The sequence below is a fragment of the Rhipicephalus sanguineus genome, unplaced genomic scaffold, assembly GCF_013339695.2.
Source record: "Rhipicephalus sanguineus isolate Rsan-2018 unplaced genomic scaffold, BIME_Rsan_1.4 Seq411, whole genome shotgun sequence".
Lineage (NCBI taxonomy): Eukaryota > Metazoa > Arthropoda > Arachnida > Ixodida > Ixodidae > Rhipicephalus > Rhipicephalus sanguineus.
Window position 1 is genome coordinate 52,665 of NW_023615195.1, and position 144,179 is coordinate 196,843.

Sequence of the window (144,179 nt, forward strand, 5' to 3'; positions counted from 1 at the left end):
GCAGGAATTATAGAAATGAACAGCTGTGTTAGTGCATTGGAGCAGCATATGGGATATGAATGTCCATAGAACCAAAGCAATACTCTCAGTACTCGACAAAGCAGAAAACTGGGCGAGTTGGTATGTATTCATTATTACCGGAGAGCGCACAATGACGACGGAGACAAAGAGAGAAGAACAGGACACAAGCACTCACTTTCAACTAACGTTTAGTGAAGGAAAACGGAAGAAAATAACATGCAGAGTACCACACATGCATCACTATGCAGAACGTCTCAAAGGGTTCAACCTGGATTCTGTTGCTGAAAAAGTAAAGATGTCCAAGGGTTCACTCCAGGATGTCTTCTACACGGCGAAGACACACACGCCCGATGCCCCCTTCAGGACTATAGTTTCTGAGGGTGGAACGTGGTTGCATCTCCTCTCAGGTTATCTTCAAGTTCACCTGGACACATTAAAGTTCGACGATCCTTTTCTTGTGTCCAATTCCACAGAAATCATGAACTATCTGAAAGTGCATAAGCTAGAAGGGTGTTCTGCCTTCAGCATTGATGTTGAAGATTTATTTTATAGTATCCCCCATGCTCAGCTGATCGAAAGCGTTGAGCAGTGCATTCGTGGGAACATTGATGAACTGCCTTTTCCTAACATATGTGGCATCCATGTGGATAGCTTCCTAAAGCATCTGAGTTTTTATCTTAAAGGAATACTGACACGATCTTGAGATATTGCAAAAGGAACAATTTTTGTTTCCACTGTCTTTGTATGCAATGTTAACGCTCTCCACACACCAGAGGCAGGCAACACTTATAAAATATTTTACTTCGATTTTAAAGTTTTTGTTGTTGAGCATATGCAAGCCAGCCCCACCGCAATGGACATTATCCTGAACGAGTCAACAGGTTCCACTGAGTTGCGAATTCACCGTCCTGCATGCAGCCTAAATAGCATTAGTCACTGTCAGGGTTGCTTCAAGACGTTGCACTCATTGTTGTTTGTGTGCACCACAAGCAGATCACAGATCTGCTGCTAGTACGTCATGAGTTGCTCTCTTTCCGTGACGTCACACTGCGATGACCCGTCACTTAGAAGCCGCCCACTCGATATAGGGACTTAAAGTGTTTTTTTAAGGTAGAGGTATTAAAAATATATTCGATGCATTCCCAGGCACCGCAATACTCTGTTTAAGTTTCTCGACACCAGTGTTCTTACTTCGAAGATGATCCAGTGCTCTTAACTTCAAAGATGATTGACAACTTAAAGGTTTTTAGAGAGCAAGGCATGGGTTTGTCCTTCACTACAGAAACTGCTGTTAATGGTTCGCTCAAGTTCTCAGATGTTGAGCTTACTTTTGGCCCAAGCCATATCTGTTGGAAATATAGCCAGAGGAGCATCAAGTCTCTGTTGGATTACTGGTCGGACCGCTCACAGATTGTTAAGAATGACATTGCCATTTCTGCTTTGTGATCAGCCCTGACAAAATCATGTGAACACATGATGGAAGGAAGCGATAATGTTCAATTGAGCAAACTTAGAAAGGCGGGCTACCCGGACCATGTAACGGTTCTCGCATGTAGCTGGCTTTTGCGGGAGCTAAGGAAATCGATGGCAGGGCAGCAGGCAGGCGTGATCCCACAGGGAACTGAAATTCGCACATCAAACCTATGAAGCACTGACCAAACACACACTATCGATGCCTTGTGGAGAGCAGACGCTGTAGTGGTACCTTGGTTTTGTCACTCCTGTCACTTTGCTATAAATGATGTAACACACCAAATATTGGGAGATTTTCAGCCCAAAGCCTCAAGCTAATAGAGTGCTGTTTTCTTGGCTCCGGCAATCCTGAGGTGTGCACGGCGTTGGGTTTATTGCCAGCGGCTGAATTGTTTTGGTTCTGCGGGCTGCCACCGACATGTGGCATGCCTCTTTACGTTGTGCCGTGACTTGAGGCCCATGTATTCTGAAGCAATCAGCATCATAACAACGCTTCCACTTCTCACTGCTTCAAGCGCCCCAGAGCAGTCCTGTTGTAAAAAGGATCACTCATGCCGACCAAGCGGGGATTCGCAGCCCAAAGCCTCAAGCTAATAACGTGCTGTTTCCTAGGTCAGTGTGTAGCAACTTGCTTCGTTTTGCTGGACTTCCAATTGGCTGCATATCCCCCATTGTAAACTGTCATTGTATGACCAAATTGGGTATTCATTTGTGCACTTACCGCACCCTCATTGGGTGTGTCACTCAGCGGAGAAAAGTTACGGAGTCACGTAGTTTTGCGTGGCTCGTTTGTGTTCATTTAGCGCTGTTAATTCGTGGGTGGAAGCAGGCCTGGCTTTCGCCGTATTTTTACAGTGTAAGCTCTTATGAGATCACAACAACGGCCATTTTTGGCGCCGTAGTTGTCCGCCGCCGCCGCTGCCGGTGTCCGTAACCACTATTGGCTGCGAGGAGTTACGGAGTCGCCCTCTATCGGACGCGCCTCGATTGCGTGCTAGGTAGGATACCACCGGCACGCTCCCCATAGGTTTTGCTGTCAGCGCTTTACAAAAACACCTCGCGGAAGCCCTACAGGGCATTTTTGTAAGTACTACTTTCGAAAGAAACTGTGTCTTTACTGTCAGAGTAATCATTTTCGACGAACTGAAAGCACAAGATAGTCTACAGTCGCTGTCTCTTTGCAGAAAACCGAGCACCCGCTTCACGAGGTCACCGTGATGGAGACCCTTGAACCAGCCTCTTGCGTGAAAGGTAGTCACTCGCTGAGTGCAAACTATGTGAAATATGTCGTTAGAGTAGACTGCCCGTATAACCAAACGGAGCATAACAGAAAGAAGCCTCAAGCCAGCAATCACACGAGTTCGCGACGACTGACGGTGCCTCTGCATGTATGAGCGTCGGCATGTATGTTCGTACTGGTTTCGCTTTTGCTACGAGCGCGTTTTGGCACCGCGCTGTGAACTTTAGGCCGCAAAATATGAGAATTTGTGAGTACACAAACAACTACTGTTGCGCAGACGCTATCAGAGCAGTTCAAAAACAATTTCATTACAGCTACGGCTTCGGTGCGCATGGCAACTTTGTGATGTGCCGTCCCGACGATTCAGTGTTTTTTATTCGGTCTAAATTCGTGTACGTTTCAATGTCATTTGACAAGTTGTCTCGCACTGCGTATTGATCTGCCTTCTTAGCGGGCAAATGCCGCTGCTTCTGTTTCTTTATCCAGTGCGTTCGTTTCGTTTGGTGCTCGCACAAAACGTGAGCAAATGCGACACCTTTTTTTAATACTCCTTAATTATCGATCCCTTTGCATTCCAGTGAACTTGCCCCTCTCAATCATCAACAAATTCATAGACCAAAGCTTCACCACTCCGATTGCTGGTGGAAGGAGAAGCAGTCTACGAGACCGAGCATGTAGTAGCATGCAATGCCAAGGAAAACAAAGAAAATACCAATAACGTTTGCCGGACTTGTTCTGCAAACGTCGGCTGTGAACTAGGACCCACATGAATTTGAAATAGCGGTGCATAAAATAGAAGTTACTGCAGCAACCAGCAGCCGCAAAACAGGATAGTAATTATTTGGCGAGGACCCCAGCAATTTTGGCAGCAGTGTCGTGTCTAACGCCAACATGGTGGCATCTTTCCCACGTAATAAATGAGGCTCCAAGAAAATACATGGGGTTGGAGAGACCCGTGATTTTGAGAGTGGCACAAATAAATTTGGGCTTTTTAGCACATTGTGTTTGCGTCAGGGGAATGCAAGCTCGACTGAAAAAATGTTATTGCCACCATAAATGCAGCACACAGCTGCAGCATTTGACTCTTGCTAGTCCACCAGCAAACGTCGCATAGCTTATGAAGGCAAATCCTTAGATGCCTCTTCAATCGGGAAGATTGACAGTCGGCGGCGTCAAGACGAGTGACGCAAAAAAATAATCGTCACGTGATGACGTCACCATATGACGTCATCATGACGTCACAGATCTCCTAAATTTGTAACTTCATTATAACATCACCATGACGTTACATAACGTGATGTCACATGATGACGTATTCACACGACATGGTCCCTTTGCATTGCCTCCGTGATTGGTGGGCCGATCACGGAGGCAATGCAAACCTTGTGTAGTTTATAAAGGCGAAAGCCCTAGATGCCTCATCAAATGGGAAGTTTCCCGCTCGGCGTCCCGCGTCGGCGGCGTCAACACGAGTGATGCAAAAATAATCGTCACGTGATGGTGTCACCATCTGACGTCACAGATCGCCAAAATATGTAGCGTCATTATGACGTCACATGATGACGTATTCACACGTCATGGTCGCTTTGCACTGCCTCCGTGATCGGTCACGGAGGCCGTGCAACGCTCACGGAGGCCGTGCAAAACCGCGTGAGGTGCAGAACGCTTTTGGAGGCGGGCGCGGAAGAATCAGTACAACTACTGACAAGAAGAAGATGGCTTTCGTGTTCTAGTCATCTTTAGCAAATGCATAAGGAACCCTGTGCATTTTTTAATTCAACGTATCTAAACAATGACTTGCGCATCTGCAGCCGATTTTGTGGACGCTGAGCACGGGGCCGACGATCAAGAGGTCGCACGGGAGGGTTCTGAGATGGCATCGCACGTGGTAAAGGCAGCGCTTTTACCATCCTGTGGCAGATAAGCATCATTTGCCGGCGGAAAGCGCGCGAGCCATCGTCTCAATGTGCACTGTCTGCTTCTCATTGAACATCGCAGGCACGACGCAGTAACGAAAGTAATAATAATATCCGGGGTTTCACGTCCCAAAACCACGATATGATTATGAGAGACACCGTAGTGGAGGGCTCCGGAAATCTCGACCACCTGGGGTTTCTGTAACGTGCACCTAAATCTAAGTACACGGGCCTCAAACATTTCCGCCTCCATCAAAAATGGAGCCGCCGAAGCCGGGATTCGATCCCGCGACCTTCGGGTCAGCAGTCGAGTGCCATAACCACTAGACCACCAATGCGGGGCCCAGTAACGAAAGTCTTCGTCGCGGAAGTGCTTGTTGCACACAAAGACTCGTAGCCGATGGCTACCTGCCTGTTCTTAGCTTTACAACCCATGCTTCGTGCAGTTTCTTGTCCCGTGGTTACCGGTGCAGGCTGACAATGGGCTCCGTTGCATAACGCGGCACCGCGGCACCGAGCGGTAGAGCCCCATGTTCGTCGCCTTCAGAGGCAGCCACTCTATTACAATGGTTTCAATTCAGTAGATAATGAGAGAAACTTCCGTATTTGAACAGACCGCAGCGCATGTGGGACTTGAGAAACTCGTTTTCAAAGCACGTGGCAGTGCTCCACAAGCAGCCGAAGCGGCCGCTGAGACCACGTGATCCTGCCAAGCACGTCACGCCGACGGTGGCGCCGGCGATTCCAGTGGTGGGCCTCAAGGCCAATAGTGCGAAATAAGAAAGAATATCCAGGATGGAACGGCATTCGAACTTGGGCCCGCTGCGTGGGGACCCGAGCATTCTACCCCAGTCATGCCGGTGCTTGAAATTGCTTTGCAAGAAGACCCTATACAAGCTTCATGTCGGGAAGGAACCACATTAACATATGTAATATAGCGTGGTAGAAGAGTAAAAAACAACCAGGCATCACACAACATGAATTCTGCAACCAGGCGTCACAAAATGCAAATTGTGCAACGAGTGGGTTGTTGATTGCTTCCAACCCATTACAAATGGCTCTGCCATAAGGCTTCATCGTCATCAGGCACAGCATCAACAAAGTAACAAAGTGCACATAATGCCTTACAGGTGTTTAGCGGGTACCACGGTTCTCCGCAGAATGATGAAAAATTGCATAGTGTTCCTTCCCTACTTCACAAAAATTATGATGATTTATAGCGTAGTGGGCATCTTGCAAGTGCACTTGTATTGGTTGCTAATGATCCATTTCCTCAAAGTCTCAATAAAGTTCTTTGCCCCTCTCTCTCTCTCTCTCACGTTAACGTACGTTATATAGCGTGGTGGGAGAGTGAAATAAAACCTGGGCATCACAGAGTGCGAATTACGTAATTAGTGGGTCGTTTAAAGCTTCCAACCCATTAAAAAAGGCTCAGTCAGCCATAATTCTTCATTGTCATCAGCCGTCGCATCAACAAAGTGCACAAAATGCCGTACGGATGTGTAGCTCTTACCTCGCTTCTCTACAGAATGACGAGTAATGGCGTAGAGGGTGCTTTCCAACTTCACAAAATTTATGATTTATGGCTTAGTGGGTACCTTGCATGTGTACTTGTATTAGTACCCCCAAGAGATTTTTACAGAGGGGTCTGGAAATGCTGCTCTTCCAGGTTTCGCTGTGATTGTGCTGTGCTTTCCTCGCAGGCCTGGCATTTTTTTTGAGTGAGCTTGCTACTCCTGAAAAATATTAGCCTCGGTTCTGTTACCACCCTCATGGATGACATTATAATCACTGACAAGGAAATCGAAACTGCTATTGATCATCTTTCTAACAGCTCAACTCTTGGTCCAGGTGATACTTGTCTGAAGTTGCTAAAGTTAACTAAACCAATTATATCTCACATTTTCGCATGTCTTTTCCAACAATCTATTCTATCAGGACACGTCCCTAACGGATGGAAAGATTCTAAAATAATTCCCATCTTTAAATCTGGAGACCCGTCATCTGTCACAAACTACAGACCCATCTCGCTGACCAGTATATTAAATCACATCCAATCATCGGCAATTATGAAGTACCTAACAAAGCACAACCACCTTTTTTGCAACCAGAACGGCTACCAACAGGGTCGCTCTTGCGAGACGCAGTTATTTGAGCTGGTCTCCGACCTTTACGAAGCCGTTAATGACTCATCGCAAATAGATGCCACATTTATCGACTTTGCCAAGGCTTTTGACAAGGTAGCTCATAACGATTAATTAATTAAACGTTGCTATTCCAGTATACATAGTCAGGCTGTGAATTAAATAAGTAATTCTTTAACCAACACATCTAATTCGTAAATGCCAATGAATTTTCTTCACGATCACTGGTCAAATCAGTGGTTCCTCAGGGCTCTGTATTGGGGCCCATTTTATTCCTGTTATATGCAAACGATATCAGCAATAATCTAGAGCTAGATTATTTGCAGACTGCATAATTTATAGACAAATAACTAACCCTTCTGATACTGATGCTTTGCAATCTGACCTTGCAAAAATCGCTCAATGATGTAAGCAGTGCAAATGGAAATAAATGCTTTTAAAACTAAGGCTGTAGTTTTCACTAGAGTTTCTAATCCCAAGCTATCCCATTATTCCATAAGTGACACAATCATTGCACATGCGCATACAGTAAAATACTTGGGCATCATTTCTCCTAACGTTTCATGGAATGATCGCATCGAAGCAATCTGCAGCAGTGCGTGGAAAACACTTGGTTTCATCAGGCGTAACCTCTACTTGGCAGACAAGCCTACTGAATTATTGGCCTATGCGACACTGGCTAGCGTAAAAATTGAATATGCATTTTTTATTTGGAACCTGCATCAGTCTTACCTGATCAACAAACTCGAGGCAATCCAAAATAAAGCAGCTCGCTTCATTACGAAAGATTACTCGCGAATTTCTAGTACAACTAACCTAAAAAATCTCTTAATCTAACCTCCCTAGAAAAGAAGACTAACAGCACTAGTACCCCATTTTCGCTAACTTTATTACTCCAGATCGTTGTTTAGCGCATGCCAAATCCGGCCTGCCCATCGTAACTTCCTGCACCTTATCACCTTTTTAAAGTGCAACTTGTTCTTGCACGTACAAACTTTTTAAGTAAGTCACCCCTCTTCCTCACAATATATCACTGGGAGAAGTTACCTGCCAACATCGTTTTCTCTCTAAATCACGAAGATTTCTTAATTAAACTTAAAGGGGTGGTGCCATCAAATTTCGAGGCTATAACAAGCCTGTTGTGGGTTTCCTCTGTATGCAAGGACGCTCCACACGAAGGGTCGGACACACCAAACGCTTAGAATATATTTTTTCACTTCCAAAGTGTACCTAAATGCCCGTTCTCCCAGTCGAAACCAATCGCTAGCGCGCCAACACTGACGTAGATCTGTAGGATGGGCAACGAAATTTGTAGTGACGTCACACCAAATCTGCTGTAGTAACGTGAGTGACCTCCGGACCTCCGCCACTTCCGCAACGTACGTACCGGCTGTAGTGAACTAGAATATATTCTAGTTCACTATAGTACCGGCAAAGCATCGGTTGCTACATCACTCGCCGAGTTTCGATCGCTTCCTGGCTAGGTGCGTCACAGCCTTGTGTGGTCATCTGACCATGCCTCCTACACTTCTACGTCACTGCACAACCTCGGCGCCCAGAAACCGAAACCGAAAGTTGTCCACATCAAAAGGCGATATTAACTTATTTAGCGAGAATACATGAATCTTGGTGCGTGCATCATGCTTCCTGGAGCTATAGGAAACGCTTACAGCATAGAACGCGCAAGCCACAAATTTGGTGGCACCACCCCTTTAAAGGCTATTTCAACGTACATGAATATAATCTTCTTGTGCATCTTTTTCTTGTTCTTTGTACGCTGTAAAGCTTTTTTATAGACTAACAAGTTCGCGTAAGTTTTTCTTCGTCCTTTTTCGTAGTGCTTTGCTTTCATTGATCCGAACAGTATCGATGGAGTGCAGTTGCACTGATATGAAATTGTATGCGCATATATATATATATATATATAGCCCAGTAGTTGGAATGGAGCCAAATGGATTCGAGGGCCTAATTGTAAGATTCACCTGCATTGGAAGCATCATGTGGTATGAACTCCCAGGCTTTTAAAAGCGTAGCTGTTTATGCTATCCGTAAAACCATATATATGCGCATGTTTCTATATGTTTCTATTAGCCTTATTATTTCTTGTTCTGAATGAATGTGCGCTCCATTGCTGAACTACCAGTTTGAATACGTGAACATTTTTTTTGTTATTGTGTTCTGGTTATACCTGCTTCAACATGTGCACTGTAACTGTAACCGATTTATTGTATTTTAACTCCCGTATGTAATGCCTACTCAGGCCTTTAGGGTACTCGAATAAAAAAATGTGGTGAATAACTGTGCAAAGCCAGGTGTGCGATTCGAGGCCACCAATAAAATTAATTTGTAAAGGATCTGCACACCTCTCCAGCCTTCATTTGGCATGAATAATGGAAACGTGCAAAGGAATGCACGCAGTGACTTTTACTGAGATACACTAACTGGGAAAAATCGTCGGAGCTGGCCTTTTCAAATTCAGCAGGCATTCATAATTGGGGGAGCACACTGCAACGTCAATGCAGGGGGCTATAAGAACCCGGCGCAGAGAGCAGGCTTCTGGTCAGGTACAGTGGCAACCTCCCAAACAATCTGGTGAAGTACAGTCACTCTTATGGATCATTCTCTTCGCACTGGAGTGACTGGCGTGACACAGTACACGTTTGAGCCAGTAGGCTAACAACCACCTACGCCAAGAACGAGCACAGCAACAAGCCCAGTAGTTGGAATGGAGCCCGCCGGATTCGAGGGCATAATTGCAAGATTCACCCGCATTGAAAGCGTCACGTGGTATGAATTCCCAGGTTTTTAACAGCGAAGCTGTTTATGCTATCCGTAAAACCATGCTTTTCGATCGAAAACCTCGCATGGCTGTGATGTCACCTAGCGTAGCCATGGCAACCAGGCCAACTGCGCGTCGTACGTGACCTTGGCCAAGCTTCATCCACCTGCCTTGACACTGCGCACAACCACTCCTGCGTGCTGACTCATAGTCGTCGCACTATACCATTGTCTGCAGTGTGTAATATAATTTAATTCAGTTGTAATTTAATTCAATTTATTATAATAATTTAATTCAATTGTAATATAATTTAATTCAGTTTACATATTAGGTCCGAAGTTGCGTTCCACTATGACCACAACGAACAATGCACACAATCCCTCTGTCATTACTCTGACAGCAATTATACGGACACTCGAGGTGCATTTGCGCCGTCGCCGTCAGGTTGCATATAAAGTCTGAATCAATAACACCATCCTGCGTGTCGCATTTTCTATGTCCGAGTGAAAGCAAGCGAGGGCTCAAGATGGCCGCTATTCAAAGATTAAACACTGGCCATCTTCGTCATGCAAAAGCACAAGAAGGAGAGCCAGGCGAAGGGGAAGCAGTTGAGTTACTCGGTAGGCAACTGTAACTTTGATTAAGCAGGTGCAGTTGTATGCTATCTCGAAAGAGATCAGTACTAATACTTTTGTACCGTTTGTACTTGCTGCGCTCTCACCGCTTACTTTGCACTGAAGCGACAGACAGCATGAAAGTTGTTTCGCTCACTGGAGCATCCGTACTCCCTTACGTCAGCGTTTGTAGAGTGATGTCATATCGGATCCTAAGGGAAGAGCTGCTAGCCTTACTTCGTGTAACATTCCAATTTGTTGCTATGGTACCCTTGCAGCGAACCGACTTTTTTTATCTTACGGCAAATGCGGAGACATACCTGAGAAACAGCATGTGATTCTGTTTGTGTAGCAATTGATGACAGAATTTTCTTTTCAATTGCTTGTGATGCTTTGTGGCGGTTGGTAGTCCCCTTGAACGGATTTGGTTGTGCCACGGCCCGCTCACACGCTGAGTCTGGTGATGTGTCTACAGCTTGTCCCGACTCACAAGCCAGATCCAGTGCTGCTTGATATATTGGCTCTGCTGCACAGTCATCCTGAAATAAATTGGCTTGCATTGTTGCGAGCGATAATGCCAAAGATTATTGCAGAGAAAATAAAGGAAAGCCTTCTTACATGATCTCTTTCGCTACAATGACTTGGTCTTGGCGTGTGCCCGATGGTAGCATCTCCAGAGAGCAACTGTCCAAGAATCTGAAACAGTGCATGAAAAACTTATGGGAATTGTTAAAATACATACTTTCCCGACAAATATTAAAAATCTAGTGAAACCATTTATACTTTTGTATAATCGCCTGGTCTTATGCTTTTCCTTTAGTAACTGCCATCAATTTTACTCAAAAACTCAAACCTATTATATACTTCTTTATGCAGTTTGAATTGGGGAGCCTGTTAGAACAGTATCGAATACTGGAAGATGTTTATGGGAATGTATTTGATTAAAATTGAACATAAACTGAGTACGATTAATCGGCCTCTGGAGTTCTGGAAATAACTGTAAGAATATCTTCATCTTTATATATAGCCATTCCACATGCTCCGTTTAAATGCATAAGCACTTCTAAGCTGACACAACAAGAACACTGCCCATCGCTTGTCACGTCAGATGATCGCAAGAATTAACTAAATATGAATTAAGTAATCTTTCTCTCTGTCAAAGCACGGCATGACATACCACCTGTATATCTGGATGAAAATCTGCATGGGAGTCATGTGACGTCACATATCGGTAGTGTGATGAATGAGACAGAAAGACGGCAGCCTTTCCTGGGCCAGCTTTTTGAGTGTCTGGTTCTTCCTCTTCTTCATGCTAGCTGCCCGCGCACCTGAACCCCGCTGTCGTTCTTCGTCATCAACTCGACCGTGACAGCCAGCGCGCAGCGCTGCCAACAATGCCTCTGGTGGGCGGTGCTGGCTGCATCGCGATGCTTACAATTTGGTTTGGTGATATGCCAAAAGTGTCTCTGGTGGCCGACACTGGCTGCATCGCAGTGGGCAGTCTCTGCCCTGCTGCAATGTCATGTGAGCGGTAAAACATGCATCTGGTGGCTGGCTTTGTTACGGAAGTAACGGTGGTCACAGCGTGCCCAGGGGAGAGGGCAGAATAGCATTCAAGGAGGCACCACGGGTGGCAAGGTCTCTCGGTGCTCCTTTTCGCTTACATCCGCATAATCGTCAACACTAGGAAAATGGTCAGGACATTTATCACAACCTACTGTGCCTTTGGGGGAAATTAAAAATCCTTTTCTTCAGCCAAATTTTCCATGTTATCAACCAGGCTCTCACTCTCCTCTTTTTTCATAGATGCCTTACAGCTCTAAAAACGGTCTAGGTGGCTCTTTGGGTGCCGTGGCTGTGGAGTTCAGCGCAGGCTTCTTCGCGATAGATATTCCGTCAACAGCAAGTGGGATTAGCAACGGGGAAACATTCTTGCACTCGTCCCTGTGAACCTTCTTGCCGAACGTCTGCGTATTTCACGCATTGTACTCCATTCCGTGTATGCTTAGCTGGTCTGCAATCAGATGCTGCGGGTTTTTCCTTTCAGTACAACTGCTCTGACCATATAACAGTTCTTGTAAATTCTGTTTCCATTTTGTGACTTCTTTTCCATCCTCACCTAGAAGGCACAAGCATGTCCTGGTTTCCTCTCGATGGGTGTCTGGTGTAAATGCCCAGCCCCTGTTACATTATTAGTCTCACTCGGTGCAAGGTGATCCGGTGCGCACTCGGTAAATTACTTCTCTTGAAGCAGCACAAGAGGCTTCAATGGGTCGGCGAGCACGGCATTGGTGGTATAGGCTATTCCTGTTCCTACACTAGAGCATTTGAGGCACGAGAGAAGCTCGCATCTGCAAGTGTCCCAGCGAAGGCAAACCTGGGTGAGTTCCTCCAACTGCGCTGGAATCCGAGTGGTCACGGCCAGAGTTTCCTACGATACTTACTAGAGGGAACTCTGGCGCTGGTGTCTATGGGAGCTGCAATGCATCGCGCTTCAGCCAGCATGGGAATCATGGGTAGTATACAGATTTGTCTAAACTTCGTTCTTTCGGCTCCGTTTGGCTCCGCGTCGCCTGCATCCGCTTTGTCGCAAAACGAAGTTCAGCAAAAATCAGCAGTTTCACTTCACCACTTTAACTTCTTTAGGCTCACCGATTCAAATCTGGTCACGAAGTTCACAACGATCCATTCTTGTATCCGAAAGAAAACCAAAACATAGCAATAAACAAAGCCACAAGTGCGTTCGAAGCCCACAAGCACGAAGACTAGGCAAATCCGTGTACTACCCATCATTCCCATGGTGGCTGAACGATCGCAGCGCCAGAGTTCCCTCTAGGTCATTTTAGGAAACTCTATGGTCACGGCCTCTGTCACTTATACCATGGCATCGGATAACAGCACAAAGATTGCATCCTGCAGTGAAGTGCAGATCCTGTGGCCAACGTCTGAGGTAGAGCTGCCCGAGAAGCTCTGTGTCAGGGGGCCACAGGCACGGTTGTAAGGTCGAGGTGGTTTCGCTCTCCATTCTGTTTCGCAATTGGGAGAGGGTTGCAGGCATGCAGAAGAGGGCCAAACGCTGCTATGGATGGTGCTCCATTCCGGCCAGGACCATTGGTCTATGCCTTCATACTTATGTTATGCCTCGGCACGACCATGAAGACGGTTGTTGATGGCCACAAGTCATTTTTGATTTTCCGGCCAGGCACAGCGTGTGCCGAGATCGTTGACAGTTTAAATCCACCAGACAGCGTCGTCCTGGAAAACGCGGCATTCTGGAAGTTTCGAAGGAGATGGTGAAGGAGCAGGCTGAAAGCAGGCGCTCAATGACACTAAGCGGTCGAGCTGTCGTGTGATTTGCATTAGGCACGTATGAGCTCGGCGACACTGTCGGCTGAGGTGCCCGAAGAGCCAGGGTTCACATACACGAAGTATGTTGTGGTAGCAGCACTCAAGGCGGCGAGATCCACGGCCAAGGAAGCGTGGACGGCATCCCCTGGAGGTTCAGACATCGGAAGAGTCCTGGGTAAGAGGTTGTCGCAAGGGGAAGTGTGAACAGCATGCCCGAGCAACAGGAGGCCGTGCGCTTCCTCAGAGGGAGATGGTAGCATAGTGCGTGCCAGGTCGTACCCTGGAACCACCGAAGAGACATGAACGTCGTCCGTGGATTGTGTGAGGGGTAGCTGCAGCAGCGATCGCGTTGCTGGCTCCATCGCCAAGGAAGAGTGAATGGTGTTCCTTCGATAAAGAGATGCGCCATGCCAACGACCCACAAGGGCAGCTGGCTTCAGCTTTGCTTTTTCTTGCAGATTGAGCCATTGTGATGAACGAGACACTGTGACAGCCCACATTCCTGGCCCATGACAACTATTCTATTATCTGCTTCTTTTACTGTGAGCAACAATGACGCGACATCGACCTCGCAACCAGCAGAAGCAAGGAAACAACTGAGGAGTAACAAAGATGTCTACTTCTCTCAAAGTGCCACCACTTAGGAAAATAGCGGAGTTCGACCCAAACACTCAAAACGTAAGAGTCGTAATCAAAGCATTTTAAGCATTTCTTAATGGCTAACAATATAGCTGAGGCAAAGGGCTTTCCTGTTTGTTGCTTGTAAAATCGCCGTGGACAGGGAACTACCGGTGGGAAACACTGAGCAAATGCAGTCGAAAGAACAAGAGGTAACAGTGAACGTAGTCAAGAGCCGATCGCATCAAGACCAGAGACCAGCTAATCCAAGAAAAAGAGTCTGCAGGAATGAAAAATGTGAAAGATGCAGCAGGGGACACTTTTCTAAGTGCGTTGGTACAAAATCTCTATTTGTCGGAAATGTTGAGAAGTAGGTCATTTGAAAAGCATGTGCCCAAATGCTAAAGCGAGACCAAAGAGCATGCATGCACTTGAATGCTCTAACAAGGGCTCAGAGCATTTATTCATTCATTCTTTTTAGTTTCCAGAATAAAAAAAACATTACATTCTGGATGGTCTCCTGGGCTAAAAGCTGTAATAAAACAGCTTCACTGGGGCCCAGGAGACCAATTACATGGCAAGAAGAGACAGCTGAAAAGATTTGCAACAAACATACAATTCATATCACACATGGTAGAAAAAAAATTATTTACATAAATAAAGCATACAACAATACCCGTGTAAGCGTAACAGGCAATGATTTTTTTTTTGTTTTTTGCAGAGTAGAATGGCCTCATGAACTTTTTTTTGATACATGCAGCATGAACTGTACCATTCGCTTAATGCAACCCAATCATGCTATGAAGTGAGCGTAGAAGCTGAAGGGCACACACTGAATATGCAAATCGACACGGGAGGATAGCTCAACACGGACACATGCCGCTTCTTTGAGAAATCTCACATATTTTGGTCGCAAGGTCACTAAACAAGGCATTTACCCTAATGGCGCGAAGAAGAGGGCAATCTTACAAGCCCCGCGCCCACTACAGTTAGAGAGCTTAAGGCGTGTTTGGGAATGTCGAATTTTTATTTAAAGCTTCTCAAGAAAGCCTCTACAATAGCAGAGCCGCTCTATCGACTACTAAAAAAAATTACAAAAAGGTCATGGAAAAGAGAATGCAGCGACACGTTTAAAGTTAAAAACTTTTGCCGCCAAGCAGCATGGTGCTGACCTTGTATGATGTAAAGAAACCGCTCACAATGCTTTGCGATGTGTAGTCCTGCGGCTTAGTTTCCATCGTTTTTCACGTTAATCATGTCATGACCTGCGAATCGCATACGTCATACACTCATGTCCTCCTCTCGCTAAGGAATGCTTCGCATTTAAAATCCCGTTGTGCACCTTTCATCGAAGTTCCACGTCACCTTCGTGCCATGTGTTATAAGCTTCGCTGGTCATCCACTTTCGCAGAGCAGAATGGCCTCATGAACTTTTTAAATGCGAAGCATTTCTTGCGAACCTCAGGCACTTTGGACGTTTCTATCTATGTATGTATCTATCTATCTAGCCGCCTACGTCTGGGCGCTCTCCCGGTCGTCTCCATTGTTTAATATACCAAAATTTGCATAGCATAGGATGAGTGTATGACCAACACGATTCACTGGTAATGACATGAATAATGCAAAATACCTGTCACGTACGTCATGAAATGCTTTCCCTCAGCCACGTGTGGCACATACCCGTATTCCAGAATTTGTTATGCGGGTATGGGCCACAGGTGATAACAGCGTCTCAATCAACGCAGTAACCGTGAACATACACATTTACACGGAAGGAAACTGATAACAATCATAATTGTTGGGGGTTTACGTCCTGCAACCACGATAATTATGAGAGATGCCATAGTGAAGGGTTCTGGAAATTTTAACGATATGGTATTTCTTAACCTGCACTGACACCGCACAGTACACGCGCCTCTAGCGTTTCGCCCCCATCGAAATGCGACCGTCGTGGCCGGAATCGAATCCGCGACCTTGTCGTCAGCAGCCGAGCACGTAACCACTACACCACAGCGGCCGACGCAAGGAAAGTTAGCGAGCTGAAGACAGAGTACCCTTCGAAGACCATCCATTCTTCCACGTGGTCCACAACGTCGACCACGCGGATTACGCAAAAACCGGGGTCAGTGCTTCCTACAATAACGCTGCCGAGAGGACCATGTCCCTCATGATTACCGGCGACTTCAACATTGCTTTATCAAAACCCAACAACGCCTAGTTCTTAGACGGCATGAAAGACGGCTTGGATGTGGGCAGGCCATTACAAGACCTCGGTGCCACGTCCAGGACAGAAGGTATGATAAAATATTTCTTCGTGAAAGCCATCCGGGGTTTCTACCAGCTCTACTACACCTCGCACTTCACTACACAGACCGTTCGTAGCCGCTATCACGAACGGACCCGATAACAAGTCCTGTCCAGCTGTTGGTGCTCACTGATCACGGTCATGATGACCTTATTCAAGAACTGCCAAGAACCCCTTCCACATATGCACACCGGTTCTTGAAACGTACGTGCGTTCTACGTGACAACGAATAAGTATAAACATAACGACTGTAAAGCTACTCTAACAACTGCAACTGTGACTGTAACGAACGTGCAGTGCGCCTGCGCGTGCCACTCGGCTGTGTATTTATCTAGGAAACCTTTTGTGAATAAAGCTTAGTTGAGAGTAGCGCCAGTCCTTTGCATCAGTGTTCCTTCACTGTCCTATTCGAATTCGCGCTATCCAGTATTGAAGATTATAAGCACAACATATCAGCTTACTGCGTTTGGTGTTCGTAACACCTATGTTGCTGTTGGCATCGTTAAGCAACTGTAAACAACTGGTTAAATAATACATGTGCGACTCTTCAAAACATTTGTGTGCGTATACCATTAGCACATTTTTCTAGCGTAATTCCGTAACGTTTCGCTCAATTTGAAAAATTGCGACACAGTCACCTTCCTGCGCATGCTTCGCATAACATCGATTCCCACGGTACGTGGGATCTGCCGATTCTTTAAGGTAGCGGTAATTAAAATACATTCGATGCATTCCCAGGCACCGGAATACTCGTCTTAGGTTTCTCCACACCAGTACTTTTTTATACATGCAGCCTAGTAAGCTCCAACACTAGACATCTCACCTCATGTTTTCGCCCCCTCGAGAGTGCTGCTTTCGGTACCTGCGATTGGTTCCATTCGTCGAACGTCGACGGCACTACGCCAGGCCTCAGCGTAGCAGATTTCACCGGAGATCCCATTGCACGCATTAGCGATAAACTGATGGTAGTCACTGTCACGAAAATGTTTTCAGCAGAGAACAGTGGTAATCAAAGGCTTGAAATTACTTCATTTCACAGCAGCGATCCACTGAGCAGATTGTTTTTTCTCATGTGGGAAGTTGTGAAAGAGTACATCGTCTCTGCCGCTGATGCTCGTTCAGCCGTAGGCAGCACAAAAGGCCAGCCAGCATGGTGATGAGACGCGGTTATTCGTCGAGTAGCAGTTCTTCGAAGCGTAAACTTAGCGTGGGCAGGTCGAATATTCAGGACAAGAAGGGCGACTGAGACTGACGCGGAAAACCTGCACACGGTGACGGTGCGAGCGGCCGGGACGCGATTTCTCTGCAGCGGCTTACTTGGTGTAAACAAAAGCCCCCGTTCGCGTTTCGTGGGCGCTGCCATCTTGACTTCAAGAAACAAAATGACGAAATGCGTATGTAGACCACGTGACCCGAGGCCCACCACTGGAAACGCCGGCGCCACCGTCGGCGTGACGTGCTTGGCAGGATCACGTGGCCTCAGCGGCCGTGTCGGCTGCTCGTGGCGCACTGCCGCGTGCTTTGAAAACGAGTTTCAAGTCCCACATGCGCTGCGGTCTGTTCAAATGCGGAAGTTTCTCTCATTTTCTACTCAATTGAAACCATTGTAATAGTGTGGCTGCCTCCGAAGGCGACGAACATGGGGCTCTACCGCTCGGTGCCGCAGTGTCGCGTTTACGCAACGGAGCCCAGTGTCAGCCTGCACCGGTAACCGCGGGACAAGAACTGCGTGAAGCATGGGTTGTAAAGCTAAGAACAGGCAAGTAGCCATCGGCTACGAGTCTTGTGTGCAACAAGCACTTCCGCGACGAAGACTTTCGTTACTGCGTCGGGCCTGCGATGTTCGGCGAGTAGCAGACAGCGCCCACCGAGACGATGGCTCGCGCGCACTTCCCGCCGGCAAATGATGCTTATCTGCCACAGGATCGTAAAAGCGCTGCCTTTACCACGTGCGATGCCATCTCAGAACCCACCCGTGCGACCTCTTGATCGTCAGCCCCGTGCTCAGCGTGCACAAAATCGGCTGCAGATGCGCAAGTCATTGTTTAGATACGTTGAATTAAAAAAACGCACAGGGTCCCTTATGCATTCGTTAAAGATGACTAGAAGGCGAAAGCCATTCTTCTTGTCAGTCGATGTACCGATTCTCCCGCGCACCCCTCCAAAAGCGTTCTGCACTTAACGCAGTTTTGCACGGCCTCCGTGACCAATCACGGAGGCAATGCAAAGCGACCATGACGTGTGAATACGTCATCATGTGACGTCACGTTATGTGACGTCATAATGACGCTACATATTTTGGCGATCTGTGACATCATGATGACGTCATATGGTGACATCATCACGTGACGATTATTTTTTGCATCACTCGTGTTGACGCCGCCGACGCGGGACGCCGACGGGCAACCTTCCCGTTTGATGGGACATCTATAGGGCTTTCGCCTTCATAAGCTACATAAGTTTTGCATTGCTTCATAAGCTACATAAATTTTGCATTGCCTCCGTGATCGGCCCACCGGCCAACCCATGTGTTTCTTGGAGCCTCATTTATTTACGTGGGAAAGATGCCACCTGTTGGCGTTAGACACGACACTGCTGCCAAAATTGCTGGGGTGCTCGCCAAATAATTACTATCCTGTTTTGCGGCTGCTGGCTGCTGCAATAACTTCTTTTTATTCACCGCTATTTCAAGTTCATGTGGGTTCTAGTTCACAGCCGACGTTTGCAGAAGTCCGGCAAACGTTACTGTATTTTCTTTCTTTTCCTTGGCGTCGCATGTTACTACATGCTCGGTCTCGTAGACTGGTTCTCCTTCCACCAGCAATCTCGAAGTGGTGAAGCTTTGGTCTCTGAATTTGTTGATGACAGAGAGCGGAAAGTTCACTGGAATGCAAAGGGAACGATAATTAAGGAGCATTAAAAAAAGACGTCGCATTTCAATAAAACTTTTTGTTGGGCTAGTTGGTTATTCGACATAGTGTAGGATGATCAGCGCAACCTTGACTCCCGCAAACACTCACACAAACACTCACTCATCCACCCGAGGAACACACGCTGAGTGTCGTGTGTGTTCCTCGGGTGGATGAGTGAGTGTTTGCGGGAGTCAAGGTTGCGCTGATCATCCTATGACGTCGCATTTGCTCACGTTTTGTGTCACCAAACGAAACGAATGCACTGAATAAAGAACAGAAGCAGCGGCATTTGCCCGCTGAGAAGACCGACAATACGCAATGCGAGACAACTTGTCAAATGACATTGAAGCGGCCCGAATTTAGACCGAAAAAGAAAAACAAAAACACTGAATCGTCGGGACGGCAAATCACAAAGTTGCCATGCGCACCGAAGCCGCAGTTGTAACAAAATTGTTTTTGAACTGCTCTGATAGCGTCTGCGCAACATTAGTTGTTTGTGTACTCACAAATTCTCATATTTCGTGGCCTAAAGTTCACGGCGTAGTGCCAAAACGCGCTCGTAGCAAAAGCGAAACCATCAGTACGAACATACATGCAGACGCTCATACATGCAGAGGCACCGTCAGTCGTCGCGAACCCGTGCGATCGCTGGCTTGAGGCTTCTTTCTGTTATGCTCCGTTTGGTTACTCAGCCAGTCTACTCTAACGAGATATTTCACATAGTTTGCACTCAGCCAGCGACTACCTTTTACGCAAGAAGTCGGTTCAGGAGTCTCCAACGCGGTGACCGCGTGAAGCGGTTGCTCGGTTTTCTGCAAAGAGCTGTAGACTGTCTTGTACTTTCAGTTCATCGAAGATGATTATTTTGACAGTAAAGAAACAGTTCCTTTCGAAAGTACTTGCAGAAATGCCCTAGAGGGCTTCCGCGAGGTGTTTTTGTAGAGCGCCGACAGCAAAACCTATGCGGAGCGCGCCGGCGGTATCCCACCTAGCACGCAATCGAGGCGCATCCGATAGAGGGCCCCTTTTCCCATCAACGGGAAAAAGGGGCAACAAAAACCACGACGCCATGTATCGGCAAAAGCCTATGCAACGAGCCTCCTGGACCTCCGCATCGGAACTGGGAACCGACACAACATCGGCTGTCGAACCGAGGGAAGCGTGGGCAAGGGAACAGGACAGATCCGGAGCAAGGAAGACTGGCCCAGCTCATCGAGAAGACCCTCGAGAAGGCTCTCCAAGAAATGGCCCACTCTGTGAATGACGTCCAGGGGTCTGACGGAGCTGTGCGACGGAGACCACGTCATCCCAAGGCCCAACAACGGAGGCGCAGAGTTCGACACCAGAACCCAGGAAGAATATCGATCGCTTTCCTCAATTTGCATGGTGGTCGGCGCTTGGTAAAATGGGAGGAGCTCTATATTGGAATGGAGGAAGAAGGCATCACGTTGTATGGAGTGGCAGAGACACATCTTCGGGATCTAGAGAGGCCACCAGTCAATCCACTTTGGAACTGGGCGGGCTGAAATCGAGAAAGTACAGCCCGGGGAGGTGGAGGTGTGGGGTTTCTGTGGCGAGAGGGCAGCACCTGGACACCGATCGACAGCTGCTGTGCGGAACACACCTGGATGGTTGGCCACGTGCACGCAACGCCGGTATTAGCGTGCGTAGTCTACCTAAGTATTGCTCCAAACCAACACTCGGAGAACACCAACATCGTACACTGCATCAGACAAGACATTGAGCGCTGGGGGCAAGGTCATGAAGTGCTGATCCTAAGCGACTTTAATGGCCACATCCAGGAGCTCGACGGTTACACTGACCACAATGGGAGGCTCTTGTTAGAGATGACCCAGGAGCTTTCCCTTGAAATCGCAAACCTCAGAGCAGACTGCGAGGGCACGTATACGTGGTGCGCACGGGGCCTGAGCTCATGCATCGACTATGCCCTTGTGTCACCAGGTCTTGGCAAGAGCCTCCGGAATGTGCATATTGATGAGGAAGGCCGGCACAGTTTGGGTATAGTGACCATAATCGCCTCAGGCTGCAGTTTGAAGCATCTCCTTGGCGTCAAAAGGTGAAGAAACACGAGCCTGCTACGCGGTTTCTCCCCGACGCGGCCTACGAGGAAGTGGCCAACGAATTTGAACTATGCCCCGGCCGCGAACAAGCAGATGCCTATGAGCAGTACATTGCCCAGCTCCGTCAGATCATGCGGAAACACGAGAAGATTGTCAAGGCGCGTCGAGGGTTTAGCAGAAAGAGTTGTGGGATGGGGGTCCAAGCAGCAAAAAAGCCCGCCGAACCGCCACACCGATGTCACCGCCAGTGTGTAAAGAGGCCCCACAGCGAGGATGTCCAGGCGACATGGCAGGAATATCTGCGGCGAAAACGGGAGATGCAGGCTATCACACAACGGAAGATAGCAGAAGCCAATCACAAGACGATCCACGCAATCAAGTCTGCAGGCAGAGGAGCAGCGGCCAAATTCTGGACATATGTCTCTTGGCTCGATGGCAAAGCAACACAACCGGAAATTCGCACAGAATCAACGGGGGACAAGACCACAGATCTCCACCGAGCCTTAACCGACCATCTTCACCAACTGTACGCGCAGCCACACCACATGTACACATACTGAACTCCCCTGCCCAGATGTCTCAGAACCGACTGGCACAGGCCACCAGAAGTGGACAGTGGCAAGGAGCGCCATTGACAGGGCTATCTCCAAGATAGGTGCCCGCACTGCTCGGGGCTTCGACGGCATTCCTGCAGGGCTGGTGAAACGCCTCGTGCTGGCGCACGGGCCCAGCTGGCCGATTTTCAGCGAAATCTAGCTGGTGGCCCTATACCAAGTGACTGGCTGTGGCAAAGTAATCCTGCTCCCGAAAAGGGGGCGGGGGAGACCCCAGCCTCCTACGAGACTACAGGCTACTCACAATCACAAGTGTTGTGTACCGTGTGTTCGCACAAGTTCTCAAGGTCTGGATGACTACGTGGGCCGAAGAGGGTGGTCACCTCACGGAGTTACAGAACGGTTTTCGACGAGACCGACGGCTGGAGGACAACCTTTTTGTCCTGACCCAATGTATAGAGGTTGCACGAGAGGAGGAACGGGGGCTGATTGGCTGCTTCCTAGATGTGTCAAAGGCCTATGACAGTGCACCACACGAGCTATTACTACAGCACCTAGAGGCACTTGGGATGCCGCCCACGTGAACTGGATTGCTCGGACGCCTGTATAGAGATAGCTCTGTTGTGGCCACCCTAAACGGAGCCTACTCAAGTGAGGTGAGGGTGGGCAAGGGATTAAAAAAGGCTGCCCTCTTTCACCCTTACTCTATATGTTGTATACCGCCGGTGTAGAGCGCAAAATACTAGCCTCTGGGGTGGGCTTTGTGGTGGAGCGCATAAGCGATGGGCTCAAAGACAGCAAACCCTGCCGGGACTCGTATTCGCTGACGACATTGTGCTGCTGGCGGGAAACAGTGGCGACCTGCGGACCCTCGTTACCAGCTGTGCCGAAGCCATGGCGCCACTGGGACTGCAGTTCAACACGAAGAAATCGGCGGTGGTCAACTTCTCTGGCCCGGGGCTTCCTGTTTGCTGACACTGCCAGGTGGAGGACTGCTGCCCGAAGCACCTGAGTACCGATACCTCGGGGTGAACTTCTGGGCACAAGTAGATTATACAGCAAACCACGAGAGGCACTTGAGACAAACATCCCAGAGGGCCGGCCAAGTACTCTGTAGGAGGTGCCTGTGGGGTTTCAACCGCCCCATTATGGTGCGCGAACTATGGAAGGCGGTACACGTGCCGGCGCTGACTTTCGCTAATGCAGTGATTTGCCCCGCTGCGCAGACCCGGGAGTGGCTTGAACGCAGTCAGCGCGCCGTGGGACGACTGGCTCTGGGGTTCCACGGCAACGTTGCCAACGAGGCAGTCCAAGGTGACCTGGGTTGGTCCTGTTTCGAAGCGCGGGAAGCTCGGAGCAAGCTGCCTACGAAGGCAGGTTGCGCCTGATGTAGCCACATCGCTGGGCACGGCGAATATTTGATTATGTTCACCGCAACGGCATCAGCACCAGATGGTCGAAAAGACTGCAGCACCTCAGCAGGAAATACGGCTTCTATGCGAGCCCTGTGCAGGAGGACACCGAGCGTAAGTGGTCCAAAGCAGTTAAGACCAGAATGACGGAGGCTGACACTTGGCGGCGAGACATGGAGGAGAAGAGTACACTGAGGATCTACAGGAATCCAAACAGGAGATCCATGTCGAACCTCTATTCGACAATAGTGTAGCCAGCAGCCTCCTCTTCGAAGCACGAGCCGGCGCTCTCAGAACTCTGGCATATCGACGGCGCTTTGATGACAGCGTGGGAGATGCAATGTGCCGTGTATGGTGCCGACGAGGAGAAAATCGAACACTTGGTCATGAACTGCGAGGCCTTCACAACAGCACCTACAGATGGCACCACCTTACAGCAGGCGCATGGCTTCTCGCCCAAGCCCAACGACGCTCCTGATGGTGGAGTGGCTACGACCAAGAAGCGACTCAGTGAGTGGTGGACAAAGGTGCGCGCACACTGACATGTCGAAGCTCTCCTCGTTGAACATGTGCATGTACCGTGGTGGTTAGATGTGTGTGTAGCCACTTATGTGTACGCGCTATCGTTTTTACTTTTTTCTTTCTTTTTTAAGTCCTTAGGCCAGGGCATCGGTTGATGCCGCGCCCGTTACAAAGGGTGAGGCCATAAATCCAAATCCAATCCAAAAGAGGCCATACTGAGGCAGCGCAGTTTATGTGGCAGCAGCGTGCGTGAAGTGAGCGCTCATAGCTCCCTTATAGAGTTTTCATCTGCTTCCATCTCCGCCGTGTTATCAGCGCCTAGCTGAGGTGCGAACAGAGGGCGGAAAGAATAGCGAAGCTCCAGTGCACGTGCGTTCAAGTCACCCGAGAGGTGTCGCTGTTTCGAACTCAATCGGGCTGAGGACGCGAAAACGAGCTCTCACTGCGCCGTCTCTTCATCTCGGGTGCGCGCGCGCCTGATCGGTAGCCCCACGCTCGTGGCCGCTGCAGTGACCAAATATTTTCAAAATTAACGTCTTCAGTGCTGGCGACACCTTTTTAGGTACCTGCTGGCCTTTTAATAAAAAGAAATTCAATCCTGCCTGCATTTTATACACTTGCTGGGCAAGAAGTCGGAATTACCCATCCTTGCCTAAGGGTCTCATTGGAGGGCCCGTAACTATTAGTGCAACGACATTATGCAACATGTTTTTAATGATTGTGAAAGCTGATGTGGAGGAGAATAAGTGGACAAAGTTTAACAAATTTAAAAAATGTTTTTTTTTATTGTCGTCAGAAGTTTCTATTGTTCGGCGTTTTCTTGAACTTAGCCCGATCAAATCTCTTTACTGAAAAGCTATATAAATACAAGATTTGGCAGTTTGGTAGATAAGCATGCGAAGAACGTAATGCAGAATTTTTGTCGCTCTGCTACAAGGCCTTTTTGAGATAAAGACCTTCAAAGTAAACAAAATTTAGCCTATTGGGCCATTTTTAGGTTTTTATAAAAATCTACACTACACATAAATCTCAAAATACCTGGGCAGAAGCAAAAACATGCATATATTTAGGTAAAGAATTTCAGCTACCTAACTTTAATATATTTGTGCATTCATAGCGAAAGTTAGCCAAAACAGCAGCGGATGAGCGCTCCACTCCACCTCTTTGTCGTTGTTGATTTCCTGTGCTTCGAAAAAATTTTTGGCGGCAAAACAAATTGCGGATCTCTTCTTTCCACACATCAGGCAATAATATATAAAATTTGAAATAAATTTAAGAGGTCGACCGGCCATCGATTGTTCGATCTCACGTGAATCACCCTATATATATATTATCGCATGTTGCATTTTTTCAGGCTAGGTATGTACATAAGGGATCTCTGGATTTGAACAATTTCTGAAGTGATTGAGATATTACACTTCTATTTGTCAATTTCTTACCGTATTTTCGGTTCAGGCAGCTTGTACAGCAAGAATGGGGGCATTTGTAACTTTGTTTCATGATATCTGGATATTTGTAAAGCATTTCTATATTACGCCGTTTATGCAAAAACTTGTGGGATAAGGTTAGTTTACCTGGCGTTGCTTTTCTTTTAAATGATTGCGCATGGTGAGCCTTGTTGTACGCTACCTCAGAAGCAAAATAAGCCAACAGCATTGCGGTCGTATGGCCGTCTCTACTCTTTTTTCTTTTTTTGTTTCCCTTGCGTCTTCCGGGTTGCTCCATCCATAATAAGAGCTAGTGGAGGCTAATTAATTATCGAATAAAGCGGTGTGCATATGGCTAGCAAACCAGTGGTGACCATGAGTAAAAGCTCGTAGTGTGAAGCGGTCACTGCGCGCAAGTATTTCAGCTGACTGCGCGTGCAATTAGTTTTTTTTTATTACTCTTAATTCGTGCATGCGTGATGCTATGCCCGATTACTCGTGCGAGTAAGGTTTTTTTTCGCTCTTTGCGTGTGCGTGCCCGTTTTGCGCGTTTTTACACACGCACCAACGTTCGAACTTTGTGACCGGAACTAGACCACGCTGATGCCGCTTGACACATGATTTTTGCATTCTGTTTGCCCCAGCACTAACACAACGCTTAAAGATGGATAAGCTCCATTCCACACCGCATTATAAAAATAAAATTAAGTAGACTTCAAGTGCCCTGTGTGGAACCGCGGTGCAGAAAACTACAGCGCGTAGCAGACGCCCCTCGCTTTCAACGCGCTTCCCGAGCGCGGAAAGCCCACGGGTCCGGCGCAGCAGCGGCGCGGCGCGGAGTTCACGGCAAAAGGCCCGCGCGGGAGCCGGCGCTTTGGACACTCCCCATATTCTAGGTCACTCTAGTACAGGCTTCGAATTAGATTTCCTAGCTAGCGAACTGTCTACGGATCTTTAAAGACGATAGTCTTTCTTGGGATACTTAAACGGAGAAATTTTGGTCTGTCTTTCTGTTTGTCGGCACGTCACTCGATTCAGTCACTCGGCCAAAGTTGAACCACTTGCCCAAGGGCCAGGCATCTTGAACGGCTCACTAGGTTCATACTTGTGCACATTGTTGATCAAAAAGCAAACATTCCGCATATCTGAGGCACAACATCATTAGGTAAGTATAGGTGGTGTGTTCCTTTAATAGAAAATGCATACATACGTAATTCTAAAGACCTTAGTTTTTTAAGCTGCGCGTTAAACTTGACTTCCTCCGTGCCATCTGCACGAGCTCATTGTTGTGTTTCGGTTTCGGTTCTGTATTGCACTGTACGAATGCCATGGGGTGCCGCTCTGGCATTCCTGTTTTAGCCAGGCGGCGTGTAAAAAAGAGTGTGTGGAGAGTACTCGTTGAGTGCAGACGCTTCTGCTTCAGCGCTTCGCGTCAAACCGCGTGTTCGGCTGGCTGGCGTCCCCGCCGGTCGTGTTGGTCACCGCCGGTCTTCGCCTGCTGCTGCGCCGGGACTACCAGTCCGCAACACAGCACTCATGTTCCCGACGTATTGCCAGATGGCGTCCATATCTCACGCAGCGCCTCTTCTATCGTTTTAGGCGACATTTGCAGCGAAGCACGCAGATACGCGGCCAATTTTTTTCTACAGTTTGTTTCGTTCTTCGCGAGGCGTGGGCAGTGGGTGCGTTGCAAAGCACTCAAGCAGTGTCTTTGTTGCTCGAAGAGGCTGAAGACCATCAGGTTTCTTAGTTTGCTGCCACGTTGCAGCTTTACAGGTTGTATCTGACAGTTTTTGCAGAGCGTCGTGCATTCACCGCTGCGCATAGACGTAGCGTCCCATGCCAGTGCAGAAATTGCACAGAGTTCACATTTTGTGATAAGCGCTACTTGTCAAAACTCGTTCAAATCGGGTACAAAGGACGGCGAAGCTAAGTAGACGCACCGTCACGCTCCTCTGACTCGACTTCACAACAAAACGAGAGTTGCGTTGGGAGCAGGCCACTTGGACAGACGCATCTGGCATCGCAGCAGATGCTTTGTTAAAATGGTACTGTTATTTCTTTAAATAGGTAATGCGTACTTTCGAGGGAAAGACAAGCGCGTTTGTTTTAGGCGTAAAGAAATAATTCATTATATTGTGATACCAAATCTGGAACACAAGTGCAGAGCAATGCATACCCTGGTGGTTGAATTTTTCCAGGTTTCGGTTCCACCCACGGTCACGCAAAATTTTGCAATAAGTTTTATGTACAAAAGAATGAAGCAAATTTTAATTGGAAATAACTTCATATCGCTTTGTTTCACACTTGGCAAGCAAGCGTCGCGAATCTCAAGAATCTAATCCATTCGAAGCAAATTTGAAAGGAGCACTGACACCACAACTTTGCATCTCGTTTTTCTTTGTTGTTCTTGCAATAGATAGCTTTATGAGCCCTTATCACGGCTGCAAATCTCGTTTGCGCGAGTGCGCGACGGTTATTTCTTTAGAGACGTTTTTAGAGCGCCCAGTCGCATTTTCGGTTTCAGAGAGCACCGAGCTAGGCAGCACCACTTCCGGAGGCCGGGTAACACAGCTGGCCACGTGACCCCGCAGAATTGTGACGTAGGGGCGCGCGAGAGCGGTGCGGCGGGCGCCGCACTGACAGTTCGTCTGCTACGCCAGTTCGTCTGACGCGAGACGCTTGAGCTCCTTGCTTTTTGATCCGCGTTTATCATGCTAGAAGTGCGGACGTCGTCCGTGTCGTTGCCAGGCATGGTGTAGTCTGTCCGGCATTAAAAAATAAGCGTTGCGTAAAACGAAATAAATGTCCCCAAGCTGGCACCAGGTCAAGTGGCGCCAGCTATGGAGGATTAGAAACAACTAACAAACGCGTAGTCTATGGTTCCTAGCATTCGGAAGCGCCCATCTCGACTCGCTAAGCCTACAGCATCGACTATTTGACTACGACTCAAAAACCGCGGCGAATCGGAACGAAACATTGCTGTCCAAGCTTAAAGACAGAATCTAAAGCAAATGGAAGCATCAGTTCGGAGCTTACACGCAACCGAGCGCACGGCGCCACTTGATAGATTCGAGGTGGAGACAACCGCATTTGGCAGTGCGACCATGTTTTTCGGAGGCGCGATGCCTCGCCGGCGAAGCTTGCCGTGCACGTTGGACAGCTCTCGCGCGTGCGGCGACGGCCGACGTTCTGCGACACCACGCCGTTGCGGCAGGCTTGCCGCTAGCGTGAGCGGGCCATAACATCTGCCAAATGGCACGACGAGCGAACAGCGGAAAGGGAGCACAACCAGCACACGCAAAGCCGCAGGCACGGAGGAAGAAATGGCAGGTAGCACAAGCGCAAGGGCACAACCAGCAACCAGCCAACACAAACCGTGACGTAGGTTTGTTTACATGTCCCACCGTTGATGTCGCGTCGCGAGGCGCTCGCATCTCGCTCATCTAGAGTTACTGTATGCTACCTAAAGGTAGCATATACAGTAACTCTAGCTCAGTCGCCACGGCAATGCACTTTAAATTGATTTTAAATTGTTCTAGGCTAATTGGCCCTTGATATTCGTAGACGGGTATGGCTACACTACATCTTTCACTCATTTATAGAACTTTTGTTGGGCTAGTTGTAGATGCTTACTGAAAAACCAAAAAGACGCGTACCATCAAGGAAAAAGTAAGGACAGGACAGAAAGGGCGTCACTCGCAACTAACTTTATTCCCAAACATCAGCGTCATATAACCACAGCGACCCGCGCGCGCACATCGCCTCACACGCTCGTCAAGAACCCGCGATAACAAGATTAACTAATCGAAAAATGAATCGATGAAACTAAGTTCACCCCCAGCAGAGCAACAGATGTGTCACTAACACAGTATTCTTTTTCTTCCTATACCCTGGTTCTGTCGTTGTTGCAGTCTCGGAAACCCTCCTTCAGAAACTGAAGGGATCGAAAAATAGGCAGCCGATGGAAAAAACGCAAGGCCTGCGCTGAAACCGCAGCACAGTCACAGCGAAAGCTGGAAGAGCGGCGTTTCTAGAGCCCGCTGTAAGCTCTCTTGGGGCTACAATACAAGTACACTAGAAGGTACCCCTACGCCATAAATCACACTTTCTGTGAAGTTGGGATGCACCTACTAAGCCATTATTCTCATTCTGCGGAGAATCGAGGACATCTACACGTCTGTAAGGCATTATGTGCACTTCATTGACGCGACTGATGACGATGAAGAATTATGGCCAGCCCTTTGTAATGGGTTGGAAGCTTTAAACGGCCCACCAATTATGTAATTTGCATTGGTGACGCCCGGTCGCTATTTCCCTCTCCCGTCATGCTGTATACATACTTGACGTGGGAGAGAGACGGGGGGGGGGGGCGAAAAACTTTACTAAGACCCCGAGGAAATTGATCATGCCTTATGCGTCCTTGGCAACCAATACAAGTGCACTTGCGAGAACCCTACGCTATAATCATTGTAATTTTACTGAGACCCCAAGGAAATGGATCATGCGCTTATGGGCTTCCTTGATAACCAATGCAAGTGCACTTGCGAGGAACCCACTACGCTATAAATCATGTAATTTTACTGAGACCCCGAGAAAATGGATCATGCGCTTATGGCTTCCTTGGCAAACATACAAGTGCACTGCGAGGACCCCACTACGCTATAAATCATTGTAATTTTTGAGAAGTAGGGCAGCAGGCAGTGTGCCATTTTTCGTCATTCTACGGAGAGCCGTGTACCTCCTAAACGCATGTAAGGCATTATGCGCACTTTGTTGATGCTGGTCCGATGACGATGAAGAATTATGGCAGAGCCCTTTGTAATGGGTTGAAGCATTCAACTACCTACTCGTTGCGCAATTCGCATTGTGTGACGCCTGGTTACAAGAATTCGCGGTGTGCGACGCTTGGTGCTTATTTACTCTTCTACCACGCTATATTGCTATGCTAATGTGGTTCCCTTCCGACATTAGCCTGTATAGGACCTTTTTTCAAAGCAGTTCCAAGCACCGGCATGGCTCAGAGGTTGAATACTGGGCTCCCACGCAGGGGCCCAGGTTCGAACCTCGTTCCATACTGGAATTTTTTTCTTAGTTCGTTTTTTTCTTATTTCGAGCGATACTGGTTACGGACAACCGCGGCGGCGGCGGCGGGGCGAACTACGGCGCCAAAACGGCCGGTGAAATGATCTCATAACAGCTTTCGCTGTAAAAAGGCCCATGGTTATGCCATATGTGCACAAGGTGCACATATGCACACAGGTACAAGTACCCTTGGTTTCTCGGCGCCCCGCAAGTTGGCTAGCCTGCGCCCACGAATTTCTTCTGCACCGAGGCCCTCCCCGCGTGGGAAGAGGCACGCAAGGCCCTTCGTGCCTGCTCGGTTGGCGTGGTGTATGAGATCCCGCTTAGTTGCGGTAGGGTATATCGGCCAAAGGCCGGTGCATAAACGACAGAATGAGGGAGCACGAACTTTCGGTGAAAAATAAACTTTCAGCACATTTACCTGTGCATTGTGGTTCCTGCAAGTGTGAGCCTGGGTTTGCCAGTGTTCCGTTCTTGGAAGAGTAACGATGTCTTAGCGCGTGAAATATGGAAGCATTTATATTAGGAAGAAAAAAGAATGCTTGTTAGTGACACATCTGTTGCTCTGCGTGGGGGTGAATTTAGTTTCATCGATTCATTTTTCGATTAGTTAATCTTGTTATCGCGGGTTTTTGACGAGCGTGTGAGCGATGTGCGCGCGCAGGGTCGCTGTGGTTATATGACGCTGATGTTCTGTAAGAAGTTAGTTGCGGAGTGACCCCTTTCTGTCCTGTCCTTACTTTTTTGATGGTACGCGTCTTTTTGGTTCTTCAGTTTCACTCATTATCTCGCCTTCCAATTTTGTGTCAGTGCTCCTTTAATCATTTCTTTACAACGAATTAGATAAAAAATGGGTTATTTCCTTTTGGTTTCCTTGGTTCTCGTTTGTTGGTTTCATCATGATTGTGATTTAAAGTAATCAAACACTTACGTCTCTCTTCTCGTTCAGTTTAAACATATTAGTTTGCAAACAGTGAAAGAGGCTCCCACGGAGCTGTATGTATGAATTCGAGATCATCTTTCAGAAGAATGTCGTGTCACGCCGCCTTTTGCATCGTCATGTCACCAAAGCACTGGCATAGTGTCACTTCCTTAACAGAGCACAGGTAGTTACCAGATATCTGGGCTCACCCTACCTTTGTGCCCAACGCTGACTACCTCTTAGATAAGCAGTGAGGGCTGCCGTCGTTCCTTGGGTGCAATCTTCGGCTCGCCTTCTCCTTCTATGTGCTTGCGGATGTGTCTCACGAGGCTGTTCTTCCGACTAAAGGTTGCATTACAGTGCGCACAGGAGAAGGCACGCTCTCCTGTGTGAGTGCGCATATGGTAAGTAAGGGTGCGTTTCATTGAAAATGATGTGTTGCAGTGCACACAGGAGAAGGGATGCTCTCCTGTGTGTATGCGGATGTGCCTTACGAGGCTAGTCTTCCGACCAAAGGACGCATTGCAGTGGACACAGGTGAAGGGACGCTCCCCTGTGTGAGAGCGCATGTGGTCAATAAAGTTGACTTTCATCAAAAAGGATGCATTGCAGTAAACACAGGAAAAGGGCCGCTCTCCTGTGTGGATACGGATGTGTCTCACGAGGCGGTCTTTCTGCACAAAGGATGCACCGCAGTGGACACAGGAAAATGGACGCTCTCCTGTGTGGCTGTAGATGTGTCTCACGAGGCTCTTTCTCTGCGCAAAGGACGCATTGCAGTGGGCACAGGAAAAGGGCCGCTCTCCTGTGTGCATGCGGATGTGTCTCACGAGGCTGTTTTTCTGTGCAAAGGACGCATTGCAGTGGACACACGAGAAGGGGCGCTCTCCTGTGTGGGTGCGCACGTGAGCCAGCAGCTTGGACTTGTCAGTGAATGCAGCTGGACACAACTGGCACTGTAAGGGGGGCTCGCCCATGTGTTTCCGAAGGTGCCTGTTCATAGTCAACTTGTCCAGGGTCACATATGTGCACTGCTGGCAGCAATGAAGTTGGCCTTGAACAGACGCCAGTGATGAAGACTGCTCCAAGGATGCAAAAGACAAGGAGCCTGCAAAGCCATCGAGAGCACACAAAAGCAATGAAAATTATGTCATACACTACATTGAATTGAACTACAGCAGCAGGCAATACACAAGAGTTGCTCCGCATGTGTGTGAAGTAGACGATCACCTTGTCTCGCTTCGCACAAACCAAAGCTACTGTAATGGCAATAGTGCACCGACACAGCAAGTCTTACGAAAACTCCTACCTTACTGCACAAAAATTCTATGCTTAACGCATGCGAACAGCTGGTGCCGAAAAAATAGAATCTGATTTAGATGTCATTCCTGTGCTATATTGAAAGAGTCAAAAGTGTTTGAATGTGCACCAACAAACACTAACCCATAATTCTACTTATTGTACTTCTCTTAGCAGAGAAGTACCTATGGAACACTGCACAGCAAAAGAACCACTTCATATTCCAACACATGAAGTATATGAAAAAAATATGAGTGAAATAACTTATGTGCTGTAAACTGGAAAAGCAAAGAAAATAAGTACATTTATCAAAGTTACAATGGCATCACGGTTTTCGGTGGTCAGAATTACCAAGCACATAAATGTGCATTACACAAGGAACTGTTTCTTTATATTACTACCACAGTTTACACATCTGATTTCTCACAAACGTCTCTATATTGCTTCAGTGAAAGCATTATGATACTGGGGAAAACAAATGATATATTCGTAAGCAGTGTCTGCTGGAGCCAACGTTTCCACAAGCAGACTTGTCTTTTTCGAGGCTGTGTATGATTTCCTTAATGCTTGTCTCCATAAGCTTTGTACCCTCTCCTCCAATCCAAACAAAAAAGGAGAAGAGGGCAATTGCGGTGAATTATTATTGTCAGAATGAAGCAACACTCAACAATGGTAGGTTGGAAATTCCTAGAAGGGCTTAACTCTCATTGGTTTTCGTTGTGTATGTACCATATCAGATGGATTCAAGACGCCCCTTTGAAACATTTATACCTGTTGGCTGGGGTGTATTAAACATGTGAATAAGGTATGACTCTCTATATTAACTGGCTCTTCGGGACCGAAAGTTTGACTGAAGTATGTAAAGTCGGAGATCGTTGAAGTTGTGACTTGCTACATTAAAATGCTGTGCCACTGCTTTCAATAATTTCTTTTCCGTGTCCACGCGCTGCCTTTTAATCTAACATGAACAGGCTGTCCCGTTTCGGCATTGTACCGTTTGTGATAATATTAACATTCGATCATGTACATAACGTTTGAACTAGTGCAAGTAAAAGTAGGTTTATATGGTGCACGTAATCACTTCTGGTGCTTTTAACTATAACGTCATCTTAAAGGTGTTTGCAAGTTATACAGCTTGGACGAGAACAAGGTGTTATGCGGGCAGTAGAATGAGGGTTTGCTTTTGGCATGGTCTAACATGTTCTCAACATTCCTCTTGCGGTGATACACAACCCTTCGTACTCCGGGAAACACTTTTCTAAGGCGCTCGTTGTTTGCTAGCATTGGATAATACTTGCGGAGGAATTATTTATGTTTGAGAGCACATTTGAGTATTTGGTTATAAATGCTAGCGGCTGGTTGAGCTGTGTTATGGGGGCTCTTTTAGCTAGTGTTGATTTCCTATCTAACTTACACGCTTCGTTGTAGACCCTGGTTAGAGCGTCGGGCGGGTTTTTTCTTTCAACTAATTTTCTTTAGCTTGCTTAAGTGGTAAAAAATCACATATTGACCTGATAAGGTTTTACTCAGTTACACAGTCGCTTACGAAAATTATTTACATTTGAAAGTGTAAATCAAACTGCCACTACCAAGCACTGTGGCAAGTAATCTGAATGCTGTTTCTCTCAGCAAGGACAGATATGTAAAGCCAAAGGATGCATTATTAAATGCATAGTCTGAATCAGTGCTTTGTAAGACAAACGAAATTTCCTCACTTTGATGATTCAAATTTAAACGTTGTGAGAAGAGGTTTACTGGCGGTGCGTTCCTGTTTGACGCTCTGAAGAAACGCAGCGAGTCGGGGCAGAGCACCGTCCAGAAAGATGCCAGCGACCAAGGAGTCTGGAGGCAGAGGGCTGTGGTATGGCTTCAGACGGGCCATGTGGACGAGGTCACGTCCACGCCGGCGCATGTTGTCAGATGGGGAAACTGGCTCAATGAGAAAATTGACGGGGGATGTTGCTCCAAAACGCGGTAGGGCCCGTTGTACTTTGGGACGAGTTTTGAGGAAAGCCCAGGAGTTTGGTAGGGAACAGCCAGCCAAACAAGAGATCCAGGGGAATAGTTGGGACTTCGAAGTGAGTGGGCGTTGTTTTCCTGCTGGCGCTGTCGTTCTTGGGAGGTAAAGGTGCGCGCGAGTTGGCGGCACTCTTCCGCTTGTCGGGCAGCTTCGGACACAGGTGGGCAGTCGGAAGCATCTGGACGATATGGAAGGAGAGTGTCGATGGTTTGCGAAGGTTCGTGTCCATACAGAAGGAAGAAAGGTGAGAATCCCGTGGTAGCCTGTGTCGCGATCTTGTAGGCAAAAGTTATGAATGGAAGAATGCGGTCCCAGTTACCATGATCAGACGTCACGTACAGAGTCGTCCACATGTAAGCTGAACACCTCATTAGTATGAGGTGTTCAAGACCTCATTGAAGCTGTTGTTTAAACATAATTCGGAACATCATTACTGTGTTTGTCGACACCATGATTAGACGTTCTATAACGGGCATTGCACTCGTGAAGTATAAGGAACGTTCTAGTTTTACCGGTTTGAATACTAATGAGGTGTTCAGCTTAGATGTGGTCGACCCTGTACATCGCGAGCATATCACCGAGAGTGCGGTTGAATCGTTCTGTGAGCCCGTTAGTCTGCGGGTGGTATGCCGTGGTCCTTCGATGAACAACGTGGCATTCGGAAAGCAGAGCTTCGACGACTTCTGAGAGGAAGGCTCGACCTCTGTCACTGAGGAGTTCCCGAGGAGCGCCATGTTGAAGGATGAATCGGGGTAGCACGGAAGACGCTACGTCTCGCGCTGTGGCACTTGGCAGAGCAGCAGTTTCGGCGTAAAGGCCAAACCCCATATGCGCGAAAATGCACGCGACAGCGACGAGCGATGCTATGAGCGACGAAACGAGCCGTTCGCGCGACGTGTCGCGTGGTCGATTTCGCGCGATCGCTCGGTTTTTCAGATTTGGAATCCGTCGCTCGTCGCCCGGAAGTGCTGTGCTTAAGCAGCCAATAGCAAAACACCGGAGCAAGATGCATCAGTGACGTATTGCTGATTGCCGCCACTTTCTTATCGACGCGCATCAACAACAACGTTCATCAACATGGCCAACGGCGACGAGCGCAACGTTGACGTTGTTGAACGCGAACGTGCGTTACGGGACCTCAGGGCCGGGAACTACAAGTCCCGCACCTCTGTGACGCGGCTTGGCGGCACGTAGCAGCAGTGATGGGATCGAAAAAAATGCTACAAGACCATGATAAACGTTTTATGTACAATTAGCAACAAAATCGTATTGCCTTGATCAACGCTGACGACGGCCATTTTTGGCCAGAAACGCCCTCATGCCAGCACAGTGGAGATCGCTCGCCGAGCCGTCGCGTGAATGGGGTTTGCCCATCCAAGCGACCGCTTGCGCGAGATCTACGTCACGTCCGCTTGTCGCTGTCGCGTGCATTTTCGCAATATGGGTTTTGCCTTAACGTGTCAAATCGTCTACAGCGACTATGATCCACCGATTGCCATCCGGTGTCATTGGAAGTGGGTCGTAGAGATCAATGCCGACGCGTTCAAAGTGTTTGGCAGGGCACGGAAGTGGCTGCAAGGCTCCAGACGCGCGTAAAGGCGGTGATTTGCGACGCTGACAGTCAGGGCAGCACTGAACAAATTTTCGTACAAAATTGTACATTCCACGCCAGTAGTAGCGATGGCAAATACGTGCATATGTTTTGAAAACCCCGGCATGGCCACATTGTGGATCGTCGTGGAAGGCAGCACATATTTGTGACCTTAAAGGACCCCTGACAGCAAAATTTTTGTTGGTGACTTTTTTACTGTAATTTGTAGCTTCGGGTCTGGTAATCTCTAAGTTAAATCGTAAATGCTCTAGCGTATCGTATAACTAATTCTAGCGTAGTTAATTGAGACCATTTTAGCGTCACTTCAAAACGCCCGCCTAAAAACCACAAGAAACTAGCGACCCGTGCGGGGAGCGTCAAAGACCACGTGCACTCAAGCTGTGGTAACGTAGAAAGCGCGGTTTTCAAATCGGGGCGCGCGGTAGAGATTGAAAGTATGTGGGTGCCTCGGTATGGTTTAAACCTGTTAAAGGGACCGACAACTGATTTTTCTCGACCCAGTTTTTTACGGCGCGACAGGAAGCTCACCCTTCGTAGCGTTTGTAGCTGTAGTGGTTTATCCGAAAAGCACGTAGTTATTTTATGAGCAGTATTTTTCGATTTGAAAGGCTCCAAACACGCATGAAGGCTTGCTCCAGCAACGCTGAGAATTGATAGTGATGCCGCTAGCCCTTGTGAAAGCTGCCGTTGTTCTGCTTTCGCAGGAGTTACTGCAACTATGCTGAACCACCTTTATTTTGAGCTTTCCAACCATTTTTGAAAATAGCAAGCTCTTACTGTGAGATGATGTGGCTTTATACACCTTCCCGGCATTTGTACAGCGTTGTGTGCGCCTGCGCCTAAGGTTGCCTGCGCTTGTGTCATGGATGGCTTGTACCGGCGTCGTTACTCTCTCGATACACGAGCCAAGCGAAGGCAGCGCCACTTTGTTGCATACAACTAACGCAGGCCTATATGTACATTTTTATGGAGTAATATATTTTAATACAAAGAAGTGAACAATATTTCAGTACTACAAAAAGTCATCGAACGCATACACCAATCAATGGTCACGTGACCGGCTTCATCAGACCGTTTATGATTTTGCCGCCAGAGGCGCCAAAGGTCATTTTTCGCGACTTTCAATGAAGAAATAAAAATATAAATCCACCTCTTACGAGATAAACAGGGTTGGTTTGAATCAATACGACGGACAGTCTTTCCATCAGTGCAGTCATCTCATTCCATGTTCTGGGCAGTTGTCGGTCCCTTTAAGCGCGTGACCCCTCACGAAAACTACCTCGAGAGCAGCCCGACCACAGAGCGAGAGGGGTGCGGAACAATAGGCCTCGCCGGGTGCCAGTCGTCGTATTGTGCACGTGCGCCCCGCAAACCTTCTGTGACGTCCACAATACTCGCTTTACTCGTGGAACGTCACGCGGGGCCTCTATCTACGTCATACCAGGATGTCGCAAGGTGCAGCCAACTCAAGTGAGCACTCATGCTTACTTTAAAACCAAATTAAGATATCTTAAAGGCAACGTTCGTCGCTAATAATCGGTCAGATGTGCCCCCATATACAGGAAAGTCAAACAACACAAGCATTTGGATGTTTCAATTTTGGTGTCAGGGGTCCTTTAAGCTGCGGGGAATGACCAAGAGTCATTTACAGCCTGCAGGAGCGTAGTTCCGTCGGTGTAGCAGCCGATCACGAATGGCAAAATGGACAGCTTGGCGTCGGAGAGATCGGGATACAGGAGTGGTCGATGCTCCAGAAAGATAGCCGAAAAGAGAAGCGATCCACGGGTCATGGCGTTGTTCAGTAGCGACGGAGTCAATGTCGAGAGATGAGACTGAGTGTGTGCAGTTCGTTGCGCAGGCGTCTGGAGGGAGAGGCGAACGGGACAAGCCGTCCGCGTCAGAGTGCTTGCGTACGCTGTGATAGATGACGCGAATATCGTACTCCTGAATTCGAAGTGCCCAACGTGCTAGTCGGCCAGAGGGATCTTTCAATGTGGCGAGCCAACAAAGCGCATGGTGATCCATTACCAGATCGAACGGGCGACCGTACAAATATGGGCGGAACTTGGTAAGCGCCCATACTAGAGCTAAGCTCTTTTTTTTTTCAGTGATGCTGTAATTGGTCTCTGCTTTTGTCAGCGTGCGACTCGCATAGGCGACGACGTATTCGTAGTAGCTGGGCTTACGTTGGGCGAGGACAGCGCCAAGACCGACCCCACTAGCGTCCGTGTGCACTTCACTTGCAGCTGTTGGGTCAAAATGGCGAAGGATGGGAGAAGAGGTGAGCAGACGATGGAGCGTAGCAAATGCGACGTCGCAGTCAGGAGACCAGGAGGAGAGGTCTCTGTCACCGCGTAGGAGCTGAGTCAACGGCAACATGACGGACGCGAAATTTCGGACGAAGCGCCAGAAGAAGGAGCATAGTCCGACAAAACTTCGAAGCTCTTTGATGGTAACAGGCTTCGGGAACTCGGCGACAGCATGAAGTTTCGCAGGGTCGGGTAGAACACCGTGCTTGGACACTATGTGGCCTAAGATGGTCAGCTCCCGCGCGGTGAAGCGGCACTTTTTGAGGTTGAGTTGCAGTCCAGCGTTGGTTAAACACGTCAAAACCTGTCTGAGCCGATGTAGGTGGGTAGGAAAATCAGGAAAGAAAACGACAATATCGTCGACGTAGCATAAACACATAGACCACTTGAGGCCACGCAATGGGTTGTCCCTGAGTCGTTCAAACGTGGCATGTGCGTTGCAAAGCCCAAAGGGCATCACATTAAATTCGTACAGTCCATCAGGTGTAATAAATGCAGTTTTCTCACGATGCAGTTTTCTCGCGCACCACCTCGGCATACGTAAGGGGTGAGGCTACAGGCTGCATAGCCGGCGCATACATAAGAGGCGCGGCCACGGACTGCTGATGGTAAGCGACGGGAACAGCTTGGGCGACCTCTTCGGCAATAAAAGTGCGGAGCGTTGGCGGGCAGACGAGAGGGCGGCTCCTGTGTGAAGGGGACCAAGGAAAGTTGACGAGCAACTTCTTCGCGCACGAAGTCCTTGATCTCCTGAAATGTCGGCGAGTGCTTGGGAACGGTACCAAGACTCGGGAGCGAGTCGGCATGCGATGAGAATGGCCGAGTCAGGGTGCGCTGCTTCCTCAACTCGTCATAGCTTTGACATAAGGTGACGACTTCCGAAATGGTGCGAGGCTTCCTGGCCAGGAGCATCTGAAATGCACCATCGTCGATCCCTTTGAGGATGTGCTGAATCTTGTCAGACTCAGGCATGGCGGCGTTGACACGGTTACAAAGATCGATGATGTCTTCAATGTAACTCGTGAACGTTTCGGATGTCTTCTGTGCTCAAGTGTACGAGTGTTGTTCGGCACGAAATTCGTGGACAGCGGGTCGGCCAAACACGTCAGCGAAAGACGTCTTGAATACTGACCATGTCGGGATGTCGCTTTTGTGGTTTTGATGCCACATTTCGGCAATGTCAGTGAGATAAAACACGACATGGGTCAACTTCTCGGCGTCATCCCACCTGTTGTGCGCGCTCACCAGTTCGTAGTTAGTGAACCAGTCTTCGACGTCGGTCTCATCAGCACCGCTGAAAACCTTGCGGTCCCTCAGCTGAGAAACTACAGTGCCGCTGCCAGACTGGGCGTACGGGGCCGGTTGGTCGACGTTGGTTGTCATGATGGGTGGAAGTGTTCTGCTTCGCAGCTCTAGGTTCAGTTGACGGGGACCCTTAGCACCCTCCACCAATTGAGAAGAGGTTTATTGGCGGTGCATTCCTGTGTTGACGCTCTGAACAAACACAGCGAGTCGGGGCAGAGTACCGTCCAGAAAGATGCCAGCGACCAGCAGCGCGAGGCGAGCGTTGGCGATACTGCTGACCGTCGACGCGTTCTTCTTCACAGTTGCAATGAAGTCTATTATTTCTCCATTTCAATAGTACTATAGACAATCAGTGGGAAAAGTGACTAGTCAATTTCATACGTTTCAACACAACCAATCTGAAGTAGCAGTCTAGACATGGCCCCATCACCATCACAATCCTGACCTCATAATGGAATAGGCTGCAAAATAGGTGTAAAACGGTAACTAAGTTTAAGAAGAAGCTGTTGCAATGCAAATATGGCAATGTCCAAAGCATGCAGTTTTTGGTTGCTAATTCTGAGGAATGGAGACATTTGCAATAGCAATCATACTACTTTAAAGCGAGTACAAACAACAAAGTACACCCAAATATATTTCTACCCTTGGCATCAATCAGGCTTGAACGTTAGAAATTCCTTAAGCAATTACATTTTTTAGTATTGTATTTGAGTGACTACTTTTTCAGTAACTAATTTCAGACAAGTATAGTTACCTATTTCAAAAAGCAAGCTCTCTATATAGAAAGGACAATACAAACATGAACACTTTAATTTGGCAGGAATTATAGAATTGAACAGCTGTGTCAGTGCAATGCAGCATATATGATATGAATGTCCAGAGAACCAAAGCAATACTCTCAATACTCAAAAAGCAGAAAACTGGGCGATTTGGTATGTATTCATCGTTACTGGAGAGCGCGCACTGATGACGGAGACAAAGAGAGAACAACACAACACAAGCGCTCACTTTCAACTAAAGTTTAATGAAGGAAAACGGAAGAAAATAACATACACAGTACCACGCATGTGTCACTACGCAGAACTTCTAAAAGGGTTCAACCTGGATTCTGTCGCTGAAAAAGTGAAGATGTGCAAGGGTTCACTTGTAGCGAGAGGGAGACGTGAAGGCGGCCGACGTGGCCGTGCCGAAGTCTCGCCACTTTATTAGAAGGCCCTGGTACAAGCAGAGCGGCAGCGGCTGCCGGCGTCCAGCCTCGAGGAGCGTGAGCACGTTCTTCTGCTCGCGCCTCGAGCTCTGAGCATTAGCTGCGCGAGAGGCGCGGCGCGTAAGTGGTAAAATGGTGATGATGATCGTGAGCGGTGATGAAGATGCCGCTACAGATTACTCCCCCCCGCAGAAATGAAGCCGAAATGAAAAACTATGGGGGCGTATATACAAGGCTAGTGACGCGAGACAGAATGTCCGTGGGCAGTCCAGGTCGTCAACGGTGAAGGACTATCGGGAACCCTTGGGTCTCTGGCGGGCGGCTCTGGGAGAAGCGTAGAGGGCGGGGAACTAGGCGAAAGTACGCTGGTGTCGTGCCCAGGCGTATCCCACGACGACATGAAGGGGCCTTTCGGTAGCGGACCGGTTGGCGCAAGTGAGCGCGGCTGGAAGATGGAGTTGAGGGCGGGGCACAAGGGCCGGTGCGGGCGATGTGCGCGAAACAGTGCGAAATGGCGCAGTGAAGCCACGACGAGCAACCATCGGCGAGTAGCTGCTGCGATGGGTCTTTCCTGTGCGGGCACAGCGCTGACGCGGATGTCGGCACAGCGCGCCTGCACAGTGGCCACATGTCAGGTGGGCGGCGTCCTGTGTCAAGGGCTCAGGAGCAAATCTGCGGTGACACCGAGCAGGCGTAGTCGCTGCAGGCTCGGATGATGCTCCTGTGCGCGTTGAAGCACCCTCTGCAGGTGGCACAGGAGGGCTCGTGCGCTGATCAGGATGCTGGAAGCCGGTCGACGTGGCAGGCGTCACATGTGCGGCTTGCTCTGCCATTGGCGAACCAGCACGCATGTCGTCCTCAGGCGCTTCCGTCATAGTACCAGCGTCGCGCAAGTGCGGCCGTAGCTGGTTATGGGCTTGAACGTCTGCTGTGGGAGATTTCGAGGACGATGGTAGTTCCTGCTGGCAAGATGCGCACAGTGTCGAGGTCGAAAAGGCGGGTTCGTTGGACATCGCTGGCGATGCCTCGGCAATTGGGGGTCGTACAGCGGAAGTCAAGATGTCCGTGTCTATGGCAGGCTCCAGGGCGTGCGGCGAGGTAGCCGTCGTGGAGCCTGACGTGGCAGAAGTGTCATGGGCCATGGAGGTCGGGGAAGGTGTGCAGATGGCCGGCACGTCTGAAGGACCATGGGCCGAGGCTGTCGAAAAGACAGAGCTCTCTGTGGAGTGGCCGATGGCAGCAGGCACTTCCTGTACCTCGCGGGCGGGTGGTCGGGCGCAGGAATCGATGCGCTGGTGGCCTGACGTGAGGTTGGAGGAGTCGTAGCCGGGGAAGGTAGGTCGCGGTCATGGGAGGGCTGAGGGCCGGGTGGTACCGCTCGCGTTGACGGGGGAAACCCGGAACTCACGGGTCCCCGGTAGCGGGCGGTACGTCGCGCCGTAGCGGGCCAGCACCGCAGCGCAGAGGTCGTCATATGGCTGCGGGCTGGAGGACGACGCGGCGGACAGATGACGCAGCTCATCCGGGAGGGCGTCAAGCAGGATGTTGTGCATGAGCGGCTGCGCTGTGACGCCATTCACCGCGAGGCAGGCGTCGAGCTGCATAAACCACGCTCGGGGGTAGGCCGGGTGAAACGGCGGAACTGGAGGCAGAGTCGCGGAAGCATGGCAGCGGGCCGCTCGGCGAAGGGCGTGTTCTCCGGGTCACCAATTGTAGCGAGAGGGAGACGTGAAGGCGGCCGACGTGGCCGTGCCGAAGTCTCGCCACTTTATTAGAAGGCCCTGGTACAAGCAGAGCGGCAGCGGCTGCCGGCGTCCAGCCTCCAGGAGCGTGAGCACGTTCTTCTGCTCGCGCCTCGAGCTCTGAGCATTAGCTGCGCGAGAGGCGCGGCGCGTAAGTGGTAAAATGGTGATGATGATCGTGAGCGGTGATGAAGATGCCGCTACACATCCTGGATGTCTTCTACATGGCGAAACACACACGCCCGATGCCCCCTTCAGGACTATAGTTTCTGAGGGTGGAACGTGATTGCATCTCCTCTCAGGTTATCTTCAAGTTCACCTGGACACATTAAAGTTCAACGACTTTTGTTGTGTCCAGTTCCACAGAAATCGTGAACTATCTGAAAGTGCATAAGCTAGAAGGGTGTTCTGCCTTCAGCATTGACGTTGAAGATTTGTATTATCGTATCTCCCATGCTCAGCAGATCGAAAGTGTTGAGCAGTGCATTTGTGAGAACAATGATGAACGGTCTTTTCCTAACATATGTGGCATCTATGTGGATAGCTTCCTAAAGCATCTGAGTTTTTTATCTTGAAGGTGTACTGACACGATTTTGAGACATCGCAAAAGGGACAATTTTTATTTCCTTTGTATGCGATGTTAACACTCTCCACACACCAGAGGCAGGCAACACTTATAAAATGTTTTACTTCGATTTTAATGTTTTGTTGCTGAGCATCTGCAAGCCAGCCCCACCGCAATGGACATTATCCAGACGAGTCAACACAGTTCCATTAAGTTTGTGAATTCTGCGCCCTGCACGAAGCCTAATCGCAGAACTCACTGTTGGGGTCGCTGGACGACAATGCACTCGTTGTTGTTTGCGTGCACCACGAGCAGATGACAGATCTGCTGCTACTACGTCGCAAGTTGCTGTCTTCCTGTGACGTCACACGGCGATGACACGTCACTCAGAAGCTGCCCACTCGATATTAAAACTGAAAGTGTTTTTTTAAGGTAGCGGCATTAAAATTATATTCGATGCATTTCCAGGCACCACAATCTGTTTAGGGTTCTCGACACCAGTGCTTATAATTAGAGCAACAATCCGAAGATATCTAAATTCGTGTCAGTACCCCTTGTCAGTCGTGTTTGCAGGGCGTACTTATGTTCAAAAATCAGGAATATGCATTGGATCAAGAGTGGCTTCGATTTTATCTGACATTTTTTTGGCGAAGGTGGACAGAAACGTTAACCGTAATCTGTGCGGTCTTCCACGGTCCATTTTTAGGTACGTTGATGATGACATTATTTTTACCGAATTGGGCACGGCAACTTCGAACATGATCGACATGTTCGATCATGTTTTCCGCCGTTGTGCATCTATTCAGTTGTTAGTCGGCGTTTGTGGTGTCCTGACTTCTTTCTTGCGTCTGTGTTTGCACGCCCCGTCTTTTTAGAATGATCGACATTAAACATTTTTAGAGAGCAAGGCATGGGTTTGTCCTTCACTACAGAAACTGCTGTCAATGGTTCGCTCAAGTTCTTAGACGTTGAGCTGACTTTTGGCCCAAGCCATATCCGTTGGAAATATAGCCACAGGAGCGTAAAGTCTCTGTTGGATTACTGGTTAGCTCACTCTAAGATTGTTAAGAATGGCATTGCCATGTCTGCTTTGCGATCAGCCCTGACAAAATCATGTGCATGGAAGGAAGCGATAATGTTCAATTGAGCAAACTTAGGAAGGCAGGCTACCCGGACCAGGTGACGGTTCTCGCATGCAGCCGGCTTTTGCGGGACCTAAAGAAATCGATGGCAGGGCAGCAGGCAGGTGTGATTGAATCAAAAGAAAAGACAAGGCAAAGATTACAGTGATACCCCATGTGCATGGTCTGTCACATCGTCTCAAAAGACTGGGCGCTCAGCACGAGATCAAGGTAGTTTTTTCTGTGCAACACAAGCTGCATGGCATATGACCGGCGGCGCACAGACGCACTGAGTCGAACTCTAGGTCAATACCCATGTGCATTATTAACCACACCTACAAACATGTTCCTTCCGCCTTGGTAGTCGTGTACAGCATCCCATTATCGTGTGGTCGCGTTTACGTTGGCTAGACTGGTAGATGTCTGAATCTGCGCCTCAATGAACACAGGAACGGAGTCAAAGGTCCTACTTTGTCTACACACTTAGGCATGCATTGCAGGGACAGCGAATGTTCCGCGGATTTCACAGGCACCGCAGTTTTGTTCCGCCACTCGGACAAGATTACAAGGGAAATCTGCGAGGCATTCCATATCAAAAAGGAGGGTCAAGTGTGTGAGCCAGACATCGCTTGCCTTAATAGATAAAGAGCTATCTTTTCTGGACCACATTGTCTAGCGCTTTGCAGATTTCGACAGATATGTTATCGCACCTTGTCATGTTGCCAAGCTAATTTTTAAGCAATGTGTGACGTATGTCGTTGAGCTGTGTATTCTGTGTAGTGACGCATGAGCGGTACTCAGTGATTTTCTTCCGTTTTCCTTCATTAAACTTTAGTTGAAAGTGAGCGCTTGTGTCGTGTTGTTCCCTCTTTGTCTCGGTTGTCAGTTCCACTGACGACTGGGTAACTCTCACTATTGTTTCCTTATTTAGCACACCATATGCGAGTAGACTACAATAGGATCTCGATGTTACAAATTTCGCGGGATCACAAAAAATATTCGTAAAATCAGAAATTTGTATCACCAAAAGCATGCAAACTAGTATGCCAAATTGGTGTGCTGCTAGTATGCCTAACAAGTGACAAAAGAAATATATAAAACTGGCACATGTGTTCATTTATTCTTTTACCGGGCCACAGCAATGTTGCAGCGCACTCTGAGAGATAGAGAGTACATTTCAAATGTCGGTGATCATAGCGATACTCTTACTTCCACAGCGCAGGCAATGTGTGTAATACAGGACAATATGTGCGGTGTCCCATGCGAGCTAACAGACCCTTCATCATCTAAGTATTCTCTGCATGATTTCAGTGTACTGCGATGAATATGACTTAAAGGGCCAGTAAAGAGTCCCGATTTTTTTTACCCCTCCCAAGAACACTGCTTACCACGCAGAAGGCCACAATGATTAGATTTGTAATATCACAGCACCGCATAGACAATCAATTCGGAAACCAATCCCCGCCTCTTTCTCCTGTGTTTCAACGGGTTGTCCCTGACTTGTCCTCTACCGCTGCTGCCATGTGACCTAATGTCGCCCAATGGCCACATTCGGCAACACTGACCTCAACAGTTGGTCCTCTGCACTATGAAACTGTGCCTTGGCCACGTGGCCTTGGCCCTCCACGGATGCGATTTAGGCCACGTAGTTGACACACCTGTTGCTTATTTGTTTATGTCGATAATACCTTGAACAGCATTTCCACATCGCACCACTTGCGAGCAACTGACACAACGCACACGTGGCGGAAGCCTTGCTACGCACCGATGAAGTAACAACTGATATAGTGTTAAGTTGCTGACGTGAGTGTAGACAGATTACAGTCTATGCCACCGTTCTGAGTGGTAGAGAAGGTTGGGGAGGCAGAGCAAGAAACCGAAAGAAGCTGAAATGGTTGTTATACCCCCTGTAACTTTCTTTATTGGACTTATTTGCAAAATCTTTACGGCAGCACACCACTGGCCAAGTGCGTGGTTACCTCTGAATCACAAATTTTGGATTGCGGTGTGTTTACTGGTCCTTTGGGGTAAAACCAAACTGGCTTCCAAAAAAATCGAGTAATAAGCACCCTTTCACATTGCTGTATGCCTTGAACACAAATACCACACAAGAGACAGGAAATTTCACATTGCTCAATCAAAAACATATTATAAGCAAAAAGACAACAAAAACGAAATTATGCACACCACACGTCACAACGGCTATGATTAAACAGCGGAGTTGTTTAATCATAGCCTTTCGGATGTTTAGTCAGTTGAAGGCTATGTTTAGCCATAACCTTTGGGGTGGCCTTCCGTCTCTTTCACCAGCACCGCTTGTGCTCAAGTGCGGGCTACCATTGGTTGACTCCTTTCACCGGCACAACCAATCGCGCTCTTGCTCTCTCTTTATTCTGCACTCCACATGCTCCGCTCCTGGAATAGCTTCATTTTTTGCTCTCCTCCCCTCTACACCTCATCACTCTCTACATGTTGCTACAGTTCTTTAGCATGCTCAACTCGCTACACTAAGCTTCTCTGCACCCACTAAGCTTTAACCATGCTCCGCCTCCTTTCAGGCTATGCTCTCGCAGCAAGGCTAGAAAATGCAGACAATTCCCGGGATTTCATTGTCATCATTCTCATCGTGATCATCAGGCCTGACTGCGCCCACTGGAGGCCTCTCCCTTGTTTCGCCAGTCAACACAGCCCTGTGTTTGCTATGGCCACGTTATCTCCGAAAACTAATTAATCATCTGCCCACCTAACCTTGTGTCTCCCCCTCGAACCATTGCCTTTTCTTAGAATGCAGTCCACTCCTCTCAATGACCAGTGGTTAACTTGCCTACGTGCTAAATGCCCTGCCAGTGAATGTCCATTTCTTCTTCTGGATTTGCACTAAGATGTCGTTATCACCAGTTTGTTCTCTGATTCACTCGGCTCTCTTCTTGTCCCTTAAGGTTACCTCTATCATTTTCCTCTCCACGGCTCGGTGCATCGTCTTCAATTTAGGTTTAACACTCTGTGTAAGCCTCTAGGTTTCTGCTTCATAGGTAAGTACCAGTAAGATGCAGCTGTATATACATTTCTCTTGAGGGATAGTGTTAAACTACCATTGATGATTTGCAAAAGCCTGCCAAATGCACTCCACCCAATCTTATCCTCCCTGTTACCTCAGTCTCATGGTTTGGCTCCGCGGTTACTGGCTGTCCTCAGTAGATGCAATCCTTAAGTTCTGTTAAGTTATAAAAGCTAGATATAAGTGTTGGCTATATTTGGCGCATTTCTCGATCCCTGAATGATAGTATGAATGTTGTCTTGTCGAGTAGCCTGTACAAAATCCTGCTTGGTCCTTTGGTTGATTTAATTCTAAAGAGATCCAGTTTATTATCTATTACCTTTGCAAATGGCCTGTAGACAGACAGTAAGCTGATCGGCCTGTATTTGACATCCCCTTTCTTATCGATTAAAACGATGTTAGCAATCTTCCAAAATTCTGATACCCTCACCTTCAACAGACACTTTGTATACAGGGTGGTCAGTTTTCTAGCATAATTTGTCTACAGTCATTCAAAATCTGATATAAGCTGACTTCACCAGCGGCTTTGCCTCATTGCATTCCCGCCAAGGCCTTCTTTACTCTGTAGAATTCGGTGCAATTCTTCAGCTACTATAAATCTTGTTCATATTGATAATGATGTTGCCTTCCTTCTCTCTTAGCGCACATTTGGTTTTTACCTGTGCCCCGTTTTCTCTTCATAGCTTTTAGGCTTTGTATGTTCTTTAGGGCATGCTCAATTTTCTCTATATTATACCATCTTATGAGCTACCGTAGCCTATTGATTAACTGTGAAAACTCTGCCTGTTCTTTTTGTTGTTAGGATGCTTTCCTGCTTTGACGTCAAGTTGCTTAGTGAGGGTGTTTTGTCCTTGGGAGAGCTTACCAGTACGCTGTCTCACGACCTACCTATGACTTCTACTGCACCATTCCATAATAATACTTGTGAAATAATCGTTCATTGCCTCAACACAAAGGTCAGATTCTTCAGAGCCGAGAGGGGATTACATCCAGTTCTAGAATACCAGAGAGGAGTTATCAGTAGAGTTCACAGAACAGAATAACTAGGAGCTTGAAAACCTTTACCCAAAACAGAAGAACCAGAAGTAGGTGGAGGAGTCCCAATGATGAAACTAGATGAAAAGACTTCATACTGCACGCACACTCCGGCATAGTGCAGGATGTGGAAGCTGGCAAATACGATGCAGTGACCATAGGATGGTTAGGTCTCGAATTTGCCTAGTGAGGAAGGAACGGCAGAAAATAGTACGCAAGAAGCCAATTAATGAGTTTGTGCTGAGAGGGAAAGCACAGGAATTAATCATCTCGCTTAGAACAGATCACAGGTATAACCCCAGGGATTTATCTCGCCTTAGAGTGAAGGAAATTTCAACAGCGCGGGAATAAACACGAATGCACGAAAGAGAGCTGACACAAACAAGCGCTGACTTCAACTGATTCTTATTCAGAAAAGACACATATATGTAGTGAAAAATAAGTAGTAGTAGTAATAGACTTTTATTCAGCCAAATTCTAGGCCGAGCATTTCGACTGCCTGCGCGATCAGTCGACGCTGTTCTTTCCCCTTCCGCCGATCCATGTCGGGCCAGGTGGTGATGGAAAGGGAAGGGGGAGGATAAGAGCTGGATTGCTGAGCAGTTGGGCAGTAGAAAAGGCAGTGTGACAGTCTGCATATGTTGATGGGCAATTGGGGACAGCAGGGGTCCGACCTATATTTATAAAGAAAAAGGCGAGAGGGGGTGATCAGGCAATTCATTTGGATGTGCCGTAGAATCGAGCCTCAGCAGAGTGAGAGATGGATGAGGAGGAGGGTAAGACGCTTGTCGAGTCGGAGCTGTAGGTATACCTCCTTGATAGTACGGCGCAGGGAGATCTTCCCATCGTTCTTGACGGAGCTCCCACTGTCTTCTGAAGGTGTGGGCCAGGGAATGAACGGTGCCGGTGCAGCATCATGGGCGAGCGGCGTGCAGCTCATTGCCATCAATCCCCGAGTGCCCAGGACCCAGCGTAGGAAGACAGGGAAGGTTGCAGTGCATAGACAGCTCGCTCAACCTCCTGTTGAAGGGATGGGGGTAATGTGCGGTTTGTATACGGATGGCGGCATAAGAGTCGTATATCGTTACTTGGGGAGTGAAGGGGGAAGAAATGACTGTAAGGCATGGACAATGGAAAGGACCTCGAGCGAAGTACATCGGGTGGGTGCAGGTGGGCGATGGTGTGGGTTTCAGGTGTCAAAAGGTGTGGATGGTAGATAGCGTAGCCGCATGAACCCCGAGGAGCCATGAACGAGGCATCCGTACAGGCGACTCCCTGTGTAGAAAAAGGAGGGGATGATGCTGCGCTGCCGTGTGACGACGGCGGCGGCAGAATGGGGACATGTTGGATGGGGAGAAGAAGGATACGAAGGTTGGGAGCGGGGTGCACGCGGGAGGAGGCAGGTGGCAACGGGAACTGGAATGTGATGGAACCCGCTTGGGCCAATAGCCATTGACCCTGAGGGTAAGAGAAAAACGCGCAATCTGACAGTCGTGGTGGAGCGAAAGAGAGAGAACGTAGTGGATGGAAGAGGCCAGTGGCAAAGAGCTTAGTGGTAGAGGTAGTGATAGGGAGTTTGAGAGCTGCCTTGTAGAGGCTAACAGAGTTCTTTCGAGGGTGTTAAGTTGGGCCCATCTCACGTTAATCGTCTTAGAGGCCAACTCAGACAATTTTTACTATGTTGAAGCACTGTGCTTCCAGGTTCCCGAGAGGCTTCTCTCACGGGCCCGATAGTAAAATATCTAGCAAATTGGAAAATACTTTTAGCCTTTAAGAGATAATAGGACGAATCTGTCCCATTTTTTCTTCTTCAGTAAAAGGTTCCTCTGCCAATGCGCGCGCCATCAGCGCTATGATTTTCTGCTGCTGTTGGTCAGAAGCATTAGGAAACCAAGAAAAAAATATTTCCACACTTACGATACGTGGTATGGATGATAATTGAGTTTAAATTCCATTTTGTTCTGCAGAAATGTTTATAACTGTGTTCCATTGCGTGCAAGATAGCTAAAATCCTAGATTTATGGTTGTTTCTCCTTTCTGAATTTGAGACAAGTAGTTCTAGCATGAAACGATGGATTGTTTAAAAATCAGAGCAGTATATCGGCCATAATCGTGTTGAAGCATACTCGAACGAAAAATGAAGCAGTTTCCTGCTAAGCCTAGCTACATAACAGGCTCGCATAAAGTTTTATCAAGTTGTGATGGGCATTATTGTGTCACAAGACACGCCTTATGACGGAGAAGACTCTGAAATTCCTTTTTGGCTTTTTTTACTACTATGGTACCCGTGGCAATGAGAACACGCTGTGGGCTAGGACTTTGTTATTGAAATGGGGCCGTAAGGAAAGTATGATGAGATCGATGCTCTAGACAGTCAGGAAGCGAAAGAGAACACGAATATACAACATCTAAGAGAAAGTAATACCTAGACCTAGATGGAGTTGATGAATGCATTGGAAGATCAGCACATTCATTGACCCCACAGGATGTGGGCCTTCATTTATAGCCGCACTTTATATATGGGCTGAAACGCAGGCGTAGCTGAGGTGCTCGTCCTTATCTACAGAGACAGAAAGAGCTAAAATGGTTAGTGTATGTGCAGAGGGCAACAGAGCTGCTCGCAGAGGACAAAGAGGCGCAGGCACACATTGTGTGCCACGGCTTGGAAGTGAGTAGCGCCAGAGTTTTTTTGCACAGTTCTGAAGTGCCTTGGTACCACTAACTTCGAGCCTTTTCGTGCCAGAAATTTGGCGAAAGGAATACACGATGGTGCGCGCATCGAGACATGGGAAGTGTTGTCCCACTTGTTCTAAGACATCAGGACCAATGGGACACATACGTCCCACTTTTTTCTCGGAATCGAATGGTTCTATTTTGGTGAAAATTGCTTCCTACTATTTCTAAGTATGTTATTAAGATATTCTACAGGCATACTTTTTGTTATCATGTGAAAATATACATGAATCCCAGGAGCGTAGCCAGAAATCATTTTTTTTTGGGGGGGGGGGGGGGGGGTTCAACCATACTTTATGTATGTCGTGCGTGTGTTTGTATGTGTGTGTGTATATATACACAAGCAAAATTGGAAAATTTTCGGGGGGGGGGGCCTGAACCCCCCAACACCCCCCCCTCCTTTGGCTACGCCGCAGATGAATCCATAAAGGGTTAAGTAAGAAAAGGCACAACACCAAACCAAACCGAGCAGTACTGTCTTCGTGTGACGTATAATGGTAAAAACCGGAAATCATGCAAGGCATGCCGGTCCAACCAGCGCAGAGTATGAAAACTGAAAGCTGCGAAGAGCAGACGCTCAGCCAGAAGACGACGATGCCGCACCAGCCGTACCATGTGTGTCATGACTCCCCTGCCATGAGCACATGCTTCTCGGAGCAGTCGGAAATGACAGCTGTTATTTGGATGCATTTGCAAGTAAACAAGAATAGCCATTCCTCTTCATAGTGTAATGTATGGGGCAGCGCTAGAACGTCTTTGCTCGTCCTAGTATTCGTTCTAGCGCTGCCCCATACATTACCCTATGAACCCTAACCAACTCGCCCACCTTTCCGTTATTCTGCCATTCCTCTTCGATGAAGTAGAACACACTTGTTTGTTTATGTGCTTGCCTGGTTGCGCACTATACCACCAGATGGGACCACCTGTACAGGCCACTCAAGTTCAAGTTTGTGGCTCCTGCAATCAGGTGAAATGCTAACACTAAGAAGTTTGTGGACAAAGTAAAGGTTTTCTATATTGTTATGGAAAAATAGAAATGCAGAAGTTTATGCATAATGGCGTGTGACATCACGTCGATAGGATCGATGAAATGAAGTACAGTTGAGTTATTCAATAACGAAAGCCCCCAGGAGCGAAATTTTTGCAGTGATGAAGATACCTGGCGTCCCCGGCGAATATCCATAGAATTCAATAGATTTGCCCCTTCTTGACAGCGACGAGGTCTTAAAAAGTACTCCCGCAATAACGAAAGTTTCAGGTAGTGATCCGGAAAATTTTGTTCAACCCAGGAGCTAGATGAAAATGCAGAAGTTTGAAAATTGCAGCACCGCTTATCCGAAAAGTTTCCGCCAACTATCATCGCACCGGTGCGACCATTGCTCTACACATTCGGTCATGATGGTGATGATAGCAGCAAGACCTTTTTTTTTTTTCACTGAGAGCAGCTTTTGATAAAACTTTGTTGGCAGCTATGTTGGCACATGACGTTTCCAGTGACAACACCCATGAAAGTGACGTCATGCCAATTGACATTCTGTAGACGCTTAACTGCTCGCTGCTGCACGCCGAGATCTCCCGCGATTTGCTTACGTGCAGTGTTGTTTGTCCTTTCGGAAAGGCACCGCCTCCTATAAAAAGCGCAAGTTTTTGACACTTCAGGAGAAGTCTAGAATCATCGCAGAAGCTGTGAAAGGCAACAAAAAGGCAGATATTGTAGAGGAGTTCGATAGAGCAAGATCAGAGACTTTTTAAAATAAATTTTGGTTGTGCAAAGTAATTGGTCTGTGTATTTTACTCTTTTCACGACAACGAAATTTTCACAAGAATGAAAAATTTTTTTCCCTGCCGATTTCGTTACTGTGGGGTTTGACTGTATAATCCAAGTACGAGCCCCCTTACGCACAATGTGCAGCTTGCCGAGTGAGGATAGACCTGGTCACGGTGGACCCGGTAAACGTTACGCCAAGTGTTTCCATACAGTAAGCTTCACGAATGGGAACTCTTGAACCGGTATGGTATTATTGTACTATCTGCGCGGTAAAACGGCACTGCTAGCTAAAGCACAATCGATACGAAGGGTAATCACTGCCTGGGTGTGTTTCGTGACTGTCATATTACAGTGAACTCCCGTTAAGACGAACACGGTTAATACCTGTGTCACACGGGCACTTTTGAACGGCCATCCAGTCAAACGCCATTGAAACGGCAGAGCTCTATTGAGTCGATGGAGTTCTCGCGCTGCTACACAGCAATTCTGAACGGCCGTTGAGTGGTTCAGGCATCTCTCGCAAAAACTGCGCGGTGCTGCAGATCTTTATTTGCGTATTGATGTCATTGAAAGTTAAATAATACAAATCCGCTTAAAAATCACAGATATGCCTGTTGTTTTTGTTTGACCATTTTAATAAAGTGTTTATTTGTAGTTAGCAATACATATTTAATTTTTAACTTGTTGAGCAGTGAAACTGGCGAGCGACACACGGCAAGACTGCACGATAAAGACAAGCACGTTGCTGATGTCGAAAGTATGTGCAGTTCACACATTTCAAGTGGCACAAGTACTTTAATAAATAATCGATAGCGCTTACATATACTGTTTTAAAGCATACTGGTTAACACTTGCTTTTTGTAATCATGGGTTCGGATACACTGTGAACGAGAGGGCACGTTTGCGCTGTTTCCGCTTCTGTCGCTTAATAGCCATCGAAGTTTCAACGGACGTGGGGGTGCTCCGTTGACTTGATAGCCTTCGAAATCGCCCGTGTGGCAGCTCATGCTTGTCAGTTGAGTCAATAGACCATCGGTTCAATGGCCTTCCAAACGCCCGTGTGACACGGGTATAAGGCAAATTTTCGCTTACGCTGAACACCATGGGACCATTTGCTTGGTTTCCCATAGACTCAACGAAAAAAAAAATTCGCTCAAGACGAACCGCCTAATTGTACTCTTCTGTTAAGACGAACTTTCACGGTGATCGACAGCGCTAGCGATTCTGCGAAACGGACACTGCAGGCGATCGAGAAAAAGCTAAAAATATTTAAAAGAAAAGCGTTTCCTGGCGCAAAGACGCGAAGCAAATCGCGACGCGAGGGCGCGAGATAAACGAAAAGCCAGTATCCCCTCACCCCCAGCCTGTAGATGGGGGAGGTGAAGGCTTGTCAGCAACAAAAGCAACAACAAGAGTAGGGGGATTTACAACTTGGACCCCCAAGCCATTGCGCCCTTCTGTATGGTGCTCTTTTGTTGTGTCCGCCATGTTCAGAGGGGCAAACGCAAAGGGAGTGGGGAAAAGAAAAAGAAAGCGACAACGGGAACAAAATTTTTCTGTGCATTACAATCAAGTACGAAACCGAAACCACGTTTGCGGCACACTCCCGTAAGAGGGGTCAGGTGCATTGTCATCACCATCACACAATGGCAGCCAAGCAGATTTTGTGGTCAGTTCGTGTTGGTTTTGCAGGACATGTGCATGTTGTATCTGTTCCCAGTGAAGTGCAAGTTGTGATGAGCCATTATGATTATGAAAGTGCACGACAAAGGAAGGCTATTTTGCACACTGAATATAGCTGCGTTGTGTCTTTTTCGTGTGCGCGAGGCTTGTGACCGTGAGTAGCATGATGGGATATCTTCAACTGCACGTCGATCGGGAAAAGTTACTACAGGCCGAAAACCGGAAAATATGAGGACCTAGAAGAAAACTTTGCAGACTTTCTTAGCAACTCAGCGTATAGTGACTTTGTCAAGGCAACAGCACGCGACCGAGGCATATCCAGAAGTGATCTTAGAGCCAGCAAAACAGGCTCACAGAAGGAATGGTGACGCCCACGCTCCACTGCGCATGCGCCTACTCTCTCTCCCACTCTCCTCCTTAACGCAGGTGTTCTGTCGCCTTCTCTCTTCTCCTCCCCGCGCTGCAGCCGCGGCGCAGCCTCTCCTTCCACGTGATGAAGCCGTGCCGCAGCCAAATACAGCTTGTAACCCACTCTCTCCTCTCCCTCTCCCATTTCATGTGTATATAAGCACGTGCGCTTGGTCGGCTTCCATCATTCTCACTTCTCACAGAAACTTGGTGTGCGCGCCCCCAATGCTGCTTCGCATCCCCTCATGGTTCCCTTGAGTGGGAGATGGTGTAATTTTTTTTGCTAATTGTCAACATAGGAGCGTGCTACAGTTTCATCGTTAATATGTGGTAGCAAATATCTTCATGAGGATTTTTATGTTTGAACACGCGAAACCGGGTGCTCGTAAGATTCGTGTAAATACTCTGTTTGAAGCATAGTTTTTATCTAGATGAGCCAAATAAATGCTTATTCTTGTCTTTTTGCCCACATTGTAATCTACACCATTCAGTGCTTCAAGTAACATATTTGGATGCACTTGGCATGTTAGCATGTCTTTTTTCGGGAGCACTTCTGATAAGCTAAACCCCTGAGAGAGAGAGAAGAGAGGAAAGATAGGGAGGTTAACCAGATGGTCTGGTTAACGACTCCATTTCTTGAATGTAACAAAAGCACATACGAAAGCTCGCATTATAGGCAGACGAGTCTAGCCAAGCCTCAATCATGGTCATGTGCTCTGCAAGGCAAGGTTGTACGATTTAGTGGGCTAGTTCCCATACAGTGCATTAGATGTATGCACCCTGTACATTTCTGAAAATTGACAATCGAGTCACGGGAACTTGCATCTTGTCCTCCTGAAAATTGTGTTTCCACCTGTCGCCACGCTTTGTGTTGTGGAAATTATATCAAACGGTCAAGGTTCATCCCTGGTTGCGCATGCGTTATCGCCGACATCTGTCTCAATTTTGTCAATGCGGGTTGGTGCTGCATGCGAAAAGTGGACAGCTCAAGAAAGCTTCGACAACGAATATTTAATCGATGTCACGTGTGAGCTATCTTTTATGATGGGATGGAAATGTGGAATAGCGTGCGTACAAGCAAACAGCATCACAGAAAAAGTGACATTCAAAGGCTTCTGTGTAACGGCATGCTCGTGGCTTGGCATTTTTCTTGGTGCTAGCCTGTAGCAATGCTTTATACATCGAGGTATGCAGGTGCGTTTCAACAACGTCTTGAACATTGCTGGGCAAGACAATGAAAAAAAGGCCGCCTGCACCGAGGCAAAACCTCCTGATAACGAACAGATGACCGCGGTCCCTTCGAGTTCGTCTTAACAGGAGTCTACTGTACTTACACGGGGAATCGTGTGCAGCTCACAACGCAACACCACATGCCATCCATTGCACGCCCACCTACGGGGAACTAAAATTCGCACATCAAACTATGAAGCGATGACCAACACACTATCGATGCCTTGTGGACAGCAGATGCTCTAGTGGCACATCGGTTTTGTCACTCCTGTCACTTTGCCATAATGACGTAACACACCAAATGTTGGGGGATTTTCAGCTCAAAGCCTCAACCTAATAAATAACGTGTTGTTTTCGAGGCTCTGGCAGTCTTGAGGTGCACGCAGCATTGGGTTTAACGCCACCGACTCAATTGTTTTGGTCCTGCGGGTTGCCACCTGACACGTAGTGTGCCTCTTTACCTTGCGCCATGACTTGCGATCACCATTTCATCTGAAGCAATGAGCATCATACCGCTGCTGCAACTGCTCACCGCTTCAAGCAACCCCAGAACAGCCCTGCTGTAAAAAGGATCACTCATGCCGACCAAGCAGGGATTCAAAGACCACAGCCTCAAGCTAGTAACGTGTTGTTTCCTAGGTCAGTGAGTAGACACTTGCTTCCTATTGTTGGACTTCTAACTGGCTGCATATCCCCCAGTGTATTTGCACTGTTAACGCACTCGCATCGGCTGTTTCACTCAGCGGAGAAAAATTACGCAGCCATATAGCCTCGTGTGGCTCCGTTCGCGTTCATTTAGTCGCTGTTACTCGTCGTGTGTAACTTCGTGTTCATTAAGCAGGCGTCCGTAACCGCTATCGTGCGAAATAAGAAAGAAAAGACGGTAGGCATGCGCAGAAAGCGCAGCACAGTCACAGCGAAATCTGGAAGAGCGGCATTTCTAGGGGCCGTTAAACTCTCTTGGGGCTACTAATACAAGTATATTGCAAGGTACACATACGCCATAATATAATTCTTGTGAAGATGGGAAGCACACACTACGCCATTTGTCCTTCTGCGGAGAAGCGGGGTACCCGCCACACACCTGTAAGGCATCATGCGCACTTTGCTGATGCCGTGCTGATGACGATGAAGATTTATGGCTGAGCCCTTTGTAATGGGTTGGAAGCTTTCACGGCCCACTAGTTCCGTAATTCGCATTATGTGACACCCCGTCGTTGTTTCGCTCTCCCACCACGCTATAAAACTTTGTTAACGTAAGAAAGAGAGAGAGAGAGGGAAAGGACTTTATTGAGACCCTGAGGAAATGGATCTGGGCACCTTATGGTCTTCCTTGGTAATCAATACAAGTGCACTTACGAGGTGCCCGCTATTCTATAAATCATAATTTTTGTGAAGTAGGGAAGCAGCCACTAAACCATTTTTCATCATTCTGTCTGTGAGAACTGTGGCACCCGCTAAACACCTGTAAGGCATTATGTGCACTTTGTTGATGCTGTGCCTGCTGACGATGAAGAATTATGGCTGAGCCCTTTGTATGGGTTGGAAGCAATCAACAACCCACTCGTGCAATTTGCATTGTGTGACGCCGGTTACAGAATTCATGTGTGTGACGCCTAGTTGTTATTTTACCCTTCTACCACACAATACTACATATGTTAATGTGGTTCTTTCCCGACATGAAGCCTGTATACGGTCTTTTTGCAAAGGAGTTGCAACCACCGGCATGGCTCTGGGTTAGAATACTGGGCTGCCACACAGACAGCCCAGGTTCGAACCCCGTTCCATCCTGAATTTTTTTCTTATTTCATTTCTTTTTCTTATCTCGCGCGACAGCGCTTATGGACACGGCAGCGGCAGTGGCGGACAACTCGGCAACAAAACAGCCGTTGAAATGGTCGCATAACAGCTTTCGCTGTAGAACGAAATAAGAATGTTTATTTTTCATATTTCGCGGGCTTTCTTATCAGCCGGAAAAATGTGCATGCAATTAGTACGTTGTTGAAATACGCAGTTAGATGTCATTTGAACATGCCTCTATATACCTCATTCACATTTTGATAATTACGTGAGTACTCGTCGAGTTATCAATATAATTATTACTAATTAATTATACCTCATTATCGAAAAAATTATTGGTGGCTACTCCTGTGCACTAAGAACAACATGAACAAGGTTCGCTTTGAATACCGTTCCACTTTTTAAAATCATGCTGCGTGATAGTTGTGAACCTTATTGTATTATTATATTATATTATATATGCGCATTTTTTTCTATTTATTTAGCCTTATTATTTCTTGTTCTGACTGAATATGTGCTCCACTGCTGAACTACCACTTTGAATACACGTTAACTTTTTTTTTTGTTATTGTGTTCTGGTTATACCTGCTTCAATATGTGCACTGTAACTGTAACCGATTTATGTATTTTAACTCCCCTATGTAATGCCTGCTCAGGCCTTTAGGTACTTCAATAAAAATTTTGTGATAACTATGCGAAGCCAGGTGCGCGATTCGAGGCCACCAATAAAATTAATTTGTAAGCAATCTGCACACCTCTCCAACCTTTATTTGGCATAAATGATGGAAACGTGCAAAGGAACGCACCCAGTGAGGTTTACTGAGATACACTGAATGTGAAAAATCGTCGGAGCTGGCCTTTAAACAGCTCTGCTGTAAAAATTCTGAGGTGCTGTAGGGTGGTATGCAGCGAATCGAGCAGGCACCCATAATTGGGGGAGCACACTGCACGTCAATGCAGGGGTCTAACAGGAATCTCGCACAAAGAGGAGGCTTCAGGTCAGGTAGGGTGACAACCTCCCAAACAGTCTGGTAGAGTACAGTCATTCTTATGGATCATTCTCTTCGCAATGGAGTGACTGGCGTGACATAGTACACGTTTGAGCCAGTAGGCTAACACCCCTACGCACGGAGCACAGCAACAAGCCCAGTAATTGGAACGGAGCCCGCCGGATGTCGGACCTAATTTCAAGATTTACCCGCATTGGAAGCATCACGTGGGATGAATTGCCAGGTTTTTAAGCTATCCGTGAAACCATGCTCGTCCATCAAAAACCTCGCATAGCTGTGATGTCACCTAGCATAGCCATGGCATTGCACGTGACCTAGGCCAAGCTTCGCCCACCTGCCTCGGCACTGCGCATGACCATTCCTGCGTGCTGACTCATCGTCGTCGCACTATACCGATGTCAAGAGTGCCTGCTGCACTTTTCTTCGCCATGTGTAGACCTAAACGAACTCCAAAAGAAAAGCCGCGTATAAAGAAAGATAACGTGCAGCCAAGCTAGAATATGCTCGGATACATTGAGCCGAAGGGGCTGCTGCCAAGCGTCGCAGGCAAGTGGTAGAGCCAGGTATGTTCCTCAATGGAGATATACATGCAAATCGCTGCGAATCCGCACGCGGTCTCCTTGTGTTGAGAACTTGCAAGTACCAAGTCCAGCAGAGCACCACTTCAGAGCATAACAGGCTTGATCCAGTTTCCGAGCACGTAACTGGGCACACTGCCACGTACAATGTGCAAACCCAGTTATGCCTAGCCAAACATAGTGGTGCCTAGCAAAACCTAGCAAAAAAAGCTTCTCATAACTTGAGAATGACCAGCTTCGGTCTTTAAGCCTTGCGCGACTTAATCCAAGCTTGCCATTTTTTCGGATGCTGCATCATGCTATATATCCTGCTATTGCATTCTGGGCATCGTTCTCACAGTGACCACAGAGACACACGGTAATTCTATTCTTGGTTTAAAATTAAATGCAATTGCCAAAGGGCCCTGAAAGCACTGTCCTATGAAAATGATAGTCATTGTAATATAATTTAATTGAGGTTACATATTAGGTCCAAAGTTGGTTCCGCTATGACCACTACGAACAATGCCACAATCCCTCATTATTCTGACAGCAGTTATACGGACACTTGAGGTGCAAAGCAGGTTACAAATCAAGTCTGAATAGATAACACCATCCTGCATCTCGCATCTTCTATGTCCGAGTGAAAGCAAGTACTTGCTGCGCTCTCACCACTTGCGTTGCATTCAAGTGACAGAAAGCATGAAAGTTGTTTCGCTCACTGGAGCATCCGTACTCCCTTACGTCAGTGTTTCGTAGAGCGATGTCATATCGGATCCTAAGGGAAGAGCTGCTAGCCTACTTCGTGTAACATTCCGATTTGTTGCTATGGCACCCTTGCAGCGAAACCGGCTTCTTTTCTTACGGCAAATGCGGAGACATACCTGAAGAAACAGCACGTGGTTCTGTTTGTGTAGCGATTGATGACAGAATTTTCTTTTCGATTGCTTGTGATGCTTTGTGGCGGGTTGGTAGTCCCACTTGAACGGATTTATTTGCACCACGGCCCGGCTCACACGCTGAGTCTAGTGATGTGTCTACAGCTTGTCCCGACTCACAAGCCAGATCCAGTGCTGCCTGATATATTGGCTCTGCTGCACAGTCATCCTGAAATAAATTGGCTTGCATTGTTGCGAGCGATAATGCCAAAGATTATTGCAGAGAAAATAAAGGAAAGCCTTCTTACATGATCTCTTTCGCTACAATGACTTGGTCTTGGCGTGTGCCCGATGATAGCATCTCCAGAGAGCAACTGTCCAAGAATCTGAAATAGTGTATGAAAAAAACAGTTAGTGAGGTATACGCACCAACACCGGAACTTATGGGAATTGTTAAAATACATACTTTTCCGACAAATATTAAAAATCTAGTGACACCATTTATACTTTTGTATAATCGCCTGGTCTTATGTTTTTCCGATTTGTACCCAGCTTTTCCTTTAGTACTTGCCTTCAATTTACTTAGAAACTCAAACCTATTATATTCTTCATGCAGTTTGAATTATGACACCTATTAGAACAGTATCGGATAGTGGAAGATGTTATGGAATCTCCTTGATAAAATGAAAATAAAGTGAGTATGGCTAATCGGCCTCTGCAGTTCTGAAAATAACTGTAAGAATATCTTCACCTTTACATATAGTCATTCCACATGCTCCTTTACATGCATAAGCACTTCTAAGCAGACACAACAAGAACACTGCCCATCGCTTGTCACGTCAGATGATCGCAAGAATAATGAAATATGATTAAGTAATCTTTCTCTCTGTCACAGCACGGCATGTCACACCACCTGTATATCTGGATCACAATCAGCATGGGAGTCATGTGATGTCACATATGGGTAGTGTGATGAATGAGATACAAAGACCGCACCCTTTCCTGGGCCAGCTTTTCGATTATCTGGTTCTTCTTCCTCTTCTTCATGCTAGCTGCCAGCGCGCCTGAACTCCACTGACGTTCTTCGTCATCACACTTGACCGTGACAGCAAGCACACAGAGCTGCTGACAGTGCCTCTGGTGGGCGGTGCTGGCTGCCTCGTGATGGTCGGTCTCGACCCGCTGCAACGTCATGTGAGCTGTAAAACATGCATCTGGCGACTGGCTTGTCGCGGAAGTAACGGTGGTCGCAGCATTTCCCAGAGGAAGAGGGCGGAACAGCATCCAAGGCGGCACCATGGGTGGCAAGGTCTCTCGGTGCTCCTTTTTGCTTACACCTGCATGATCGTTAACACCAGGAAGATGGTCAGGACATTTGTCACGCACCTTCTGTGGCTTTGGGGGAAATAAAAGTAATTTTCTTCAGCCAAACTTTCCATACTATCAACCGGGCGCTCACTCTCCTCTTTTTCATCAGTGCCCAACAGCTCTGGAAGCGGTAAAGCTTGCTCTTTGGGTGCCGTGGCCGTGAAGTCCAGCGCAGGCTTCGTCGCGATAGATATTCCGTCCACAGGAAGTGGGATTAGCGACAGGGAAAATTTCTTGCGCTCGTGCCGATGAACTTTTTCGCTGAAAGCCTATGTGTTCGACATGCTGTACTCCATTGCGTGTATGCTTTGCTGGTCTGCAATCAGATGCTGCGGGTTTTTTTCCTCTTAGTACGGCTGCTCTGACCATGTGACGGTTCTTGTAAATCTTGAGTTTCTATTTCGTGACTTCTTTTCCATCCTCACCTAGAAGACACAAGCGTGTCCAGGTGTCCTCTCGATGGGTGTTTGGTGTCACGCAGCCCCTGTTACATTATGTGTCTCATTCGGCGCAAGGTGATATGGCGCACACTCAGTAATGCTCTTGAAGCAGCACAGAGGCTCAATAGGCTTCAATGGGTCGACGAGCACGGAAATTGGTGGTATAGGCTTTTCCTGTTCCTTCACTAGAACATCTGCAAGTGTCCCAGCGAAGGCGAACCTGGGGTTAGTTCCTCCAACTGCGCTGGAATGGAGTGGTCACGGCCTCTCTCACTGATACCATGGCATCGGATACCAGCACAAAGACTGCGTCCTGCAGTGGAGTGCAGTTCCTGTGGCCAACGTCTGAAGTAGGGCTGCCCGAGAAGCTCCGTGTCATGGGGCCGCAGGCACGGTTGCAAGGTCGAGGTGGTTTCGCTCTCCATTCTGTTTTGCAGTTGGGAGAGGGTTGCAGGCATGCAGAAGAGGGCCAACGCTGCTATGAATGGCGCTCCATTCTGGCCAGTACCGTTGCTCTATGCCTTCATATTATGCCATGCCTCGGCGCCACCATGAAGACAGTTGTTGATGCCACAAGTCATTTTTGATTTTCCGGCCAGGCATGGCGCGTGCCGAGATCACGAAAACACAGCATTCTGGAGGTTCCGAAGGAGATGGTGAAGCAGCAGGCTGAAAGCAGGAGCTCAACGACAGCAAGTGGTCGAGCTGTTGTGTCATTTGCATGAGGACACACATGATTTTGGCGACACTGTCAGGTGAGGCGCCCGAAGAGCCGGCATTCACATACATGAAGTGTGCTGTGGTAGTAGCACTCAAGGCAGCGAGATCCACAGCCAGGAAAGCCTGGGCGGCATCCCCTCGAGGCTGAGACGTTGGAAGAGTCCTGGGTTGAGAAGTTGTCGCGAGGGGGAAGTGTGAACAGCGTTCCCAAGCAACAGGAGGCCGTGCGCTTCCTCAGAATGAGATGGTAGCATGGTGCCTGCCAGGTCGTACCCTGCAACCGCCGAAGAGGCATGAACGGTCGTCTGTGGATTGCGTGATGGGTAGCTGCAGCAACGATTGCGTTGCTGGCTCCATCGCCGAGGAAGAGTGAATGGTGTTTTCTTCAATAACGAGATGCGCAATGCCAATGACCCACAAGGACAGCTGCCTTCTGCTTTGGTTTTACAGCGAAAGCTGTTATGAGATCATTTCAGCGGCTGTTTTAGTGCCGTAGTTGTCCGCCGCCGCCGCCGGTGTCCGTAGCCACTATCGCTCGAAATAAGAAAAAAAAAACTAATAAGAAAAAATTGCAGGATGGAACGAGGTCGAACCTGGGCCCTCTGCGTGGGAGCCCAGTATTTAACCTCTGAGCCATGGCGGTGCTTGAAACTGCTCTGCAAGAAGGTCCTATACAGGCTCATTTCGGGAAGGAACCACATTAACATATGCAATATAGTGTGGTAGAAGAGTAAAATAAGCACCAAGCATCGCACAACGAGAATTTTGTAACAAGGCGTCCCACAATGCGAATTGCCCAACGAGTAGGTTGTTGAATGCTTCCAACCCATTACAAAGGGCTCCGCCATAATTCTTCATCGTCATCAGGCACAGCATCAACAAAGTGTGCATAATGCCTTACATGCGTTTAGCAGGTACCACGGCTCTCCTTAGAATGACGAAAAATGGCACAGTGCCTGCTTTCCTACTTCTCAAAAATTACAATGATTTATAGCGTAGTGGGCTCCTCGCAAGTGCACTTGTATTGGTTGCCAAGGAAGCCCATAAGCGCATGATCCATTCCTCGGGTCTCAGTAAAGTTCTTCGCCCCCCCCTCCTCTCTCTCCCACCTCAACGTATGTTATACAGCATGGCGGGAGAGTGAAATAGCGACCAGGCGTCAAATCGAATTACATAACTGGTGAGCCGTTTAAAGCTTCCAACCCATTACAAAGGGCTGAGCCATAATTCTTCATCGTCATCAGTCCTCGTGTCAACAAAGTGCACATAATGCTTTACAGACGTGTAGCTGGTGCCTCGCTTCCCTGCAGAATGACGAATAACGGCTTAGTAGGTGCTTCCCAACTTCACAAAAATTATTATTTATGGTGTAGTGGGTACCTTGCTAGTGTACTTGTATTAGTAGCCCCAAGAGAGCTTACAATGGGCCCTAGAAACGCCGCTCTTACAGCTTTCGCTGTGACTGTGCTGTGGTTTCAGCGCACGCCTGGCGTTTTTTTTTGCTGCAGATTGCGCCATTGTGATGAATGAGACACAGAGACAGCACACGTTCCTGGGCCATGACAGCTATTCTATTATCAGCTTTTTTTTCCTCTACTTTGCGCTAGCTGCCCACATGCCTGAAGACCAGCGTCGCTTTTTCTCATCACAGTATATATGTGTACATGGGTACTGAATAAAGGCATTCTATTCTTAGCAGGCTGAGTGATAACGTTATTACAACTCGCGACGAGGTTCTTGCGTACCCGCATAGGCGACAACCAAGTAGAGGGGCGGAGGGGCACAAACGGAAGCAAGCAAGCTGCACTTTCTTCCAGTGGAAAGTAACACGCATGTTCCTGGAGTAGGGCCCCGCCTGTTACCTAATGCCCAGCCGAGGTACTCGACCATGAGCAAAAACGACGGGACGTCGACCTCACAACCAGCACACGCAAGGAAACAATGAACCGATAAGTGACAAAGAGGTCTACTTCTCTCGAAACGCTGCCACTTAAGAAAATAGCGGAGTTCGACCTAAACATTCAAAACTTAGTCATAATCAAAGCATTTAGGCATTTCTTAATGGCTAACGATATAGCCGAGGCAAAAGGCTTTCCCGTTGCTTGCAAAATCGCCCTGGAGAGGGAACTACCGGTGCGAGACACTGAGCAAATGCAATTGAAAGAACAAGAGATATCAGTGAACGTAGTCAAGAGCCGATCACATCAAGACCAGAGATCAGCTAATCCAAGGAAAGCAGAGTCTTCAAGAGCGAAAAATGTGATAGATGCGGCAGGGGACACTCGTGTAGGTGTGTTGGTACAAAAGCTCTATTTGTCGAAAATGTTGAGAAGTAGGTAATTTGAAAAGCATGTGCCCAAATGCTAAAGCGAGACCAAGAGCATGCATGCGCTTGAGTGTTCTGACGAGGGCTCAGAGCATTTATTCATTCATTCTCTTTAGTTTCCAGAATAAACAAAAAATATTACATTCTGGTTGGTCTCCTGGGCTAAAGCTGTAATAAACAGCTTGACAAGGGCCCAGGAGACCAATTACATGGCAACAAGTGACAGCTGAAGAGATTTGCAACAAATGCACAATTCACATCACACATGGTAGAAAAAAAATTATTTACATAAATAAAGCATAACAATATCTGTGTAAGCGTGACAGGAAATGTTTTTGTTTTTTTTTTGCAGTGTAGGAATGGCCTCATGAGCTTTTTATACATGCAGCATGAACTGTACCATTTGGTTAATGCAACCCAATCATGTTATGAAGTGAGCATACAAGTTGAAGGGCACGCACTGATATGCAAATTGACACGGGAGGATAGCTCAACACGGACACATGCCGCTGCTTTTAGAAATCTGACATATTTGAATCGCAAGGTCACTGAACAAGGCATTTACCCTAATGGCGCGAAGAAGAGGGCAATCTTACAAGCTCCCGAGCCCACTACAGTTAGAGAGCTTAATGTGTATTTGGGAATGTGGAATTTTTATTTAAAGCTTCTCAAGAAGCTTCTACAGTAGCGGAGCCGCTCTATAGACTACTAAAAAAATTTTAAAAATGGTCACGGGAAAGAGAATGCACGACACGTTTAAAGCAATGAAACTCTTGCTGACAAGCAGCAGGTGCTGAACATTCTATGACGTCAAGAACCGCTCACAATGCTTTGCGATGCGTCGGCCTACGGCTTAGGTGGCGTGATTTTCACGGTAATCATGTCATGACCTGTGAATCGTATTCCTCATACACTGATGTCCTCCAATTCCAATTTTGGCAGATACCATGTTGAAGAGTCGACCACTAAAGCGTCCAGACGTAGGCAGCTAGATAGATAGATGGAAACGGTCAAAATGCCCTTCGATCGCTAAGGAATGCTTCGCATTTAAAATGACGTTCTGCAGCTTTCATCGAAGTTCCACGTCACCTTCGTGCCGTGTGTTCTACAGCTACTCTGGTCATCCACTTTCGCAGAGTAGAATGGCCTCATGAACTTTTTTATACATGCAGCCTAGTAAGCTCCAACATTCGACATCTCACCTCATGTTTTCGCCTCTTCGAGAATGCTGCTCTCGGTGCCTGCGATTCGTTCCGTTCGTAAACGAACGTCGACGGCACCACGCCAGGCCTCAGTGGAGCAGATTTCACAGGAGATCCCATTGCAAGCATTAGCGATAAACTGATGGTAGTCACTGTCAAGAAAATGTTTTGAGCAGAGAACAGTGGTAATCGAAGGCTTGAAAGTGCTTCCTTCACAGCAGCGATCCACTGAGGAGATTGTTTTTCCACAATTTGGGAAGTTGTGAAAAAGTAAATCGTCTCGGCCGCCGATGCCCGTTCAGCCGTAGGCAGTGCAAACGGCCGACATGGTGATGATACGCTGTTGTTCGTCGAGTAGCAGTTCTTCGAAGCCTAAACTTAGGGTGTACAGGTCGATTATTCAGGACAAGAAGGGCGGCTGACGCGGGAAACTTGCACACGGTGACGGTGCGAGCGGCCGGGACGCGACTTCTCTGCAGCGGCTGAGTGTAAACTTGGTGTAAACAAACTGCCCCTATTCGCGTTTCGTGGGCGCTGCCATCTTGACTTCAAGAAACAAAATCGCAGTGACTATTCTGTGGTCCAGACCACAGAATAGAGTGCAGCTTTATTCTGTGGACCAGACCACAGAATAGAGTGCAGCTTTATTCTGTGGTCCACACAATAAACTTGCGCGCTGTGGGCTGTGCGGAAATGTTCTGTAGCCCAAGCAGCCCACCTCTCTTGACGACGGTTTCTGTCACAAATTGCAAGGGTTCATTCTGTGGTTGGTCCACAGAACAGGCGCTGTTAATGCCCTCAGAAGGAACTGAGCCCACCCCATGAAGACTTCGATTTGCCAACGCTCGAGCTCCCTTGACGACAGCTTCTCTCGCGAATATCAATATGTGCTCGCCGTTTTGTGAACGCTCTTGAAGACGCGTATGCGTGAAAGATTCCAATGTTTTGAACTATGTCAGTATTGATATCAGCCGCAGATAAACTTGTTATTGTGAACCGGAAGCAGCAAAACGAATGCCTATAATGATAACAATGACAACGGTTCTAAAATTTCGTGAACCTGATCTATCGCGTGCGGAACACTAAAGTCACTTTCACCACAGTACGTTTGTGTCATGTGAAAAAGTACACAAACATTTGCACGGGATACTCGACTTTGAGCAATCCTTCTGAATGGGCGCGGTCATAAATCACCCGTAAAAGAACGCTAATGCCACCGCGAAAAGAAAACAATAACAGCAAATGACAGCGTGTATAAAATTTTCTGGCCTTGATCCATCGAGTACGCAACGCTTAAGCCACTTTCGCCGCAGTACACCTGTGTCAAGCAAAAAAAAAAGCGCAGTAAGATTGGCGAGAACCTACTAGTTGTCACTGGACACAGCACACTTTGTCACTTAATTAGATACACTTGCATGCGCCGTATAATTACGAGTACTTGTATGATCGTCAACGTCTGAAAACTTTACAGAAACAGCTAAAATAGCCCCTTGCCTATCTCAGTGCACTTTTTTTGCACGACATTATTGCACTGCGGTGAAAGTGACTAAAGTGTGTCCTGACGCGAGAGATCAGGGCCAGACTATTTTAGTAGTGTCGCCCTCTGTCGTTGTGATTCCCTTCTCGCGGTGGCGTTGACGCTGTTCTTAAGGAGATCGTGGCTGTGTTCGCACAATCGTGGGGATGGCTCAAAATTTGAGACTCCGTGCAGATCTTAGTGCACATTTTCTTTTTGCATGACACAGATGTACTGTGGTGAAAGTGACTTAAGTGTTTCGCTCTCGATAGATCAGGTCCAGAAATATTTAGAACCGCTGTCATTTGTTATTATACGCGTTCTTTTTGCTGCTTCAATTCACGACAAGTTTACCTGCTTTGGCATGTCAGACCAGCAAGCATGCCAAAGGTGGGCTTCGCCTTCGTATTTCGAACCCTTTCACGCATAAGCGTCTTCCATCTCGCGTACTATGCCCGGAAATGGCCTCCTTGGTCCGGACTTATTCCACAAAGCTGTGAGCGAATATTGCGATTCGCGAGGGAAGCTGTCGTCAAGAGAGGAGGGCGCAGTGCTTATTCTGTGAATTAGACACAGAATAAACCCTACCAATTTGTGAGAGAAACCCGTCATCAAGAGAGGTGGGCTGTTTGGGCTACAGCGATGTCTGGTGCGCACGGTCCACAGCACAAGTCTAGGGTGGCTCTAACAAGTCTCTTTGGTGTGGTCCACAAAATAAAGCGCACTTATTTTGTGTCTGGTCCACAGAATAGATTGGGACTCTATTCTGTGGTCTGGTTGGTCTGGTGCGCAGAAACCGTCGTCAAGAGAGGTGGGCTGCTTGGGCTACAGAACATTTCAGCACAGCCCACAGCGCGCAAGTTTATTGTGTGGTCCACAGAATAAGCTGCACTCTATTCTGTGGTCTGGACCACAGAATAGTTGCGAAACAAAATTACCAAAGTGCGTATGTAAACCACGTGACCATCAGCGACAAATAGCGGCTGCAGCATAGGGCACGGTACGGTGGTAGAATAGGACAGCTGGTCAAAAGAGCGCCGTAAGCGCATCGCCGAACTGCTCGAGTTGCTCGCGGCCGCCGCGAGGTTCGTAACGGGTTTCTGGGCCGAAGGACGCGCATCGCAAGCTTTCGCTGTGTTATTTTTCTGGCTCTAAAGCGTTGTTTGTGTTTTTAATAGCATGTGGCTGTCTGCCAACTGCGCCCACAAAATAAGCGTGCCAGGCTTTATATATGGAGCTTACAATTTTTTAATCGGCGCGAGTAATCTCGCTAACACATAGTGCCGATCGCAAGGGACGCGCGTGTATTATCGATTTATTAGATGCGAAGTATCTTATGGCGGAGTTCAATCCGTGGTGGTGTGCGGCGTGACCACCCTTACTGCGCATGCGCATACCCTCTCTACACACCTCCTCTCCACTCCTCCTCACCATTGCTCCGGTCCTATGCCCTCTCCCTTTCCCCTCTCCACTCCCCCTCCCCCTTTCCACTCCGAAACGCGGGCTAGACATGCCGAAATTCTCTCCTGCGCAACGCCGCGATGAGCACCAGCGCATGCGCGTCTCCTCCTCCTCTCTCTCCTCTCCTACGCTGCCCCCCTCTCGCACGCCTGTCGACCGCGTCCCCGCTCGCCCTGTGAGAATTAACGGCCAGGCTATGGTGGCTAGAGGCACCATAGCCAGGCTAGAGGGAAGACAAGACGCGCGTAGCGTTCCTCTTCGCGTTCCACGACGCGAGGTCGGTAGCATGCCCAACGAACGCCAACGGAACGCAATCGTGCAAATGCTCCGGCTTCGCATCGCCTCATGGTCTCCTTTAGTGGGAAATGGTGTAATGTTTTTTTTTTCGGAAGCATTGAAAATTCCTGCCGGCGAGTGTACAGACTGAGAGAGAGAGAGAGAGCAACTTTATTTTTAAAATGCCCGGCGAGTTCTTTGGGGGTGTAAAGAGTAAAAAAATATATATTCGGCTTTCACGTTATTGTATGCAGAGCTGGACTTGTGGACATCGTTAACTTATTATCTTTATACCTACTACTAACGAACACTACTTAATCGCTTGTCGAAACGGCGGTTCCAGCGACACCCCGTGTTCAAGAATTTTTCATTTCTTTAAGCATGCATTGATCCATATGTTATACTGAACTTCTGCCTTTTCTTTTTCTTTTTTTTTTTTTGAGTATCACTTTTGCTGGCTAGAGAAGCTCCGAAAATTATTCTGATGCCATGTTCCATCCCAGGCGTTCGTCTAATTGTCACTCTTGACAGTTAACAGCTTACGTTTTTTATTGCGAAACGCTGGCATGGTGCAACGAATTGACTACAGGAGCTATAGTGCCTAGAATATACTTACTAGTGTGCCGACCGCCGAGGGTTTCCAATGGGAGACGCTGGCACCGACGGTGATGCCTTCCACTGGACGCCACCAGACGGCGACACTCTTAGGGACCATGCTAACCGAGCGGCGCATCAAGCCAAGCGTGCGCGTTGCACGCGCGTCGCTGAATTGCGCTGCGGATGCCCGTTCCACGGCCGCGTTTTTTTTTTTTTTTCATGTAGCGGCCGTGCCCGTTCGTAAGCGTAGTCGGTTGTGATCACGGAGTTAAGAAATATTCCGTTGCTGTAAACTTGTGGGGCGTTGTCGCTTTCGAGCCAGTAGCTTGTCATTGCTAGGTTTCTTTCCTGTGCGCGCGCTTCGCACTTGTTTCTGTTCACAGAACCGCGATGTGGTCGCAGAAAACGAGGCGTAAATACAGCACCTGTTTTGTCCCATATTGTACGAGTGGCTACCGCTCAAACAACGAGCGGGTCTCATTATTCAGCGCTCCTGTGGACGCAGAGATTTAAATAAGTTTAGCCGAGTGGGAGAATAATATAAAGAGCACAAATCGAAGACTAACTCCGGCGGCTGTCGTTTGTGAGAAGCACTTCAATAATTGCTACACTGAGCATCGTTAGGTGATTACATAGATAATTAGTAAAATATGTGTCGTTAGGTGATTAAATAGATATTTAGTAAAATATGTGTCGTTAGCTGATTAAATGGATAATTAGTAAAATATGTGTCCTTAGGTAAATAAACAGATCATTAGTAAATGTAAGGTAATTAGCTGCAAATTGCCGTGAATTTAGCATTTGTAGTCATGGGTCGCATATAACAGAATTTTTCGAAGAAACAGCCGGTATCGCGCAGCGTATTAATAGCGAGTTTTAGTATAGCGGATAGCAGCAAACGCAAGGATTTAGCGTTAGCGTTAGCGTTGCGTGCTCCTAACTGCGCATGAGCAGAACGTAAACGTAGCCCGAGCTCTCACGTACGAACGCTATTTCTGGAATATAGCGTTCAACGCTAACGCACGCAAGAGATCCCGTACGTAGGGCAAGATGGCGGTGCCTGTTGAAGCGAGAGCCGTCCACTTCGAATCTTTGTAGCCGTCGTCCTGCATTATTAAACTTATTCATTCCCTAATAATGTTCGTATTTCATTTAGATTTGAGTAATGAGGCTTCGCCAACCGTGTACCGCCGATAAAATGGCTCCGTTTTTGAGATACAAAGTGGATTTGCGCTGCAGAAGGCTTAGCAAGATTTGTTTGCAAGGTTCGCTCACGTTTTCTGTAGCAGCGCAGAGATGGCGACGCTGTCTTTAGTCGCCTCTTTCCAAGATACGGCCACAAGTCAAGCAGATACATGTCAGGCGCAAGGAGGTTTACTTTAACCTCCTTGGTCAGGCGTCGCTTCCCTTCATGCCTTTCGCGGCAGTGCATGAATGTGACGCGTGATGCGTCCCAGCTTAAAGAGGCCTTGAAGAATTCTCGAACGCGGCATGTCGACAGAAACCAATGTGTCAGAACTCAACACTTCTGCAAACGCGACATGGAGACGCAACAGTGGTGACTTTGGATCAGCTCGACTTGGTGGCGCTTTTGTGGATTCGACAGTGCATTTAGTGTTTTTATGTCTAGATGGCGCCGTATGTGCTTGCGTTAGCGTTAGCGGGAATGCCTTCCGCTCTACTAAAAGACAACCAGTTGGCACGCAGCGCGTTCCGTTTTAGCGTTAGCGTTGAGACGCACGCTAACGCTAACGTAAGCGTTTCCCGCTATACTAAAACTCGCTAATGATAACTGTGCGTACGATCGCTTGTTAGTGCTACGAAATCACATTCCTTCGATTACGCTTTGCACCCCAACCAACGTTCCGTAGCGCAAAACTGCATTGGGACAGCCCGTCGGCGTCCCTCACAGGCGCGCGCGTCGGCTAGAGACGCCGCTCGGCATAGCATGGTCCCTACGGCTTCGCCGTCTGGTGGCCGCCGGTGGAAGGCATCATTCTCCGTGCCACCGCGACGCCCGCGGTCGGCACACTAGTAAGTATATTCTAGGCACTATACAGGAGCCCACGTTTCGACAAGTCAACTTGTCTTCAAGTTGCAGACTTGAACAACACAAGTCCGCGGACCGCTTGTCGAAACGGCTCTAGCGACGGCTCCAGTGTTAAAGAATTTTTCATCTCAGCAAAATTGGTGCTCTTCTTGCCGCATAGCAACAGGCTTAATCCTTTGTGCTTCAAGACCACGTAAGCATTTAAATGTCAACTCATTTTCATTACCGGCGTCTTACAGAACGAGTTACAGTGCGCTTCCAAAAGTAAATATATTATTTCAACAAATGTTGATCATAACGAATATGTTGGCCACTTGGAATTCTCATGGAGCAATGGAATCGATTACTTGTTCCAACAACCTGCTCACAAAAGGCACAGTGATGTACTACAAGGTGTCTTCATCAAGAGATGTGTAACAGAACAAAACTCGGAAGGCTGCCTTGGCAAACACACAAGCACAGCACCAATACTTCGTTTAATCGTCAACATTTGTAAACGCCAAAAGCAGGCGAATTTGAAGAGCTGATTTTGTCTCACTTAATGTAGTAAATTTAGGCATGTTCAAGAACCTTGTAGAGGCAAAATTAACTAGTTCCTCACCAGTGGTGTGTCTCACAATCAAATCGTTATTTTGTGAATACCCGGAATGTTAATTTCATCCTGCACACAAAAGACACAATGAAACAGGAAAATGTTTCAGTCAAGCATGCACATACACCAGTATACTGAAAAAACAAAATACGGCAGATCCCACGCAATGTGGGAATCGATGTAATGCATGTAATGCGAAGCAGCCGGTAAAGAGCTGCTACATCGCCTTGTTTGTCTTTCTCAAGTGAAGTCATTCATGCCATGGCATCTAGTTGACTACATATATATCGCATGTTTGACATGCATGCATGCATCTACAGTCCGGTATATACCATAATGAAACGTAAATTCTGGAATATACAATGCATGACCTGTCATTTATGTTCATCACGCACTAGTGTCATGCCATACCAATTTGGTATATATTGTCACGTGGTCGTGACGTCGACGAAGGCAGCAGTCATCACGTCCGGGATGAAACTCTTTATTAGGCCGAACTTGTGGCCGGGAAACTGAAAGTCAAGCTACAGCAATACACTGATAGCGGCGAACCGAGCGTCGACCGTCGATCAACTGACTAGCGGTGAAGCGCGTCGGCATTTAACATGTGCCGTCGAATATTCCAGCGTTATCGCTGCCTGTCGCGCAAATTCTAGAATAAGCTCGAGTGTGCGCGTCTTGCGTGCAATCTTAGCAAAACGATCTACAATGATCGCGAAGCTTCTCGAACAATGAGGCGCAGTTCGCGCTGAGCGTTGCTGACAGTCTTTGTGGGCGAAAACCGAATACAGCAAAAGTGATAAGAAACGCACGTGGCAATATCAAGCGGGTGAAACGCCACGAGTGCACCGTGAGCGTGGTATGTAAATCATGCCATACATGACATGCAAGTCATGGTTTTCATGTTGCCACCTCTCATTTAGGTTCATCATACAGTCGCGCAATGGCAATTTGCGTGCCCTATACCTGAAAGATCATAAAAACAACTTAAGCAAGCTTAATTATGCCGTTAATTATTACGTACGACCATGTGTCTTAATTGTCAAAAGACAAACACGACGCCCTAGAACAGCTCTGCAGGCCATTGACTACATTATTATTCTGCCCCTTTGGACGATGAAGCGGTCGAATATTACCTGCCCTTTGATGGTCCAAGGGGGTAGTACCATTCCAGAATTTTAGCACTATTGCAATTTTTGACGTTATATACAGCAGTATTACTAAAAGAAGTGGCAAGCAGTTGTAAGACTTGCATTATTCGCTACGAAAAGGCTCCCGCTGGGATCCTGCGCTGACGTGCTATGCAGTGAAGGCCAGCCAAAGGCAAACTTCGTACGACCTTGCGAATGTTCAGTTAGAAAATTTTTTCTCGCTTAAAACAAAAACTACTAGTTAGGTTCTTCTCGTTTGTTCCACTCGCCTCGCTGGTTGCGCGACATTTGCTGCTGCCGCCAAGGAAGCTGAAGACGAGAACTTTTCATCTGCTGGCATCTTGAGGAAACGACCGCTCCGACATCATCTGGATAGAGACGTTTATTCGTTTCTCTTCTCCACCTCCTGTCACTGCACCCCTGCTTTTATTCCCTGTCTCCCCATTCAAACACTCTTACAGTCCAATCGGAAAGCAGGAGTAACTCTCTCCTTGTCTCCCGGTCGGCTGCCGCTGAGAACACCAGGCTCGGATTCCTTCTCGCCACCTCCTCGCAGGAACTATGGTGTACTAGAATACAGGAACCACCGCCTCTCGCCCGCTCGTCGGTTAGCCGCCGCCGCTCAGCTCCATTCCACCCCGGTTTCCAGAATGTTCGGCCTCAGGCGTTTACGGGTCGTCAATACAATAGGCCGTGCATCATTGCCGCCGCCTTTGGCTGTCACAGCGAAGGCGCAAGTGTACCTTCCGTCCCTGGGCACCATATTTGACCCCTTCGGGAGACGTGGGTCTTCGCGTCCTTTGTGACCAGCAGACAGTCGTCGTTCCACCATCCGGTACCACCGCCTCCGTGTTGGCGCAGGCACGCCGGCCGCGGGGCGGGTAACAATATGGAGGTATTCGGCGAACGTACGAAGTTCGACCCCAACACTACTCTTTTCAAACTTCCTGTACGTCATAACCACAAAGCATACTACACAAAGATGCAAAAGTCATATTTTACTTGAACCGCTACATTGTGAAAATGAAGCCGCAATATGGGTCAAAACGCTATTTTCCCCAAATTTGTCACAATATTAGGCAACGTTTCTTCTTTCGATCCCGCAGTATTTTTATCACTTACAGCTATAGGAATCTATAAAGCCCTCAATGTGAATATATTACTCGCGGAAAAATCGGTTGCCCTTTTTAAGAATTGATAAACATGCAGCATCTTGCGACTTTCGTCAAGGCCAAAAAATAATGGAAGTTGAAACAAAAACGAATAAACTATCATAGTCCTGGAAGAGCAGCGCCTTGAAATTAAGAAATTCGGCAGATCCCACGCGTTGTGGGAATCGGTTTAATGCGAATCAGTCAGTAAATGCTTCTATGCTATACTTTATGGCTTTCAGCCAAGCGTTACGAGGTGGATCGACGTGTTTTTTGTAAGTGTAGTAGCTGTGTGCACATCGTGGGCTTACCAGGCACGTCGACAACACTAGCGGTTTAAAGGGTAACTTATGGTGTGACGTAACGTCAGCACTCACGTTAGAGTACTTGCGTCAGTATTATCGAACTATATAAGCTCACTTTATGGTGCAATCATGTGAATATCATGCGTAAATTTCGTTAATGTATTCCTCCGGGGTCGAGTAATGCTTCAATATAGCTTGCTGAATGATATAGGAATACAAATATATACTATAAAAGCGGAGCCAACACTAGAACCACAGACGTTAATCCGATATGATGCCTGTATCGTAGGAGCACATATGTAGTATTTATTGCTTTCTTGTAAAATTAGATAGCAGGCACCACAACCACAATTGACGTTGCACACACATTACGCCAGCAGAGGCTGTTTTTCCAAACCAGTTTATAGACATGGCGTGGCTTTGTGGTAGTACAGCTCACTGCCACGTAGAATGCTTAATTGGGCTCGATTCCTGCTGGGATCCTAATTTTCGGGTCAACCCTGCCGATGTCGGTTTTTCTTAACGCTCTAGCATAAAATTACCGATGTCTCTTCTCGCCGTTTGCTGGGTAGATATAAACTGTCCATTACCTGCGGCGCGTACCCGTACACCGCGGCCCGTGGTAAACGGGTATGTGCCACACGTGTCTGAAGGAAAGGGTTTGACGACGTACGCGACAGGATTTCACGTTATTCATGTCTTTACCCGACAGTCCACACTAAGTTAAGGAGGCGATCATGAGAGCGCCCAGACGTAGGCGGCTAGATAGATAGATAGATAGATAGATAGATAGATAGATAGATAGATAGATAGATAGATAGATAGATAGATAGATAGATAGATAGATAGATAGATAGATAGATAGATAGATAGATAGATAGATAGAAACGCTCAAAGTGGCGAATGTTCGCTAAGAAATGTTCCGCATTTAAAAAATTGTTTCGTCGTAATGGCTAAAACCAGTAATTTTATATTGTTATTTACGACACAGTGTCACTACCGTGCCCCTAAGGTCCCTAGATAAAACAAATTTTTTTATCTAGGGACCTACGTACGTGCCCCAAGTTCGAAGCGCCCTCTAGGCAACACAAATTTTTCTTTCCAATATAACGACTCAAAACTACTACTGACTTTCACACATACCAGCCCAATTCATTTCAGCGTGATTGGAGATGGTCGGAAAATTTACCCGGTACACTTGATATGGAATAACCATAGAATATATATATATATATATATATATATATATATATATATATATATATAATATATATATATATATATATATATTATATATATATATTGTGTGTGTGTGTGTGTGTGTGGTGTGTGTGTGTGTGTGTGTGTGTGTGTGTGTGTGTGTGTAGGATGCCGGCCTAAGCGGAAGGCCCCGCCCCCCCCTTCATTGAAGTGTGACTTTAAGCCATAATGGTTTTTGTTGGCTTAAAGACGGTAGTTTAAGATGCAGATATAGTACGATGTTTTCCAACGCGTACGTGGTAGTACACGCCTCGCCGGTAAGGTGAAAAGCTCGAGACTTTAGACGGCGCGCGTTGTTGCGGCCCGCCGCCGTGCACTCTTTTCTCTCGTTTCTGTTAGGTGTTTTCGTGGTTTGCTACATCTGCGATGACGTTTTACGTTAACAGAATCGAGTGAGTGTACGTGACTGTGGGAGCTATGTGCGGTAATTCCAGCATATGACATGTCTGATCTCGACGTAGACGGCGTCCGCGCGCGCAGGGTGTCGTTCGGCGCTCGTACTCACATGTGTTTATCTGAGTATTTAAGGATAGATTACGTTTGTAAAATAGGCGGTCAGTAACCGGTCACGACGTGCCCCCGACTGCCGGAGGATGCGCTTGGGTGTGGAATATGCTAGTGCCAAGCCGGGCTTATTCTGAAAGCAAATTTTGAAGCGATTTCTCATGAAAGAAGTGCTCTGATTTGCGCATAGCCAGTGCCTATTACGAAACGAATTTCCCGCCTTCTTTTAGTGAAAATTTGTTTTCGTTGCGAAATATTTAAAACGAAACCACACGTGTCAGATGTGTGTACAGTAACCGTTGTTCTGTGTTGAACAAAGGGTGGGTTTTAAATACAAATATTCAGTGTGTGTGTGCACGTGTGTTTGGTTGTTACCAGAATCTCGGATCCCTTCCCCCGGCTCTTCACTCCATTTGACAGCTACACTCGGGGAAACGAAGGTGTCACTATGGTCTGGCGCCTCGCCACTCATGATGGGAAAATGAACAGCGGAGTTCGACCTGTCAACGAGGCAGCCGGTCCTATATTTCCTTTGGTTGGACAACACGACGTAGGAAAAAAAAGTGAGTGACACCCACGCAAGGGAGCCTAAACCAATTTCGTTTGTTGTTTAAAAGAGGTTCACATCATCTTGTGCTGCAAGTTAATCGCTTAAGTGACGTGTTACAAAAAGCTACTATTGCAAGTTGTGTTTCACACGATAACGGCAAAAAACTTGGTTCCTTACAATGCCTGTTTGCATTCGTTGTTTTTGTTGTGAGCCTTCATTATGTCAAGGGCATGCGCATGGGGGGGGGGGGGGGGCAAGGGGGGGGCGGCCGCCCCCCCTATTCACCAAGGCGGGGGGGCGAAGTCAGCCTCACACATTGACATAATAGGGAGGGGGTGCGCTGCGACTCGGTGGGGGGCGCAATGTCAGCGCCATACATTGACATAATTCGAAGGGGGGAGGGCGCTGCGACGAACATTCACCCCCCCCCCCCTGAAGGGGAACTCTGCGCACGCCTATGATTATGTCTGTGTAATCACTTACGGTGTAGGTTTTGCAAACTCTTACTGCAATTCCGTTTTCTCATCATAATGTCACGATCTGCTTTTCAGATACAATTTTTCATGGCTGCTCACGATGAACAGGAGCGACAACAAAGCAAGTCACAAGTCTGATGCTTCCAGGCGTCACCACTTTTTTTTATTTATTCATAATCATAAGGAATAAATATGGAACCGTGATGCCGATTTCTGCAGTTATTTTGCACCATATGAAACTATGCACATCACTGTCACACATTTTAGTTGGCTATACTCATACAAGCATGTAAATAAGGAACCCTGAACGGCTTAATTGGAAATCACAGACCATCTTTCGCGCTTTCTAGATTACTCTACTGGAAAAGACATGATGTTTTGACAAGTTCCATTCAAATAATGCTAAAATTGAATTATTCTTTTTTTTTGCAGTCGTTGGGCACAACGGCAAGTATTATTGGACTTGCCTAAAATGAATACTTCACATTTCCAACAGTAGTCGGGCAAAAGTAGAGATTGGGTCAATTGAGTAACTTAAAATAGTTGTGGAGTCGCTTGACGCTTTGATGTCTGTCTTTTGACCCCCGTAGGAGTGTTACCGGCAAGAGTTGTCTGACTCCCTCATAAGTGGTAATGTGATCCCTCGGACAAGAGTCCTTCCACTCTTCTTGGAGGGTCAGGTACTCTCCTAGAGCGCGCCGACTCTGACCCACCAAGAGAGTCACAGTGAATCTTTAAAGAGAGTCGTATACGTGGCAAGTCAGAACTCTCCGAAAAGAATCACCTATACTCTTTTTTTTTAGAGTGTGTGGATTGGCGGAAGAAGTTTTCCAGTTGTTTGATTTTCAAGAAAGCGTGCCACAACAATAATGAAAGATGGGTTTTTATTGTGGCCTGTGCACATTATTCGCTTAATACGCACGGCTCTCTTTGCACTACCCAGTTAGCGTCAGGGCTGTGATGAGGGCCCTGGTGGCGGTGTTTTTCGCAGCGCCGCCTGAGTACAGTCGTCTACCCTTCCCACATGTACACGGTCTCGGCGCCGTGCACTTCTCTGTGCACCCGGCAGGCGCCTTGAAGTTAAAACCAGGATGCAGCATATTGTCACGTGACAGGCAGCAGGTAGTTTTTTTTTAATTCACGCGGTCGCTCATCCGCCCTGCTTTGAACGGTGCACTGCATGCGTGTGTATGTCTGTTGAACGCCGGGCAACGTGTACAGAAGGAACTCCGTTCTCTCTGTCGTTCCTTCGTAAACGTAACGAGTTACCATTACAGTTACACCTATTCTTAATAGAACGGTCACGTTCCTCTGTTCCTCCCAAAAGGAACTAGTTCCTGGAACATCGTTCCTAGTAACTCCGTTCAATACAGCACTCGATAAACCCGAACGAATAAAATGGCTCCACATTGAGGCCCCATTACTAGGGTGTACATTGAAGCCACATATTAGTTCTGATGTCCCTTTAACTTGAAAGCAACAAGAGCAGAAAAAAACGATGACTGGGCAAAATTCATAATGATGTAACACAAGATTCCCATTGTGGACTTGGGAGAAATCCCATTACACATTAAATACCTGTATGCTACCTGAAGGTGTAATATCTGATATCTTTGAGACCCTCACTTCAGCAATATTTGGGAAGAAGAGGAACCAACCTGGCCACCTGCGTCAACCTCTCTCAACCCAGCTCTCATTTGCTTCCTTAATCAATTCAATTATGTAAAAATTAGGTTATATTCAATCTTGGTTTCCGTGGTTCTCATCTCTTGGATTCATTATGATTGTGGTTTACAGTAATCAATCGCTTACATATCTTCTCGTTCAGTTTGTACATACTAGTTTGCAAACAGTGAGAGAAGCGGCCACGGAGCCATATGTATAAAGTCCAGTCCAGAACGCCTTTAAGATGAACGTAATGTGCCTTTTGCGATGCAGCGATGGCGTAGTGGTAGAGCATCAGCCTCGCATGCAAGAGGTCCGTGGTTCAAATCCCGGTGCTGGACAATTCCCAACCGGATTTTAAAAAATCATCCGCGTGATGATGGAATTGCCTAAAAAGGCCTAGGGTGCAGCCTCACTGGCGACCACAGCCAGTAATGCCTCCCTCACCAGAGCAGGATTGGCCACCCTGGTGTAGTACTTGGCCACTACCTCCCACATGAATACACCAATTAACCCTCGGCCCTCAGTCCCCAGCGGCTGCGAAGCAACTGACCAAGGCGGCGGTCAGACCTGCGAATCAGCAGGGTGCTAAGAATCTCTGGGTCCGGACAGGCCGCCATTGGAATCTGAATTGGCTACGTATAACGCTAGAACTTTATCTAGTGAGGCGAGTCTAGCTGTACTATTCGAGGAATTAGAGGGTGTTAACTAGGATGTAATAGGGCTCAGTGAGGTTAGGAGGCCACAGGAGGCTTATACAGTGCTGAAGAACGGCCACGTCCTATGCTATTGTGGCTTAGCCGACAGAAGAGAACTAGGGGTGGGTTCCTTATTCATAAAATATAGCTGGCAATGTAGAGAATACTATAGCATTAATGAGAGGGTGATATGTATCGTACTTAAGTTTAATAAGAGGTACAAGATGAAAGTGGTACAGACCTACGCGCCTACATCCAGCCATGATGACCAACTGGTTGACCGCTTCTACGAAGACGTAGAATCAGCAATGATGGTGAACTGTGCATAGGCAAAAATCAGATATATGCATTAAGAGACAAGGAAGGCAAGGTCACAACCAATATCGATAGAATAGTTGAGGTAGCGGAAGAGTTCTACAGAGATCTGTACAGCAGCCGAGACAGTCGGGAATAACGTAAGAAGCAGTAATAGCCCAGAGGAATCTGACATCCCACCAGTATTGACAGGAGAAGTAAGAAAGCCCTAAAGGGAATGCACAGAGGCAAAGCCGCTAGTGAGGATCAGGTAACATCAGACCTGTTGAAAGACGGTGGAGAGATTATGTTAGAAAAACTGGCCGCCCTGTATACGAAGTGTCTCTCGACAGGGAGCATACCAGAATCTTGCAAGAATGCCAACATAATCTTGATCCATAAGAAAGGAGACGTCAAGGACCTGAAAAATTACAGGCCCATCAGCTTACTGTCCGTTGTCTACAAGCTATTTACAAAAGTAATGCTAACAGAATTAATACTGTCACGTGGTCGTGACGTCGACGAAGACAGCAGTCGGCGTTTGCAGAATGAAACTGTTTATTTGGGCCGAACTTGTGGCCGGGAAAATGAGAACTAGAACTACAGCAATACACGCTGTACAATGATAGCGGCGAACAGGGCGTCGTCCTCGTCACTGACAAGCGGTCCACGCGCGTCGGCTTTATACAGGCGCTATCGAACTTTCCAGCAATATCGCTGGGGCGGCGTTATCTCTAGACAAAGCTGGAATATTCGCGTGCGGGGCGCAATCTTAACAAACCGCTCTACTACAATCGCGACGCTTCTAGAACACTACTTCGCGGACAGCGTCGAGCGTTGATAACCGTCCCTGCCGGTCAAACCCGAATACATCAAAACAAGACAGTGGGCGTGGCATTGCCCCCCTGAAAAAGCATCGTCCCGATGCTTGTGAAAGAACACAGAAAGAAAAAAAAAAAAGTGCATACACAACTAAATTACAATAACAAAGGAAAAAACAAATAGGTCCCCATGCTCGCTAACGCGCACAAAAACGGCTTAAGGCGCGACTAGGACGATTCAGGTCGGCACGGCGGCTGAGAGTTCGTATGCCGTCAGGGACAACCTCATATTCGAGTGCGCGAGGCGTCGAAGTACCCTGTCGTCCGAAGTATGTCGAAGAAGCTTCTACTAAGTCCTCGTCGGCGTTTGGCGTCCATCCCTCACGTTCACCGGGTTGTATTCTTGGCGTCGGCGAGGTTGTAGCGCGCTGTCAGTCGTCTGCTGGTTCTTTGATCCGTAAGCGGCGAGCTGTCGTGCTTCTTCGGCGCGCTGTAGGTAGGTGGTCACGTCGATGTTTTCCTCGTCGGTCACGTTTGGTAGCATGGCGTCGAGCGCGTTGCCGGGCTCCGTCCGTAGACCAACTTGTATGGCGTCATCTGCGTCGTTCCTGTACGGCCGTGTGTACGCGAAGGTCACGTACGGAAGGAGGCGTCCCACGTCTTGTGTTCGACGTCGACGTACATGCCAGCATGTCGGCGATGGTCTTATTTAGACGCTCGGTGAGGCCGTTGGTCTGTGGGTGGTACGCGGTGGTGCGGCGGTGGCTTGTGGCTGTATTCCAAGATCGCCTGAGTCAGGTCAGCCGTGAACGCCGTACTCTGTCGGTGATGAGAACCTCTGGGGCGCCGTGTCGAAGGACGATTTCTCAAGAAGACTTGGCTACCTCAGCGGCACTGCCTTTGGGCAGGCTTTTGTTTCGTTTCGGCGTAGCGGGTGAGGTAGTCGGTAGCCACGACGATCCATTTATTTCCGCAAGTCGACGTTGGGAACGGCCCCAGGAGGTCCATCCCGATCTGCTGGAATGGTCGCCGAGGAGGCTCGATCGGCTGAAGGAAGCCTGGTCTTGTGGGCGGTGTCTTCCGTCGCTGACAGTCTCGGCACGTCCTTACGTAGCGAGTGACGTCGGCGGCAAGGCGCGGCCAGTAGTACTTTTCTTCTTGTACTCGTGCGAGCGTTCGGAAAGTCCGAGGTCCAGCCGTTGGGTCGTCGTGCAGGGCATGCAAAATTTCTGGTCGCAGTCCCAAGGTACAACGATAAGGTAGCTGGCTCGGGCCGAAGTGATTCTTCTTTACGAGGACGTTGTTTTTCATGGAAAAGTTGCCAATCCTCGCCTGAATACTTTGGGGACAACGATGGTCCTGCCCTCCAGGTATTCCACTAGACCCTTCAGTTTCCGGGTCGGCTCGCTGTCGTTCGGCGAAGTCTTCGGTACTTATGCTCCCAAGAAGCTGTCATCATCCTGGTCGTCGGGCGTTGGTGGGTCGACAGGGCACGAGACAAGCAGTCGGCGTCGGAGTGTTCCTTCCGGACTTGTACACGACAGTAACGTCAAATTCTTGAAGTCTTGGCTCCATCGTGCGAGGCGACCTGAAGGGTCCTTCAAGTTGCTAGCCACACAAGGCGTGATGGTCGCTCACAAACTTTGAAGGGCCTGCCGTAGAGGTAGGGGCGAAACTTTGACGTAGCCCAGATGATGGCGAGGCACTCCTTTTCTGTTGGGAATAGTTCACCTCTGCTTTAGACAGCGACCGGCTAGCATAAGTGATAACCCTTTTCCATCCGCCCGTCCGCTGCACAAGGACGGCGCCGAGTCCATGCTGCTTGCATCGTGTGAATCTCCGTATCGGCGTATTCGTCGAAATGCGCAAGTATCGGAGGTGTCTGCAGGCGTCGTTTCAGTTCATGAAATGCGTCGACTTGCGCTGTTTGCCACCTGAATTCGACGTCGGTCTTCGTGAGCTGCGTTAGTGGCTCGGCGATACGTGAAAAGTCTTTGACAAAGCGTCTGTAATAGGCGCACAAGCCGAGAAATCGGCGCACGGCCTTCTTGTCGGTGGGTGGCGGGAAAGCGGCGATGGCAGCGTTTTCTGCGGGTCTGGGAGCACTCCATCTTGCTGATCACGTGACCCAAAAACAAGAGCTCCTCGTACGCGAAGCGGCACTTTTCTGGCTTCAGGGTGAGCCCGGAGTTCTTGATTGCTGAAGTACGGATTGAAGTCGCTGGAGGTGTTCGTCGAAGTTCGAGGAATACACAACGACTCGTCCAAGTAAACAAGGCAAGTCTGCCACTTCAAGCCAGCTAATACAGTATCCATGACTCGTTGGAAAGTCGCAGGTGCCGAGCAAAGACCGAAAGGCATGACCTTGAACTCCGAACAGGCCGTCCGGTGTTATAAAGGCGGTCTTTCTTCGGTCTCTCTGTCGACTTCAATTTGCCAGTAGCCGGTCTTGAGGTCCATCGACGAAAAGTAATTCGCGTTGTGGAGTCGATCCAGGGTGTCGTCTATCCGTGGGAGAGGTGTACACGTCCTTCTTGTGATTTTGTTCAGGCGACGATAATCGACGCAGAAACGTAGGTCCCATCCTTCTTCTTCACTAACACCACGGGAGACGCCCACGGGCTGTTGGACGGCTGGATGATGTCGTCGTGTAGCATTTCATCGACGTTTCTTAACGGCCTCCCTTCCCGCGTCGAAACCCGGTAGGGACTCTGACGGAGTGGTCGAGCATTTTCTCTTCTGTTATGATGCGGTGCTTAGCAAGGGCGTTTGTCGGACCCGCGATGACGACGAGAAACATCCCTGTATTCCTGCAGAAGGCGTCGAAGCTGTTGCTGTTGGCGAGCGGGAAGACTTGGTTTACGTCGAAGGGTGGCTCAGGGATCGTCGTCGTAGCTTCGTCAGAATCCGAAAATGCAAACGCACCATCGCTGACGGCCGAGATTTACTTCGATGTATGCAATCGTCGTGCCCCTGCTCAGGGGTCTGTATTCCTGGCTGAAGTTCTTAGCATCACGCTTCCTTTTCCTTCATGCAACCGAGCAATGCCCTTGCGCGCAAATGTCACGATCTAGCAGAAAACGCTGATCGCTCTCGATGACACCTTCGATGCTCTCAGCTTTTTCGGTTGCCGACGGAAATAATGACGCTGGAACGCGGCGCGGAATGGTCACCTGCTCTTCTATCCATTCAATGCATGGTTCCCTGGCGTCACGAGGGCGGGATGCGCTTTATCTGAGGTTAGTGTTATCGCTCGGCCTCAGGTCGATGACGGCGCCGTGTGTCTTCACTTAGGAATCCATTCCAAGTATTGCATGCCTGAGCCGTTTGTAGGATTCAAAGCTCGCAGGATAAGTCCGGTTATTGATGGTGACTCTCGCCTGTGAGCACACCACCATCGGCGTTATAGATGGCCTCCAGCGGTGCGGATTTCGGGCCTTCCCAATCGGTCTTAACCTCTTCAGCTTCGCGGCGACGGTCCACTGATGAAGAATAGTCGGCTCCGGGTCGACGAAGCTGTGACGTTTGTGGCAGTCGCTAAGACGTCGCAGGTCGCTAGTTCGTCGTCTTGCATTGCAGTTGGAGGTCGTTGGCGTCGGGTCACGGCATTACGTCGGTTTTCCGCTTCCCTTCCCCGTGCGTTGTCAGGCCCTTCGGTCCGCGAGGCTTCGTCGTCACGGCTCTGTCTGTTCGCGTCGGGCCTTCAAGGTTTCGTCGTGTCGTCGTCGTCGGCGGCGGAGGATCTTCGATGTTTTCGTCGTCAGCACCGCACCTCCATCGTTGCTGCCCTTGAGTTTTCCGGATACTGCTAGCGACCGGCCCCGGAACGGGCCAGTGTACTGGCGGCGTTGGGGAGAGGCGTAGCGGCCTGGCGACGGCGATCGGGAAGGTCCTCGGGGGGTCCAATGCGCTCCTGCCAGATAGTCGGCGATGTCACGTGGTCGTTCACCCTGCTGTGGACGCGGCGCGTCGATGGCGAACCCACGCAGTCCCATCCGTCGATACTGGCAGCGGCGGTAGGTGTGGCCAGCTTCTCCGCAGTGGTAGCAGAGTGGACGATGGTCGGGGGCGCGCCAAACGTCGGTCTTCCTCGGCGTGTATCGCTGGCCGGTTGGCGGGCGGTATGGCGTCGGTGGTGGCGGCGGTGGTGCCTGGCGGCGGAACTGCTGGGGCGGCGCGGCGTCATGACGCGGGCGAGGAGGGGGGCGTTGCGTCGGGCTGCAGCAGCATAACTCATTGCTTGAAGCTGCGGCGGTGCCGGCTGAGGAACACCCAGTGACTCTTTGATTTCCTCGCGGACAATGTCTGCGATGGAATTTGAGGCTGCGGCGAAGGTAACAGCTTGCGCAACTCCTCCCGCACGATCGCTCGGATGGTTTCGCGCAAGTCGTCGGTGGCTAGTGAGTGCACTTCGGAATAGGTTGCAGACAGCGGCGAGCGGTTGTACTGTTTCGTCCGCATGTCCAATGTCTTTTCAATAGTCGTAGCCTCGGTGAGGAATTCGGCGACCGTCGTGGGCGGGTTGCGGACAAGTCCCGCGAAAAGTTCTTGTTTGACACCCCGCATGAGCAGGCGAACTTTTTTGTCTTCCGCCATCGCAGCGTCGGCCTGACGGAAAAGTCGAGTCATCTCTTCCGTGAAGATGGTGACGTTTTCGTTTGGCAGCTGCACCCGGGTCTCCAGCAAAGCAGCGGCCTTTTCCTTGCGGACGATGCTCGCGAAGGTATTGAGGAACGTCGTCCGAAAGAGGTCCCAGGATTGAAGGCTCGATTCATGGTTCTCGAACCACGTCTTCGCGGCGTCTTCTAAGTAGAAGTAGACGTGGCGCAGCTTCTCTTCAGTGTCCCAGTGGTTGAAGGCGGCGACTCGCTCGTACGTCTCCAGCCAGCTCTCCGGGTCTTCAAAAGACGATCCACGGAAAGTTGGTGGCTCCCTTGGCTGTTGCATCACTACCGTTGTAGGTGGCAGTTGGTCTGTCATCGTCTCGGCGGTAGATGTGACGGTCTTCGGCTGCCTGGCGTTTTCGGGAAGGAGCCCGTACTCTGGTTGTAGTCCCTTCTGCCGGCGGCTGGTTCGAGGATCCGGGTTGACCTTAGAGTCGTCTTCTTCGCGGCTTGGGCTTGGGTCAGCGCTCCGCGGTGGCGTCCGGATCATGAAGCAGCACCTCCACCAGATGTCACGTGGTCGTGACGTCGACGAAGACAGCAGTCGGCGTTTGCAGAATGAAACTGTTTATTTGGGCCGAACTTGTGGCCGGGAAAATGAGAACTAGAACTACAGCAATACACGCTGTACAATGATAGCGGCGAACAGGGCGTCGTCCGTCGATCAACTGACAAGCGGTCACGCGCGTCGGCTTTTATACAGGCGCTATCGAACTTTCCAGCAATATCGCTGGTGGCGGCGTTATCTCTAGACAAAGCTGGAACATTCGCGTGCGGGGCGCAATCTTAACAAACCGATCTACTACAATCGCGACGCTTCTAGAACACTACTTCGCGGACAGCGTCGAGCGTTGATAACCGTCCCTGCCGGTCAAACCCGAATACATCAAAACAAGACAAGAAGTGGGCGTGGCAATACGACATTAGAGTTCAATCAACCAAAGGACCAGGCAGGATTTCTTACAGGCTTCTCACACAATAGACCATTCATACTATCAATCAGGTGATAAAGAAATGCGCGGAATACAACCAACCCCTATACATAGCTTTCATAGATTACGAGAAGGCATTCGATTCGGTGGAGACATCAGCAGTCAAGCAGGCACTGCGGAATCAGGGCATCGACGAAGCCTATATAAAATAATAGAAGAAATCTACAGCGGATCCACAGCCACTATAGTCCTCCATAAAGAAAGGGACAGATTCCCAATAAAGAAGGGCGTACGACAGGGAGACACGATCTCTCCAATGCTATTCACCGCGTGTTTACAGGAGGTTTTCAGGGCCCTAGATTGGGAAAAATTAGGAATAATAGTTAATGGAGAGTATCTCAGTAACCTGCGATTTGCTGATGACCATAAGCGTGCGCAGGGTTCCCCTTCAGGGGGGGGGGGCGAAGGTTCGTCGCAGCGCCCCCCCTCCCTATTATGTCAATGTATGCGGCTGCCTTTGCGCCAGGGCTGGGCAGAGATACTCAGAAAAGTATTCCGGAATACAGATATCGAAATACATGAACTGGAAGCCTAAAATACAGATACTGAGATACATTTGCCTTTAACGTAACGGGATATTTCGGAGATACTTTTGCAATAAGACGAAGAAAGTATTCCGGAATACAGTTACAGCGATACAGATACTGGAATACTTTTTTTTATTTGAAGGATGCTCATACTACGCAAAGACATTATTAGTGCAGCATAATGTTGTAATTAACGTTACAGCGCATCGAAACGTCCAGTTCATTATTTATTTATTAAAGTACCCTCAGCACCATTAAGACATTACAGGGGAGGGGGGTAGATAAAGCACTAATTAGTAATACTGACATAATTACAGGTATCAATTGCAATAAAAATACACTATTTCACAGCAACAGTAACAAGGATTGGACACTGAAATCAACATACTTGACAAACAAACTAAGCTATGCTAGAAATGGCACACTTTAAGCAAGTCACTCGAATCACTAACGAACACCAGTGAATTGAGAAAAAGCACACATTTATTTTGAAGATCTGCTTTGCTGAGAAGGTTGCTGTGTAGGCTTCTCAAATAGGCTGTCTTCTAACAGCGTCGGTTCAGCCTTAGCACAAGACTCACGAAAGAAAAAAAGTCTGTCTACCACTGAAGGCGAGCACAAATTCGTGTTATAGTGAATAAATATCGCCTTCATAGCCGATTGCCCTGCAGCGTGGCGATATGTCTTCTCGGTCATCTAGATACCGAAACAATTCCGCCCTCACTTGGGTTGTTCTGACTGTTCAGAATCCGAAGTCTGTCCCGATTTCGGAATCCTCAGCCGTCTGACCCTGTCGGCTTCAATGAAGCTGTCACCACCACTGACGCTACCAGCACCCATTTCAGAAAGCCGCAACAGGCTAAGTCGGCTCCGGCGTGGGGAAGCCTGCTACCACGAAAGACCGTTTCACGCTTGTAATCAATTAGGAACGCACCCTGACATTGGAGAGGTGGCTGAAAGAGAGATATTAAGTACACAGAGGAGAGAGCATGGGGCGTTCCCGGCCATTTGGACTACGACCAAAGGCATACCCTGGACCCCGAAGGCATGTTCTTGTCACTTCCGCCGCGACTACGGGAACTGCTTTTGGAAGTGCCGCCGCTTTGAGAACTGAACGCACGCGAAGCATTGCAAAGCCTGTTCCAAGGCGGTTTCCGCGCGGGGGGTCGCGAAGTAATGGCTTGCACCCGAAAAAATTAGGCGTGCTGCACTGACCTTGAGAGACAGCGACTTTCGTCGGCAGGGGCCGACAACACTGCTCCCGCGATTCTGCCGTCTGCGGCGTCGCGCGCTTTACCACATGGACCATTCTGTGCTTGAGGGCAGGGGCGTAGCCAAGGGGGGGGGGGTTGGGGGGGTTCAACCCCCCCCCGAAATTTTTCAGTTTTGCTTGCGTATATGTACACGCACACATACAAACGCACGCACGAACATACATAATGTATGGTTGAACCCCCCCCCGTAAAAAATTTCTGGCTACGCCTCTGCTTGAGGGGAAACCATCGCCGCCCTATCTGTCGGCGACCGGCGGCGCGCCTTTGCTTGTCTTAGCACAAAAAAGAAAAAAGAACGCCATTCCCCCATTGGAAACACGCCTCAACTCATTTCCGACACAAAAAAAACAATGTAACGAGATACCCGCGTCCTGCATAGTATCGCGATACAGGCGATACATCGTAAATGTATTTCACTACTGAGATACAAATACATTTTTCAAATGTATCTCGATACAGAAATACAGATACCTAAAAGTATCCCTGAAATACGATCGCGATACTCTTGTATCGCGATACTGCCCAGCCCTGCTTTGCGCCCCTCTTCTCGCCCCCCCTCTACAATGTATAGGGCTGACTTTGCGCCCCCCCCTTCTCGCCCCCTTGCCCCCCCCCCCCCCCCCTGCGCACGCCTATGCTGATGACATTGCATTGATGAGTACCGCGGGAGACGAATTACAGCTCATGATTACTGAACTGGATACGGAAAGTAGAAGAGTAGGTCTGAAAATTATTATGCATAAAACTAAAGTAATATGGAACAATCTCGGCAGAGAACAGCGCTTTGCGATAGGGGGCGAGACACTGGAAGTTGTAAAGGAGTGCGTCTACTTAGGACAGGTAGTAACCGCGGAGCCGAACCGTGAGAGTGAAATAACTAGAAGAATAAGGATGGGATGGGGCTCATTCGGCAAGCACTATCAAATCATGAATGGTAGTCTACCACTATCCCTCAAGAGGAAGGTATGTAACAGCTGCATCTCACCGGTACTTACCTGCGGAGCGGAAACCTGGAGACTTACAAAGAGGGCTCAACTTCAATTGAGGACGACGCAGCGAGCGATGGAAACATATGCAGCTTTTCTGGACACCAGCGGCCTAGTTCGCGTGAACGACACCACGTGGCGTATCGACCTTAAAGAATTCAAAGTCCCGCCATGACGTATGCAGTGACGCGGCACCAAATAAAAGAGAATCAAAAGAAACAGTACACACGCCCCGAGACTGTCGCTTCACCTCAGTGCGCAGAACAGACAGCGCTGTTTGTCGGCGTTATCTCGACGGCGACGACTGGCAATGAATCGGCAGTTTTTCTAGACGTGCCACGCCAAATGTCTGGCCGTTATAGACGCGCCCGCGATGCATTAAGAGAATCGTGCTTTTATTTGTTTGTTTAGTTTCTTGCGCTGCCGTACCGGTGGGATATTGAAGCAGCAAGCTGCTTTCCGAGTTTCTTTTTCAGCTAGCGGGAACCATTATGTTTGAGTACGAACAGGCTAGTGTGGCTGCATAATAACCAAATTTTCTTCGGTGTACCGCTTAGGTGATGCTCGTTTGCTCCTTGCGTTACCTCAAATTAGAACTGGATAGGTTTGAGAACGCTAGGAATGCGAGTAAAAAAGGAAGTTAAAGATAGTTTTTATTTGTTTTCATTTAGTTCTTATCGAAATGTGGCTGCCACCGCAAGCTTGGCGCCGTCTAAGCGGGTGTACAAAAATGATACAGTCGTTGAAAGATTATCTTGTAGACCGGAAAATGCTAACTTGGTTAGTTTTTTTGTTAGGAATGAACGTATAGTAGAACATATACGACTGACGTGTTGTGTAATAATCTCTAGATCTGCCGTCTATCCCGCTAAAAAAGGCACTTATCTATCCTAATGCATTTCTTCTTTTTCTTTCTTTTTTTTTTCTTTTTCTCACGGTCGACTGACTCATATGCTCGAGGTGATTGTCTTGAATACTGTTGGCGCAGATACACCAATAGGTTACTCTAATGGGCTGGAAGTTCTCCTGAAGCTCTGTTCTGTAGGCGCAGTCTCTTTCAACCTTGCGCTACAGCAAGCACAAAGTCGATCATGAATCACCTACTGGCCCAATCGTCCACTTTGATCAGCACAAAGAAATTCAGAAGAGCGAATTTTGGCGTTTTTGCGCTGACAACAACGATTGTTAATGCAACATAATATAGTAACTATTCCTATAATCTCTCAAAATCACTTCTTTATTCTGTATCACTCCTGATGTAGAATACAAAATGCATTTGACTTGCTCAACAACGGGACACAAGACACATCAGTGAAAAGTGAACCCTTTATTTTCCCCTTCCATCGTTTACCCAGCATATGAAAATTTCTTCAGTTGTGAGTGGAGCTCCTTCTGTTGCCACGAAGATGTGCAGGCGTTCCAAAGGAAATCTTAAGCTTTCCTTTCCAGGAGGTTCCCTTAAGAGAACAATGGTGTTTATGCGCACAGGAATTTTGATTAGTAGTTTTTCGCTCGTGGCAATGACTGAAAAATACCAGTCTTCAGCCAGATAAAGCCTAGAGAAATCTGATTTTTTCCTTAATATCTACTGCTTTTCAAGCAGTAGTCTTCATCCTCTTAAAACCCAACGGAAAATGACCCATGTCGAATAGAATGATTACAGCTCCGCTCGAGGGTCTTCAAAACCGGAGCTTTTTTTTTTTGTACTTAATGATGCAAAATATCAGCCGCGTATTGAATCCTGGAATCTTCTGGCTTGATAGGAATGTCAAAGCTGCGAAGACATTCCTGGTTGGGATTCTTTTTTGGCTCAAACGTGTAGGCCCACCTTGAAAGTCCCTTCCACTGTATCGGGTAGTTTTGTCTCTATTGTAGATAAGGAAATCATAGTAAAATAGATAGTAAGAAATATATAATTCAATATTAAATTTTACTGCAACATAAAAGTTGCAATAGAAATACGCGCGAAAGCGACTACGAAAATTAATAATATTTCAGAAGACACGATAACTGGCATGTAGCCTCGACTTTATTAATAGAGATATCTGCACACAGGTGTGAAGTCTGGTTAATGCGCATCGATAGCACAGTGCTATCATAGATGCACGCGTTTTAGGAAACACACTCTAGACATGGTATTCCCTCTCAGCTTTCTCCGAGTGGAAATATGTCAGAGAATTGAATTGCTGTCAATCTGATAACATGTTATTTTTTTTTCTTAGATTAGGCCCTAAATCTGCCCTAAATGGTGGCTCTGCACTGTACAGCGCACACGTGTGCTGTACAGCGCAGAGACACCATTTAGGGCAGATTTTGTAGTGACGCCGAAATTACCTCCTTGATAGTGAGAAAGTTCAAATATGTATACACAATAACCTTCTCAATATTTACTTATGGACAAATATTTGGGATCGTGGAACATGAGGTAAGCGTGAGTGAGGTCACGGCTTTTTAGAGTAAATACTTATTCTACCACTATATATATTCGCTATGTGCTTTCTTAAAGGAACTGACAACCGACCGAAATGTGTCACAAGACCCTGGCTGTGAATTACAGTGACATAAACGAGCTTTTTTTTCACCATATGATTAGGATTTGTATTGTTGAATTGCGCTTTGAAAGTCACAACGGCATGTCGCGTTGCCTGACGGGCAAGCCTTCATAGTACACGAATGAGATGTGCAGAATGCTGTACGCAGTCCGCTGCTATTTACTAAAGAAAAAAATGCGTTTAAAATTAATCCGCACGTTATTAGGCATTCTCGATTTATTCTGTGCTTATAAAAGAGTAAAAGGAGTTGACGTTGAGAGGTGGCGTTGCCTTCGCGACCACTAGTGAACGCATGTCGAGCAACGGCGCATGCGCGCGGCGCTTTCTCCATTGAATGAACTTCCAGGTAGCACACATCAAAAACCGGAAAAAATGCATTCCATAACGTTTGGGCTGTGGCATGGGTTTCGCAAGACACTGACCTACGTAGGCGGTGTCACGGCTGAAACGTTAGTACAGCCATCTTTCTTTTTTTAGTGAGTGCTACCCGCAAGGCATTCTCTACACACACACACACCACACACACACACACACACCACACACACACATTATTTATATATAATATATATATATATATATATATATATATATATAATATATATATATATATATATATATGTATATATATATATATATAGTGCATTACCGACACGTTAGTCATAAACCTGAGGCGAACAAGCAAGACGAGCTTGATCTGTTCATTAGTTTGATGAACCGTAATTAGGCTTCGCTCGGGAACACAGTGCGGAGGGCAATCTAGTGAGCGTCGAATACTTGGCTCATTGAATCGGTAAGCAGAACTGTAAAGCGAAAAGCGCTTGTTAGTTTTGAAGTCTTCTTCCTCGCTGTTTTCATTCACTCTGTTGTACATTGCTGCTAACATGGGTACCTGTTAAGGGAAAGTCATCAGTAAAGACAACATGCATGTGTCCATGCCTGGACTTCCCTCTTAGTTGCTCCCTCTTATTACTCTTTCAACGGCGTGAAGTGGCGTTGCGGCAACAAAGGCAGTGTGTAATCGGCTAATATTCCCTATGAAATTACCTATGCTTTTCAGGAAAGCAGCGTACACTAAAGAACGTGTTGAAAGGGTGTCGTTTCGCCTCACAAAAACAGTCCTGATATCGTGCATGCTTCTCGATTGCATTATCGCCGCGCGCCCGCCAGTTCCAGGTCACAAATGGCATGCACGTTATGAGCGTGAGACAGCATTCTTCATAGGAAAGTGGCGAGTGCCGAGAATTCAAGAAAGGAAACGCAAGCCAGCAGCAAAGCAGCCGGTTGAAGATCTCTCCGTCGTTGCTATGGCAACGGCGCGAGCGGCCGCGCTCGCTTCCGAGTCTGCTTGCCTACCGTTTCGCCGTCTGTTCCGTGCACACCGGTCCCCGCCGCCGGCCTCCGCCAGTCAGCGAGGGGGGGGGGGGTGTTGGGTAAAGGAAGGGGGCACTTGCTGAAGGCCTTGACAGTTTGAGAAACACCTATTCTCATTATTCTTGTCTGTATAACACCGCCTCCGTCAAACTTTTGGGAGGGGAGGCGGGCCCTTGGACATACCCCTCGCTACGGGCCTAGCCTCTGGACTCCTAGGTGCCCCGGTCGGTCCACGGAACTTCTTCCGAAGTACCACGGCCCGTACCGTGTGGTCTAGCAAGCCTCGTACTTCATATGCGCCGTCAAGTCGCTTGAGACTTATTGTAATCAAACAATGTCGAGGCATGAGATTGTGCATATCGACCTGCTAAAGCCTCACTGTCACTGTGCATCTGTCCGTAATTAGCCAGGATGGCTCTTTTTCGGAGGAGAAGTAAATGTAATGCAAAAGAGCAGCACTACTTGCAGAAGCAGAGAACGCTGCTCCCGTAGAAAAAAGGCGACGATTCAACAATACAAGCTTTGCGTTGGTTCTACTATTACTGGTTACGTTTCTGCGCTGTCTCTAATAGTAGAATTCTTCCTTAAAACGCTTCATTATATTACAAATGGCTGCCCTCATGCTTGCCTTGGTTTCGTTTTGTGTTGCCTTCTTATGGTTGATGTTAACTAAAATCTGGGTTCGTTTTCTTCGTTATTAAGTAATGGGTTGTGTGGATAAAAAATAAAACATTCGAAGTTTACTTGCTCCATTTCCAAAAGCGAAACCGAAACTGCAGCAAAAAATTTGGCAGATCCCACATACCGTGGGAATCGATGTTATGCGAAGGATGCGCAGGATGGTGACTGTGGCGTAATTTTTCACATTGAGCGAAACATTACGGAATGATGCTAGAGAAATGTGAGGTGGCATACGCACACTCATATGTTGAAGAGTCGCATATCGTCCGCCGCGGTGGTATAGCGGTTACGGTGCTCGGCTGCTGACCTGAAGGTCGCGGGTTCGATCCCGGCCGTGGCGGTAGCATTTCGATGGAGGCGAAATGGTAGAGGCCCGTGTACTTAGATTTAGGTGCACGTTAAAGAACACCAGATGGTCGAAATTTCCGGAGCCCTCCACTACGGCGTCTCTCATAATCATATCGTGGTTTTGGGACGTAAAACCCCAGATATTATTATTAAGAGTCGCATATGTATTATATAACCAGTTGTTTACATGCAGTTGCGCAACGATTCCAACAGCAGAATGAGTGTTACCAACACCAGACGCAGTAGGCTGATATGTAGTGCTTATATGCTTCGATACTGGATAGCGCGAATCCTAACAAGACAAAGAAGGAACACAGATGCACAGGACAGGCGTTACTCGCAACTAAGCTTCATGCAGGAAAGTTTCCCTAGATATATACACAGCCGAGTGGCGCGCGCAGGTGCACTGCACGTACGTTACAGTGACAGTTGCAGTTGTTACAGTCGAAACCTGCGATAACGAAATCCCGAGGGAGCGAAATTCTCTCCGCAACGAAATATTTCGTAGCACCGGCGAACGCCTATAGGAGTCAATGCATTTCGTAACTCGAGACTACGAAAGATATTCATACTGTAGTCCATCATTAACGAAATTTTTGAAGCACCAGTGCGCAAATATTCTACTCTCGCAATATTACCTACATTCGAAAACTGCTGAAATGCATTCATGCTACACTTAAATTGCGCAGAACCATCGCTACAGCACACTTGAGAAGCAGCCGCTATCATTGTTTACAAAAAAAAAAAAAAAGCTGGCGACAATGATGATGATGATGAATTGAAGTAAAGTGGGTTGCGGGGCTAGTTGGTATGACATTAGAACAGTAAGGAACTGCGCGACTGACGGAACACAAGAAGAAGTAGTACACTTCTTGTGTTCCGTCAGTCGCGCAGTTCCTTACCGTTCTAATGATGATGATGACTTGCCGAAACACCCGCTCGTTCTTGCGGACTACGTAGCCAAATCCACATTCCTCATGGGGTTTCGTTCGTTGGCTTGACTCTGTGCTTAGCTTTGTCGGCTTTGCGCGCACATGGTCGCGTGGGTGGAGCCATTTGTGGAGCGTTTTCTTGGTCGCTTGGTGCAACGTGAACTGTGTGTTGCGATTGCTTCGTCCGATTTCGCTTCCTGCGAAGATGCCGCCTCCAATGAAAAAGCGGAAGTTCATCACGCTGGAAGATAAGGCTGCAATCATCAGTGAGGTGGAAAAGGCAGGGAAAAAATGGACATCGCCGAAGAATTTGGTGTTGCGTGCAGCTCGCTGTCCACGATTCTGCGCTGATCCGCGCTGATCCAGAGGAGCTGGAAAAGGTTCGCCTGTAGGCGCACTTGATGACGGTACTGGTGACAGCGCAGGGCCGCCGTCACTGACCAGCGCATGGGGCGAACTTTGTGCCGTGGCAAACGAGATTCCCGATCGAGAGGCATGAAATTGTTGCGTGGTAAGGCCCGGCAAAGCAAACTTACTGACTTTTGGAAATGAAATGTTTTTTTGTAAATTACATGTCTTTTCTGCCGCATTCTCGCGTCAACGAAATTCCCGCAAGAGCGAAATTTTGTGCTTTCCCCGCCGATTTCGATATTGCGGGTTTCAACTGTATATTTACACCTGTGCGTTATGACGGACAACGCACGCATGTTTCAGGAACCCGTGTGCATGTGTGAAAGGGGTTCTTGACAGTTCTTGAACAAGGTCATTATCACCATGATCAGTGAGCATCAGCAGCTGGACCGGACTTGTTAATCGGACCCGTTCGTGATGGCGGCTACGAGGGGTCTAAGTGCAGTGAAGTCCGAGGTATAGTACAGCTGGTGGAAATCCTGGATGCATCTTACGATGAAATGATCTATGATGCCTCATGTCGTGGATGTGGCAGCGAGGTCTTTTGATGCCCTGTCCACATCCAAGCCGTCTTTCACGCAGTAGAAAAACCAGCGTTGTTGGGTCTTGATAAATCAATGTTGAAGTCACCGGTAATGATGAGAGGCCTGGTTCTCTGGGCAGATTTATTATAGGAAGCATCGATCCCGGTTTTTGCGTAATCCACGTGGTCCACGTTGCGGACCACGAGGACGAGTGGATAGTAGTTGAGCGTCTTCCAGGGGGTTCTGTCATCAGCTTCCTCGCTTTTCTTGTGTCAGCCGCGGTAGTGTAGCGGTTATGGTGCGCGGCTGCTGACTCGAAGGTTGCGGGTTCGATCCCGGCCGTGGCCGTCGAATTTCGATGGAGGCAAAGCTAGATGCCCGTGTAGTGTGCGATCTCGGTACACGTTAAAGAATCCAGATGGTCAAAATTTCCGCCCCGAGCCCACGGCGTCTCTCATAATCATATCTGGTTTGGGGCTTAAAACCCCCACAATATTATTATTATCACTTTCCCTGCCTGTCACTGTGTTTGTCTTCGCGGTTACTGTGTTGGTTGAGACTCTGTATCACCTGTGGCACACACGCATAACATGAACTTTGGTATGCGGGTATGTGCCACACGTGACTGAGAGAAAGGGTTTCATGACGTACGCGACAGGTATTTTGCGTTATTCATGTCATCACCAGTGAATCGTGTTCGTCATACACTGGTCCCCTGCTGTGCCATTGGTATATTACAAGTGATGGAGACGACCAGGAGAGCGCCCAGACGTAGGCGGCTAGATAGATAGATAGATACGTAGATAGAAACGGCCAAAGTGCCTGAGGTTCGCTAAGAAATGCTTCACATTCCAGCGAAAAAACAAGCAACTAAATCTTCAACAGCGTTGTACTAGTAATAATAATTGCTGGAGTTCTACGTGTCCAAACCATAAATGTTTATGAGGCGTGCCGTAGAGGAGGGCTGCGGAAATTTCGACCACTTCAGGTTCCTAATGTGCATCTAAAACCAAGTACACGAGCCTCTAGCATTTTCGCCTTGTTCAAAAATGCTGGAGCCGCCGTCAAACCTATGCCCTTTGGGTCAACAGACGAGCACCGTAACCGCTGTACCACCGCGGCAAACATAAGCAATTCTGAGAGAGACAAAAAAAACAAGAAAAAACTGCATTGGGATTCGAATCAAGGCCCCAGCGATCGCGCGCAAACAGCCAGCGTAGATGATCAACCCATACAGCCACAGCACGCGGCGGCTAGCGCGTGATACGATAGCTATTATAAAGATACTACGGTCAAACTCTCCTTGCAACGTTCCTTGCAAGTGCCCCCACCTTCTAAAGAGCAGGAACGGAATGCAAAAGTGAAAACAGCAGCTTTCTGTTTGCAAAAATGCTCTGTAGACCATAATTCGATGTTTCACAGCGCAAGGAGCAAGGACGACATTGGAAAACACACACAGTGCTTAAATTTAAACTGTCTGTATTTTCAAACTTACAACAATATATATGCGCTCTTCACCAGGAAAGAAAAAGAATAGAGCAAATGAAGCATACAAAAAATCCCAGAAAAAATCGTAGAAGCCCAAACAGTTTTGAAACGTGATAAAAAGTGCACGAGTGCAGCTTCGCTTGCTCTTTCGAGCAACGAAAGTGAATTCTCGTGATCGTAAATATATGTGATATCGATGATGGGTTGTTGTTTCCTGCGACTACAATTTTTTGTACACCACGCCTGCAATTGTCGCGTGACCAAAATCACGTAACATCGCACATCTACTTAGTGACTACAATCACGTAACAACTAGCCACGTGACTAAAAATCACGTAAAATCAAGTAATTAGTCTCGCCACTAAAATCCCGTAACGTCACGTAACTATTGACGTGACGTGTTGTCTCCAAAAACTTCGGAACAACCGGGTGGCGCTGGGCAACCTCAGCGTCCGCACTGGACTCTAATAAAGATGTACTTTCTCTCTCACGTGACTAAAATCCCATCACGTAACTACTAGTGACGCGACATTTCCCCTTCAGTGGCGGTATTTTGTAAGAATTCCTAAAACGGACGGAGCCGGTCCGTCCGTTTGAGTCGCACGCGATTGGTCAATGTGAGCCGTGACGAGCGCCGCGACGAATCGCGTGCTCACATTGACTAGTCACGTGCGACTCAAACAGACGGACCGCCTCCGTCCGTTTTACGAATGCTTACAAAATACCGCCACAGAACCACGCAACAAGTGCGTAGTCTGGGGAACCGACCGAAACCTGAGAAGAATAGATTATCCAAGCCTAGCCATATTTTATAATACTATACTAGCAAAAACTTGCACCTCTAGCAATAGCTGGTATTACTAGCAAAACCTCAGAAGAAGCTAGGTCGAACGCTAGCTCCGCTTTCGGTTCCAGCCTTGTGCAACCAGTACATGCTGCGCACATTTTCATTTACAGATGTTTAAAATGGCATCTTATTGCGGTATGTTGAGGTGGGCTGCGAGTGCGTGCGAAAAGCTGCTGAATGACAGGATTTCGTTTTGTAACTGGGAGCGCTAGTCCCTGGACTTCCCGAAAGCTTGATCCACACACGTCATATCACACGGACCTATCCGATGCAGCGCACAATGCTTTGTGATGTTAAAGGAGAAGGCATGCTGGTTTTCTTCTGTTCACGTAGGCGATAAATATGACAAGATATGAGTAAAAATCCCAGTTTCACCGCAAGTACGATGCAATGAGTGCGATAGCAACAAATGAAGTAAAGCTGGCAGCTAACTCTTCTAGATGCAGTCTCGCGTAACTCTACAAAATGGTGCTGTAACAGAACACAGCCACTTCAGGTAGGAAAGGAGATTTCGCACAGTCTCTTCGAGTTGAGAGCGCAGCATATAGAAGGGTATATGAGCCGTCCGCTGATGCTTGTCGAGATAGCGATTTTGATTTCATTTAAGTTAGGGCGAAATCATTGCACTGCTGTTTGAAAAATTTTGCCTATTCTTTAATTGGCTTATTTATCTGTTAGTTTCATTAGTAGTGTCTAACAAAAAAAAGAACCCCTCGAAAAATTCCCCTTAGTTCGTTAAGATTACGACAAACACTTGCGTTAGCCCTAAAGTAAAAAGCAACGCAAAAACGTCTAACTTTGTCATTTAATTACTATGCCTCGCTTGTCTAAGCTTAGTTCGCTTCCTTTACGTTGCTGAATTGTAGGTACCTGAGAAGGTCGTAACGACATCATGAGAAGGAGAAATAAGTTTCCACCACAATACGCGTACGTGAGTTCGAAAGAGATTTGTTCACCATAACTCGATCGGGTGTTCTGTTCCTTAGACGTTTATAAAAGAATAAATTAAGAATCAAAAATGTAGATCTGAACGATCTGATACGCGTGGAGTGTTTAAACATGCACTAAAAAGTCATAAAATAAAGAGAAAAAGAAACGGCAGCTCAAGATCACTGTCAAGAACCGAACCGAAACGAAAGCTTTTTGTTTCGGCGGCGACATCCTGCGCGAAGCTGTGGAACTAAGTCACGGGCTGAAAAAAAAAATGCTGATCCGTCGCCAGGAATCGAATTAACGACGGCGCGGCGATGCCGCGCTTTGAACTTGAGCGATTAGCTCGCTCGGCCACGGCAGATGCCTTGTGGCTGGTGGTAAGCAAGGGCTTATCAATTTACCACAAACATTTGAACGACCGCGCTTCAAAAAACGCGTTAGGGAACAATGTTATGCCAATTGCGGCAAGTTGAGAATGGCTTCAAACGAAAGCTGAGTGTCAGGACTACATGTGATTTCCTGACCATTAACATAACTTGCTTAGTTTTACGACAGTGACCGTTTTTGTTTCGAAAACAGGCCACATTTTTCGCCGTTTCCATAGACTCCCATTGTACAATCTTTAACTGCTCTGGGAACAAAATTGAAGCTTACTGCAACATGATCGCTGCAGTCCTGTCGTGCGTTTAGGTTCCCAGAAGCGCTCTGTGGTCTGCGTTTTTCAACATTCACCCTCTACACTTAATTATTCGGGAAAAACTCGCCAGTTCCATTGAAATCGCGCTAGCTTCGCGCCGGGGCCGCCAGGGGCGCTGGCTGTGATGTGTCCACAAAAGCTGGATATGCGGAAAATGCTAGGTGTAACCTTAAGAGACAAGAAAAGAGCAGAGTGGGTCAGGGAACAAACGGGGGTTAAGGATATCATAGTTGAAATCAAGAAGAGAAATGGGTATGGGCCGCGCACGTCACGTCGGCAGGATAACCGGTGGTCATTAAGGGTAACTGACTGGATTCCAAGAGATGGCAAACGCGTGAGGGAGAGACAAAAAAATTAGGTGGGTAGATGAGATTAAGAAGTTTCTGGTATAACGTGGCAGCAGAAAGCACAGGACCGGGTTGATTGGCGGAACATGGGAGAGGCCTTGCCCTGCAGTGGGCATAGACAGGCTGATGATGATGATGAATGTGCCTTTGTACCGACATGTCACTAAATCTCCGGCATAATGTCACTTCCTGAACCATGGCAAGATAGAGCACAGGTAGTTAACACATATCCGGGTTCACCCTACTTTTGTGCCCAATGCTGATTATCTTCTAGATAAGTAGTCAGGCTGCACCATCGTTCCCTGCTGGTGCAACCTTCGCCTCGCAGCGCACGCACACACACATAAACTTGGAGTTTTAGGGCGAAGCTCCTTATAGCGGCACCCGTCGTCCCTCGTAGCGTAGTATGTAACCGTCTTACGCTTTGACCTGCAAGGTGGTGCCGGTGGGAGTTTTCTCCTGTGCGTTGTGAACAATAAAAAATTCGCAGCGTTAGCTAAAAGCCGACTTCTTCTGTCTCTCATTCCCATTAGCAGCCATTCTTTACCTCCAAGGTAGTGCCTGGTGAGATTTCTCCTGTGCGTGATTAAACAATAAAAATTTTGTTCAAAACGCCGTTGATTGATGAAAAAACCAACGAAAGACGCCAGATGTTTTGTAAAAGCAAAACGAAAGAACGCCAGATGTTTCTAAAGCAAAACGAAAGACGCCAGCTGCTTAACGAAAGACGCCAGATGTTTTCTAAGCAATGGTTTTCTAAACAAAAATTCACAGCGTACATGAAAATTAAAGTGCGCTGCAAGTCGTCATAACTCATCGAACCTTAGTTAAACGCGCCCGATCTCACGTCGGTGATGATGTACTGGGCAGAATTCACGGAAGATTCACGGTTTACCGATGAACTTCCGCAGCTTCGCCCATCATTCATTCACTCCGTGGATATGCTGTGATTTTTTTAGAACTAATAGGGGATGGATTGATGGATGGATGGATGGATGCTATGAGCGCCCCCTTTATAACGGGGCGGTGACACATGTGTGCCGTCAGGTTCGACGAAAAAAAAAACAATTTTTTTTATGTTGGCATAGCTAATGCCTTGTCTATCTCGATTAAATCCATCTTACATAGAAAAAAAACAGAAATTCACAGCCGAGTTCTCTGCCCCTTACGGCAGAATATTGGCCTCGAGGCCACCACTGGAAACGCCGGCGCCACCGTCGGTGTGACGTGCTTGGCAGGATCACGTGGTCTCAGCGGCCGCGTCGGCTGCTTGTGGCGCACTACCGCGTGCTTTGAAAACGAGTTTCAATTCCCACATGCGCTGCGGTCTGTTCAAATTCGGATGTTTTCTCTCATTTTCTACTCAATTGAAACCATTGTAATAGAGTGGCTGCCTCCGAAGGCGACGAACATGGGCACCGCTCGGGCCCGGCACTGCGGCACCGCCCGGTGCCGCAGTGCCGCGCTTACGCAAAGGAGCCCAGTGCAGCCTGCACTGGTAACCGCGGGACAAGAAACAGCGTGAAGCATGGTTGTAAAGCTAAGAACCGGCAAGTAGCCATCCGGTACGAGTCTTGTGTGCAACAAGCACTTCCGTTACGAAGACTTTGTTACTGCGTCGGGCCTGCGATGTTCGGTGAGTAGCAGACAGCGCACACTGAGACGATGGCTCGCGCGCGCTTCCCGCCGGCAAATGATGCTTATCTGCCACAGGACGGTAAAAGCGCTACCTTTTACCACGTGCGATGCCATCTCAGAACCCTCCAAAGCGACCTCTTGATCGTCGGCCCCGTGCTCAGCGTCCACAAAATCGGCTGCAGATGCGCAAGTCATTGTTTAGATACGTTGAATTAAAAAACGCACAGGGCCCCTTATGCATTCGTTAAAGATGACTAGAAGGCGAAAGCCATCTTCTTGTCAGTCGATGTACTGATTCTCCCGCGCCCCCTCCAAAGCGTTCTGCACCTAACGCGGTTTTGCACGGCCTCCGTGACCGATCACGGAGGCAATGCAAGCGACCATGACGTGTGAATACGTCATCATGTGATGTCACCTTATGTGACGTGATGTCACTATAAGACCTGCCGCAGGAAAGCGGTATCTCGTACACCACTCCTACATCGCATCGGTTGTGCAATGCGGTAGGAGTGGTGTACGAGATACCGCTTTCCTGCGGCAGGTCTTATGTGGGCCAAACAAGCCGCTGCGTAAATGACCGCGCGCGTAACACAGCTGTCAATCAAAAATAAAGAAATGGCGATTTGCCAGCTCACTGCGCTGCCTGTGGATGCGAAGCACGATTTCAACAGACTAAAATACTTGGACGTAGCAAAATACGTGTGCGCGGGAGGTTTTGGAAGCATTCTCATTAAGGGAAAAAAGATAGCTGTGTAAGTGAGGCCTCGGGAGCGCTCTACGGTGCAGAAGTGTTTTTGAGGAATAAGGTGCGTTAACACGTGATGTTCCTCGATGTGTCTGTGCATCTATGCGCAGCCACGGGGGATGCGCAGTCGGGTTTTCCCTATTTAACTGATGCTCTACGTTCAATAAAAACAGTTGGTAGTGTGCGCTCGATCTGTTTAGTGTTCCTTCTTTGTGTTGTCCTTTTCTAGTTTAGCGCAAATTTTCCTGCATACGAACATACTGCAGACGCTCATACATGCAGGGGCGCCGTCGTCGCGAACCCGTGCGAGCACTGGCTTGAGGCTTCTTTCTGTTATGCTCCGTTGGTTATACAGGCAGTCTACTCTAACGAGATATTTCACATAGTTTGCACTCAGCGAGTGACTACCTTTCACGCAAGAAGCCGGTTCAGGGGTCTCCAACGCGGTGACAGCGTGAAGCGGGTGCTCGGTTTTCTGCAAAGAGACAGCGACTGTAGACTATATTGTGCTTTTAGTTCGTCGAAAATGATTATTTTGACAGTAAAGACACAGTTCATTTCGAAAGTACCTACAGAAATGCCCTGGAGGGCTTCCGCGAGGTGTTTTGTAGAGCGCCGACAGCAAAACCTATGGGGAGCGCGCCGGCGGTATCCCGCCTAGCACGCAATCGAGGCGCGTCCGATAGAGGCGACTCCGTAACTCCTCGAGGCCAATTCTTATTTTTCCCGCTATTTATTTTTGTCCTTTCTCTCTAGTTTTCTGCCGCCAATACACCGCCTCTTACTCATTTCTATCGCGGACGTGTTCAGCTTTCCAATGGTTTCATGTAGGCTCATGCCCAAACATACACTGACTGGATATCTCCGCATTCAATAGAACATGCTCAGTCGTTTCCTTATCTTCGCCACAGCGTGTGCATTCTTCTTCTTTACTGACTCTCGCTTTATAACTACACGTTCTAAGGCAACCCGACCTCGCTTCATTCGTCGTCTTCCCGTGAGCGCCCAACGCGAGCCGTCGCACAGTCTTTGATTCACATCCATCCTGATTGTACCTCTAACCTCATACACACCACTGAGTTCCCAAATGAAAGCCCCGGAACCATTACACTTTTCCACAGACCTCGAAGCACCTTGTATCTATTGTCCCCATAATGCTCTATGCTTTATTATTGCAGCATTTCCTCTTTCCCTTTGCTGCGAGGCTTTTTTCCTGTACCTCCATGTACCTAACACCCTCATTTACCCATTCTCCGAGGTAGTACTATTCACCTACCATGAATAGTACTACCTCGGTCACTGCTGCGCTCTTGGTCGTGCATTGACACCGCCTGATCACTGGGATCATTGAATACCATAAAAAATCCACACTTCGTTACACAAATCCTAGTCCAAGAGTTTCACCTTCCCGTCCGCATATATCCGCCAGCCGCTGTATATCATCTCATATCATATCACCATATCAAAAAACGGCAGGAAGTGGAAGATGGAACCAGCCTTGAAGAAGACAAGTCCACTTGTCGAAACCTTGGCTCGAGCACCCACCCCCTGTTTACGGATTTTTTCATCACCATATCAAGATGATGATGATTGATGTCTGTGGTCTTCCCCTTTATACCGGGGGGGGGGGGGGCACCTTTTAGTGTCCTGACCGGAACGAGAAACAGAAATTAAAAAAAAGACAGAAACAAGAAAATCACACCAGGTCCATGAACATCACAATTGTTCACTGTCTCCCTGACCACCATGTAGAAGCCTTGCTTTTGTTTGCTGTCGCTGCCAGGGGGTGCACGTAGTATCGCGGCTGCCGCCTTCACCCGATGCGCCACAGTCTTTCACAAAGCCGAGTGCTCCGTAGTGTGGCGCCATCGTCTGACGAGGACACAGGCATTCGCAGTGAAGCACCAGGTGTTCAATGCTCTCTGTCCTTCCCGCATGTCCTGCACTGTACAGTGCCGTTCAGCCAACGACGGGTCGAAGTGACGCCGATACACACCCGAATGCGGAGCGCATCAGAACGGGCCCACACAAACGAAGCGCACTGCCGACATATGTCGTATAATCGTTCGGCGGGATGGTGGTCTCGTGGGCTCTGCATAAGGGCCAGGCTAGGTTTTTCCATAACCGCCTGCACTCGACGTCTCGGCTTCCTGCACTCTATTCCGTAGCTTCTTACGGCCCATTTTCGATCACTGTCCTCGTGGATGGTAGGTAAAAAGGGAGTACTTGCGGCACAGATTGTGGAGAGCCTGCGCCATGGTGGTTCATGCCCTTGATAGCTGTGTATCTAAATACACGACGGGCCCACCGCTGGTCGTTCATGAGGCGAAGACGGCCTTCGTAGGCCGCCTTGCTCCTTGCCTCTCGTGCCTCGTAACTTGACCATCCGAGGTCACCTTGTACAGCTTCGACAGCTACACGTCCATGACACGCCAGCGCCAGTCGCCCAACCTCCCGCTGACCTCTTTCCAGCCACTGGCGTGTCGCTGCGGAAAGGCAGATGACGGCGTTGGCGAATGTCAGCACTGGCACGTGTACTGCCTTCCACAGTTCGCGCACCAGTACAAACCGGTTGCACCCCCAGACTCCGCCGTCGCAATACGTTGGCGGCCCTCACCGAAGCCTGTCGAACGTGCTCCTCTTGCTTGTCATAGAGATCTGCGGAGGTGCAAAGGTTGACACCGAGATACCGGTACTTCTCTGATACCGGAATGCTTCCTCCGTCGGGAAGCTGCACATCAATGGTCTCCACGCCTGAAAACTGCAATATGGTCGATTTTTTGGCATTGAAGTGAAGGCCCAGACTCTTCAGATGGTCGGCCGCCAGTGTTACCAACCTCTGAAGGATCACTGCTGCGCTCAGCCAGTAGTACTAGATCATCAGCGAACACCAAGCCGGGCAGCGTCCATGTCTGCGCCACCCCACCAATCATGGGTCGGAACGCGAAGCCAACTCCCGATTCCACGAGTGCCTGCTCGAGTCCCGCCACATATAGCATGTATAGCAGCGGAGACAAAGGGCAGCCCTGCCTGAGTCCTCTTGTCACCTTCACAGGCTGTGTTCTGGTGCCTCTGAAGCATGCTACCACCGAGCTATCTGCATAGAGCCGCCGGAGAAAGTCTGTCCACACGCTCGGCATTTGTCGTTGGTCTAACTGGTGGAAAAACTTCTCGTGTGGCACACTCCCTTTGCTGCGAGGCTTTTTCCTGTACCTCCATGTACCTAACACACTCATTTACCCATTCTCCGAGGCAGTACTATTCACCTACCATCGGTACTTCTTGGCCGTGCATTGACACCGCCTGAGGGCTTCAAAATGTGCAGCGCCATCTGCCAACAAGCGCACAAGCTGGATGCGCCGTGTTTTGTTAAAAACCAGTCACATATCGCAGCCTTTCAGGTGCTAGCTGCTGGTCGTTATTAGAGTTACTGTATATGCTACCTTTAAAGGTAGCATATACAGTAACTCTAGTCGTTATCTTTGCTCTGCGATGACTTCCCAATGCTCCGTGCGCTGTTGAGGCAACGAGGGAGCCCTGACAATACCGTGAAGAAGGTAACACTAATTTTAATCGAACTTATCAGTTAGCTGAACGAAGAAAAAGAAAGTATACCGATGCAAACTTGTTTCGTCAACAAAGTCGGCACTATATATATATGCTTTGGTTCGGAAATGACCGGCGCGCGCAGAAGTGCTCTTCAACCTCACTTCTTATTTATCCGTGCAATTTGTTTGCTCGCCTGCAACATAATTAGCTAGGCTTGAACACCATATATTACGATATATGCATTCAAGAAGAGACGGCCAAAATCGCACACGCGCGAGAGAGCATGAGTGATCAACATTAGCTTGTCGGTGTTGCAGATCGACGAAAGCAACGATTTACGTATATAAACGTGTGTAAGCATTGCCGCAGACGCTGCTGCGCGCGTCCGTGGAAAATCAGTGCGGCCACACAAAGCAAGCTCGGCGCAAAGGTTCTAACAGGCATCTCTTTGCAAGCTTTGCAAGGCAGCGTGCGCCGAAGTACATATAGTCCGCATGCCGCGCCTGACCTTCACTTTACACCCCCTTATCCCTCCACTTTTATTTTACAGCGAAAGCTGTTCTGAGATCATTTCAACGGCCGTTTCTGGCGCCGTAGTTGTCCGCCGCCGCCGCCGGTGTCCGTAACCGCTATCGCACGAAATAAGAAAAAAAAAGGAAATAAGAAAACGTTTCCATGATGGAACGAGGTTCGAACCTGGGCCCTCTGCGTGGGAGCCCAGTGTTCTACCTCTGAGCCATACCTTTTTCTTTTTGTTTTATTGCCTGTTATTAGACATGTACATCAAACAATAAAGATATGAAAGAAAGACAAAAGTTGTGTCCGTCCTGCTGGACAGACAGAAGTTTAAAATTCCTTGAGCGCTGCCAAGGGTTCTACCCTCGACAACCACTCAGGTACAAACTCCTGAGCTTTCTGGAGTTCCACAAACTTGGTCATACACTCACGAAAATACATCCGTGCGGGCCGTGCATCTGGATCGCAATAAAATCCCGCCATACGAGCCCGCCATAAACACTGAAGGCCAGTTAACATTATTAGGTCTAACGGCAATCCATGATCATCATCTATTGGGAGAAACCTGATACCATATGGATTTAACGGGAATTCCTTCTTGATTGTCCTCTGTAATACATCCCAAAAGTACACGCCCTCCCAACAATGTAGGAAAACATGGTCAATAGTTTCTCGCTTATTACAGATAAGGCAGTCTGAGCCCCAAGGTAAGAAAAAACCACGCTCCTCAAGGAATACCTTGACATGCAATGTGCCTGTGTGAAGCTTAAAAAAGAAGGTCTTCGTGGAAGGCGCCACTTGCATTCTTTTAACCCTTTTTAGCACGTCCTGCCCTTGGCCTCTACTGTGTACGGCCCTGTACAGAGGGACGGGTAAAATTACATCACACACATCTTTGTACAGCTTTTTACGTGTCACAGAGAACAGATACTCATTAGAAAATCTAACAGACAAAAAGCGAACACTTAGAATCACCTCCTTGAGATACCCACAGACTGCGCCATTCATGTGATCTGTACCAACTACATATTGATTTGATTTGATTTGATTTTATTGATTCATCACAATACATGTGATCGGAGGCGAAGGGAAAAGCCATTTGAATGGCTCGAGGGAGTCCTTCGCCCCCGTACAAAGACAGCAGCTCAGTTACAAGCATGTTCTTGACACTGTTAACACAAAAATTTGTAATGAGTCATGTTCAGCAAAATATGAATGGAAACGAACCACCAAAATATACATCGATTGTTAATTACCCTTTACAGAACGTCCTGCATTTTCATACATCCTGTTTAGATCTGCGTGATGGACCAACACAACACTTCATCACTGCTATAGTATTGCATTAGTGACAGCTTAAGTGTTTATTTATATAAAGTCAAACAATTTTAGACGGTAGAGCCCTCCTCAGCCTCAGTTGGCACACCGTGCGCAGGAAAGGGTCACTCACATTACGGAAAAAGAAGAACCTGTTTATGATTTGCCGAATGAAAAGATGTGGCAGTCCCAGACCTCCTTTCTTTACTCGTCTAAACAGATTAGTTCGACTGCACCGTTCCCAACTAGAGGCCCACACGAAAACTGCGAAAACACGATGAAATTTCTGTATATTTGCCCGTGAACAATGCAATATACCTGCATCACGTACCACAGTTTCGACGCGAAGAATAAATTGCAAACCGTAGCTCTTGAGAAAATTGATAGGTGGTTACCCTTCGACCTATTCGCTTTCAACTGAATTGCTCTTGCCTGTTCTTGCCAATAGTTATCATTGTCTTTGTAGTATTCGAGCGGTACACCTAGATATTTGGCAGGTGTCGTTCCCCACTTAATATTGGCGAAAAATTCTGGTCTAGACGACCACACTCCGTGCCAAAAACCCAAGCACCTTCCCCAGTTTACCAGACTACCAGTTGCATTGCCGAAACGCAGTTTCAAGCACCGGTATGGCTCAGAGGTAAACTGTCGTAAAGAGTTTACCTCTGAGCCATACCGGTGCTTGAAACTGCGTTGCAAAGGACCATATGCAGGCTTCATGTCGCGAAGGAACCACATTAACATATGTAATGTAGTGTGGTAGAAGAGTAAAATAACAACCAGGCGTCGCACAAATGCGAATTCTGTAACCGGGCGTCACGCAATGCGAATTGCGCAACGAGTGGGTTGTTGAATGTTTCCAACCCATTACAAAGGCATCTGCGATCATTCTTCATCGTCAGCATCCCAGCATCAAGAAAGTGCACATAATGTCTTACAGGCGTTTAGCGAGTACCACGGTTCTCCGCAGAATGACGAAGAATTGCATAGTGGCTGCTTCCCTAGTTCACAAAAATTATGATTTATAGCGTAGTGGGTTCCTCGCAAGTGCACTTCTGTTGGTTGCCAAGGAAGCGCATAAGGCTCCCATGATCCATTTCCTCAGGGTCTCAATAAAGTTAATCCCTCTCTCTCGCTCTCCGTTTCTCCGGTTAACGTATGCTGTAAAGCGTGGTGGGACAGTTAAATAACGACCGGGCGTCACACAATATGAATTACGTAAATAGTGGGTCGTTTAAAGCTTCCAACCCATTACAAAGGGCTCAGCCATCTTTCTTCATCGTCATCAACAGTCGCATCAATAAAATGCACATAATGCCTTACAGATGGTGCCTTGCTTCTCCTCAGATAACGAATAATGTCATGGTGGGTGCTTCCCAGCTTCCCAAAAATTATGGTTTGTGGCGTAGTGGGTACGTTGCTAATTTACTGGTATTAGTAGCCACAAGAGAGTTTATAACGGGCTCTAGAAATGCCGCTCTTCCAGCTTTCGCTGTGACTGTGCTGCGCTTTCCGCGCAGGCCTGGCGTTTTCTTTGTTGTTTTTTTTTTTGGTTGCGACGCACCGATCATGCACATGTCCACGCCTTGTTTATTCCGAAAAAGTTATGACACACGCTACTGCGAACGATGTAGCGATACATGTAGCTGAAGATATGAGGTGAGGAAAGCAGCACAGCGTTGCACAGGTCGCGCATAAACAACGTGGTGTCGGTATGTGCTTATGTCGAGTGTATACAATCGCAGTGGAATATGCAATGGAGGTGTATTGCACGTGCAAGGCTACCTTAGAAGTTTGACAGTCCCATATCCTCTGTAACGAACACTTTCTTGAACGTCTACCACAGATCGGAAGCGCAAGCCACCAGGAAACAGCAGTTCGCTTTGCGAAGCGGTGCGCCTCTTGCAGCTGCGACCCTGATAAGTTTCTAAGCACGCAGAACTCCGATGTTGTGTTCTCGTCGATTTGTGGCAGCACAGTGAGGCCCGTTAACCGACGCTGGATGATGAAAGGCCGCATTTTCTTGGTCCGAAAGCTTCGCCGACTGCGGCTCAGCATTTCCGTGGCCTCTCTTTATGGAGACGCTAGCAGACGATTCCGCGACTGCGCCCAACAAAGCATGGCGGACGCGCCCAGTGTTGCCGCAGCAGTAAGCATTATAAATATCTCCTATTGGATCTCGAAATTCCCGGCCGTGGCGGCTGCATTTTCGATGGAGGCGAAAATCTTTGACGCCCGTGCACTTACATTTATAGGTACACGTTAAAGAACCCCGGATGGTCGAAATTTCCGGAGCCCTCCACTACGGCGTCTCTCATAATCATATCGTGCTTTTGGCACGTTAAATTGCAGATATTATTATTATTGGTTCTAGAAACGATGGTTGAAATGGTGCGCACGCTAGTACAGCCACCCCTTCCACCCATTACTCCATAGCTTGTGCGCGCACCTCTAGCACCTGCACTCCATACTGCAGCCAAGGCACACTTATCTGTGGCTATGAGAGCACAATGGCAACTGTCACGAGAAAATGTAACCTACATCACTTGTTCAGCGAAAGCCACAGATGAGCAAACACCTCCACACAAATGGTTCAAATCTATTCACTGTTCAATGATTTTCAAGCACAGCCGTTAGGGTCGAGGTTTGCCGTATGTTGTAGATAGAAAATTATCATCATAATGACCGGCACGCACTCAATGACCGCCCAAGCATTCTGTACGGATGGTTAACAAGAGAAGCTGAAACGCGCCCACCAGTTCTGCTGTGACCTAGCTTTGCGCGACTTAGTGCAAGCTTCGCTAATTTTTTAATTCTGCTTTCTCTTCAATGTGAGCTGTTTGCCCCTACTACAGAATATATTTACAACCTTTGATATTATTGCGATGGCAACTATAGACCCTTTCAATGTTTACAAACACAGCTGCTGAACGGCTTCCGGTTTTGTGCGCCGGCGTTGCCTAGTAGCATTGGCGGGGAACAAAAGCCTTAGCGAGTAGCCCGCACATTTTCCACACTTTTCTCCCTGTGTGTGGCCAAATATTTTATATAAATATTCTTCTAAGCTGCACACGCAACACTACAAGAGTTAGGGCTTCACTTCAAGCGCCTTCCTTTTACCTGAAAACGGAAAAAAGAGTCTTTTTTATTCTGGCACTACATAAAAAATCCGCTTTCTGCTCGGCGTTAGAGGTGATAACTGAAGTGACCGGAAGTTTCTTGGTGCAACACGTGCTGCTTATATCGCAATATTGAAACCGAACGAAAAGGCGAATATGGACACTCTCGGCTGCTTTTTGCCGTCGCCGTCATGTCCAGGATATGTATATGTATGTACAGGGTCGACCACATCTAAGCTGAACACCTCATTAGTATTCAAACCGGTAAAACTAGAACGTTTCTTATACTTCACGAGTGCAATGCCCGTTATAGAACGTGTAATCATGGTGTCGACAAACACAGTAATGATTTTCCGAGTTATGTATTAAACAACAGCTTCAATGAGGTCTTGAATACTAATGAGGTGTTCAGCTTAGATGTGGTCGACCCTGTACATATATAAAAGGCAAAAAGAAAAATAAAGCAGAAGAAAAAAATTCCGAACTACCCGACCGGCGATTCGAACCATCGACCCCTAGCTCCCCAGCGCGCTGCGCAGACAACTCAACCATGCGCCATGCTTTTTTTTTTTCTTTCATACATGCATGCGCCGGCGAATTAACGGCGGGCTATTTATCTGCACCATTTACCGCTGGTGGTAGGCAAATCTCGGAGGAGCTTGAGCGTGTTTTCTATCAACGAACGCTGCCACAATTTCTTTCAATTTGAAAACTGCCCTTGAGACGCGCACGACAAAGTGGCCCCTTTCTGTACCCACTCGTGATGTGGCAGGAAAAAAAAACAAAGAACATCCGGCACACCTAGGCACACCTTGCGTCAGACGCCCCCGTGTGGCAGGAGACGCAGAGGGGTCACTCCACGCGCCGCAGTTTAAAAGAAAAGAAATACCTCAGAGCGTCCCCTTCTCCATTGTCGATGCGCAGACTGGGCCAATCCCCCAGAGTTGGTATGTGCCATAGTTTTGAGGGAACAAACACTGTCGACATTTGCAGCGCCTTGCTCAAGCACAATGACGTAACAACTGTGACAGTTGTGTTAGTTCACGCTTCTCCCGTGTTTACCTGTGCGTTCATTTCGGGAGCGCTTCTTTGTGCTTCAGCGGCGCGTTGCAAGTATCGAGCTGTTTGTCGTTCTTCGTGTGACATTCCAATTTCTTGCTATCGCATTTATTGCTTCGCCGTTGCGGTGAAACTGTGACTTTTTTAAACAATAAACACTTCTCCTACAGCCACGCAGCATACAAGATAACCCTACCTTCTTCTGCATCAAGTATGCTCACCTTCCTCCACTGCATTCACCTCTAAGAATGTTCAGAAGGTCTCCTTCCAACTCAGGAGGCGCAGGGTACGAATACCAGTGCAGTGGCCATAGGCGTGCGCAGGGTTATTCTTGAGGGGGTGGCGAAGACTCATCGCAGCGCTTCCCGCACCTATTAAAGGGACCGACAACTCCCCAGAACATGAAATGAGATGACTCCACTGATGGAAGATTGTCCGTCGCATTGACTCAAGCCACCCCGTTTTTTTCGTGAGATGAATTATATTTTTTTATTTCTTAATTGAAAGTCGCGAAAAATGACCTGTGGCGCCTCTGGTGGCAAAACATGAACGATCCGATGAACCCGGCCACGTACCGTTGATTGTTGTACGCGGTCCCCGATTTTTTGTTAGTATTGAAATATTGTTCGTTTCTTATATTAAAAAGTATTCCATAAAATGTACGATCGGCGTCAAATGAACCCGAACACCGGCAAGCCTTCGCAGTGGTATAGTACGCGCCGTCCAGTTATCACCTGGGCAGCGCTCATGCGCAGTGCGGTCAAACCGCGGATGCGCGCGCGCCTGTGAATGGTGTGACGAGGCGCGCACTATACCAGCGAAGGCTTGCCGCTGTTCGGGTTTCATTTGACGCCGATTGTACATATAGGCCTCCGTTGTATGCATTAAAGTGGCGCTGCCTTCGCGTGACGTAATGATCCCATGCTCGTCACGCGTCTTGAGGAACTTTTCAGCGTGCTCATGCAACCGTGCACGCGTTTCTAGGTCGCTAAGATTTTGGAGCGACATAGTAAGTTTTGCTGCCTACACTTTGTCTCAGAAATGACTCGCGCTGCTACTCGGCGCGGCCGCGCATATGCGAGGTGACATTTTGGATGACTCGCTCGGCTCGTGCATCGAGAGTAACGACGCCGGGACAAGCCACTCATGACACAGGCGCAGGCAACCTTGGACGCATGAGGTGAATGCCACATCATCTCATTGTAACAGCTTGTTATTTTGAAAAATAGTTGAAAAGCTATAAATAAGGTGGTTAAGATAGTTTACAGGAACTCCTGCGAAATCAGGACAACGACAGCTTTCACAAATCGCAAGAAGGCTGGCGGCATCACTATCAATTCTCAGCGTTGCTGGAGGAAGGTACGTCCGTGTTTAGAGCCTTTCAATCCAAAAATGCTGCTTGTAAAATACCACGTGCTTTTGGGATTAACTACTTCAGCTACAAACACTGCGAAGGGTGAGCTTTCTGTCGCGCCGTAAAAATGGGTCGAGAAAATCATTGTCGGTCCCTTTACACACAAAGTACGAGGTGGACTTGCCCCCCCCCCCCCCTCTATGTGACTGGGGGGGGGGGTCTCTGCCCTATGAAATGGCGCCTTGGCCCTGCGGAGTTCCAGCATTAGCTGCGCAGTCCGATTTTATTGCGATAGCAATTATGACACTCTCGCGCGATTATTGTCGTCGCGTCATGTCTCAGATATGTATGTATATATAAATAAATTCGCACAAATAAAATAATTCAGAAGAAAAAAATTCCCAAGCGCACCGGGGTTTCGAACCTGGGCCCCTCGATCCCACCTCGCTGCCTTTGACAATTACGAAAATGCCTCATTCGTTCTCGAGGATACTAACGGCAGATAGAAACGCACGCGGCGTTGGGTGAAACGCACGGGACGCCCACATGTGGCAAAATTAAAATTATGCGAGACGCCGGTCATGCTGCATCGTTGCAGTTCAGTCGATTAATATTTATGGAAACCACATTGAGCTGGTTGTGTATAGTTATAAGATTATAAATGGCTATGAATTTATATACTAGGTGTCGTCCCTTGCCCTCCTATTTTTCCCAGCTTGGGTGGGGGGTGGACGGTAAAGCGGTGAAGTGGCCCCTGTACTCCTCCCCTGCGGCCTCTCCAAGTAGATAGCCTACGCAAGCTGTGTAAGCTCAAATTTTGTTTGAAAAAAATGTGGGTGACCATAACGTTAAACCGCATTGTCTGCTTCCGTATAGGTCGTTAGCTGTTAGTGATTGGTCGATACTTTTGGGTCACGCTCACAGCACCTGCTCGTAACACGACGCAACAAATGACGCTGACGCACAAGTGGTCCACCGCGTAATTATCACTACACATGACTGCGTAAGGAAAAAAATAATAATAAACTATTTTCAATATGGTGCATTATTGGTCATTGGCTATACATCAAAATATTTTGGTGTGCCATAAAATCACCTCCTTGTTAGGCGACGTCACGAGTATGCAAAAACTCGCGGCGTTAAAATGAAGTCTGCACAATAATCGGCGCATTACTGTGCTGAACAATATTTTTTTTTTCGGAATAGCCACGGTATCTCTTTCTGAACGAAATCCAAGAAGGGGGCACCAATCACATTGGCAGCGGCTACTTATAGCAGCGGGTGAGATGGATTAATATGTGTATAATATGTACTTTCAGTAGTAGTATAACGATGTTGAGCTGTTCTTACGCGTATACAACTTTCTGTGAACTCATCGTTGCTGACAGAGAGGTAGAGAGAAAAATAAACATTATTAGGAAAAGACACAATCCTTTGCAGACAGGCAGCCTTCTTATTAGTCCATGAAACCGTGGACGCTGATCATTTCCCTGGTGAGGTAGATCAAGTTACGAGGCAAACTTGAACCTAGGCTTCAAATATGCTCGACCCCACAGTCTTGTTAAAAGCCGCCGTGACCGCTGCAGGCTACCACTTGATATGCAAGGTGAAGCTGGTTAATCGGAGTCTAAAGTGGGAATATTTTTTAGCTCTCCTGGCTAGGCACAACTAAAATACTCGACACTTCTGCACACTCGTCAACTCACAGCAGCTTGAATATGGAGCAGTGGCGATGCTATTCGTTTTCAAAGAAAGAGACTAAATTTCCTGAAAAAAGAAGAGTGCGTTTAATCGGGCTATAAAACCTTCACTGGTTCCCACCCGTATTTGCGTCGCCGATTATGTAAATTTCAGGCCAGGCAGAAAGAAATAAAATCATGACAGATTGCTGTAATGTTATAGAGCCCCAACTGAGCGATAGCCTCCTCTGCAATGCTCGAACGCAAGACGCGAAAGCGTGGAATAGGCAGCCCGCACCGCAGAAAGCCTACAGTGCGTGGTCATGACACACGGAGGACAGTCGCCACAGCTGAATCGAGGTCAAATTTTATAACATATTTACGTTATTGCTGCATTCAAGTAAAATTTTGCCTGTCTGCAGCCGACAATGAGCACTGTCGAAAGTGGGGGGGGGGGCTCCGCCGCCCTAACATTTCTCAGTGGGGGGGGGGGGGGAGGGGCTAGCGCCCCCCTTGGCCCTCCGGTAGATAGGCCTATGCACCAATACATATATAATTCCAAGGCAAGCTTACCGCACATTTTTTTTTCGAAAGTCTGCCCTTAGGCATAATATTATTCAGAAATACACATATAAATTGCTTCGTGTATGAAGTCCAGTAACGTACCGCACAATTGCTCTAAACCAAAACGTGCAACAAGAATGATAGTGCATTTGTCACTGATCCCGTTAATGGGGATGGCAATCGGGCGGATTCTAAGGGCTGGCGTCACGGCCCTGCGAAAACGCACCACGAAAGCGCGGACAATTTAGAGTTGGTCCTTTGGTACGCCAGCGAACGCCGGTTGTGGTCCAAAGACCGAGTCAGAGCCGAGAGTCGATAACACAAAAGAAAACGAAATATATTCTCGGTTAAGGCAATACAAATATCACAAACACGTGCACACTCGGCTGGTACCAGTTACAACTTCAACATAATTCAGATGGTGTTTACACAACGGGAGCTAAACAAACAGATCACACGCTACAAATGCAATCGCATGCATTACAACTATTCAATGACCGTTAAAGTCCTGAATATACAATGGCGTATCCAGTCCGCAATACTTGGACGGTAATCGAATGTCTCTTCTAGGAAACACTCACGCCAGCTCCAGCGTTGATCGTCGTAGCTCAACCGTCGTCAACTTGTCACGGCTCACACGCGTCGTCCTCCAATGCTTCCAGATCGACGATCGACGGACCGCACACCATCATAAACACGTCTTCTTTGGCTAACGGAGCCACACTTAGCCTAACTTCACCATCACCGGGCCGACTGACTTACTCCTTCACTGACTTCTCGACCTTCACTGACTTCCTCCTGTCTGCACTACTCGACTGCTCGTCGTCGCACGCTTTTATCCCTTCTCCCCCGGTTTCTAGAAGCGTCGGGAGTGTTCTCCGCCGCGTAGTACAGCTAAGCCTGGGGAAAGGGCGAGAGCTTTCTCGTAGGTTCGAATCGCGGCGGCGTCATCGGCAATGCTTCACCCTTCTCTTCCAGATGTTTCCAGGCATTCGCAATGGTTGGATGGATGGATGCTATGAGCGTCCCCTTTGTAACGGGGCGGTGACATGTCTGCCACCAGGCTCGAAGAAAAAAAAAAAGCTTCATTGTTTTACGTTGGCCTAATACCTGATCTACATTGATTAATCTATGTTATTATACCAAAAAATATAAATTCACGGTCTATCTCTCTGCCTCTTAAGGCAGAATGACCTTATTTTCCTCCCATTATTTTTGTTCTTTATCTCTATTTTCTGCCACCAATACTCTAACCGTCTCTATATTTCTATCGCGGACGTGTTCAGCTTTCCATTGTTGTCCCTAAAACCCAAGGCTTCATGTAGACTCGTGTCCACACGTATACCTGGGTGAATATCGCCACATTCAATCAGTACATGTTCCATCGTTTCCTTAGTTCCCCCGCAGCATGTACATTGTTCTTCTTCGTTACTGAATCTCGCTTTATAACTACGCGTTCTAAGGCAGCCCGACCTTGCTTCAAACAGTAAAGCGCTTCCCTTGAATTATCATAAACCTTTCCCTCCTTATTTCGTTTTTTCCCTTTCGGTAGTTACTCAGAGCCGGCTTCTTTTCCATCGCTGCCATCCAATAAGTCCTCTCCGCCTCTCTGACCTTCCGCTTAATGCTCCTTGTTGCCATATCGCCCGCACTGCTAGCCGTATATTTACTGGTAAGCCTCCTAGTTCTTTTTCTCCACTGCGTGTCAACGCTTTTTCTATACAAATACCTGAAAACCTTCTCTGCCCATCTATCTTCATTTTCCTCAGCCTCTCTTCGAATCTCATTTTGCTCTGAGCTTCCCGCGCTTCAAAGCCTGTCCATCCCATATCACCCTTTACAGCCTCATTTGTCGTCTTCCCGTGAGCGCCCAACGCGAGGCGGCCCACCGTCCTTTGATTTACATCTTCCTGATTGTACCTCTGACTTCATGCACACCACTGAGTTCCCAAATGTAAGCCCCGGGACCATCACACCCTTCCACAGCCCTCGAAGCACCTCGTATTGTACCCCCATAAAGCTCTGTGCTTCATAATTGCAGCATTCCTCTTTCCCTTTGCTAGCGATGCTTTCTCTTGTACCTCCATATATATATCCCCCTCATTTACCCATACTCCGGGTACTTGTACTCGCTTACCCTCGGTATTTTTTGGCCCTGTATAAAGACCGCATGGTCTTCGTGATCATTGAGTACCATCAATCCACATTTTGTTGCATAAATCCTAGTCCTAGAGCCTCACATTCCCTTCCGCATATATCTGCCAGTCGCTGTATATCATCTTGACTGTCCGCAAATAAGACATCATCAGCATAAAATAGACCTGGAAGCTTCTGCTCAACCATCGTGCCGACCTGTTTGTGTGACAAATTAAATCCAATGTTGCCTCTAGCGTTTTTCCATCCTCACCATGTACAGCATGAATAACGCGGGACAAAGGACATCCCTGTCTCAGCCCTTGCTAATTTCAACGCTGTCCTTGCTACTTATTCCTTCCATTCTATACAAACTGTATTTCTCGGTATATTTCCCTCAAAAGCTGTATACAGTCGTCACCTATTCCCAATTCTTCAGTACATCCCACAAAATTTCCTGATTAACGTTGTCATACGCCCGGTAATATCTAGATAAGCTACGTATAAGGGCCTGTTCTATTTTCGATATTCTATACACTGGGTAAGAACAAACAGATTGTCGTCTAACCGCCTGTCGATCCGAAATCCATTCTGAAGTTCTCCCAAAAATATTTGTTCTACCCACGTTTATTTTTAATTTTACTGCCTGCATCGCCAACCGTGTAGCACGATGTAATGGTTAGCGGTCTATACGAGCGAATGTTATCCTTTTCTCCCCTGCCTTTAGATTAAGTTCATCTATTTACGCAACTGTCTGGTATTTCCCTCTCGTGTAAGCCTTTTCTATGGCCTGTCGCGCCACCGAGCGGATTCAGGAGCGTCCTCTCGAGGAGGGTTAGTAGACGACAAAATGGCGGCGCTATGCAGTCGCTCCTTGTTCGGCTGTGCTAGCCTCAGTGTTAACGCGTTGGCAGAAAGGTACACTACGACTTTGCATGTTCCCTGCATCAGTGAACAAACCGGGCCCTCCGTGACACGAGAAATCTGATTCGTTCTTGCGAGACGCGAAGTTTTCGTGAAAATAGTGGCAACTCGCGCTTTCATGCTAGTCCACAGTGTACTACTATCAGCTTCGCGAGGCTTTCTGTAGCCACGTAGGTAAGTTAAATGTTATCGTCTGACATATTCAGTTGAAGCTCGATCACCCTGTTTTACTTGCATATATAATTGGTCAGTGGTTCTTGTAGTGCATGAGTCCCATAACACTGTACGCGGGAGGGAGGTCGCGCGGGCTCGCGATGTGCTCATGTATAACTGAGCGATCTCAAGTTGGCGATACATTAAAATAAGGCCTCTATCCTTTGTCAGCAAAGCGCTGTTACTAATCGTGCGAGTGACGTTTCAATCATTCGAGGATGCGTCTGCTCGACGCCTTTCGTGGAGCGAACGCTTTCCATCCACGCCGTCCTTCGACAGTGTGTTGGGTTTCATAGCCACCGCTGCTCCGCTTGTTTTTGTACGTTTGTTGATAGGTGGCAGCACACTGCAAGCGATTTGCTTGTTGACCGGTCTGAGAGCAAAACCGCAAAACGTTCGCCGCGCCCAGACGTCTCTCTAATTGTAAACGTGGTGACGCGGAGTGGTCGAAGTCGTTCGGCGGAGGAAATTCTTCAGATTGCTTTCAGCAGTGATGTTGAAAGAAACCATCTTGACGATGAGGATTTTTCACTGGACGTAGAAGACTGTGAAAGCACCGAGAGTGACAGCGACGATGAACCACCAGCTGCTAACTCACGAGGAGCGAGTTGCACTTCACGTCCCCTCGTGCGTTAATGTTCTTTCACGCTCGTAATTCAATTTGATTGTATTTGATGTATAATATATCTTTGAGCGAGATCGAAATAAAAGCATAGTTCCTCTTGTGCATTGCATGTATCGCAATTATTGTGGATATTATGGAGCGCCGCATGCCGCCAACACGCTCGAGCTCGACCAGCGAAGCGAAATGGTTAGAGCGATGGAACGTGCAGTCACGGCCACAATCCACGCCTCTCGGCGAACTTCTTCGACGTTGCGAAAAGCATACGTGTGCATTCTTTTCGATATTCATGTTTCGATCGTGCTGATCGAACCTGCAACATGCGAGTGAAGTACACACGGCTAGAGTCTCAGCATGGCTGTGACACAAGCGCTACTGAATGGCATGTTAAATGCTTGTGTTCCGTTGAAGACGTAACTCCGCGTTTCCGACTGCGCAAGTAATGACTACGGGGTATTATCACAGAACACTTTTATGTTTGCAAGCCATCATCACGCGCAGCAGCGATGGCGCTACTCGCTGGCGGCCTACTACTGCGGCATATCCGTCAGGCAGGCTCGTTACGTACTACCTCGGAGTGCCGTTCAGCTCGTATACGTCAATTCTAGTTGATACAGGTTTATGTAGCACGCATGGATTTCGCAAAGCATCGTTATGCACGGTAACGGAGCTGAAATATAACCTTTCACTTCGCAGCAAATAATTAGGTGGCGAGTACTTAGCACTTTCCATGGTTTGGGAAAGTATTTTAGTCTCATATCCATTCCAGCGCAGCTCATGACTTCATCCGGTGAAAGTGGCACGGTCCGTACGTCCGCACGTCCTATCTGTTCCTATGCTAACAAACGGTATGGTGTCAGCAACGGCGCGCCGGAGACGAAGCATTTTTTCATGACAAGGCGACGGCGCGGGAGGCATCTCGGTGCCGACAGCAGCGCCGCCGCATGGGCGCGTCCTCGGGCGCGTCTGTCGGCTCCGAGATTTCATCCGCGCGCTGGCTTAGGTTCGCGAAGGTGTTTGGCACGGACGCGAGGCGCGTTTTCCGTCCACGATTTCTTACGGCGCACACTAACCATACAACCAAATAATTTTCGTGATTAGGCAAACATATAAATGAAGCTGGCCCAACAAGAGCTTTGGTAATTCCTTCGTGCTGCTGAAGCTTTGTGTGGAGTGTAACGATCGGAAAACACTGCACCTCGGCTTATGCAGTGGGTGGTTGTTTGCGGGGGTATTGCCCCCCGTTTCGCTGGCAACTTCTTGGAAAGGTACGCAGCGACGTTGGGGAACAAAGCTGGAACCGAATCTGGTGTTAGGGAAGTGCGACCACGCGGAATTGCTACTGTTTCACCGTTGATCACGTGTGTAGCTGCGAAATATAAACCTCTCGTGGAAGTGAAGTTCACAGACAATGCTGTTCTTGTCCAGCGGCTTATCAGCTCGTGGAATGTAACGTTCCCATCCCTGGCGACGTTCATCATCGTCGGATAACTGCGATGAGAGAGACCCTAATTTCTATCTTCTTTCCTGTCTGGAGACGTATCCCGTAGTGGATCCATAGGCAAAACAATTTCTCTGCTGTTTCTGTTGCTTTGCCATCACGTAGCGTCAGCACATGCAAACAACAACCTCGCAGGAGAGCCGTCGGCGCGTTGTAACGGACGCTTTTCGGCTTTCTTGCGAGCCTCGGTCGACCACATAAAGTAACTAAGGCACGCGTCCGCTGGTCCGGTGACGGCAACGGATAATCTATCGACGGGACGACACAACTTCACGACAGAAAGCGTTTTGTGTGCTGACGAGATCGGCAGCACTGGCGTTCGCCGCACAATTGTCCTTTTCGCTAGCGAGAAAACGCGACATGCGTTTCTCGCTCGCGAATAATGCGGCATACGTTTATCATTCGCGAAAAACGTGACATGCTTTCCTCGCTCGCAAAAACCGCGACATACGTTACGTTTCTCGGTCGCGAAAAACGCAACATGCGTTTCTTGCTTTAGTAGACAGCGTGCCATACACGCGTTTGGTGACTAGGAAATTCACGTTTCCTGCGAAGCGCCGGCGGCTACGGGAACGCCTTTTGCCATCAGGCACCAATACGCACAAACAAAGCCGAGCAGGCGAAGCAACAGGTCACATAACACGAGCTTTGCCGGAGAGAATCCACGAGACCACTGCGACGGACCTCCCTCTAGGCATCTCGGAGACGACGAGCGCGCCACCTGTCGGCGTCATGAAAATGTGCCGCACCGGCTTGCACGGCGCAGCCTGGCCGATGCTGACACCTCCCCCTCTAGCCACCATACAAACGGGTTGACCCTCCTCCTGAAAAGCACGGCGCGCCACCTATAGTTCGTGGGCATTGCGAATAAGGCACAAACTATGGTGGCTACCATACACAAACTGATAACATATCCCTGTGCATAGTATGTTCTACCGTGGGTAAAAGCGCGCGTGTGTGTGCGACGAACGCGGCTGAAGCAGATATCAAACGAGCCCCCACCTTCGTCGCTTGGAGGGCGCATGCGATAACACCACTCCGCTCGGGAAGCCTGCCATCGAAGCATAGAGGAAACACCCCGTCCGTCTTGAGCGAGCATGAAAACACGCGAGAGGCGGGGGGGGGGGGGCTGTCGTTGAGCAGCAACTTTTGAACGTTGATTCTAAGGGCGCGATCGCTGGCGCGCGCACTATCTCGGCAGCCATCAGCGGGCGGCTCGTATTTCCTGCTACGTGCTGCGCTCTCAATGCGAAGACACTGTGCAGAAAGAGCATCTTTCCCTGGAAACGCCGTATTCTCTTACACCAACGTTTTGCAGAGTTACGCGAGATCGGATACAAAAGAGTTGCTGCCAGCATCACTTCGTATAGCATACAATTTGTTGCTATCGCATTCATTGCTTCGTCCTTCCGGTGAACCTTTTTTTTCTTTTGTTTCGCGGGGGGTTAGGGTCTGCGCGTCTGTATTGGATGACGATGCCCACACTGCAGATGACCAACGCGGTCTTCATTTCTCGCTCAAATTTGCACAACTGAGAAAATTTTAAGCTGGTCGGGCATATTGGCGCAGTTTGGCGCAATTTTAGCAAATTTCACGGCTTTGGCTCAGCTTGGCACAAAAATAAGGAATTGTATCAAATTGGCGCAATTGGCACAGCTGTTGCATCCCTGCTAAACCCACGCCTAGTCACAAAACAAGTGAGAAACCAAGACCAGCCAAAGCATGTTGTTCTATACAGCGTAACTTGGTTTTTACAGCATTCATTTGCAAAATTCTTGACGCAGCATGTTCACATCGTACAAGTGCTCAGTTATCTCTCCATCGCAAATTTTGGAGTGTGGGGTTGTTTAGAGGCCTTTTATGGCAAGTCTGTAGGCCCCTCACCATGATGGCTTCTCGTTTCCATGAAGATGGGACATGTGGTCCGTGAGGTCATGTTTTTGTGAAAAAGATGCAGTGCAGTGGACACAGGAAAAGGCACTCTCTCTTGTGTGCATGCGGATGTGTCTCACGAGGTTGTTCTTTCGACCAAAGGTGGCATTACAGCGCACACATGAAAAGGGACGCTCTCCTGTGTGAGTGCGTATGTGGTCAGTGAGATGGCTTTTCATCGTGAAGGATGCATTGCAGTGGACACAGGAGAAGGGACGCTCTCCTGTGTGAGTGCGCATGTGCTCAGCGAGGTTGCTTTTGGTCAAAAAGAAAGCACTGCAGTGAACACAGGAAAAGGGACGCTCTCCTGTGTGCATGCGGATGTGTCTCATGAGGCTGCTTTTCTGCACAAAGGATGCATTGCAGTGGACACAGGAAAAGGGGCGTTCTCCTGTGTGCGAGCGGATGTGTTTCATGAGGCTGTTCTTCCGAGCAAAAGATGCAATACAGTGCACACAGGAGAAGGGACGCTCTCCTGTGTGAGTGCGCATGTGCACAATGAGGTTGCATTTCATTGCAAAGGATGCATTACAGTGGACACAGGAGAAGGGACGCTCTCCTGTGTGAGTTCGCATGTGCACAATGAGGTTGCCTTTCATCGCAAAGGATGCATTACAGTGGACACAGGAAAAGGGTCGCTCTCCAGTGTGCACACGGGTGTGTTTCACGAGGCTGGTTTTCTGCATAAAGGATGCATTGCAGTGGACACAGGAAAAGGGCCGTTCTCCTGTGTGCACGCGGATGTGTATCACGAGGTTGTTTTTCGTTGCAAAGGATGCACTGCACTGGACACAGGCGAAGGGGCGCTCTCCAGTGTGGGTGCGAATGTGAGCCACAAGCTTGGACTTGTGAGTGAATGCCGCTGGACACAACTGGCACTGTAAGGGGGGCTCTCCTATGTGTTTCCGAAGGTGTCTGTCTATGGTCGACTTGTCCAAGGTCACATAGGTGCACTGCTGGCAGGAATGAAGTCGGCCTCGTACAGACGCCAATGGGAGTAGACTGCTCCAAGGACGCAAAAGACAAGGAGCCTGCAAAGCCATTGAGAGCACACAAAGGCAATGCAAATTATGCCATACACTATAACTGGACTACAGCAGCAGGCAATACAAGGGTTGCTCCGCATGTGTGTGAAGTAGATGATCACCTTGACTCGCATAAACCAAACCTACTGTTCTGGCAAAAGTGCCGACACTGCAAGTTTTACGAAAATTCCCATTTTGTTGGACACGAATTCTACGCTTTACACAGGGGAACACGAGGAGCCAAAAAACAAAAAAATTTAATCTCATTTAGAGGCCATTCCAATGCTATATGTATAGAGTCAAAAGAGTTTGAATGTGCACCAATAAACAATCACCCATTAAATTACTTGCTGCACTTCTGTTTGCAGAGAAGTATTCAAAGAGCACTGCACAAGAAAAGAACCACTTTTCATGTTCCAACACCTGAAGCATGTGAAAGAAAACATGAGTGAAATAAGTTTATGTGATGCAAATTGAAAAAGCAAAGAAAAAAAACTGTTATAAAGGCTACAACAACATCATGGTTTTCGGTAATCAGAATTACCAAGCACATTATGTGGATTACACAAGCAATTGTTTCTTCATATTATTGCCACGCTTTGCACATTTGCCACTAACATCTCTACACTGTTTTAATGAAAGCATAATAATACCATGAAATACAAAGTCACATATTGACCAGATAATGTTTCAGTCACGAATCATTATTTACATGTTAAAGTGTCAAATCAAAGTGCCACTAAAGGGCGTTGTGGCAAGTTATCTGCGAAACTGTTTCAGCACGGACAGATATGGAAAAAAACAAAAGGATGCATTATTAAATACCTAGTTTGAATTGGTGTTTTGTAAGAGACGCAAAATTTCCTCACGTTGATTCAAATTTAAATGTTGCAACAAACTCCATAATTTTCTCAATTTCTATAGTATTATACACAATCAGTGAGAAAAGTGACTAGTAAATTTCATACGTTTCAATACAACCAAACAGAAATAGCAGTCTAGACATGGCCACATCACCATCACAATCACAAGCTCAATGAATTAGGCTGCAACATAGGCGTAAAATGGTAAATAAGTTTTAAGAAAAAGCTGTTGCAATGCCCCTACGGCCATATCCAAAGCATGCAGTTTTTTATTGCTAATTTGGAAGAATGGAAACATCTGCAACAGCAAAGAGACTACTTTTTAATTAAGCGAGCACAAACAACAAAGTACACCCATATAAACTTTACCCTTGGCATCAATCAGGCTTAGAAGTTAGACATTCCTTAATCAATTACATTTTTTTACTATTGCAATTGAGTGACTATTTCTTCAGTAAACAACTAGTTACCATTTCCAAAAAGACAAACTCTATACATAGAAAGGTCAATACAAACATGAACACTTTAATTTGGCAGGAATTATAGAATTGAACAGCTGTGGTAGTGCGATGCAGGAGCATGTGGAATACGAATGTCCAGAGAACCAAAGGAATGCTCTCAGTACTTATTCCCTGAATTTAGCACACCATATGTGGGTAGACAAATGTAGGATCTCGATGTTACCAATTTCGCAGGGCCACGAAAAATATTCGTATAAACAGAAATTTATATCACTGGAAAACATGTAAAATTAGTATGCCTAACAGGTGACAAAAGGAAAAATAAATAAAACTGGTGCATGTTTTCATTTATTGTTTTACAGGGCCCCAGCAATGTTAGAGACCATTTGAGAGTTAGCAAGTATATTTCAGATGTCGATGATCATAGTGGCACTCTTGCCTATGCAACGGACGCACATTAGTGTAATTACAGGGCAAAATGTGCCTTGTCCCATGAGAGCTAATTATCCCCTTCACCATCTCGGTATTCTTCACGTGATTTAAGTGTACTGTGATGAATGTGACTTAAAGGGCCAGTACAATCAGTTTAGATGCTTTTTTCTGTTATCACTTTGTATGCCATGAGTCAGGAGTCAAATTATCAGTTAAAGTTTGGTGGTCGTCCTGTGTGCATGTCTTTCTTTTGTTCCGCTACATTTGTATTCAAGTCAAAACGAACTAGCCAAAATTTCAGCTTTAACTGTAACACTTTTTAATTGTACGGACCCAGTCCTTGCCTTTTCTTTATGTTCAAATCCTTCTGCAACCTACGTCAACCTTGTCGCCATTGCCAGCTGTCGAACGAGAGTGCTGTCTTTTGCCTTGAGCAGTGGTTTGGTGCCCCCTGAGGTGCAAGTGCTGTTCCTCCACTGTGCTGCTCCAACAGGCTATGCAAGAAGCATAACCAGGATCTTCAAGTCAGAACTTCAGAGGCAAATCCAGTATTTTGGCCTCACGTTTTTTTGCTGCAAAGTGTTGCTGGGGCCCTGTTAGTCATAACACGGCATATCTTAACTACAGCGTGCGACAGATAATTAATCACAGGCTCCTCATTACCGACCAGTCTCAGTTTCGGTGTGAGAGTTCCAAAACGACAAGCCACAAGGTGCAACTAACCACCTAGCGTGTGCAAAACTCGACCACGTCAGCACACAGAACTGTGACATACTTCCGCGCAGGCCACAGCCCACACAGCACAAGTAAATCAAGAAGTCCTTTCGAACAGGAAACGAGAAAACAGTGTGGCCAAACACAAAACTTTTAACGCCTGCGCCGCGGCCACAGACTCGCGAGCGGCCACCAAAAAGTAGTCTGCTGGTGCAAGCACGGCAAAAAAGAAATGGCGACTATGACATCATCATAGCTTGTTTTATCGGTTACAGCGTGGTGACGTCGGGGCAGTAGAGGGGTCACCTTTGAGTCACTTTCAAGGGTGTCAGTGTCGTGAGGTGTGGCATATAGCGCTGAATCGTGCAGGTGAACTTCAAATTCATATATAATACCTTCCAAGCTACTGTATTTGCCGTTGATATTTTGCAGATGATACATGCATGTTCACGGGAATCGATCCCGCAGGCTATCTCGGTTGCGAAACATTGTGTCAGTGCCTCTTTAGGTCCCAGCAGGTCACGTCGCTTGCGCAGTTTGATCTGCCTGGCTTCGTTAATGATGTTTTGTGTTGTGGTCCTAAGTACTGAGTGGAGCCATATGAAAATCCAGTAGGTCGTCTTTTTGGTTAGGAAAGTAGCTAAGCAAGCACAGTGCAAAGAGAGAGACAGATGTATTTCAGAAGGTATCGATTGCGTGTTGTTTAGAAAAGGTGGTAACAAAAGCGAGCCGCTGAGCATCAAAAGGTGTGACAATTGATACCGTGTGCTGCACCAGCTGTAGCGCTGCCGGCTACTAGTGCCACCTACTGCTGTGAGCGGAAGTGGGAGTGAGAACACGGCTGGGGCAGTGTGAAAGGAATAAACAGTTCGTGTTGTGTTCTCGTTGAGCTCGGGTCTCGGCTCCACTTATTCTGGCTACATGTAACAACTGGTGACGAAGACCAAACCGCGTGAACAACGATGCCTACCTTCGGTAGGATCGAAGCATTCGAGGGGGAAGGCGACGCCTGGCCTGCGAATGTGGAGCATGTCCAAGAGTTCTTCGAAGCCAACGACGTCGTGCCAGCAAAGAAAAGGTCAATATTTTTGAGCTGCTGCGGGCCTCGTACCTATGCACTACTTTGTAACCTTGTAAAGCCGGAAACGCCCCAAGACAAACGCTCGACGAGATACTGGCCATACTTTGCCTGCACTACGCCCCCACCCCTACTGTCGTGGTGCAATGGTTTCGCTTCAATTCGAGGGGGCGTTCCGAAGGAGAAGTAGTCAGCGACTTTGTTGCAGCGCTCAAGTGTTTGTCCGAGCACTTCAATTATGGAATCGAACTTAACAACATGCTAAGAGACCGAAATGTATGCGGCATAAACAACGCAGCGATTCAGATGCGGCTGCTCGAGATTCCCGACCTCACATTCGAGGACGCAGTGAAAACTGCCTTGGCGATGGAAGCTGCTAAAAGGATGCCAGTGAACTGTGTCAGGCAACTGCAAGTAGTTTACCGGGTTTGCCAACTCATCGGGTATCGTCCACGGCCAAGAGCATGGTGTGTTACCGATGTGGTGACAGAGGTCACTTGGCGCCGCAATGCAGACACAGCAAGTCGCAGTGTCCCTACTGCAAGAAAGTGGGGCACTTGGCAGCCGTCTGTAACTCGCGGAAGGCCGAGACATTCGCGAAGGGAAACACGTCTGCTGCGAGAACTGTACCGCCACGATCAACACGTACAGCACAGGTAAACGCTGTCGACCTTGCTGACGTGCTTGATGTTCCTCGCAGTGCTGACGTTTTGACATGTGGCACCTAAGTGGTGAGCCGACTGTGCCACCTTTCCTTTGCACCGTGGAAATGTTTGGGAAACCGTTTGCGATGGAGTTGGGCACCAGAGCAAGCGTCTCCGTAATGCCGGTAGACAAGTTTCAACGGGCCTTCCCAGAAGTGAGTCTAGAACCTTCAAACGTATTTTTGCGTGGGTTTAGTGGGGAGCTCGAGCAAGTCAAGACCAAAGCAAACGTTCCCGTCGAGTACAAGGGCACGAACGGGCCCTTCTGTTGTACCTCACGAGTGGCACTGCTCCAACGTTGCTTGGGCGCAACTGATTCCAAGCTTTGAGCATTGGCGTCGAAGGATTCAAACAAAACCAAGTTAGTGATGTCCGCGAGTTGATTGCTCGTCTTCCTGAGGTTTTGCAGAAGGCATTGGCACATTCAAAGAATTTTCTGCCAAAATCTTGTAGCTCCCGATGCAGTGCCAAAATCTGCAAACTACACCCACTGCCGTTTGCGTTGGTTTACCTCGTAACGCAGGAGATCCTGAGGTTGCAGCGTGAGAACATTCTCATTTCCATGAAGACAGCCAAGTGGGCAGCGCCGATGTGCCGGTTCAGAGAAAAAACGACACAATAAGAATTTGTGGAGATTTCAAGCAAACAGTCAAGCTGGTCGCTCGTGGAAACCTACCAGTTCCGCGTGCTGAAGTGCTGTGGGCAGCCATGTCGGGAGGTCAGAAGTTTACAAAACTTGACCGGCGAGACACCTACCAGCAGATAGCTCTGGATGCAGAAAGTCGTGAATATGTGACCATCAACACACATGGGTCTCTTCCAGTATACACACCTACCTTTTGGCGTTTCAGCCGCACCTGCTATTTTCAGCGAGAGATGGAAACTCTGCCTCGCAGTGTGCCGAAAACAGCTGTGTACTTTGATGACATTGTTATTACAGGCATCAACGACAAAGACCACTTGGCGAATCTGACGATTGTTTTGGAGAAATTTCGAGAAGTAGGCCTTAGGTTGAAGCTGGAGAAGTGAGTTTTCTTCGCTCCCGAAGTGGATACCTGGGCCACATTATATGCAACCAAGGTCTAAAGCCCGACCCCTAGAAGGTAGAAGGCGTCATCAATGCGCCCGAGCCACAGAATGTGAAGGAGCTTCAAAGCTATCTAGGCCTGCTTAATTTCTACAGACAGTTTTGCCAAACATCTCAACAAGACTGCGTCCCTTGCATCAGCTGCTTTTTGATGGAGAAGGTGGAGCTGGGGGAAGAGCAACAGGAAGCATTCATCACAAGTAAAAGGCTCTTATCAACTGCACCTGTGTTGGCCCACACTCTTCTGAGAAACCACTTGTGCTCAGTTGTAACGCGTCGCCCATATGGTGGGTGCAGTCTTGGCACAGACTGAAGCAGATGGAACCAAAAGACCTGTAGCTTTTGCTTCACGTACTATGCTTGCTGCTGAGCAACTAACGGTCAGACTGACAAGGAAGGCCTTGCTTGGTTTTTTGTGTGCGCAAATTTCATCAGCACCTGTGGGTACGGCCGTTAACTGCTGTAACAGACCACCAGCCATTACTAGGACTGTTTTGTTCAAGTCGCGGTGTGCCAAGCCAGGCATCACCGAGAGTCCTGAGGTAGGCACTCACTCTATCAAGCTATAAATCAAGCTCGTCTACAAAGGCAGTATGCTAGGCCATGCTGATGGACTTAACTGGCTACATCTTCCCGCAACTGAGGTTCAGGACTCTATGCCTGCCGATGTCTTCATGCTAGAACAAGCATACCCTGATGTCCTGTCACCTGCAGTCATTAGATGTGTGACGGTAAGAGATCCCATGCTGTCACAAGTGACTGAGGCTGTCCTGACCAGGAGTCCTCTTCCGGAGGGGACTGGGGGCCTTATACTACAAGGACCAATGAACTTAGTCTGCACGAAGGATGCCTCTTGTGGGGAGCCCGTGTCATCATTCCCAAGTCCCTGCAATCCCAAGTCCTTCAGCTGTTGCATGCCGGCCACCCCGGAAACGAGAAATCAAAGACGATTGCTAGATCCCATGAGTGGTGGCCTGGAATCGATAATGACATGACAAACCAGGTGCGCAGCTGCCCTGTTTGCCAAGCGCACCAGAAGTCTGCCCGGAGGATGCCAATTATGCCATGGCCATTTCCTGACAAGCCCTAGTCGAGGATCCATGTTGATTTTGGAGGTCCATTCATGCGACACTACTTCCTCGTGATGATGGATGCTTTTTCCAAATGGGTAGAAGTTCACCCTGTTCCATCACCATCTGCAGAGGCCACAATCTCTGTGTTAAGAACTGTCTTTGCTCAGCATGGTCTGCCAGACATCATTGTTTCAGACAATGGGCCAGCATTCACCAGCACCCAGTACGCTGACTTCCTGAACAGGAATGGCATCCGTCGCATGCTGGTGCCTCCTTATCACCCTGCTTCCAACGGGGCTGCAGAGCAGGTGGTGCAGATTATCAAAGATAAACTGAAGAAAAGCACACCGGGTGAATTCAGGACACAAGTGGCCAGGGTGCCCTTTCCCTACCGTTCAACACCTCATGAAGTAACAGGCCGTGCACCCTGTGAGTTGCTCATGGGGAGACGAATCAAGACACCCTTGGATGTCATGCGCCCAAGTCTTCGATCGTCTGTTCAATTGAAGCAGATAAAGCAAACGCTGCATGCGGACAAGGGTTGCCGCATTGCGGCAACAATGGATCCGGGTGCCCCAGTGTTCACCAGGAACTTCCGATCAGGCCCACCATGGGTACCTGCTTCTGTTAGCGGTCCTACGAGCTGCGCCTCATCTGAGGTTGTATTACAAGATGGAACTGTGTGACACAGACATGGGGACCACATTCGCCCCAGCCTCGTACATACCGCCACCCATGCAAACACTGTGCCTCTCGACCAGCCAGCTGAGCAGCAAGCAACAGATCCTGTGGAGCCTGCAGGAGCTGCTACTGAGCAGAACAGGCACAAAGCCAGTCCCACCACAGAAATGGGCTACCACGAGCAGTCACTCCACCGGGAGGAAAGAATGTACCACTGCGAAGAAGTGGCCGAACAAGATGCCCTGTGAACCGGTATTCTCCATGACAAGAACTAAAGGGGGAGGATTGTGAGCAATGATACTGTGTGCTGCACCAGCTGTAGCGCCGCCGGCTACTAGTGCCACCTACTGCTGCGAGCGGAAGTGGGAGTGAGAACAGGGCTGGGGCAGTGTGAAAAGAATAAACAGTTCATGTTGTCTTCTCGTTGAGCTCGGGTCTCGGCTCCACTTATTCCGGCTCTATGTAACAAAAGCTACTTTCTGCATGACAAAGAACAAGCACTGTTGATCTCTGGCAAAGAAGCAGGATTTCTAGTCCTGCCCATTCCTCTATACGAGGAAAAGGCTTTTCAAGCCATTGACAAAAGTTTTCTTTCGTTTGCACGTTGGAAGACCGTCGTAAAAAGGAAGCCATAGATAAAAAGGAAGCCACAAACATTGTAGCAGGCAATAACGATCGGCCGAAAGTATTTTTTTCCGTCAAAACCCACAAGCAAAGGCTTCCTTTGAGAGCAATAGTTTCTGAAAAGGGCTCGTGGCAGGGTGTTATGTCTAGATTCATACATGGACACTTAGACCATTTAATTGTGGAAGATCCGTTTCGCATCAGCAATTCAAATGATCTGGCTGACTTTTTAAGGGACTCAGACAGGAATGTAGCTAACTTTGCCTTCTCAGTTTACGTTGAGGATTTATTTTATAGTCTCCCTAAAAAGGAACTAATTGACGCCATGAGGACGTTGATTGAAGAAGCAGGAGAGATTTCATTTCAGAATGCGAGCGGGGTATCGTTAAAGAATTTTTTAGACCTTTTAATGTTTTACCTTGACTCTATGTTTGTTTCATTTAAGGGCCAATCTTTTATGCAGAGGGATGAAGTATTCATTGGTTCCTGTGCCATGCCCACGCTTTGCGAGATATTTTTAGCCAACTGTAACAAACGCAAAGCAGCGGGCCATGATCATAGTGTTGTTATTTATGTTAGGTGTGTGAACCACTCTTTAGTTTTAGTAGAATGGACGACCTCCAGAATCGAGGCAGAATGGTTGAAGGGGTCTTAGATGTTTTTAAGAGCTGTTCAAAGGGGCTGAATTTCACCCATGAGTTGCCAGTGGATGGATGTATTCAGTTTTTAATTGTGCACACGCGTTTGACCGATAACCTTTTTTGCTGGGCGTAACAACCCCGCTCTAAAAAGCAGCTTTTAATTGACAGCTCGGCCCATTCGAAGTTGGTCAAACATGGTATAGCGATGAACTGGCTGTGCAATTCCCTACAAAAGTCTTGCCAGCATAGAGTTGTTGAAAGCTTGCAAGTCAAGTATCCTCGCTTGACAGATGTGGGGTTTCCTCACGAACTGGTGGTGTCTGTCATGGAAAGCTTTCTAAAAGAAGTAAGAACTGGTACTTTCTCTTCCACAAAACAGCGAAGCCGATTTGGTACTTGCTGAGTAGGAGTACCCCACGTCCATCAGCTAACGCATCGCTTCAAAAAAGTGCTGTGCCCAGCTGTGAATGAGAAAAGAAGGCAAAGGCACTCAAAGAAACACACTAACAGGTTCGTTTCCTATGTTGAAGGTGTTGTTTACAGCGTCCCTTTGTCCTGCGGAAAATGTTACATAGGAAAGACGGGGTGCTGCTTAAATGACTGGCTAAGGGAGCATCGAGCAGCGCTATCATCACTTGATGCAGGGGGCCACTTGGTCGACCATTGTAAGTGGTGTGGTTGCGCCCCAGCATTTCATGCAACTCAGGTGTTGGGTCGGGGTTGTGACCAGATTCGATGAGAGATTTGTGAGGCTATGTACATACACGAGAGGCAGACAGGTGCCTAAGTGTACCCTCAATTGTCCTCGCAAAAAAAGTTTAACTTCTTGCAAGGGGCATGCGCCACACGTAGCTTGGCAGTGTAGCTTGATGACAAAATGGTGATGCTACAATCAGTTTAGATGTATTTTTCCTGTTTCCGTCTTTCTTAAAAGTGGCAGCTTCAGAAGCATGCAGTAGCATCAGTTTTCGCCACAGGTCGGCAGACTCACTCATGAGTCAACTCACTCAGACTCAAACTCAAATCGAGCCATGAGTCTGAATGAGTCTGGGTGAGTAATATTCTGGTGAGTGTGAGTCCGAGTGAGTCTGAATCCGAGTGAGCCCTAAGCGCAAATTATATTTATTGAGTAAGTCCGAGTGAGCTCCCTTTTGTTGCCGACTTATGCTCCTATCGATCTTCATTACTATCAACCTTATGTTACCTTACGTTTATACTCAAGTCTGTTCACACATACCTCAGCACACTAGCATTCATGGGCCACCTGAATATTTATTAATCAGAGGCGTGAGTTAGGGGAAGGGGTGTCATGACCTCCCCCCCGAAACTTTTTATGGGAAGTTCTTGATAAAAATTGTGTGAGTCACGTATTTCATAAAGATGCCCTTACTGGATTAATATATGATAACGATGATAGTATATGATATATGATGATAACTTGTATTTGAAGGTACAAGATCAAAAGGCGTATCGTAGAGCACCGAATTTGTAAGATATTGGCGTTAAAGGGACACTACAGGCAAATAATTTATGTCAGAGTGAAAGCTCAATGTATGACAAATTCTAAAACGGCAATATTATCAACAGCAGTGCCCTACTTACCGAGAAATTAAGCTAAATGTATCACATGATGAGCGACGAGTGGGACATTTTCGAAGTGATCCCGATGACGTATGAGAGTCTGCCTACAATAAATCACTAGTAATCGAACTAGCAGCAATAAAAAAGAACCTTTCGTGCATCAAAAGACGTAATAAAATGCTGTTTGTTCGTTTCCGTTTGATTAATGGAAAAAAGAACCTCTGTGGCATTGCCATGGTGAACGGCACACGTGATTCAAAGGTTCCGTTTTCGCCGAACTGCGCTTCGCCCGGCGCCCTGCTTCGCTCACGCGGTCCGTCTCAGTGGTAGTTTCAGGATCGCGTACTGCCGCGTGTGTTTTGCGTGCTCGTGAAAGTTGCTCTGACAGAAAGTTCGACAAAATGCCGCATGCAACAACGCCGGCACTACGAGCCCTCAGCAGCATACCGCGTTCATCGGGGATTAAGTCGCTGAATTGGAGCCCAGCGTCGCGAGCCGATGTCTCGCTGTCAAGTTCTCCGTCCACATCCATTGCGGCGATTGCGGCAAGCTTCGATGGCCGTTGTTGCTGTGGGTCCCGCTACTTTCGCTCTTGCTACTAGTGTCGGCGGCCGCGCAGTAAAAGCGGGCAACGTTGGGTACGGCAGCAGTGACGTATGAAAGTTGGATTTCAGGCGGGTGATTTTGAAGTGCGCTAACGCGATGCGGACGAATAAAACGTAATTTTTTTCAAAATAAGCACTTCCTTGGCATAAAAGTGGCACTACGAGGTTTTGGACTCTATTTCAACAATCAACGTCGACTTAATATTTTCCTTTAGTGTCCCTTTAAAGAGGATTGACACCATGATCAAAAAAGCTAATTTTACACCAACTGACTCATGAGTGAACTCACTCGGGCTCACTCAGATTCAGGTGAAGCCGTGAGTCTGAGTCTGTGTGAATCCGGCTGAGTAATATGTTGGCGAGTTTGAGTCTTTGTGAGTCTGGTTGAGAAAAGGTTTACTGAGTCTGAGTGAGTCCGGCTGAGGAAAGCTTTGGTGAGTCTGAGCCCGAGTGAGCTCTCAGAGCAAAATATATTTCTTGAGTGAGTCTGAGTGAGCACCAATTTTCTTGCCAACCTATGTCTTTGCAGACAATGCCCTTAACGTTTGCAGCCCAAGGTAACAACTGAACCTAGAATGGCAAGTATCACTAAACGTGACCTTGCTGCATCCGAACAGTCAACGAATGCATGTACCAGTAGGAACGCTGCTTCGCGATCGCCGCCATGTGCAACACTGACATTAGGTCCCGAGCTGAAAGATTGGAGCCCATGGGTGCCACATGCGTGACCGGCGGAACAACCAACAATAATCATGTACAGTGTCACACTGAATGTGTGCACAAGGCTGAGCAGGCTGCCCCATGCGACAAAGACTGGAATGCCCTGCCATCATCAGTTGCGCAGTGCACGTCAGCAGAAACCTTCGAAAATTGCATAATAACGACATTATAAACCTGAGTGATGATGCTTTCTTATTCTTCTGCATAGTATGCATGTGTGAGTATTATTCATGCGCTTCATCTTCATCTGCATATACTCATCATCACCACTCGGGCCTGGGTTGTGGGGCTCTGGCTCGGGGAGTAAAAGGAAGAGTCTTACGACCTAAACGAAGCTCCAGGGATGTTTTGTAGCTGAAGATGACGAGGAACCGCTGGAGGGAGAGGTCTAGGGGAACGGACAGCACTCTCCACCACTTGTGAAGCAACGTTTAGGTTGCAAGACTCTTCTTTTTTACTCCCCGAGCAAGAGCCCCACAACCCAGGCCAGAGTGGTGATGATGAGCATATACAGATGAGAAGATCAAGCGCATGAATAATGCTCACACATGCTTTCTTTTCTGCTTTTTTTTTTCTTTTTTTGCCAGCAAGCATGAATTAGCTGCATTATAAACAACTCTTGTAGCTGTTAAAGTACTTATTTGTTATTTCTTTGGACTGACGGACTGACTTGCCTTTGTAATATTTGCTTCATGCTGTATTTTGATAACTACTGTTTCAATTATGAGCATATCTGTATATTCATGCTTGATGTTGTATTGTTGTAATTTATATTGTAACACCCTTTGTTGTTGTGAAGCCTTACAACCCAATCTGTATAGGCTGTATGACCAACAGTACGGTGAATGAAAAAAAAAAAAGCGTCCAAGTCAACAGCCATTCAGCCTCTATTTTGCTCACTACCGAAAAGGACAAATGGAGGAGAAAAGAAAGGGAGCTGAGGAGCCAGATACTGAGGCTACAACAACCCGTCGACAAATGCAAAGACAAGCTCAAGCAACTGACAACAGGCCGCATTTTTCACGCCTACCACACTGGCTCAAGTTGAGAGTTGGCACTACAACTTCAGATTTGAAGAACAGCATCTCTTCACAGAAATCGGCCAGTGTTGCACATCATATGCAGCTGTTTTTGTTTATTTTTCGCACCACCATGATATAACTGATTCAAGCTGTGAAATGGTGGAATCGCTTGGCATAGGCCCTATTTTCTGGCACCAGCTGTTGTTGCTTTCTCTTGGTGGCAACAAATGTAATTCTCAAAAGCTTTATCAAGAGATCGGATGATCACGCATATCCCTGGATGCAGTCTAGTGACATTTTGAGCTCTTTAGTGCAGGAACTCCATAGTACGCATCGAAGAACTTTGATCGCCCAAGCTTTCAGTATTAGCTCCTGGCAAATGCTGCTTTCAAAAATCAACTTTCAGACTGTCAAAAACTGACTCTCAGTCAAGCGAATGTAACGGTGACAAAACAAACTTCGCGCATCACTGGCATGTGCTCTCTGGTATCGGCCGAGTAGACGACACGCGAGTGTCTTGATCAAATAGCCATGAACAACATGCCTTTGAAATGGGCTGGTTGCCCAGAACGACAAGTGCTTCATGATTCCCGTTTACAAGTTTTCATTATACTTTAAACAACACGAATACAGCCGCAAACTGAACCATATAGCAGCTTTGAATGCAGCCACGGCATTCGTTTCCGCGAGCGACGATAGGTCTACTCCGGTGGTGGCGCCTCGTGGCTAAAAGCCGCACTAACGACAACGGCCGGTTCCCATTGCATTCCTCTCCTTCGCCTAGACGTAGAAAGATAGAAGGCGCTAGCATGTCGTGACGGGAGTAAATTTTCAGTTGAAGTCTGGCGGTCGTCTTGTGTGCATCTTTTTTTTTGTGCCTGTTTTGTTCCACTGTAATATGTTTTCAACTCTTGTCAGGCTTCGCTCTCGCAGCAAGGCTAAAAAATGCAGAGGACAATTCCCAGGGATTTTATCACTATCATCATCAGCGTGAATGCGCCTAGTGCAGGGCAAAGACCTCTCCCCTGTTTCGCCAGTCAAACCCGCCCAGCGCTCTGTGCTTGCTATAGCCACATTATTTCTGGAAACTACATCTCTTCTGCCCTCCTAACTTTGTGCCTTCCCCTTGCGTGTCTGCCTTCTCTTGGAATCCAGACTGCTCCTCTTAATGATCATTGGTTATCTTGCCTATGTGCTACATGCCCTGCCCATGCCCATTTTCTTCTTGATTCCCACTTAGACGTCCTTAATACCAGTTCGTTCTCTGAACCACTCTGCTCTCTTCCACGGCTCGCTGCCCCATCCTTTAAGTTGAACCCTCTTTCTCAGCCTCCAGCTTTCTCCTCTGAAGGTAAGTAGCTGTAAGGTGCAGTTATACACGTTTCTCTTGAGGGATAGTGTTAAACTACCATTCATGATTTGCAAAAGCCTGTCAAATGCACTCCACCCCATTCTTATTCTCCTAGTTCAGTCTCATGGTAAAACTCTGAAGTAACGCTGTTCTAATTAGAGATATTCCTTTACCACTTCCAGTGCTTTGCTACCTATGGCAAAGTGCAGTTCTCTTCCAAGGCTGCTCAACATTACTTAGTTTTCTGCACAACAATTTTCAGAACTACCATTCTACTGTCCTAGTCCAATTCAGTAATCGTGATTTGCAATTCGTCCCCTTAGTTACTCATCAAGGCAATGCCATCAGTGAATCTCAGGTTAGTAAGGCACTCTCCATTCACTCTTATTCCTGAGATGTTCCCAATCTAGGGCCCTGAAAACCTCCTGTAAGCTGGCTGTGAACAGCATTGGGGAGACTGTGTCTCCCCCTTACTTTCTTCTTCACTGCAATTTTGCCACCTTCTTTAAGGAGGACTATGGTGGCTGTGGAGCCTCTTTAGATTTCTTCCAGTATTTATACACATGGTTCGGCGATGCCTGGATTCTATAGTGCCTGCATCACTGCTCAGATTTCGATCGAATCAAATGCTTCTCGTAATCTATGAAGGCTATATATCAGGGCTGGCTATATTCGGCGCATTTCTCTGTCATCTGATTGATAGTGGGAATGTGGTCTATTGTCGACTAGTCTGTAGAAAATTCTGCTTGGTTCTTTGGTTGACTGAATTCTAAGGAGGGCCTAATTCTAATAGCTATTACCTCTGTAAATCGCTTGTAGACGTCGGACAGTAAGTTGATCGGCCCGTATTTCTTCAAGTCCTTGACGTCCCCTTTCTTATGGATTGAAACAATGTTGCTGTTTACCGTCAATAGACACTTCGTATACAGGCGGTCGCTTTTCAAGCAAAATCTGTCCACCGTCTTTGAAAACCTGCTGTAAGCTGATGCTCACCAGGAGCTCTGCCTCTCTGCATTCCCTCTAAGGCTTTCTTATGCTGTAAATTTTGTGCAATTGTTCAGCTACTGTAACGATCTTATCCTATTCATAGTGCTGTTGCCTTCCTTCTCTCTTAGTGCATAAATTGATTTCTGCCGGTACCCAGTTTTCTTTCATAGTTTCTAGGCTCCGTCTGTTCTTTACGACAACTTCGATTCTCTCCATATTGTACCATCTTATGTCGGCTACTGTACGCCTTTTCATTAACTTCGAAAGTTCTGCCAGTTCTATTTTGTCTCTTGGTTTCAGGCTTTCCTGCTGAGGTTTTTCGTCTGCTGAGAGAGCTTGCCAGTGTCCTGTCTAACGACCGTACCTCCAACGTCTATTGCACGCTCTATTATAATACTTGTGATATCATTCATCGTGTCAACAAAGAGGTCAGATTCCTCAGTTACAGCCGAGGGGGGAATATCACATCAGTTTTAGACATACCAGAGGTAAGTATTAGTAGAGTTTGCAGAACGCAATAATTTACGGATCTTCAATACCTTTTACCGAAAGTGCTTGAACCGGAAGTAGACGTGAAGGAGACCCAATGGTGAAACTAAGAAAATAGACTTCATACTGTGCGCACACTCTGGCAGAGTGCAGGACGTGCAAGTGCTTGGCAAGATACAATGCAGTGACCATAGGATGGTAAGGTCTCGAATTAGCCTAACTTGAGGAAGGAACAGCAGAAACTTGTACACAAGAAGCCGATTAATGAGTTACTGCTGAGACGGAAAGCAGAGGAATTCAGAATCTCGCTCCAGAATAGATAGCAGGCTTTAATCTTACGGATTTACCTCGCGTTAAAGGCCAGCTCCGGCAATTTTTCGAGGTCAATGGATTTCAATAAAGTTTGCTGGGTATGTTCCTTGTCAAGCTCCCATCATTTATGCTTAATTACAGGCTGGAGAGATACTCAGATTCCTTACAAATAAATTTTATTAATTCCCCGACTCTCTCCACCTTACTTCCCGGAATTATTGGCAACGTTGTGAGCCTGACATCATTTTTGGCAAACAGGAAGTGACGGAACCGAGGTGCCACTACAGCGTCCGCAGGCCACAAGGCAGCAATTGTGTGCATTTGGCTAGTGCTTCGCTGGCTGGGCGTGCGTTGGCTGGGCATGTGTTGGCTGGTTGCGGTGAACGGCAAGTGGTGTTGCGTTGCGGGCTGCACACGATTCCCCGTATTATTACCTTCACAGTCACGAAGCACTCGCACCTTACGATTACCCCGCGTTTTAGCTAGCAGGGCCAGTTTACCACATGGAAAGTGCGGTTATACGGTACCGGTTGAAGAGTGCACATGTGTGAACATTACTGTACGGAAACACTTGCCGTAAAGAATACAGGTTGCACCGTGACTCGGCCGACTGGTATATGGTGAGCTGTGTCAGGTGAAAGGTAGCTCGTACTTGGCTTATATTACAGTAAAACCTCGGTGATACAAATCTCGCGGGGTTACCAAAAATAGTCGTATCATCCGAGATCCGTATCACCAGAAAACACGGAAAATTAGTACGCGACAAAAGAAAGTTAGCATACGTTATGATTTAGTGTTTCTCAAGGCCGCAGCGACATCATCAACAGCTCCGAATGTTTGCCAGTAATGTTTGCAGACGTCAACTATCATACCTGTACTCGTAAATGTATGGTGCGTGCGCGTGTGTGTAATTAATGAACCAGATGTGTTGTGACGCTTGACCGCTAGTAGCCCCTTCCCAGTCTTATAACGCATTTCTGCATAACACCACAGTACTGAGGCGAAAGTGACTTTAGAAGCGTTTTGCACGCGATAGATGAAGGCCAGAAAGTTTTAGAATCGCTGTCCTTTGTTGCTGTTATTTTCTTGCCGCGGTGGTGTTGGGGCTGCTTTTCGGGAGATTTGCGGCCGTGCCCGCTCAATTGGGAGGTTTGCTCAAAATTCAGGAGTCCCCCGTGCAAATTGGAGAGTTGGCAGGTGTGTGAGTGCGTTGTGATGCTCAGCTCCTTCGCCAAGACCTTCCACTTCTAAACTCGACTTACTGCTCAACCAGCAGGAAAGAAAGAGGGAGACAGGAAAGAGCACAACACGTCAACAGCTCCTTCTTTCCTGCTCGTTGCGCAGTAAGTCGAGTTTACAAGTATGAACCAACTAGTCTGCAAACAAGGCGGTGATGCGGGCTAGTTGGTTTGAATCACTAGTAAACATATTTGTAGCGCAAAAAAACCAGACGTAGACACAAGTAAGGAACACATACACAGGACGGGCGCTAGACATCAACTCTGATGTCTAGTTGATGTCTAGCGCCCGTCCTGTGTATGTGTTCCTTACTTGTGTCTACGTCTGGTTTTTTTGCGCTACAAATATGTTTACTAGTCTGCAAAGAAGTTTTGCCTTCCGCTTCGTCTCTTGGCGCCTTCGTCCACCTTTTATGGTACTTTGTGATGGACCCCCGCGCAAGTTTCGGTTTTGTTTCATACAACGTCTGATTGCGAAGACATGGCTTGCATCGACGTGGCAGGCACGTGTGAACACAGTACAAAGGCGCTGCTGCCGCGAGAACTGTGGCACGCAACGCGTTGGCAGAAAAAAAGGAAAAGAAACGTGACGTCAACGCCATCTCTAATCTAAACGCGAAGGCACATAAAGGCCTCCAAGATTCGCGCGCCCAATCTTGGAGGCAACGAGGCACCGTTCATAGTCGTGCAGCGGGCATGCTCGCGCCCGCGAGTGACTGCCGCGACAGTGCGGGCGCCTGTTCGTACCTGTGCGCTAGCGTACGTTCGTATCAAACGTCGCGCGGTGAAAACGGTTCGCAACAACCGTACTCGAATACATTGCAGGCTAATTGGCCTTGGCCAGGACCACAGAGAAATTCGTATCACCCCGAAACTCGTACGAGCCGTGATCGTGTCACAGAGGTTTTACTGTATCCCTTCGGCACTACCAGCACGATGTTGAACGCCGCTATTGCCAAACTTATGCACTCTTTCTATAGCAATATGTAGAAGCTTTTGTAAGTCCACAAACATCTCGAGCATTTTACCCGATCGCGGCCCAACAAGCTTGAACCGCCTGGACAGGTGGCGCCATCTGGTGGTGGGATGCGCAACCAGGCAATAAAATAACCCTAAACAGGTGTTTTCTACTTCATCGAAGAGTAATGGCGATTTTAGTTGGCCTACAAGTACGTCCGAATCACAGCTGTCATTGTCCGACAGCTCCAAGAAGCTTGTGCACGTAGCGTGGTCAGTCACAGACATGGTACAGCTGCTGTGACGAGGTCACCTTTCTCCTTAGCATCTGCTCTATGCCACTTTCATACTACGCGCTGGCGGGACCGGCATGTCTTGCACGATTTCCGGTTTTTGCCGGCTTATACGTCACGCGAAGACAGTACTTCTCGGTTGAGTTTCGGTTTCGGTGTTGCGCTTTTTTGCTTATTTAAAATTATTGTCCGATTTGACGAGTATTTCTGCTAGTGGTCCCGTAAGAGGAGCATCTCAGGAACATAAAAAAAATCACAGCATGTCCACGGAGTGAATGATGATGATGGGCGAAGCTGCGGAGGTTCATCGGTAAACCGTGAATCTTCCGTGAATTCTGCCCAGTACATCATCACCGACGTGAGATCGGGCGCATTTATACTAAAGGTTCGATGAGTTATGACGACTTGCAGCTCACTTTAATTTTACATGTACGCTGTGAATTTTCGTTGTTTAGAAAACCATTGCTTTAGAAAACATCTGGCGTCTTTCGTTAAGCAGCTGGCGTCTTTTCGTTTTGCTTTAGAAACATCTGGCGTTCCTCCGTTTTGCTTTTACAAAACATCTGGCGTCTTTCGTTGGTTTTTTCATCAATCAACGGCGTTTTGAACAAAATTTTTATTGTTTAATCACGCACAGGAGAAATCTCACCAGGCACTACCTTGGAG

General features: G+C 47.8%; 2 protein-coding genes and 1 long non-coding RNA gene across 3 annotated transcripts; all 3 read right to left on the bottom strand.

The window, feature by feature from the left end:
- Positions 1-10,637: 10,637 nt before the first annotated feature.
- On the bottom strand, positions 10,638-17,784 carry LOC119377227 (uncharacterized). Its single transcript, XR_005180785.2, has 3 exons — positions 17,282-17,784; positions 10,806-10,883; positions 10,638-10,726 (listed from the first exon to the last, which is right to left on the bottom strand). It is a non-coding gene; the product is annotated as an uncharacterized LOC119377227 (long non-coding RNA).
- A 13,861-nt stretch (positions 17,785-31,645) lies between these two features.
- Positions 31,646-107,092, bottom strand: LOC119377226 (zinc finger protein 260-like; the record flags this gene model as incomplete). The annotated part of the gene is made up of 6 exons (XM_037646793.2): positions 106,931-107,092; positions 106,711-106,854; positions 66,770-66,997; positions 61,022-61,099; positions 60,720-60,942; positions 31,646-32,481 (listed from the first exon to the last, which is right to left on the bottom strand). Coding segments are annotated over exons 1-6 (1,671 nt in total), but the record flags the coding sequence as incomplete, so codon positions are not given.
- A 17,281-nt stretch (positions 107,093-124,373) lies between these two features.
- LOC125756225 (gastrula zinc finger protein XlCGF49.1-like) lies at positions 124,374-125,483 on the bottom strand. The gene has a single exon (XM_049411560.1). The coding sequence runs from the start codon at positions 125,259-125,261 to the stop codon at positions 124,524-124,526; it is 738 nt and encodes a 245-aa protein (XP_049267517.1). The 5' UTR covers positions 125,262-125,483; the 3' UTR covers positions 124,374-124,523.
- Between the last annotated feature and the right edge of the window lie 18,696 nt (positions 125,484-144,179).

Excerpts from the sequence above, each read along its gene's own strand:
- LOC125756225 (XM_049411560.1), bottom strand. The coding sequence starts at position 125,261 with ATGCAGAAAACCAGCCTCGTGAAACACACCCGTGTGCACACTGGAGAG.